This window comes from Thermobia domestica, chromosome 1 (genome assembly GCF_964235325.1).
Source record: "Thermobia domestica chromosome 1, izTheDome1.hap1.1, whole genome shotgun sequence".
Taxonomy (NCBI): Eukaryota; Metazoa; Arthropoda; class Insecta; order Zygentoma; family Lepismatidae; genus Thermobia; species Thermobia domestica.
In genome coordinates, this window is record NC_137454.1 from 254,064,486 (window position 1) to 254,208,664 (window position 144,179).

Below are 144,179 nucleotides of genomic sequence, written 5' to 3' on the forward strand. Positions count from 1 at the left end.
AATAATAATAATAATAATAATAATAATAATAATAATAATAATAATAATAATAATAATAATAATAATAATAATAATAATAATAATAATAAACTGAATTTAAGGAGAAAATAAAACAAAAAGTTCGGGCCACTATATATACCATATTATAGAGTTGCTAATGAAATGTTGATTTATGATATATATTTATATCATAAATCAACATTAGATAATATTAGAGCCTTCTTAAGAAATTAAATATTTCAAAATTTTTGTCATCCATTAAATTTCCCTTATTTTTAGGGGTAGGAAGAAAATCAGACAAATCCAGTACAGAACCCTATAAAAACCTGAAGTTTTAATAAGTTGAACAGTATAGCTCCAAACTGAAAGTACTGTCAGCGACAAAAGTTCTTTCCGTTTAATGAAATTAGTTTCGTAAATGACCACAGAATGGAAGGATAATTTGAGTACATTTTTCAGTAAATTAAAAAAAGAATTAAGTAATTAAATTATCTGTACGTTCCAGCCATGCCACCGTTGTGCGTTCCAGCTATACCACCCTTATTCCCAAAATAAATTTTACCAAAAGGAGAGAACTTTTGTCGCTGATTGTACATACATATAATCGAGATGGACGAAAAGACAAACATATATCCATAAATCACCTTTACTGCATGTAAGGACTATGAAAGCTGTAAATCCCGTGAAATCTCGAAAATTTGATTATTTATTTATTTATTTTAGTATTAACGTATTTTCTTCTCTCCTGTTGTCACTCAAAACTAAAGACGGAGAGAAGTAATGAAACGATTTAAAATATAGAAACGTTAGTTATAGTTTCGAAGATATGAATCCTACTAATTTTGCAAGAGCGGAGCTAACTGCAAATGAAAATATGTTACGTATGCCTTTGGTAATAGTCACAGTGGGCGTGGGTGAGTTGAAAATGGCCCCGAAGAAAACCAACACGCTTATCCTCAACCAAACTTTATGTGTGGGTAACTGATAACATTGTCAATTAATGCTCAAAAGTTCGGGTTGATTTTCCTAAAGTCTCAGCCAAATTTAAAACGAAATCCGTTTAATCTTGTTTTTATCAAAATGAAAGTAGCACAATCTACTAAAATCACGATATTAATCATATATCATTGTAAAATACGATTTCGTTATTTTAATAACCAGTATTTGAAGCATATTTAAATCATTTGTAAGTACATGTAAATTTCTTTTCATGCTTACATAAATTGTTGGTTAAGAACTGAAAGCTAAGAGCAATTATATTTTCTACGTTAAGGTCTTTATTAAGAAATAATCACATAGAATATGTTGCAATATTATCCTTGCTATTCTGATTCATCTTATTTTGCAAGCTATCTTGATTGAACGCCTGATCAGATTAAGGGGGCGCTTAGGTGGGCTATAGCCCTGGGACTCCAGGTGGACAGGGACCTCCACCCTAAAAAAAAATAACTGTTATCTAAAAAGATTCATAAAGATACAATCATCATTATGAAATAAAATATGACCAAAAATATGAATCATATTCCCTTAACTTTCTTACTGTACTTTTACAGCAACGTATTAGGCGAAATCAGCAGCGGTCACATTTTTTTCTAGCCCCGAGCCTCCAGGTTGGTTAATCTGGAATGATTGAATTTTGTCAATAAATGTCCATATAGCATTTAATTTAACGTGAAAAACTATAAAGTGTATAAAGACCTTTAGAGGAACTTCTGTATCAACCCTACAAGTCCAATAGGGTGCGAAGACTTTAGGGGATTTCCCCTTAATCAAAATTTGATCCCCTCAAAGAAAGCAACTAAATCATTCCTCTCGAGGATGATTGTCCTCCTCCTAACCATGTTCAATGATAAACAATGTTGACTATATTGTGAAATTTCACTGCTTTTTATCTCTTCATTTTATTTTAATATGCTAGCTGTATTCTGAAATGAAAAGACAAGCTATTCACTTCCCCCTCCCCTCTAATTTTATAATTATCACTACCACAATCTACACATTCTTTCCCCCCTACTTTTACCATTGCTCATTTTAACTATTTTATTTTGCCTCTATAGGTGTAACTTGCCACATATTCTCATATCCTTCAGTTTGTCGTTGTCGTCGGTGACTTTGGAAATGAAAATATTCCCTTGAAGCTAAAGGAGACGGAGGATTAAGGCAAGAGAATGATGATGGCAGAATTGGTGGAATGTGACTGTGGGAGGAAACGGGAATATCCCTAGAAAATCCACGGACACGATGCTGTTTACCATAAACTTACTTGTGCGAGGATCGAATCAGGGACATCACATACTAGATGTAAGCGCTCTACAGCTGAGCCAGGAAGTAACTTTTGGGTGTACTGGCTACATACAACGAACTCATGTATGTATTCGCAAACGTCTTTAACTGTTCGCCAAGAGAATGTAAGTAAATGGGTGCATTTTGTGTGTTTGCAGCTGATGTGCAAGTATCTGAGATTCTTTAGCTGTAAAAAAATTAAATTAAAAAAGAACAATAAAATAAAACAGAAGAAGGAGAATTTAATTATTGTTGTTAAATTTATTCATTTTATATATGTCTTGCTTATTACTGTTGTCGGATAATCATATTTGTGCGTGTGTGTTGGGCGGATGGGGTTCGGATTCATTGTCTCAGTTTGAGTTATTGCACTTTCAAACCTCTGTGTAGTTACCCCCCCCCCCCCCAGTATCAATAATCTAATTCGCAGACTGTAGTCTAGTGTATACAATATTGTTTTACAATAGAGAGAAAAGTATTTAAGATCTTGTTCTTTCGGTTTAAAAATATCGTATGGCAACACTGACACAATTTCAGAGCAAATAATGTTCCCCTGGGAGTTCGATCTCACGCAGCACACGATGATTAATTATGGTTAATTCTTTGCTAGAATATTGATGACTGGCAACTCTGCTAAATTAAAGCAACGCGTGGAGACATCTATCGTCATTTCCTCACAACAGCATTTTCAAGGTCCCAAATCCCAACACAAGTTGCATTGACCCAGACGTCATTCAGATGGATGAAAGTAAATGTGTATGCGTGTGTGTGTTGCAAACAGAATTGGAATTTTTAGTGAGAGCGTCCCTAATATAGCCTGGGTTACATGCTTAATTTAGTCTCCATATACACTCCATGCAGCAAAAGAACAAGTGATATAAATGTCCGAAATACAAAGTGAATATTATAGTTTCGTTTCAACATTCTGATTCTATAGTATCTACTCACACACGAAATATTATATAGGCCTACTTATGAGCATTTTTATTTTTGATTTTGATTTTTTGCATAGCAAATTGCAATACAAATTTAAGCTTGCATAGCAATTAGTTAGTTTTGTATAGTTTTTTTTCTTTTCTTTTCTTTTTTTTTTAAGCGAAAGTGATTATTATTTTACATGCGCATGAAATAAACAATTTTTGTTTCTCACTAACAAATAAGATAATGAAAAACATAATTATAAAGTAATAGCAGTTATATTCAGTGTTCGAGGTGGAAAAAAAAGCAGAGGCGGTATGTTTTGTTATGATTTTGACTCAACATACCGGCTATTTAAATATTGTCTTGATCACTGAAAAACCAGAAACGGTATGTCCTCATTACTGAAAAACCAGAGATGGTATGGCACACCACCGCATACCGTCTCACTTCAACCACTGGTTATATTCTTATCAAAACGATGGAAACGTCTTAAGAAAATGCAACTTACCAGATTAGTACGGTGTGTGACCACCGTTTGCATGCAGAACAGATCTAATTCGCAGTGAGAGGCTTATCAGCAGCTGTTATCATTCAGCCGGTTTGCCTGGACTGGTTGTTAAAATCTCTCAGGTTCCTAGAACCCATGGGCATAGAGTATATAGGGGTTCTGGGGGTAGACATATTTTAGAACTTTTTCCTTTAAAAAAAAGAGAGAATTGCTATTTTACGTGTACAGTACAGTCAGCGACAAAATATCTTTCCGATTGGTAAAATTTAATTTGAAAATAACGGTGGTATGGTTGGAACGTACAGAAAATTCCATTCTTTTTATTTACTGAAAACTGTACTCAAATTATCCTTCCATTCTGAAGTTAGTTACGAAGCTAATTTTATCAAACGGAAAGTACTTTTGTCGCTCATTGTACAATAAACCATATTATGTACTTCTTTATGTTTTTAACTACTAGTTAATTACTGACCATTACAACTGCCAATAAAATATACTTCTCTTACTCATATATGTATTTTGTATTCAATTCAAAACGTGCATGAAAGTTAGTATCGTATACAGCCAAATTTTACTTTTTGGGGCCATAGACACCGGCTACATATAATTTTTGATCTTTTATGGTTGTCATGGTGTATTGTAGAGTGTAGACATAACATTATGAACGATGCATGACGCTATTAGAAAATATAATCTAATTTTGGTTTTATGGAGACGTCTCAACATGTTGATGATACTTTAATGTTAATAAATTACTGGCGTTTCAATGCAGACAGTAAATTCAAATTGTGTTCGAAGAAGTCATAAGCATTGCCGTTACAATTTGAATCAATAAAAAATACAAATTTCTTCTCGCCAATGTAACAGGGAAGGTAATAATTTATCTGATCCCACAGAATATTATAGAAGACAAGTTTTCATACCAGTTCTAAATTGTCATTTTGGAATTGAGCAGTTTGTAAACCACAATCACATCCTTCAAATATCTCGTGACTCATTCCGAGCCGTTTAGTTAAAGATACCTCTGTCACTTAACTTAGGAATACCAAGATACTCCCATAACTATGGAATCTTATCACATAACTATACTTTTTAATTTTGAACTGTGGAAGTCAAAGTGGAACAAAACCAAGGAAAATGAACGATCTCAAACAATATTGATACGTTGGTGCAGTATAATCAAACATTTTATTCCAGTGTATGGAAATATTTGAAATATTGGCTGCTGTACCTATCTCGACTGCTTCAGATGAAATAAATTTTATTACTGAAGAGGCTGAAAAGTTACAGGCGGAATACAATGGGACAATATCGACTTACTAGACTCTTCTGAGTATTTAACGAAAAATTCCTGTAATTCCTGAAGAAATTGTTTAACAGTATGCTAAAACTACAAGACGTCACTTATTTATTTTATACATAAGGCAAGATCAATATTAAATAAATCATAATTGTTGCTTTCTTCTCTATGAAAATGTAAAGAAAAAATCCTTTTAGTAAGGTTTAATGTTAGCTTTCTGTAGTTAAGACCTATGTAAGATATGCGACAAAAGGAAGCAGAGACTGTTCACATGTGGCAATACGTTGTTTATTTAAGGACGATAGGAAGGCTTGATTTTTTTTGCTGTTCTTCAGATTCCCCAAATTATGACGCATAGAACCTTAAAATCTTGAATAAATATTCTTCTTGCATCTTAGGCTGCAAATAAGACAAGTATTTGCGACATACGATTCCTAAGGAAGGAGTTGAATTTGGGTTTAACGTCCCGTTCAGCAGCGAGGCTATATGAGACGTGGACCTACTGATTAACGTGGAATCCGAACCACATGAGCTCCCGCCGGGAATCGAATCCGGATCTCTCCTAAGGAAGGAGTAGGGGGACTTAAATGATATTTGCCATTTGCCAGATGTAACAAACTGTCAGGTCTAGAACCGTGACAATGTGTATAAATGTTCTTTCATTCGAGCTCTGAATTACACTGGATTTCGCAATTGTGAACCGAAAAAAAGGGAAATTGATTTTTTTCTTTGTTCATTAGGTCTACATATTCACAACTATTGAGCGCAGACTCATGAAATTGTGTTTGTATTATTCACTTGCATTCAATATCGAAGACGAAGAGGAATGGAACGCAGGAAGAGGATGACGTGTAAAATGTTGTTCACGGTAACTTGGGGGAATACGCAAGTATGAAAATAAATAAGAATCTTCGTCAAGAGTCTTCTCTCTCTGCCCAACTTGGCTTAGTATATTATCCTAAACATGACAATAAGTTTTTGAACATTTCTGACACTAGCTGGAACAGTAGTTCCTACATTATTCATCACAAGAACTGAGGCTTCGTCTGTCTTAGTCCGGAACGTTACAGATTTAAAACTAAAATCGTTAATATTTGTGCATAAGAGTGTATTAAAAAATGAGATAATATATACGACTCTGAAATGACATCTTATTCTTATCTATTTCAAATGTATGACTATCTAATTCAGCAACTCCTTGTTAATTAATCTGCTTTAAAAAAAGGTCTTAGTTTGATCTGTATATATTCAGTTGTGTAGGTATGTTTGCAATTATATCAAGAACAGTTGATCATATTTCTGTAAGATTTTCACTAATTGAATAAGCTGTTCGCAAAGAAGTTTCGTACGCATAAAATGTTTGAATATTTTAAATAATTAACCAACATTTTGGATCATTGGATCAAAAGATCCATTACATTTTAGTCAAAAAAATTCTTGTAGGCACTATATCTAGAGAACTACATATAGTATAACCAAACCCAAACTATCACTTAACTCAGTATAATGTACTTATTCCGTAAGAAGTACGAAAACTCGATTTAGGGGTCGTTCAAAAATTTTGTGGCAACTGATCCAAAAATGCATCAAAAGATCCAATATATTTAAATCAAAAATTTTCTTGTACGCCTTATATCTGCAAAACTACACATAGTGTAACCAAACCTAAACTATCACTTAACTCGGTATGATGTGTTTATTCCGTAAAAGATGGAAAATTCGATTTAGGGGCCTTCAAAAATTTTGCGGCCCCTGATCCAAAAACTAATTATTGGACAAGATTGCAATCTTTTGATCCATATTTTTGGATCATTCATAAAATTCTTGTTTAATTAATAAAATAATTCCCGCAACACCTGATGGGCTGCAACCAGATAATCAACAAAGTAAGATGGGTTGCATATAACCGGGGGATTAAACATTTTCTTGCCATCTACCTCCAAATGGTTCTAAATTTTGATGTAATGTGATTTTAAGTTTAGCGTCCTTTCAGCAGCAAGGCTGTATAAGACATGGACCTACAGCTTAACGTGGGATCCTAACCATATGAGCTCCGTCGGGAATCAAACCCGGGTCCCCCACGCCAAAAACGCGGGTTTTAAATTGTTTGGTGATAGATGTTTAGATCATAAGTATGGCAACCCAAAAGCATAAGAAGCATAACACCAATTACACATAATGTTGGTACTTTGAACATGGCTGTAGTTGTCTAATTATCTAGAAGAAACTAATTTTAAAAGCATAGTTTTAAAAAATAAAGCATAAAGCATAATTTAAAATATATAGCACAATTCTTGGAACGTTCTGTTTAACTGCAAGTTTAACATACTGTATTAAATATTTATTAAAACTAATATTTACAATGTAAAATTATTGAGAACATAACAATGCAACAATGAAAAGCTTATTTTTATTTCTGTAAACTTTTCGGTGTAATTCTTTGATGTGGAGAAAAGAAAAAAAAGGAAAAGAATAAGAAAACTTTCCCCCAACAATGAATAGTACACAATAGTATATTGCTATGTGTATCTCTTGAACTTGAGCACTTTCTGTACTTTTTTGATGGCGTCTTTTACTTTTCCTTTCTGTATATATGCACCTCTAAGGCTCACACAAGTGACAGAAAAAAAATGACTCGAGCAAAGCATATCTCTTTACCGTGCATTAAGTAGAAAGTTTATTAAATATGAAAGAAACTAGTTGCATAAAATATTAATAAATAGATCAAGATATTTAGAACATTTAATGTATAGTATATATTTAGTAATAGAATTTAATATTTAGAATAGATATTTAGATAATTTACTTATACACGATTAATGTAAAACAATGATTGAAATTAACAATAAAGCATAATTTGGAAAAAATAAAGCATAATTAAACAAAAATAAAGCATAATGTGGGTTGCTCTAATCATAAACAACATTATGACTGCATACTTACCGGTTTTGCTCGACTTTTGCCAGAATAGCATTCCCTTTTTCCTGTGAATGGTCACCCGATGGTAACGTAATGAATATTCCGGTCTGATAATGTAATGAACTAATCCCACAGAAGGTTACCTATAATAATAAATATTTGAACAATTTCGATAATTAATTATTACTCATTTATTTATGTATGTTTCGTACGGAGATTCATTTATAGAAAGTATATTACCTTTACGTAGTTCAGATATCTAACTAAACTACTGGGATAACGAAAAAGTGGGGAAAATTATGGGAAAAACAACTAACTTCATATAGGCACTGAAAAGCAGAAAATAAAAACTTTTTAAAACAAAAACAACCAAATAAAAACGCCTAAAATCAAAAAAATAAACACTGTTTTTTTAGAAAACGCTAAAAGTTAGAAAATTATTAAAAAATGCTAAAAACTAGAAAATAATAATAATAAAGCCCTTAACAGGAAAACCTAATTAATTGTTATTATGCATAAAAGTTTTTTTGAAATTGTGTGAACCAAACATATTAATGCAACTTAAAATTACAATCGAAATAATTTTATATTAGGCGTTAATTTGTTCGGCTTGGAACGACTTCAGAAATGATTATAGATAAGAAAAATATATTCTTTTATGTTTTTAAGAGCTTTATTGTTACTAATTTCTAGTTTTTATTGTTTTTATTGTTTTCTGCCTTTTAGTAGTATTTTTTTTCAAATCTGTTTATATATTTTTTAAAGTCTTTATTTCTGTAATATATTCTGATCTTGCACTTTAACATTTATCATTCTAATAGCCAATTATAATATAAATAATTAGTACGTGGTACTACAAAACAGAATTAAAGCTTTTTCTGGAGAGGGAGAGTGGATATTGGGATATTGCATGGAAAATATGTTATGTAAAGAGTGGCATGGTTATAGATATGTTGGAAACTTTTAAGGAACTCATAGAAAATATGTGCTGATCTGTTAAAGCAATTTCTGCTTCATTGTCATTGCAGGTAGAACCTTTTTCATCTGTATGCACGCACAACAGTGCTGCATATTTGTTTGATGCATTTCGTGATCTGCCTGTGTGCAATATGCATTCTTCTCGGTGTGATAGCGCCGAGAAATGCAGCTGAATTATTAATCATTTTATGAAGATGATAAATTAAATAGAATGTGGGTACTTCGATGCTGTTCAATCTCACGTTCAGATTAGTACCACCTGCTAACTTTAGACCAGATCTGTTGTGAGTATTGTTAAATGCGTTACTCTCTCTCTCTCTCTCTCTCTCTCTCACACACACACACACACATATATACACACCAATAAATATAAATTATATATTCTATATAGCTCAGTGTTGCCACACTTGGTACAATTGTACAAAATTCAGCCCTTTTTATCATTCATCGGCCCGTTTGTACCACGCTGGCATTTTCAGCCCCTTTTGTGAAAAAGTTGGTACAATTCTACCCAATTCAGCACCATTTAACAAATACTTGTCACATTTTCTAAAGCATCAGTAAGATTTTGCTACATCTCACGTTACTTATACTGTGTTGGACACTTAAAAAATGCTGTTGAACATGCATTCTGTGGCGTTGCACCGCTTAACACTAGGAACTTTGTATGGGAAATTCGTAATTCGAACTATACTGGGATAGAAATGACGTTAGATGGGCGCATCTGCACCGCGCATGAAGGAGACGAGGAGAAGGAAACAGTGTGGTGGAAATATTATCTTCAAATCCTTGATATATATATAAGAACCACACAAACACGTTGAATCAAGTGTTGAATATTCTGAAGAAGACCAGCGTGTGCTCAAGTAAGTCTATAATTTGTCATTGCAAAGATTCTACACCAAAAAATATTGGCACGAAAAATACATTGACATAATTTCTGGGTTAGCGGGCTAAGTTGTTTACTAGTGACGCCATACTCACGAATATAAAGATACCCGAACATTTCTGCATTTTATAGATCTATATCGACACGTTGATTTGTACTCTTGGAAGAGACAGGGGGGAGGGATTGTTCTAGAACATTACCTCTTTCAGTTTCATGTTATAGAGCCGTGTATTACCCTGGTATAAAATTCAACCCTTTTTGTTTCAATTTGGTACTATTTTTCAGCCCACTTCAGAACTAGGACTGTGACAACACTTATATAGCCTATAAATGTAATTCATCCTGTGTGAAGAGCGGCTGGTTTTGAATACAGTAAGACTACAAGGAAAGGAAATACCAAACTTTTTAGTTCAAAATGACCACATGACTCGTAATAAAGTTCGCATTTTTCAGTTCTAGTAACATTACATTTGCAAATTCATTAATTTGATTGTTTGCCTCAAAGGGATTGTAATTTAAAGAAAGAAAGAAAGAAAAGAGGATGTTAGTTTGTCAGTGTCAACAATTCTCGCACCATTAGCCACTGGGAACCTTTGTTAGTGCTATTATTGTGCAGTAGGGAGCTCCATCCTCCATGTGTGTCACTTTATATTAAGGTCTAACCACGATCTCTGTACACATATGCTGGTAGCAGCAGCAGGAAATAAACTAAATGTTTTATAAAACTACTGTGAGGGTGACTTAGACAAGAGGGTGGATGATAAGGACGAAATGAAGTGACGTATGTGTTTCCTCAATTTTCATTCTGCTCAATATTCTTTCAAAGAAAACTTTTTTCCTATGTAAGCTGAGTTGTCTTTCCTCTTCTTCTTCTTCTTCTTCTTCTTCTTCTTCTTCTTATTATTATTATTATTATTATTATTATTATTATTATTATTATTATTATTATTATTATTATTATTATTATTATTATAGAAAAGCCTCTTTATACAGGGTGCTTCTAAATAAATATTGCTTTATTTACTTTGAGATCAAGGTTCTCAATATATCAATAGTATAACTGTTGTAGCCCACGGGACTAGAAGTATCCTTCTAATTCGAGACGAGGGAGAAACATGACAATTGTCGTCTCATCTTCAGCATGAAAAAATTCTCGAATCTCGTGGACAACAATAGTTCACCCAAGTTTTAGATCTCGAACACTGTTTTAATGTTACATGATCAAAAGTATGAAAATTATAAATTAATAAAGTGTTGGTTGAAACACGATGAAGAGCATTTATTAACGTTTAAAGACATGGGGGGCACGTTGGCTCAGTGGTAGAGCTCTTACCTCTGGTGCGTGCTGTTCCTGGTTCGGCCAAGTAAATTTATGGTGGACAACATCGTGCTCGTGGGTTTTCTCGAGGTACTCACGTTTCCTTCCACTTTTTCATTCCACTAATTCTTCCATCATCATTAACTTGTTTTAATCATCGTCTCCCTTAACCTAACAGAGTTAATCGTGGAACGTCAAACTCAAAAACTTCAGTTCATTTTTTGTTTAAATACATCCAAGTCATTACACAATACCTTATAGATTCTCAATAATAAATATAGTTTAAATATTCTTATGTCACACCCTTCATAGACCTCTCATAACGAGGAAGGATTCTGGAAACTTCGAGATGAAATTAAGACATTAATCAGGACATAAATTTACAAAAGGAGACGAAGAAAGTTTCTGAGTATATCGAGACGAGACGAGGCGAAAAAGTCTTGTTTCTCGTCTCGTGAACAACACTAATTGCACCAACAGCGTAGGAGTATCGATGCGGGAGGTGGTGCAATAGCTAAACGTAAGATAACCTCGCGCATTCTGTGATAATTTCGTGGTAATTACACAGTTGACGAGTACGAACTTAACCTGACAACGAGACGAGGACAAATTAATTCTCATAGAGAACATCAGTGTAGTTCATGTAGTGGAGGTCTTGAAACGATAAACGATAACTTGATGAATTTTGAAGGAACTAATTCTACAGATTAAGTTATTATTTCTGTAATGCGGAGAGCGAAGAATAATCTGTTTGTTTTCGAGTGAATAGTTTTGTTTCTGGAAGAATTTGTGGGCGGAATTAGTCTAAAAGGTAAGTGAAAGGGCCATTGTTTGAATTCGTATACATTTTATCAATATATTGTCACAGGTTTTCGTTCTCAAATAAATCCATAAGTTAGATGCTTACTTCTTAGTGCTTTCATTCAACAATCAGCATGTAAAGGGAAATTCGCAGTTGCATCATCACTGAAGTGAGAAACAATGCGGGCAATCTATGAATTCAATGCGGAAACTTAAATCTGCAGCAGAGAAAGGAAGACTTCTTCACACGAATCCTACAGAGCCAAGCACTACTGGGAGCCACATAAATCCGTAGAAACAGTAGAGGGACTCAATTTAACAGGCTTAGTAAGTTAGATATTGCCATAATATTTTACATAAATATCAAGTGAACCTTCACCTAACTTCTAGTCAAATCGCAAAACGAAACTTTTATTTCTTCAGTGCTCACACAATAAAACAAACAAGACGGAAACGTATGCTCCAAACGTTGGAAACACGTCACTATTCTAGTGATGGCTAAATTTCCGAATTTCCGGAGCGAAAAAAAAAATTCGACAAAAGAGATATTGCTTGTAGGCATCATCACCAATTGGAAGACATACAATAAATATGCTAGTGAGGAAAAATATAGAATCTTCGTGTTGCTCAGGAGCAACAAGGTCAAATAAAGGGTTAATATTATGAATATAGCCAAGGCTGCTTTACTTTCTCGATTATGTTTTTATAGCGATAGCAGAGCGAATTAATGTAAAACAATTGCTATAATTTTAATCTTTCCAGAAGAGAGCTAGAAATTGTAGAGATATCTAACAGAAGGATGGGTGCAGATCGTGAGGAGCTGAGAGGATATATGTATATATCTTTACTCGATACAACTAAAACATCTGACAACGAAACACCACTCCCCCTCCCAAAGTAGTACAGAACTTTTCGCATCTGAACAAAAGTCTCCATATGGGTAGAATAAAGTTTAATGGACATCTATACTCTCATGTACTGTACGTATGTGGCTCTTCGTTGCACAGTTTGTGCACTACCTGCACTACCGGCTGGACCGAGTGATGGAAGATGGTGACGCGGCGCGAGCTTGACGCGTTCTCCACCCCTTTCTCTCTCTTTCTATGTCAAATATCAAGAAACGCAGATACATTTAGTTTTTTAAAAATGAAACTCCAAATACCAAATTTCATTTTTTAAAACTTAAAGAATTCCGAGATATGCATATCTTGTTTTAATATATAATTTCAACCCCTGTTTAACCCCTTCCACATCAAATCTCCAAAATTTCTTCCTTGGTGATACCTTGCTTTCCAAATCTTATGTACTCAAGCAGTCAGGTCTTCTTTTACGCAAAAAGATAACACTCACTCTATACCAGTGGCGGATCTGCGGGGAAGCAATGGTAACCGGCTTCCTCCTCCAAAGGCTACCCTAAGCTCAGTTTGTTTTGCGAAATATGGACCCACTTTTTTTCTCATGCACAGGGCTCGAAGATTCCTGGGCACTAGGTCACCATGGTGACTGAAAAATATGAATTTGGTGCCTAGATAATTTAGGCTAAAACAAATTGGATTATGTATCAAATTGGATTTGTAGTGTTGTGTCGCTTGGTTTTCGGAACTGGTACCTAAATCAGAAGAAAACTCTTCGAGCACCTTGGATATGTACGGGAGAGTTTGATATAAGCCTTGCTACTCGAATAGAGGTACACTAGATTTCCAAGACATTGTTTTTCAGTTTTCCGTTGCTAAGAAATCCAGCTACGTAGTCTTGTTACATTCTGATTATCTGTAATAGGATAGTTGAACGTATCTCATCTCGCCTAATTAATCTTTTTTTTCTTCTTATTTCGCTTAATCCCATGATGTTCCAGTCGATCTTGCATAGCCCTCTTGCTTCTGATGACAGGTATTTCACATTATACGTAGGAATGGTCAGTTTTAAACATCAAAGTATTCTTAGCACTCTCTGCTTCCTCGTGATTCTGAAAGTTGATTTTCCCATTCACAATTAAACTTAAGAAGAATGAGGACATTGGCTTGTATTGTCATGATTGGTGAAAGAAATTCCTAGGTATTTGAAAAAAAAATCATCGTGCTGGCTATTTCATTTTGGTTTTTGGTTCTAAATAACAAAAGTCATTATTTAAAAAGTATGGATTGTATTTGAAACGATGTTACACATTAGCTTCAATTTTACACAAAAAACAATTCAGTGCCGCCACAAGTCCGCATTTATGGCCCTGCACACCGCCATCGGACTACATTATGTTAAACAGAAGATACATGGTTGAGGACAGAAATATTCTGAACAGATTTAACACAGGAAATAATCGAATAGTTTGGTATAAACTCCACATTTGAAAATCAGAAATCTTATAGAGTGACAGGAACGTATATAGAAAGGAAGATTCTTCAATAGCACCATAACGTATTTCAACTTGGACTGAAAAACTGTTTTGGTGCCCTCGAAGAGGTCATTGTCCTCCGGAGCAATGTCCTGTAAGTGAAACAAAGCAAAGATAGAAAAACAAAGATAACACAGTGCTGCAAGAGAAAATTGAGTTCGACTTAAGAAGCATGAAATGTAGAAAGGCATAAGAAGATAAGTTATTAGACATAGTAAAGTAAATTGACGAAGGACTGAAAAAATCGAAGCATAGCTTTACATAAAACTAGTCTTCGGCTAGATGAAAACTTCGCCTCCAAATCCTCACATTTACTCGGTCTACGGTACCGCACTTCTTATCTCCTTTAATCGAGGAGCAATGTTATTGTAGCAGTTGCAACCCCCACCCCTTTTCTTCCTGCCTTTTTAAATTCCTTCTAAGGGAAACATCAAAAAACGCTAAAACACTTCTTTAATTACTATGTCTCTGCTCTTAAGAGATTTCAAGGTATGGCCGTGTTATTTTAACAATTACAACCTTCACCCTCTTTTCTTCAAGCCATTTTATTCCCTTCTAAGAGAAACATTTAAAAAACCTGAAACATATCTTCAATTATTTTAAATTAAAAGCTTAAATACGCCTAACATTAACAGATTTCGAGATATGGTGATCTTGTTTGAACAGTTGCAGTCCCTACCCTTTTTCTTCCTTTCTAGGGGAATTACACCTAGCAATTTAAGATCAGTTTGTAAATATTGGTTAAAAAAATGAAAGAATGATAAAGTGGGGAGACTCTTCAATATAAGAATTTTAACATTTGACAACTTAGAAAGAATCATAAAACAAAAGTGACAAGAGAACTGGAACAACAGTGTTAAAGCTAGAAGAGTCCATGAACTATTTCCAAACATAAGCAAAGATTAGAGCTAGATGACCTTGATTTTAATAAGCACACTATATAGTTTTTGATGGGACATGGACCATTTCGGACAACACTTAAGAAAATTGGCCTACTTAATTCCGAGAAATGAGATTACAGCTAAATCCAAGATCCAGATCACTTAGTCTTTTATTGCCAGGACATGATTTTAACAGAAGAGGATCAGAAAATAAGATTTAATTTTCGACATATCAAAGAACAACATGGAACATTAGAACTAGTATACAATATAAATTATAGAAATAAACTAAATAAAATTTATTAGATTAATCGAGTGCCAATAAGCTTGGACTCAGCGAGAAGCAGATCTAAATGGAAAATGTATGCCGCGCAACAACTAAAAGTGGAACATTAATAGATTTACTAATTTTGTATACTCAAGTTAATAAATAAGTCTGAAGTGATAAGTGTTGTGTTAGTGAATAGTATGTGTGTTAAATACAAAATTCTTCAAACAAAGATTCAAATAAATTTAAATATATGTGTGCGGAGGACCCCTAAAATATAAAATACAGGATCAATACAAATAATAATGGAAGGCCAATGAATATACGTGAAACTTATGTTCGGAAAAATACGGAGGACCGTTTAATGAAAGATTCTGTCAGGTTATTAGAAATAATTTTAAAATAGTGAACACAGGAAAAGTATAGCGAAGGAGCACATAGGAGAAAGCCATTATAGAACTCATGTTAGATTTCTTTTATCAATTGAGAAATTATTTTTAAAATATAACATAGTTGTTCTAAAGAAGTTGAGAAGTTTTGTGTTAATGTGTAGTGTGTGTGTTGTGTTTGTATGTAAACGGCGTGACAAACATCTTAGCATTTGAAGGCAGCGCTCCAAGTTCCCTTTAAATGCTGCTAGCAAATGAGAGGACAGCGGTATTGCCACGTTTATATTGTACACATCCACGTCTATCCCTGCCACTTGATCGCGCTGTAGTTTGTCTACTTAGCTATAGCCACACCAATTTACCACTTGGCAATGTCGCGCCAGAGCTTGCGTTTTATTCGTTTAGCTGAAATACTAAGATGTTTGTCACAGGCTTTAGTTATGTATGTTGTGCTTGTAATTAAATTGTATAAAATTCAAGGCAGATTCTGTCAGGTTATTAGAAATATCTCAAATCTTAAAGTGGAGAAGCACAGGAGAGAAAGTAGCCAATATTATACAGAGAAAAATCAGGTGAAAATTGAGGTAAATTTCAGAAATATGAATACAGGTTGAAACCAAGTGATACCAATAATGTCAATAAAACAAAGTTTATGAGGAAAAATATCAAAAACTGCAGAAACACGCCTTTATTAGATGAAAAGTCAAAGCACAAACTTTCATGCCTCTAACCTCGAAATATGGTCATCAAATAATATCAATTATAACCCTACTTTTTCTTTCTCGACTTTTTATTACCTTTTAGAGGAAGTATCAAAAAACGGTAAAACGTGTCTAATTATTTTAAATGAGAAGTCCAAATATCGAATTTCATATTTTTAAACTTAAGAGATTTTGAGATATGAACAGCTTATTATAATAATTGAAATTCCTACGCATTTTTCCTTCTCACACTTTTTCTTCCCTTCTAGTTCAAACATCAAAAAACGCTGAAATACGTATCTAATTATTTTAAATTAGATGTCCATTAACCAAATTTGGTCTTTAACCTTCAAGATTCCGAGATATGGCAATTTTGATATCATAATTGCCACTGCTCTTTACCTCTTCCCTGTTATTTCCGAAAATCTTTCCTTTAACGTTACCTTACATCACAAATCCTATACCCTGTCCATCTGTGTAGCAAGAAGGAAATGGATGGACTTGGTGAAAAAAAATGACTTCAGGGAGAAAGATCTTACACGAAAAGCATTACGGAACAGGGCTTTATAAAGAAGACTTATCAGAAACGTCGTCCCCACGTAAGTGGGATAAGACATAGGAAAAGAAATATAATAATTTACTTTCAAAAGTAGGAATGAAGAAAATCTCGTGATCGAAATTCAACTGATTTACAAGAAGTGATTTTTGATTGCCCTCCGTTATGGGTTGAAGTCTAGAGAATACACCGTTCGACGCATCAACTCTATGTATGACCTATGGAACCCGAAAATTAAATGCAATTCTGCATTCACAAAATCTCTTCCTTGACTTCTGTTCTTAGCCACATATCAAGACCATATCTCGTATATATATATATATATATATATATATATATATATATACAGGAGCGGATCCAAGATATAATCAACGAAGGGGCTAAACCATATTTTGCCGTTTTATCCAGTGTAAAGCAGGATTGAAGCCCATTTTATCCAGTGTATACCTGAGCGTCAAGGAGGGGCTATAGCCCCTCTTGGATCCGCCAGTATATATATATATATATATATATATATATATATATATATATATATATATATAGTGAGATCTGGCTTATCATCTAGACTAATAGACTGCAGCCTGAGGCGGTATATTTACCTTCCTCTTCTCCTCCTTATATATTAGAAAATAAATTAATTTATTGTATTAGAAATTTACATTGTGAGTATTTCTGTATTGCAGTTTATACAGGGTATATAAAGAGTCTGAGATCATAGGCCAACTCCGTTATGAGTAACTATAAGAGAATATAGAAATAGGAAAGTTGGAAAAATGTGGTTTTTAATCCTTTTTTTTTTTTTTTTTTTTTTTTTTTTTTTGCAATCGCACCATCAGTATAGGTTTCACACTTGTAAGGCGAGTAATATTAAATGAAAGGCAACGTTGCCAGTTCAGCAGGGTATTCGCTTGTGCCTTTACCATGCCACCTTATTAGAAAACTGTTTCGATGAGTTCTAGGTTCTCTAACACAACGATGTGAACATTCCAGGTGTAATTTTTGGGTGCTGTTCCGTTCCGTTTGAACAGCCTGGTGAACTGGAATGTTCCTTCTTCACTTAATATGGAATTCCTTGCCTGTTTGGAGCCCAAAAAGATGGAGCAACTGAAAAAATTCCACCATTTTAGATTGAAAACCACCTATTTCTAACTTAAGCTGTTTCCATTTTTTCATATCTTTAATTATGTATAACGGAGTTGACCTATGTGTCTGGAGTTTTGATACACCCGGTACACAGAGAAAAATCCGTTCTCCGGACAGCGGTATATTGTACAAATATACGGTATCCTCGTGCTTACTATAGAAATCTGTACGGAGCATACGTTATCCGTATGCTACATAGGCACTGCCCTTAGATGTTACATCACGCCGTTGCAAGATGTCTGACATCTAACAGTTTTCCGGATATCACATGCATATACTTATGTTACCTTCATCAGCTATATGTTATATACGTCCATTTGTATGTGAGATCCTGACAGCCTACATTGTTTCATACGGAAAGTACGTATGGATGCAACACTTGTACAGAAAGTATTATAAAACATGTGTTTTCAGTTATACGTCTCCTGTACGTTAAGTCCAAAAACTACAGGAATTACGCATGTAACCTATCTTTTTAAGTACGCCACCTACAATTTTTTTTCTCAGTGTACTTTCGGCTGCTCTTGCCGTATAAACATGTTTTGAATAATGTGGCTTAGTGTAGGCGCGGCTAAGCGCTGGATCCATTATCAACGACAATTGACCATCATGTAACGTTCAGCAAAGTGTAATGTAAATCAATCAAAATGTAAAATTTTCTTTATGTGTTAAAAGATAAGGGGCAACAACGACAAGAGCACCTTCAAATTTGATAAGTAAAAATATAGTAGAAATTTATTTTTGGGGGGTGGAAGGGGCCGTTTCCGGAAGAAGTAGGGCGCACGTATGTGTTGATTCTGTCCTATATGAGAATCTTTAGTGAGTTTTCGAAATTTTCCCACTACATCTAATGTTAAGGATATTTACTGAGAGGATTTAAATTTGGAAACTGAAGTATTCTAGGGAAAGAATCAATAGATTTTGAAAAATAAATTTAAATCTCCAGCTTGACGTACCACGAATATGCCCTTCAGGCTAAGGGAGACTACGATTAACGCAAATGAATGATAATGGAACTATTGGTGGAATGAGAAAGTGGGAGGAAACTGTAGTACCCCGAGAAAACCCACGGTCACAATGTTGTCCACAACAAACCTACTTGGCCGAGGATCGAACCAAGGACCCCACGGACCAGAGGTAAGCGCTCTACCACTGAGCCACCGTGCACCTCACAACAGATTTTGTCCATAATGAAATTAATGTTTAATGAAAATGCTAACAATACGACATACAAGTCATTTCTCTTGGAAACATGCAGAAGGGGTAGTTTTCTGGTGAGGTGATTTTCGTTCTTAGGATTTTCTCGAGAATAGCTCAAGGGAACTTGTTCATATTTCATAAATTAATATCTCACAAAATTCCAGAAACAGTAGTTTACTGGAGGAAATGACTTTAGCTCGGATAGTTTCTAAGAACGACTGAGAAAATTTTGTTCTTATTTCATAAATAAATGTTTAATTAACAACCGTACAATTTGATATTTGTTTTTCTGAGAAAATTCCAGAACTTACAATGTACGATAAGGGTTGGTCTTGTTCAAACAATTTTCTGGAAAACAACACTAATAATTTTCTTCTTATTCCAGGGATTAGTACTTTATAAAATGACAATTATTTTCCCTCAAATAAACCTTAAAGGTATTTTACTAGGTGAGCACATTTTTTATAAATATACTTTTAAAAAGCGTCTACAACGACTTTTTTTTCATGTTTGATTGTATATTTCATTAACAACCGTTATATCAGATGCATTCCACTTTTATACGATCAGAAAGGGTAGTTTACAAGATATGAGTTTCGCTCACCAGACTATTTTCTCCTAAACGGGTATAATGATTTTATTCTTATTTCATAAATAAAATAGTTCATTACTAATCCTATATTATAGGGCTAGCACACACTATTTATTTGCAGAAAATTCAGGCACTCTGGCTTATTGATCGAATAAATACAGGGTTTGTCCGGAAAGTAATAGGACTGAGTCGATTTAAAAAAAAATATTGAGCCAATCGTTACAATTCTTTAAAAACTTTTAAAATAGGCTCCTTCTGCGTCGATGTAGCGCTGCCAGCGCGATTTGCAAGCATTGAAGGCGTCACGGAAGTCATTCTCCGGAATAGCCTTGAGAGCCGCGGTGCAAGCTGCTTGGATCCCCTCTGTCGTCTCAAAATGCTTGCCTTTCATCGGGCGTTTCAGGCGAGGAAACAAAAAGAAGTCCGGGGGGCCACATCAGGGCTGTAGGGCGGCTGCGGAAGCGTTGGGATGCCGGCCTTGGTCAGGTAGCTGTTCACAAGAAAGGCGGTGTGAGCCGGGGCGTTGTCGTGGTGCAGCTTCCAGTCGGCTCCGATGTCTGGTCGGACCCGATTGACCCTTCGTTTGAGTCTCTTGAGCACTTCCACGTAAAATTTGGCATTGACGATTTGTTCAGGAGGAACAAATTCATGGTGGACGATGCCTTTGATGTCAAAAAAGACAATGAGCATCGTTTTCACTTTAGATTTGCTCATTCTTCCCTTTTTTGGGCGAGGAGACGCCGGCGTGTGCCACTCGGAAGATTGCCTCTTTGTCTCGGGATCATACTCAAAGATCCATGATTCGTCACCTGTGATTACGTTTATTCAAAAATTGGGGGTCACTCTCGCACATGTTCAAATTTTCTTGGCACAAGTCCACTCGCCGCAATTTCTGGTCGTCAGTGAGCACTTTTGGGACAATCTTCGCGCACACCTTGCGCATGTTCAAATGCTCCGTCACAATTTCATGAACCACAGTTTTTGGTAAATTTAACATCTGGGCAATTAAACGAATACTTAGTCGACGGTCTGAGTTCAAAACTTCGCGCACACGAGTCACATTGTCGGTGTTTGTCGAAGTCGAAGGTCTTCCAGCACGGTCTTCATCGGCGACCTCTTCCCGGCCCTCCGAAAAGGTCTTGTGCCACCGAAACACACCACTTCTTGCTAAAGCATCATCTGGGTAAGCCTGCTTGATCATATCAAACGTCTCTGTCGCAGATTTACCGAGTTTAACACAGAATTTAATCGCGATCTCTGCTCTAACGAACGCTGCATTTTCGGCTTGCACCACTCACAGAAGCACGTCGCGCGAAAAAGCCTGTCCTGACTCTCCGTGTGCTCGGAGACAACTGACCAGCCGCTCGTTCGTTAGCTAAGAACGCCCTCTACCGGATCCAGTCGGTGCGCGCACGCTCCGAAGTACAGTCATGGCGGAATAAAATCAGTCCTATTACTTCCCGGACAAGCCCTGTATTCTTTGGACAAAGTTCTTTGAATATTAATGAGAATTTTAGTGGTAATTCTCATACGAATATATCAGCAATGGCGTGACTCATGATTCGATTGATAGAATGGGAGCAAGAAATTTTTGAAAAAGTATCTCATTTTATTATTGGTCTTGTAACTACCACAGATGTTTTCTTTCACCCTGTTCCGGGTTCACTTCCTGGTAAGTATCGTACCGAGGCCATCTCAGATCTAGATTGACACGGACATTTGTAAATCGTGACGAGAGAAACTCAAATACTGAATCTTACTAGAGGCGATATCGAGACAGACATTTGTAATTCGAGACGATATAGTCCAGTCTTGAAAGTCTCGCTCTCGTTAAAAATATTAGCAAAAAGTGACCGAAATAATCTTTACTGAAAATCCGTGCACCATGGTGGGACAAATTCCGGTGGGTGCCTTGGTCATGGGCATATACAGGGGAAAAAGGGGGAAAATGACACCAATGATCACGTAGTATATCGAAAGTGTTTTGAACAGTATACAATTTTGAGTTGGGATTCAATAAATTTTGTTCTCTTTCCAATCATTTTAATTACTCAAAGAGAATGTTACTAACATATTCCGAAGCGTAATTTTGTAAAGCAAACACATGAATTTTCAACCTCCCAACAATATTTTCTCACAGACACTTCAAAAAAAAAAAAAAAAACTAGTTTTAGACATAGTAGGACACTTTACACATTACCAACACTCTTTGAACACCTCCAGATTACACATATTCATCCCTTTTAGATACTGTATTTTCCAAGTATGTCCCAGATGTATTTGCAAAATGTGTCATCCCTTTGTTTTCGAACTGTTTGCCGAGAAGAAATGTTTTAAATATATCATACTAGATACTGTTTTTAGAGAAGTGACGACGCTTTTGGACACGTGAAGCACACTTTATAAACACTATTTCATCAATTTCCCCTCAAAATCTGTACTAAAAGTGTTTCAATGGTGTTTTAGTTTTTACAGTTCAGCCTAGGAATTACCCAGGGTACCCAGCCAGGGAATTACCCACCCTAGGAATAGGTTAAAAATACTTGTTTTACTAGAACCACTCGCTTAAGTAGAGAAACAAACTTTCCTTTAAAATCCCTTTCAGCCTAACGGGCATAACCATGAGACGTTAAACAATAAAAAGAAGTTAAAATTAAATTTTTAGATTGGAGAAAAGTAGGAGCAGATATTTCGGATGAAAAAAAGTAAGATCATGGAAGGAGAAAGAATATCAAATTAAACCAGAGATTTGCTAAGAGCTATGAACCAGCACTTTACATTTAAAATGTGTAGTGAAGGATATATTAATCCAGTATTTCAGTATTTCTTAAGAAATTTTTTTTTACTAAACCGCAAAAAGCAAACTTTATCTTTGAATCTTCTTTTATCCCTACGCGTACTGTAGTTTGAGATAGCTGTACAATCCCGGCATTTATTGTGAAATTACGTATTTTGTGTTGTGAAAATCCTCAGTGCTACCTAGGATCTACTTCATGGAAACATATAAGCTTACACCATTACAATTTATATTAATTTAAAAAAAAAGTCAAACAAGTGTATTGCAATGTCGTAACGTTCAGTAAATTTGTCGTTGGTCAAAAAAGATTGAGATATAATCTATAATTGAAAATTATTTTCGTTTAATTTCAAAGACAGTGGCGGATCCAGGATCCCTTCCCTGGATCGCCCCTCCCCTGGATCCGCCCCCGTTCAAAGAGGAACTTCATTTATACCAAATTAAACAATAATAAAAGCAATTAAAATATAATTTTAATAGTTCATTGTTAAACAAAGTTTTTCCACATACATGAAATAAGGAAACATGTTTTCATGTTTGATATTTTATTGCCCGTCTTTAATTCAGTAGTTCAGACCAGATACATGAAAATAGAAGGCATACGTACGCTCTCCATTTGGTCAGTCCCAAGGGCAGTCTGACTTCTATTACCTCGGTATGACAGGAACTGATGTGCATTAAGATAATGTGTGTGATTTTCTGTGATGAACACATCAGTCAAAGAAGAATTTAATAGATAATAAATGAGAAATTTTATAAATTTCGGTCCGATTAAGTACACTACCCTACTGCTGTCAATTGTGTCATCTCGTATGTAAGATTAAATAACACTGATTCGACAGAAAATGCACAAAAATAGTATTGAAATGACAGTTGATTGGATAGAGCTTAATTGTATAGCCAATAATGAGACTATACGTGACAAGATTTATTGCTGAGAGTGGAATGTGAATCATTAGTTGCGTTTCATCGAAGGTTTGATACACCCACTGAGGACTGGACTCGCGAACACACACACATAAAGCAGGAGCGTTAGCCATATAGCTATGAAGGGTACGTGACCTACAGTAACTTTCCAATCAAGAATGAAGTGGAAAAAATAAATACTGGAAACAACAGGCTGTAAGATTATACCACTTACAAACTTTTAATTTGCAGACATTTTGTTCGACTTATGGAGACAAAAGCGAGACCTCGCCCTCGAGACCGAGATCGAGACAAGAATCTGTTGATCGAGACGAGTCCCAGAACGAGACAGCGATTTTCAACTCAATCTTGAGCTAGCTCTAGATAGTTATTTCTCAATCGAGACGAGACCAGATTGTATGAAATATCGTCTCGTCCCGATACTATCTCTACTTCCTAGTGAGAATGCATTAAACGAAAACGTAGATCAGATTCCATTGCCAAAGATTGGCTAGGCAGTTGTGGAATTGTAATCTATTGTTTTGAATCAAATCTTTGCACTGTTCCAGAGATAATGTTTTAAATTCTATTTTTGTGCTGTTATGAAATTGTGTTTACAAATAATGTTACATTCTATTTCATTTTTAACAACAAACTACAGTTTACTATTAAATAGCACAAATGGATAGAATTGTACTTCTGTTAAGTAATGTAATACTACTTATTATAGCGTGTAAATTAGACATATGAAGACACCTAATCGACGCTTATCGGATATTGAAAATAGAGATAATTTTCTTCACCTTCCGTTGTAACCGCTTATTTATGAATTTACTTTTAAGAATATTTTAACAAAATTCTTTATTCAGAAGACCATCATGATGGCAAGTTTCATAAATATAGCTCTCTCACGTAGAATGTTGAACCATTTTGAGCATTAAAAAATGACGGTGTTTATATTAATAATGTTACAAATTGTGTCTTCAGAATAGTCTCTGCAAGTAAAATAAAATATGCAAAAGTAATGAACGTTAATTATTGGTTATAGACTAACAGAAATCCCTGTTCTTCGTAGTGGAATAGTAACATTTGAAATACTGACTGGAAACTAATTTAAAAACACCAAGTAGAATTCACGGATCTGAACCAAAGTTAATACAGAAAAAAAGTGATAGGCGGTAGTCAACTTAACTTGTGCCGTGGGACGTACCAAACCTTATACAGGTTGTTCAGGAAACAGACCTCACCTTAAAATCAAACGAAACTGTTTTCAATACAGAATAGGATGCAAGGAGAAAGTCTGTACAAGTTCCAATTTTCCTTGTTAATGACGAACCATCTTTCCTCTCTCTTAGGGGGAAATTTCGCAATAGCCCGTCTTATCCATAGAATAGGATACAAGAAGAGCATTTATACATAATTTAGAAACTTTTTACATTAAACTATTTCAGGAAATGACGAAAGCCGTTCAACCATCTTTTCTAGTTAGTGATCATATTTTATAAAACCCTGTCATATCCACAGAATATGACCCAAGGAGAATACTCGTATTTGCTCAAAATGTCGATCTTCTCTTTCGGAGTTCTAGTTAATGGCAAAAAATAAGTTAACCATTTTTTCTCTCACTTAGGGGTAATATTAACAAAACCGCTTCTTTTCACAGAATGGAATTCAATGACAACACTTGTACACTCATGTCCAAAATTATTGTCGCATATCTATAACTGTCTTCTTGAAAGAATATAATTTGATAATGATTTTGCAGGGTACTTTTAATACTGATACTATGTGTATATCGGGAAATGTATATTTGTGGTAAATTTCATATTAAAATAATTATAAATACGAAAATTAGAATGAGTAAAACAAAATGTTGCTAAATAGACAAGAAAGTTTTATTTTCGTTTTATTGTTCTTATTTTCTTCTCTTTTGACATGAAATTTGCCACACACATGTCTTTGCCGATTATACACATAATAACATTATAAGAAATACCGGGCGAATTCGTTATCAAATTATATTCGTAGAACAACATATTTATAGACATGCGACAATAATTTTGGACATGAGTGTACATAGTTTCATGTTCCTACATTCAGAAATCTTGAAGACCTGCTAAAACAAATTTTGCAAAATTCCTGAACAACAGATTAATAAGAAATTATGAATTCACAAGCGTTATCAATGTCCACATATTATTATTATTATTATTATTATTATTATTAGTAGTAGTAGTAGTAGTAGTAGTAGTAGTAATAAATAATAATAATAATAATAATAATAATAATAGGGCCTAATAGTAACTTTTCAATACAGGTTTCTCATAGATCTACTCTATCTGATTCGAATCTAGCTCTGATCTATATAGTTTTATAGTTTTATTGTTCGTATTACTAGCATAGGAGCGTAGCGTGGAGAAATTCCCAGTTTCTAGTGTGTTTAGAGTACATAAGTTATAAAAACAAACATGAAATAAAATTAAAATACAAAATAATAAACACACATTTTTTATTTATTTTTTAAAATTACAAAGTTTAAAATGAATATCTTCTGTATAAAAAAACATTACATTTATAAAATCAATTGAGATTGCATTACTCAGATTACTTTTGATTCAAATTCGAAACAACAGAACAAGTAGATCCTAACGGTTGTAGAACTCCAATATAAGGAAGATCTTCACTTCCATCTTGAATTCTGAGAATGGTTCAAAGGCACCAAAACGGTATCCGATACTCCATAAATTTACATACCCTAAAATAGATATATTTAATAGAATGAAACCGGATTGGACGGAAAATCTCCATATTTGGCTGCCGCAAAAATGTTCATACGTAAAACCGGTAAAACCTGCTTTCAAACACAAAACAAACGTGATCACAGCTAAACGACAAATTTAGTAAATACATTAACGTCAGTTTTTTTTTTTTTTTTAAGTTTTTCGTACAAAATTTGTTTGTAATCGAAACAAATGTGTGGAACATCTATGAAAAATTCATACAAAATATTTTTTTTAAAAATAAAATACAGAAAAAAGAAACTTACTTCTCAACTGTACGTGTATAACTTTCCGCCGTACTTCTTAGGTCTCTACATAATTTGCTTCTTTTAACTTGTTCCATCGTTTTGGATAAAACATACAATACACAAAAATAATATATCGTCTAAAATATTTACGGTATACAGTTCTGAAGATATATTCTTGTATACAAAGAATCATCATAAACAAGTGAACATGTATAAAAGTAATGATCGCTTTTTTAATCTTCCATGCATTTGTCTATAGAGAAATAGTGCTCTCCTCTTGAATGTCAGCAATCTAGATGAAGCTGTCAGGTCGTTTTTCAATCCATGCTTTGACTCCAGGTAGGCTTTGAATTTTGTTCTTCAGCTCCTTCAAATTAGGATATTTGTCAAGAATGTCCTTTCCACAGTAAGATTCAAACAGTTCGAGAATTCCAGCAAAGTAGAAGTCAGCCCAAGAAAGCTGAAAAGAAAACATATTGATGCAGAACACAAAAACATTATCTAAATAGTAATTATAAAGCTCTATTGTTTGAGTTCACATACAGTTAGAGGTAGTGGCGGCTTGTGCTAGGGAATTTTAGGTGGTGCACAATAGATGACCTCTCGTTTTTCATTATTATTATTACTATTATAAATAATAATAGTTTAATAATAATAATAATAATAATAATAATAATAATAATAATAATAATAATAATAATAATAATAATAATAATAGCAGTGGCGTATTTATGATTTTGTTTCGGGGGCTTTGCTAACTCGAAGGGGGAGCTTTGCCTGAAAATGTGAAAATTCTGCAAGATATTTAATATACTTTACTATAGTAAGTAAGATTTCGGGAAGGGGGGAGCTTAAGCCTGGAAGCCCCCTAAATACGCCACTGATAATATAAATAATAATAGCGATTACTTCATGGCATGCTTCAAGCATGCAACGGAGAAGCTCATTTTGTATAATTTTTGACGTACTCTTGAAAATTATTGTGCTTTCTAAATGACTCTTGAGAGCGCTGTCAAGTTCTGCACTGGAATTAATCTACGAAAAACGCCTTGATTTGAAGAATAGTGTTTTTCATCATGTCCTCTTAAAGCGAATTCGAAGGTGCCACGAAACCAAATGCAATTGATGATTGTATTGAGCACGTGCCTGTTTTGCGTCACTTTTTGATTGGGGGCGCGGTGGCTCAGTGGTAGAGCGTTCACGTCCGGTTCGATCACGGCTCGCGCCATGTGGACTTTGTGGTGGACAAACACCGTGCTCGTGGGTTTTCTCGGGGTTCTCCCGTTTCCTCCCACTTTCTTCATTCCACCATTTCACTCATCTCTAATCATCACCGTCTCCTTTAGCCTAACCGGCATAACCATGGGACGTAAAATTTAAAGATTTCATTTCATTTCATTTTCACTTTTTGATTGTAATTCTCAATGGATCGCCTATTACCAGCATTTAGTTGAGCAGCAATATTCACGTTCCCCAACACAGTGAGATCAGAACGTGTCTTATATGACCTGACTTTTTTTTTCTTGTCGTGCAGATGCTGGATATCCGCTTTTTTTTTTTACTCCATGCATCTTCCTCCGCCCCGAACAACAAACAGGGAAAACAAGACAAAGCATTTTTAATTTCACATTCGCATAACCACTTATGCTGTTCGTACAAGTTGAGATTAAATTTCCTTGTAAATGTTCGTTTCTGACTTCTAATTACTTGCGTTATATTGAGAGTCGGAATTGGTCTTCCGATGTCTTTCACAAGTAGGTTTGCTTCTGAAGTTCTTTTCGAAAACGGGTAATTCAACAGAGACGTTACAGAATTCATTGCTACTGCATTGCTAGTTCACGTATATCAGGGACAGACACGTAATTATGCAATTACAGCAACAATATTCCAATGAACATCAAAGACCGGCACACACACACACACACACACACACACACACACAAACATACAACACTACAAAGTCCGCTACCTGCTTTAAAATCTCACCCCTTCCCCAATTAACGCCCTTTCTCTAAAAACTGTTCTCCAATTTTCTCATTCACCCATGCACACATGAAAAGGAAAACGTATCTATGCTGCCATATTTCTACTTATTCAGATACGAGTGTATTAAATATCGACACCCTCAATTTGTCTTCACTCTTCACGGGGTCGCCTTTACTATCTCCATAGCTGCCTCGACCTTACTTGGCTGACAGAACCAATAGTTATGACCACTTGGCAATCTCGCATTTAGGCAAGGCGCATTTTTTTTTCCCCTCTGTAGCGACTTGGTTACGGTACGCAACATTGTCACAAAGGAACAGACTATTCCCCTTCAGGCGAGAACCGTGTCAACCAATACTGCAGGGGGAGGGACGGTGGTGAAGTTCCAGTTCCAAAGCGTTATGTTTTGGAAAGTCTGTTTTTTGTTTGGTAGATTTGTTTGCAAAAGATGTGCAAGCATATGGAGCCTTATGAGGCAGTGCATGGCGTGATAACCCCTCCTCTTACTGCGCAACTCCCGCAATGGCCCAGAAGCTGTTAAAGCTGGGGAGTTTGGCAAACTCTCGAGCAGAAAGCAACTAGCCAGCCCCGTTTCAAACGCACTTGTTTAAGAAAAGATGATGTTGACAATAGAATGGAAAGTGATTTAGCACAAATAAAAAATGAAAATATTGGAAGGAGGTTTGTACAAACATGCAAACACTAAGAGAAACCGCCGCATGCATAACTCATAAATCCGTTTGTCGGAGCCATTTATTCTTTTGCATTTTATTTTCACTGTGTCTAAAAAGCTATATAATTAATATGGAAATACTGAACTCTTCCTTCTTACATAGAAACTTCTTAAGAGTAAGTAGTTAAACGAATTATTTTAAAACATTTTATTTATGTTTTGACTTCACAAGAAGACACCAGATTGTGCTGCGCTCTGTTGAAAAAGCAATTGCTGCAAAACAGACTAAAATCAGTGTTGTCAATTTAGCCATTTTACGAGAGAGTATTCAGAAGTCTTTTTACTACAAACAAAAGAAAGAAGTCAATATTTATGATGGATTTATTCAACATACCCTTCTTTCAATTCAATGCATTTTGTTTTTTGTTTCGGTCCTGTAGTTTGATTAATACCTAATATATAAGTCAAAAAGTTCCCGGAATGATGATGTAGTTTTGGAATTCATGATGTAATTACAATGAATCTTATACAGTACAATCCTTAGTTGTCTACTTGGGTAATTATGTTAACAAGCAGTGTGGTGTTAACAAGCAAGGTGTTAACAAGCAGTGTACGAGAAGTGAAATTGGACGGAGGAGTGTGTGCTGATTAGTTAGCGTAACGTCGCAGTTTGAGCAACTCTCAAACATCCAGTATATGTTCAAATTGGAGAAATTGCTTAAGAGATTTTGATAGCCTTAAAATAGTTTAAGGTAACAATGTTTTAAGGAAAAATGGCCTCAAAGGCACCCATTTTGCCATCGTAGAAGACATCAAAATGAAACGTGATGGATGAACTTCGGAAGATACCAAAAGAGGATTTTCGTCGGTGTTTCCAGCAATGGCGGGAACAGTGGAGGAAGTGTGTGTGTGTGTTCTGAATATGCCTATTTTGAAGGCAATTAAGTAAATGTGTACTTATATTGTGGAAATAAAGAGCTACAACATCATTCCGGGTACTTTTTGACTGCCCTGGTATATCGGTTGGGTATAATTGTTGGTACATATGTATGCCGGATTTTTTGTTCTTTCAGATATCTTTTTTTTTTAAATTTCGGAATGGTTTTCTGTACGTTTAGCCAGTTTTAGTCAATTTGTATACATCATTTAAATACTTATTGAAGACATTTGTTGGCCTCACTAAAAACAACTGTAAAAGTGTAGGCAATAATCCCGGATTCCCTTATGTTTTTGGTGTGACTACGACATTCTAAACACTTTGCGGTATGATACAACTTATGTAGACCAAAATATTAGAACTTTAATCACACTTTAAAAAAATAAAAAGCGAGACTGTTGGGCAGTAGCGAAACATAACATATGCATGCGATAACAGGTTAAGATATTTATTGTTTGTTTATTGTTGGACTGTAAGAATAAGAATAATAAAGTATATTTGGAACGACAAATCATTATATGTTTGCAAAACTTGTGAAACATATTCATAGGTAATTATTAAGAAGTAATTTGATTAAATTAACACATGGCATAGAATAATAGAGTGAAACTTACGCCAAAACAGGTAATGAGCGAAAGTGATTTAGAGAACCTCTGCAATGGCCCTTAATTTGTCGGAATTAATTAATTTTCTAGTAGATATCGGAGGGGTGGTATCCACTATAAATAGACAAATTTTAATGAGCGGTTTAGCCATAAGGTAATTTATTTTATCGTATAAAAGAAATTTAAGAAATGCAGATGGTTCAGCCATTTGCATAATACGTTACATAATGCATTACCAAACGGAACTACTTTAAGCTTACGTTTGGTCATAGTAGATGGGGCGTTGACGTAACCAATTGTAGGCAGATAACGGTTAGAAGAGCTTTGACCTAATTGGAGTGATACTTTGAGGTTTTCTAATGACAATAGTATTTATTGGTAAAACAGAAGAAGAATCTGTAAAATTGTTCAGAAGTCAAATATTGTCACCTTTTGAATCAGTATTTAAAAAATATTGAGAAACCGGTATCACATTATAAAGTATCGATCCCAATTAAAGACGAAACAATACCAAGGTTCAGGAAAGCGCACGGAGTTCCTTACGCATTACAAGACAAGGTAAAGACATTTTGGATGCGTTGTATGTAATGAAAATTTTAAATGGTGTAATATTCAGAAGGGGATTTCGCCGATGATAGTAGTAAGAAAGAAAAGTGGTGAATTAAGATTGAAAGAACTGGAAAAGAACTGAACAAATTCACAAAAAAAAAAAAAACTAACATATCCGCTCTGTAGGTTTAAAGATATTCTCAATACGATTACAGGAGCCAGAAGCTAAATTTTATTCAATCTCAGACAAGTGTATCTACACTCGGAACTGTAGGAGATTCCACAAAAATATTTAGTAATTAACACCTCATGGGACCGTTCAAAAAAAAATGTTATCATTCGTCTCAATTGTGCGCCACAAATATTTCAGAAATTTATAGTTTACTTATTAATTGGCTGTAAAGGGACAGTAGTATATTTAGACGAGGCTTTAATAAGGGGAGAAACTCTACAAAAATGCAGGTACACAGATGTTATAGAAATTCCAGCAGTTTAAACTTAGTAAACACGAAGTAAAGTAATTTTTGTGAAGAAAATAGAATACTTGGGTTATGATATGGCATATGGTATTTTGCCTTCCAAGGATAAGCTAAAACCAATTTTATAAGCCCTACCACCCATTAATGCTTTAGAATTAAATTCTTTCTTAGCGATGGTAAATTTTTATCAGAATCAGCTGCCGTCGACTTCAATCAAAATGTCTGTCCTCTTCCAACTGCTACAAAGAAACTTAAATGACAATGGACGGAACAACGCCAGAGTTTTAGCTTATTAAATATAACTTTCGAATTACTGAAATTCTACATTCCTTTAATCAGGATGCGGAGGTATTAGTAATGACAGATCCTTCGTTCACAAGTATAGGAGCAGTATGATTTAATAGAATTGATGGTAAACTACACAGACTATCGAAATGTGCTTCATCAACACTATCCAATACTATCAATCAACACTATCAACAATTTGAACGGAAAGCTCTTGCTGCCACATTTCCGAAAAAAAAAGTTTCATCGATTTCTATATTGAAGAAAGTTTAAGTTGTTAACATACTCTCACACTATACAACGGATATTCGGAATGAATACTCCTCCTACTACTGCTTCGCTGAAACTACAGATTATTCTTGCTCCTCACAGATTATGATGTAGAGTTCATACACAAGAAAAGTAGAATTGGCAGACCTTTCGTTTCAACTTCATTTAATGAAGAAGCTGAAGATGACAGTCAAACACTGAACTTTATTTCTCAAATCAGTTCTTAGTTAGCAAAGAAGAAATTTAGCAGTAATTGGACAAATATATGTGGATAAGAAGAGTAGTGGAATGAATTGAAAAGGTTTGGCCCGAAGATTGCCTGAAGGACTTGATACCAAGGAGTACTTTCTTTTTCGGAACAGATACCTTCTATAATGGCCAGATGGATTATTGTTTTACAAGGATTGTGTTTTCCTACCAAGAGGACTGAGGCATAAATATTGAAATGTTTTACGGTAGTCAGTAAAAACGGTCTGGAATAAGCCCTTCACCATTTTATTATAAAAATAAGTTTCCATGAACAATTTATAAATTTTCCTTCTAATACAAAATAGAAGTGTTTCAAGTTCACTGTATCCTTAGAAGACAGTCGTGGCTTAGGAAAATTAAGGGTAATTAGAGCTAGGTATGTACGGGAACCCCTTCGCTCACTGCAGCCTCCTCGGTGTGTTGTTAAAGGAGTCTGCTCTGTTCACAGGACTTCGGGAGACAGTTTTTATAAATATGACCTTCGCTCACTGCAGCCTCGGGAGGTGGACTGTAATTAGGATATCTTTTTGCCCACGGCGGCCTCCAGAGATATAGTTTGGTTAGGAGTCTCCCTTGCCCACAGCGACCTCAGGAGAAGGTGTTGTTGGGTCAATGATCAGTTATGAACTGATACCTCGGTCCTCTTACAGTCCTCTCTTATGGATGTCCTCTGGGAGGTTCGTCCATCTTCAGTTTCCTCTCAAGCGGCTTCGTGTCTTCCTCTTTCCTCCTCCTATCGTCAGCTTGTAACTGTGTTTGTAAACGATAATACGTGTATACAGATGTGAAATGTGTTTGTAGAAGTAACATATACTAGAAGGTGTGGATCCTTAGAATATTATTCCAGGTTGTATGAGCACTATCTGGAAGCTGAAAGAAGGAAAGATATAGCAAAGTCTGAGGTATGATGGCTTGAGATGTCATCAAAGATTTATGATTAGGTAGAACATTGCGACAATTTGCGAAGGAAGTATGTATCTTGAAAGAAAGAATATAAAGCATGAAGTAAAATTCACCTGGATCATTGTTACATATTTGGATATACAGTCTTATTGATGGTGGATGCGTATATCCCATGAATCTAGGTTAACCTTGTGGATTCTACGACTTTTAGGATACCATAGATCAGCTGGAGAAAGTGTTTCAACTTCTGGGTTCTCTGGAAATTACTGTTACTGATAGCGGACGCTCCTTATAATCCGGAAAGCAATGGAATTGTCGAAAGAACTGTGTGTTAATCGTTTTCAATAAATAGGGAAATGAAGGAGGAAAGAATGTATGTTGGTAATCACGAGGGAAAAACAGAACAGGCTGAATTTGAAGAGTGAGGGAGAAATACTACTTTCCCCAGAGACTGGAAGTACAATATAGATCAGGAATCAAACTTATTGAAAGAATTGTGAAGAGACAAGAAGGACGAAACACGTATGAGGTTTCAGTAATTAGAAGATGCTGCATATATCGCACTTATAAAATTAAGGGTGGAAGAAAATGATGATCCACAGGAGGCAATACAGATATAGATATTGAACACGAAGAATGTACTGAGCCAAAATAATCCAGCCTTTTATATTGATTTGATTTGTAGTTTAGCATCCCTTTCAGCAGCAAAGCTATATGAGACGGGGATCTACAGCCTAACGGGAATCCGAACCACATGGACCCCCGCCGGAAATCGACCTGGGTTCCCTCACAGCCTTTTATAGGCGATGAATACAGAAGATTAATAGTGAGAGCATAAGGTGAAGAGGAAATTATCAATCGAACCGGGCAACCCGAAACACTGCTAGAGCACTAAAACCTCCAGATTGTTGGCAGTATTCGAATTTATTAGAAGGGGGAAGAAGTTTTGGGAGATAAGTGCTATTGTAGCGAAACATACCACATACACGAAGAAAGAGAAGGCTATGATATATTGTTTATTGTTGGATTATATAAGGTATATGGTACATGAAACGACAAATCAAAATATGCTTGGAAAACTTGTGGAACACATTCGTATCTACTTATGAAGAAGTAATGTAACTAGATAAACAATATAGATACTGGAAATGAACGCGTGACTGAAAATAGACAAAAATTTCTCTCTTTCCTACGAGAGTTGTCAACTGTTAGCATCAAAATTTTACAAGATGTTAATCCTGTGTTGATAATTTTATAGGAATTTGTAGTAAAAATGTTAATAGCACTATTTCAGTTATGTAAAATGTAATTTATCTCTTGCTATTGCTAACAGTGAGGGTCGAAAAGTTGAGGGTTATACCTCTAATATGCTCAACGAACCAAACTTGGTTCATACTAATATAATTTCTGATCATGGTCACCCACACGGGGGGCAGTTGCTTCCCCTGGATTTTCGAAGGTTGCTCAGTTCTTGGAAGCACATGTCAAGATACATTAATTTGCTTACTCGCATACTTTACTTATTTTAAATACTATAATACTATAGTTTATTCACTGTAATTAGTAAGGATATGTGCGTATGATAAATTACGTGCACACATGCATCAACACGTGTTTATTCGCGACTGCACCTGTGTGTCGGTCCTTTGCCCTTCCTAGAACCGGACTTTTGCCCCCACTCTTGGAAAAAAGTATTCTGGCGTCTCTGTTTTAGACCAATTTTCAATAGATTGTATCGATTCTTCCTAAAGATTTAGAACAGGCTAAAATGGGATACTTTACTACGACAGAATCCTTCGCATCCCACAAGAACTTGACAAGAGACCATTTTCTATAGAGAAGATTTCTATCAAATTACTCGCAAAGCATTAGAAGTGATATGAGTTAAAAATGTATATTTAGGGACAGTGAAAGAAGAATAAGCTAGAGTTTTCTATATATTAAAACATGAAATTTATGCAAAAATTTCCATTAAGTGTTTCTTAACGTACTTAAAGGATTTTTGAGTATTCACTCTGTGTAGTTTTGACTCAGAGATAATGAGCATTGCCCCATAGATAGCGTAGTATTTACTTTTACATGAAAATGTAGTTTATTCAAATCGTGAATGAGTTAGTAGCCTATGATCCTGTGCCATCCAAGAAAATTTTCACTGCAGATTACAATGATTCTTGTAATTTTCTGACTCAGTAAATAAAGAGATACGTATTCTATGAAAACAAACATTACCAAGGCAATTTTTTCATCATTTTTATACAAACATAATTTTTACGTATTGTAAATTCAGACTCGCTCAAAGATTAAGGATAACTGAAGCAGTGTACGTTACAGCTACGATGTTAGAACGGAAAGTATGCAAAGACAGCGAAAACAATATGTGGTACTATACCATTAATAGCAGATAAATAAACAAAAAAGTGCACATTAGGCGAACAATCAGTAGTGACCTTGCGTTTGACAGACTACTTAGCACGAGATTCTAATCTCGGTCACATATTTTCTTAGAGGTAAATATTAAGATAGGCAGATCTATTGTTAATTATTTAATTTTTTCATTACATTTAGAAACTAACTTGCAGTCACTTATGCGATATTTACCTTCCCTTTTACAATGTGGCCTTCATTGTTTTGAATTATTTCATTAAATCGTGAGAAGTAGAAAGGAACAGTTTCGTTGATCAGTTTCTCCTTTCCCTCCTTCTTTTTAGTTTCATCCTTTTCCAGAAAGTTTTGGCCCAGCTCTGAAGAGAGAAATATAAACGTGAAATTGTGACGCATTTTGATATACCAAATGAAATAAGATAGATCAAAATGACTAAAATTTTAAAGATTTAAATAAGATTATCATAATAGACTGTTACAATAGAATTCTTCGAAGCCCAGAAAAAGTTGACAAAAATCACGATTTTTGTAGAAGTTATGATTAAACCTTCAAATAGACCGGAATTGTATGTCCATAACATCACACCAACATGCCACATCATACCAACATTAGGTTCTTTTGCCAACTAATACGTACTCAACGTCTTGATTGATTAATAAGGGGGTGGGGGACGTCAGCATCGAGGCTATGTTCCCTTCACGATTAACACGGCTGCTCTAACACGGACTGCAACAATAAAAAGATAGAAGAAAAGCTAAAACAGAATATATTATAAAGGAACAAGAAAGCGCTGCTAAATTAAAAGAAATCAAAAATGAAAGATAAAAGAATAAATATATGAAATAAAATATATAACAATAACAATATATAGAAACAAAACAACAAAAAGGGAGAATAAAAGTCTAGCAGCAAGAGAAGAACAAAATACTAAAAAACTCAGAGGGACAATGCACTCCTTACAACACGCAGCAAATAAGTTTTGGGCAAAAACCATTGCACGTTTCATCAATGAAGAACTGCGAGTGTTGTGGCCAGAAACGGCTCCTGCAGAAATTGTGCTTGTGATATGTTTTGACACTGCAGCTTACATGTTAAAAGCTGCCGATGCGTTGAAACTGTTCTACCCAAACCTTATTCACATGTGCTGTTTGGCCCATGGATTACATCGTGTAACAGAAGAGGTGCGGGTAAACTTTCCTGTAGTCAATGAGCTTGTGTCTTTCACTAAGAAAGTTTTTCTGAAAACCCCTGGTCGTGTAGTACTACAGAAATATAGTGCCAAGTATGGCTTTACCTCCGCAACCTGTTCTGACACGCGGGACACCTGGATAGAGTCTTAATTTCTTCAATGATAATTTTGATGCTGTAAAGTCAGTTGTCATCACATTTTCTGCAGAGTCCAGTGTCGCAGTGCGTGAGTTTCAAAATGCGTTCGCCAACCCTAGTGTTGAATGTTTCCTGGCGTACATCGCAGATAGCTATGGGTGGATTGTAAACACTATCCACAAACTGAAAATTTCAGGTCTGACTTTGAAAGAAGTCATTACAATAATGGATGATGCCAAAAATGAACTCAACATGGTACATGTTGAAAAACTCATGAAAATCGCCCAGAAGTTCCAATCAGTTTTCAGGACTGTATGCAGGATACTGGAGGAAGAAAGAGACAGAGGCTCCTCAGGACATCAGATCAGGCCATCTGTTGAAGTTCACGCCTGTCATCTCCTGTGACGTGGCGATATTTTTCGCCTATAAAAGAATCCTGACAGACGAGTCTCCATAGCCATTGAACATATGGAAAACTATTTAGTGCTTCGCTGGTCATCACAAAAGTAGGGTCTAAGAGTTTTTTCTCAATTTCAGATTTTGTTTAATTAAAATATGATTTTCATTTTGCTGCAAGACAATTTCATTTGTTCCTTGTAAAAACTTGAACTGTCTGTGGCAAGTTAGTGCAAATAATTTTTCAAAATTGAATAAATTTGTTCAGAACAACCTAGAATAAGCAACTGGAACATAAGTAAGTGGAACAGTACTTTTTCAATAAGAAAATAACAGAATTACCATAAACATGAAAAATATATATTTAGATTTTTTTACATATTTTATTAATTTGTTTTACAAATTTTGCTACTTTGGACTACATAAAACTCCAGGCTTTAGTAATGACCATGTCTTTAGAGAATTTTGAATAACAAGGGACTGCTTGTAAAACAACGCTTCCTCCTTGTCAAAGAAATTCAGAGTTAACTTTAGACATTGTAGAGTTTAACTGAATATAAAGGCATGAGTTAAGATAGGCCCACAATTTCAGATTAAGGAAATTGTGTTACAAATTTTGGAGCTAGATACTCTACAGCAGATATTCTACAAAACAGGTACACTAACTCAACAAATGCGTAGTATACTGTTAGGCTCCAAAATCCGATAATAAATATAAACATGGTCATACTGATATCAAAATTTGGTAATATTGCTACGCTGACAATGGAAGACTGATTGCATTCGCATTGTTAAAAATGTTACGTCTAACATACATCTCCGGTGCTGTAATATGTATTGCAGCATAATTTAGATATTTATTATCCTGGATATAATTTTTTTAAAATGTGTATCTGAAACAGTTGAAAATATTATTAATACTTTCAAATATTTGTTTTTTCTTCATGATTTATCTTATGTCCAGCAGTCAACTTGCATGAGCCTTTTCAAAATTAAATTATCTTTGTGTTACTTTCATTATAAGGTAACAATAGATCCTCATGTTACTATTCGTTTTAGGTTTACTAAGGATGTATATTTGCAAAACGAATAAAAATAATTAGTCTCGCAATATATTGCTTACTGCACGATTTATACTTGTGATGTCACGCCCCATTGAAATCCTCTGAGTAGCAGAACACAGTACTAGAAAAAAAGGAATATTTGTTTCTTTTCCGAAAAGCAAATATCACTATAATCTCTCGATGTCTTACAGTAACAAACCTGTTGACCAGGGAAAGAGTTTCTTCTGGGTGAAGAACAAAAAATACGTTTATTGGTGTTTCTATTTTAACTGTATAATGAGTATAATATTCTGCTTTTATGAAGGACAACAATAATAAGCGTTAAATTGATAGAAATATGAGAAAATTGAGATAGCAATCAATAATGTGTGAAAATTTCACTAGATATTAAGAAAAAAATTACAACACATTACACGAAGAACAACTGAACAATACAATTTCACGAAACATGTTAAGCCATTATCTATTCCAGGCCGCAAATACTCACAATCTGCTTTTGTCATGAAAAATAACTTGGAATTAAGATTCGATGATGCAAACCATTATGAGCCGATCTGCTGAAAGAGACTGTTCGTCACCAGAAATAATTCTCTTTAAGAAATGCCATGCACAACTTATTGCAATGTTTTGCTCTTTTCTTACAATGTAACTTGGACAATTGATGCTCACAAAAGGTTATCAAAACACATGTTAATCTATATCACTGCATACTAATAAGTTTTAAAAAATACTCGTAGTTTGTTATGTTTCACGAATGATCATAAAGTAATATTTCGTGATGGAAGTTTTCCTTATATTTTTGATAGTTTTTGGTTCACAAAATTAAATCTTTTATATAATGTTCTTTTCTTTAGCCCCACCTTTCAAAACAAAAAGTAAATATGAAAGCCGACTGTAATCATATATTCAGCGGAAAGCTCAAACTATGAGTCCAAGCAACGAATTTTCAAAATAAACTGTACTAAATAACACAATACAAACAGCAAAATGCATCTATGTAAATACAACCAAAGTTACAATCCTTGACCCTTCTCCCCACACGAAATCTAACTTTTTACGGGGTAAAGTATTGAGAACTTTCTCTGAAAATAAATTGATTTCTAATTGTGGAATACTTCGCTTAAAAACATGAATGTATGCAAAGAACAACAGGATATGATTTCCCTTATTTCAGTATTTTTGCAGCATTTGTTTTAAAACATCGAATTGTTATTAAGTTAGGAGAGTTCTTTTCAATTCTTTCCATCAGCATTTTATATTTTATAGAATTACTTTCTAAAGTTCCCTTTCCTCTCATTTAATAGTAATTTCCTCTCATTTGTTACATAAAAATATTAGGCTTTAATAATAACAATAATAATTCATGTGAAATTCCGTCGCAAGAGAATAAAAATGTAAAAATACTGAAACAGAAACTTACGAGTTCGAACGTCTTGCAGAGTCTCAACCAACATGTCACATTGTAACTTGTCTTGGTCGTCCGAAGGCATCAGGCCATACTGTCTGCCCAAATGGCGGAGAATCGCCAGTGATTGATGCATTACTTGGTCATCCTTTTCCAAAACAGGAACTTTCCCAAAAGGAGTCTCTGCAAAACAAGATATGAGTTATAAGGATTGTTTAAAATGTAATAGGCGACAACGTCTTTAGTAAATTTCAGAGGTTTGTAAGTCAGTATTCGAGGTTAGAAGTTGCAGTGAGCATCAGCGATGCCTCTTGTACAAATTAGTTGCTACAGATAAATTGTTCACCAAGCGAAAAGATACACGAATATTTGAAACTGAAGGGTCAAAGTAGAAGAACTTGCTAACAGCTGTTTGGAAAATTTTACACAAGAAAGGATGATCGATGGCACTTGCCTATTTACTTCACCATATTTCCAGTTATCTTCTTCGAGTATCTAAGAAGTCATCCGGTTATTCATTTGCACCTATTTTCCTGATTGCTATGAGAACCAAATCCATTTTACATAATAATGCGAAAATAAAGGCAATAGAGTTAGCAGGTCCTTAGTCTAAATTCAATTATATTCACTAGTTAAATAGCTTCCTATCACGAATGCTAACTACAATAGACAGCGTGCTTTTCTTACACCTACTGGTTTTGTTTGTAGAAACGTTCCGTAATGGTATCGCTCTTGATTAATTTAGGTTAGTTGGTGGTTAGTTTGATATTGAGATTCACGACCATTTTCCCACTGAGATTATATGAGAAATAGATCTACAGCTTAGATACGAATTTAATCACATGATGTGTTCCCACCTCGGGAATAGTTCTTAAATCCTTTGTACCATGGGAGGAAACAACTATTTTTCCACAATTCAAGTCACATATAAGTTTTAAATATTTTATATTTATTAGATACCAGCTGAAATACCCGTTCTTTCCACGCAGACAATACGTTTATGGAAAATATTTAAATCTCCTTTTCTCTCTGGACATACATTTCAATGAAAATATAATTATAAAAAACTACAAGATTCTCTATTTTTGGCACCAATTTGGACATATCCTAATCAATAGAATGCGCCCTTTAGCCAAAGTGACATGATAAAAACCTAGCTTGAGGTGGTATTAACAATGTTCCAAAGGTTATTTGAAACGAGTCAAACGTTTTCCCGACCCCTCGAAGTATGGTTTCGATATTACTCTCAGTAATTTTGAACGCTTTATTTTTCACTCCTTCTCAGCCTCCATGCCGTTAGGGGCCGAACTGGACTTAAATGACATCAAGAGTATCACTATTCTTCTTAGTGACCCCGAAAAGTATACGGATTCGACAGTAACATTTATCGTTTACTATTATCTTTACATTCTACATCTTCCTAGCCAATCTCAGAAGTGCTAGGGGGTATTATCTCACTGGGGGATAAACTTGGACTTAAAAAACCGCATCGAAAATATCTTCTACGACCTCAAAAGCTATTGACTTGATACTAATATCGGTCGTATTCGATAATTTTTATATGTCATCTTTTCTTCTTCCCAATGCTAGGGGTATCTTAACAGTATTTTTTTCCAGATTGTAAGTCATAATGTGTACCAAGTTTAGTTGAAATCGTTCAGGACGTTTCAGAATTATGTTATACAGTAAAATATACACACATTTTCATACGCGTATATAGATAAATAGACAAGCAATGCCTTTGGCATTGTTCCTGTCAGAAAATACAGAACTGAATAGAATAAATAACGTCGAGCAAAGCCTTCGACATTGCCCCTGTCACTCCCTGTATCTGCGTTATTCCGAACAAAAGTACAGTAGTGCCGGCGGTTCTTAACACTTCCGACTCCCCATCGGAGCATTCCGTGTTCACTGCTGTCAAGGCTTATTTGTTGCCTGCTTTGGACCCACTTTAAAGTCAGATCATACCTGAAAATTCTATTGAGAGCATATTTAGAAATTATAATCTTTAGGGAATCCTCTGCACATCCATTGCACGTTGATGAAATATATATCCTTGGATGACTTGGTTTACGCCGATATGGACTGTCACTCCCCAGTTTCTCAAATTTGAAATAGCACGTGTTGAAATTTAGTTTCTCCACGATTTTGGACAGCCTTAGCTCTGAAAACTATGTACTTTTCGTCAGATGCCTATATGAACTTTTTCTCTTATCTTGATCTGAGGAATCACTTTTTTTAGTTTGTTGGTATAATTCATTAACATCCTATACAAAAAAGAAGTTGAAAAGTCAAAAGCATTGATATCTAGAGTGAAGCGAAATACAAATATATTAACTACAGAAATATAAGGTAAGGGTAGAACAGGTGACTAATTTTCGATAGTTAGGAAGTATCAGTGAAGACGCAAAATATGAACGTAAAATAAAACGAGGATAGAGATAATGAAAAAAAATCAGAAAGAAGATAAGTTTGTTTTGTGGGTCCTGTAATAAATGTGTTAAGAAAACACCTCTAAAATGTTTTGTTTCAAGTATTAAGCCTATATTCTATGAAGCGGAAGCATGGACAACGCAAAAACGATAAAAATAAACTAAATGCTTCGAAATATGGAAGCTAAGTTGAACGGGAAAGCATTGAAAAAACGTTGCAAATAGTACGAGCCGAAATAAAAGATTGGAGTCAATTGAAAAAGAGACAAAGAAACAGGCCAGGAAACTATATGACAGGACGGAACAGGACGAATCAGGAAAAGACTGCATTGATTAAAAGTATTAAATGGATAACTGCTACAGTAAGATTGCCAACGATGCTATAAATTGAATGAGAAGTGGTTAAATTGTCAAATTTGTATAGAAATTCAGTAGTTTTAATAGTTTCAACTTGATATAGTCCTCGTACTTCTACATGGAACATGACTTTTCCCAGGTGTATCTAAACGTTCAGTAGCTAATGGTTTCAGTTTCGCCTAAACAATTATAAACTTAAGTTTCATCAATATAAGAAAGAAAGTTTTCTCTTGGCCCTTCCGATACGATTTTTTAATTTGAAAAAAAAAAACGAATTATAGTGAAAGAAACACTTTTCAAGTGAAAGAAATGTAAAGCAAAAATTTTCCTTTTTTTCATATAAATTTGAAATTGTCACTAAAATTCAAATTGAAATTTTATGATAATGTTATTTTTGTATCCTATATATTACATGATTTGAAACTATAAGCAATCTTATATGTCACAGACGTTTAAAGTACCCATTCTTAAACGGTTAATAGACCCTATACTGTATATATTTTGAACATAATTGGTATGAAAAAAAAGTTTCAGGGGAAAATATTCAAAGCAAGTTCTTGGAGCAACCTGCTGTTCATTCTTTGCATTTTATAGCCAGAAGAGAATGTTTGTGAGAAAGATCATAACAATATTTGTTATTAAAAATAATCTACCAAACATTCAGAGCAACTGAAACTGAAGGAAATAACTATATTGTGCGTATAACAACATCCTGTTATTGTATATGCAGGAGTGATTAATTGCTAACGTCATTTCTTGGAATTTGCTGATATACTCGTAGCTTGGTTGATTCATATGGTAAGGCATGGGATCAAATTCCAAAAAGTAACTATATTGATTTTTTGTGTATACTTACGTGCTTTAAGTTCTTCATTCCATTGTTCCCATTCAACTCTGACGTCATCAAAATCTTCATTTGCGTAGGAAAGCAAGTAACGAATTGGTTCGCAAATTCCTCTTACGTTAAAATAAGTGAGCTTATATTTTCCAGACATTTCAGATGGTACTCTTGAAACTAAAGTCTTAAGACCTGAAAAATAAATATCAAATCTAAGATACATATTGTAAAGAAACAAAATATATCTTTTGCCTACCTTGGACTCACCTTGAAATCAGAACATAGCCTATCTGAAAATTTTGTTGAAAGCATGTCTCGGAATTATACCCTGTAGGGAATCCCCTGCACACCTGCAGACATTGATGAAATATAAATTTTTGGAAAGTATATGTATGACTCCTTTTATGCTGATATGAAGCGCCATTGCACGGTTTCTCTCATTTGAAAGACACATGTTAAACGTTAGCTTTTCCACGATTTTGGACAGCACTAGCTCTGAAACTGTACACTTTTGCGCCACAAATCCATTGTGCAAAACTTAAGAATAATGCTATTTGCATGGTTTATTGCACTCAGAGAATGGTGAATCAGCCATATATTATTGGAATGTGGAATTGCAAATGGATACAGTTCGAAAACATTGGAAGAGAATGCACAGAATGGTCAACAGAGACGAAAATACGATGGGCATGGGAAAATTCGGAAATAGACCAATGTGGTTTTCGAGGGTTAAGCGTATAATACAGGACATCAATAGTGTGTGTGATCGCCCCGCACTGCAACACATGCACCGCAACGTGATTGCATGCTAAGAATGAGGTTATTAAGAAGTGGCTGGGGTATATTTTGCCATTCCTGTACAAGTGCCTCCCGAAGCTCAGGAATGGATCTTGGAGCCATTTGACGACGTGTAATTCGTCTGACAAGCATGTCCCCTACCCGAACCCATGTTCGATGGAGTTCAAGTCCGGTTAGCAACTGGGCCAATCGAACCGCCTGATATCCTGGTGCTCAAGGTACTCATCCACTATGGTAGTGCGATGGGGACGTGCGTTATCATCCATTAGAATGAAATCAGGACCCACTGCGTCCCGAAACAGACGAACGTGTTGGTCCAAGATGACGGTACTCCTGGGAAGACATGCAGAGGTGTATGGGACCCCAGGATGATTCCACCCCATACCATAATTCCGCCGCCCCTGTATTGGTCTACAGCAGTCATATTAGCTGGAAGGAACCGTGTTCCTGGTTCTCTCCAGGTGAATACACGTCGAGAATCACTGGTGAGACTGAACCTGGATTCATCTGTGAACAGGACATAAGACAATTATTCCGGAGTTCATGCGTGATGTTCTCTGGACCTATTTAACCGAGCTCTTCTTTGCTGTGGAATCAATGGAACACATCTTGCTGGTGTTCTGGCATACGAATGTCCCTCAGCTAACCGTCTCACTGTTAATCTTGACACTGACGTTCCTGTAGCAGCTGCAAGGTCCCTAGAGTGATCTGAGGCGGTGCTGTGTCTGTTGCGCCTGGCAGTTAGACGTAAGTAACGGTCTTTCTGGTCACTGGTGCTCCTTGGACGACCTCCGCCATACCTCCGAGAGACGTTGTCACCCCTTTAGAATCGTCGCCAGATCCTCGAGATGACACTTTGTGGGACACCCAATTTACGAGACGCGTCCATCTGGATCTGACCCCTGCCTGGTAATTCTTCCACGCATAACATCATCAATATGGACTCTTTGTTCCATTCTCCTACACGTATACTGGCACTATGTTAAGTAATGCAGCTTTGACTCAAGTCTCTAACGTCTCGAACACAAGTGCGTCTCGAACACAAGTGCTTGCACACCCTATATATACAGGGTAGACAATTTATCTGGATCATCCGTGATAACCGTGAAACCAAAAGTAGAAGAAAAGTGAAACTTTGCACGAAGCAACTATAAGGAAGGGGACATCGTTCTACGTATTAAACACCACCACCCGGTGAACAATGTTGCCATCCCAGTAGAAATTTATATTTTTTCAAAAGGCACTATCAGGTTATTACATATTTCAAATCAACATGTTAAACGAAAACTTAAAATATCACATTTATTATTCAGTGTTGCAAACTAAGAATGCTATAATATCACAAACATCCAAAGTTTGGAAGCCTCTATCACACATACCGCACAACGGAGATGGACAAGACAATGCACATTGGGGGTACCTTAGCGTTGGATACTATGGTCATGGTATGGTTTGTTTTGAATGAATAGCAACGAAGTTACAAGGGCTTAAAAATTTGAATTTTTTCGAAAGGCTTTATTTCGAAAAAAAAAATGCTTAGATAAGTATCATATATAGTTGCATGTATGGTTCGCAATTGGCAAACAAATCATTTTGCCGTTTACAGCACTTCGATATCTCGAATTGTTCCGGAGATATGATAAACATTGCTGAAGTTTGCAACACTGCTTAAATCATGTAATTGCGGGACTTGTAATTACACCTAGTAAAAATTATTCCCGCAATGCTATAAAAGAGAAGGAAAACAACAAGCAGTTTAAATATTATCCAGAAATACATTTTAAGCAGCGTTGCAAACTTCAGCAATGTTTATATCTCCGGAACGGTTTGAGATATCGAAGTGCTGTAAACGGCAAAATGATTTGTTTGCCAATTACAAGCTATACAAGTAATTAGATATTATACTTATCTAAGCATTTTTTCGAAAAAATTCTAATTTTTAAGCCTTTGTAACCTCGTTGTTGTTCATTCAAAACAACTCATACCATGACCATAGTATCCAATGCTAAGGTACTTCCGATGTGTATTGTCTTGTCCATCTCCGTTGTGCTGTATATGTGATAGAGGCTTCCAAACTTTGGATGTTTGTGATACTATAACATCCTTTGTTTGCAACACTGAATAATAAATGTGATATTTTAAGTTTTCGTTTAACATGATGATTTGAAATATGTAATAACCTGACGTAGTGCCATTTGAAATATATATACGAGGGCTAACAATAAAGTAATGCGAATTGGAAAAAACAACTTTACTTACATTTTCAACCAACTATGATCACCTTCAAATTAATCCCCTCGTGACTGCACACACTTACTCCATCGGCGTTTCCATTGTTGGTAGTATCGCTGAAAGTAATCTTTTGGGATGCCTGCCAATGCCCGTGTTACAGCTGTTTGAATGTCTGTTTCTGGTTCAAAATGGTGTCCTTTAAGAACTGCTTTCACCTTTAAGAACAGAAATAAGTACACGGGGTGATGTCCGGTGAATAAGAAGGGTGTGGTGGCACTGTAATGGATTTTGATGCCAAATACTGTCGAACAGACAATGCAGCCGCCACGGTCCTCCGGTCGTCTTTTTGTTGCTGTGTGAGATGTTTCGGAACCAGTTTGGCACACACTACTCGCATTCCCAAATTTTCAGTTAATATCAGGTGCACTGTTTCTCAATTCATGTTCAGTTCATTCCCAATCATTTTCACGGTTAATCATCTATCCGCTCGCACAAGTTCCCTCACCCTGTCTGTGTTCTCTTCCATTCGTGTTGTTGTGGGTCGCCCACTGTGGTGTTCATCTTCGACTTTTGTTCTGCCTTCCGCAAACATTTTGTGCCAACGATACATCTGTGCCATTGATAACACTTCATTTCCAAAGGGATGCTGAAGTTTCCGGTACGTTACCAGGGCCGTCTCACCAAGTTTCACACAGAAGGAGATTGCGTAGCGCTGCTCAATATTACGTATTACCATTGTTGTGACGGGGGTTCAACACACGACCGCGCTCTTTAACCCCTAACTGTACAATGAATAATACTTTGTGAGTGCCACTGCTGTGCTAGTGGAGCAGGCCCAAGCTCACACGCTGGCGGTAGTTTAAGTCAGCAGGGTTGCCAGCATCAGCTGATAAAAACATTCTCATTACTTTATTGTCGTACCTCATTATATATATATATATATATATATATATAATCAGTACCCTTTCTCACATTTTTATGCGGATTCCTTCTTTTTAACTTCTGAAAGAAAAAAAAAACAAGAAAAATATCCGAAAAACCAAAGCTACGAAGTTACTTTTCCATTTGCTATATTTTTCTTTTATTACTTCTACTCATTTTCTTGGTAATATTACATAAAATAATCTTCGTAGTTAATATAATGTAAATGTGTTGATTGGATTGGAGTTTAACGCCTCTTTCAGCACCAAGGCTATATGATATGTGGATCTACAACTTAAGTGGGATTCAAACCACAAAAGCTCCCACCGGGTCTGCCACGCCTAACCATACAATCACGAGGGAGTTCAATGTAAATGTGTTCCGAGACATGAAAGTTGCTAATTTGACTACTGTGATATTATACCTAACAAGCTTATTGACTAAGAAATTTTGAAAACGCAATTGGCACATTAATTGTTATCATTATCATCATTAAGTATTTTGTCATTACTGGCAGTGCACTTGCCGCAAATAGACAAGTTTCCATATGTACAGAGCCAGTTCTAGACATTTCATAAGTGTAAACAAACAATATTTAGGCGTCTCCACTAAATGATAATAAAAGAGTTGAAAGTTGTAATGGACAAACATTCTTCAAATAATTGTTACAATTGCAAATTTCTTCAATATCTGTAGTCTCCTTGTGATTATTAACGAAAAATGGCGAAATTATAACTATAAATAATTGACTGTGGATGAATACTGAACAAACTTCCAATTTTAATAATTAAAAGCATTTTTTTATTTAATTAGGCACAAAACATCTTCATACACCTAAGATGTATTTTGACAAGTACAATTGAAACATACAAGTTGAAATAGAACAAAACTCATGAGCTTCAAGTCTAAGAGTAACACAGATTTGATTTTGACAAAGAGGTATGCTCTTATGCTTCATTAAAAGCATATTTACACAGTATTTTCTAGTAATACGATTGTGGTAATTAGCCTAATTTCTCATTTTCTTTATCATTGAAAAGTTCATGTTACAAGGACACGTTTCTGGCTTTCAATTTGGCAAGATCTCTTATTATTGCATCCGTATCCATTTCAATGGCAACTAAAGCTAGTTCATTTAATCGCTCTTGAGATTGAATATATAGTTGATCGCTCTTATAGTTGATCTCAAATAATTCTTTATTAAATTTAGCTGAACTTGTTTAATACACAACAAATAACAAAAGTGTGTGCTTTAATCGATATTTAATCTGTCTTCGATCCAGTGGTGGAACTTCAAAATCAGGTTCCCCCGCCAAAATTTTTTTCAAGGCCCCTTAGACCTATAAAATAATTAAGTCCTTCTATGTCTCTTTCCAACCTAGTCGTTCGAAATCAGGCAACGAGTAACACAATGTAAACACAATCAGTGGCGCACCCAAGATTTCTCTTTTGGGTCCGAAGATTTTTCGAAATAGCCCACAAAACGCAAATAATTTTGTGTATTGGTGCTAATTTTCTTAAATATTAAAAGTTTTGGGAGTTCCAGACTCTCGAACCACCTCTGCCAGTACATACCTGAAAACAAGTGACTAATAATCAAAACTATTTTGCATTAGGACTATTACCAAATGTTTAAAATTATCGTTCAATCTAAATTTAGTACGAGAGAATGGATTGATAATGATTGTTACACTGTTATAATACAAAGAGCATATGTATACGCTGCTGCGATTGACAGTATGGGTTCTAAAAAAAAAGAAAAAAAGTATTACTTATAATCCTAATGACCTTTCGACTACATTTCGATTTCGATTACAGTTACCTTTTCGAGTTATATATGCACATACTACGTGAAAACTAATTGTATTCAAAAATTTGTTGAAATACATTAAATTTAACTCAGATCCGTAATCGAAGAGGCCGTGTTCATTCTATATTAATTGACCAATTATATTATTCTAATCAAGTAAAATAAACTTATTTTCAAAAGTTTGTCGACTTGCAAATGATTTGTTAACAATAACTGGTATTGACATCTCCCCTACCTCAACATTTGTATGATTATCACTTTCGAAATTTTGTCCAGAAGTCAAAAGAAACTTTCTGGATCCTTTGCTTGCCTCTTATCTTCTTTCAAGTTTCGTAGTTTTCTTTACTGATAAAATGCTCATTTTTTTATCGTTGGCCGTTATTATTACATAAAATACAAAGTACTATTTAAAAGTGTAAACACACATCATTATAAATAAAAAAAGAATGAAACGACTCTGGATTGAAATGAAAATGTTGACGAATGGCAAATGGACTAATAAACATTAACAAAGTGAGTATTAAGCAGTGGACAGTGATTGTGAGCCAGTGATATTACGAACTTAAATTAAAATTTCCCTCAGAAGTGATCAAAAATTCCATTTCTATCTGCCATCTTTTCTTAATATTCACCCCCTCCTCTGAATCAATGGACAACAAAAGCCTAATCAGTTGAACTTTGATAATGTGCATTTCATTTACGCTGACCTTTTTCAACCTTTAACTGTGATTATTGAACCGAAGCATTATGCGGGGACCCTGTTTGTGACAAGACTGAGCACCCTCAAAGACATTTGTTTCTTCTGTGATAATGCCACCCAATCCATAAGCGACACATGCAGTTCACTTCCTTTTGTTTGTAGATCCGTTCTCATTTCAAAGACATATTTGACAATGATATTCTGTAACAAAGTCGCGGAAGGGTTTTTAGGAGAGAAATAAAAAGTCTGTTATATTCGTATTTTGTGCATATAGTGGAATTGTGGAAAGAGTCCCACTGTCTTTAGTCGTACTAACGTAGTGCTTAATATAACACCTATTGAAAAGCTAAATTTCCCTACATTTTATCTCATTCGTAAAATCTCCCTTTTACCCCCTCTTCAAAAAATCTTTCCTAAATCTCCTGCACCACGGGAAATTTTCCTCAAACTAGCATCACCTGTGAATGTGGCATTAGCGTCAATTGATGCACAAGACCATTTCAACCGTATAGGGCTGTTTTACAGTCTGCCACGCAAAGATTCGACTTTATTGTCCTTTTGATGTATATTATCTGTATCTCAGTCTGTACTGTACAATGTTTATTTTAAGCTATTTGTAAAATTCTTAATCACAATATTGTCTCTAATAAAATTTTTCATTTAAAACACCAAATTTATTTTCCAGTTTGGCGCTCTCTTCACCTGGCGCCTCCTGCGAACGCGTAGTTAGCAGGATTCAAGATTCGGCCCTGTATGTGTAACAGTACTCAGCTAAACTTTTTCGTCTTGATGTAAGAATAATCCGCTTTAATTAATGCCGTCCATTAGTTGTAGCCTTTTCCTCTCCCTGCCCAGTTTTTCTTGCACCATGCCTTCTAGTATGCCCCGTAAAACACAATTTCTGATCAAAAGAAGGTAATGTTGTTCTCTTCCCTACTATTTCGAACATTTTTTCACTGATTTTTCCTTCGGCCTAATTTCTCCATTCTTTGCCGCATTTAATTTAAAATCGTCAAGCAGTTTCTCGACACTTTCGTGATGTCCACGTTTCTGTCTACGATGATTTATTTTTTTCGCAGCTCTTATGCAGTGACCCACAAAATAGATTTTCTTCCTTAACGCTCCTTCCATCATTTCTATGTTTGCTTCTATATTTCACCTTTACATTTTAACATCTTCACTAACAATATAATAATTACATACCTACATATCGGAACCTAGTTATTTGTTCTACTTTCTATCCTTCAACTTTTACAGTTGTCAGAGCTCTAAACTTACCTCAATGAACGTTGTTTTTACCTACTTTTCCAATTCGTCTGTATAATCTCATCACATTTATGTCTGTAGTGCTTCCCTAGGTTTGTCGGTTTTCTTTTCCAATTCGTTGCATAACTTCCTACCAGTAGCGTAGCTAGATTTTTTCAGGGGGGAGGCAATGAAGAGCCCAAGAAAATTTTGAGGGGGTCATCTCCAATGAATGAAAAATTGTGTGTGTGTGTGATGTGTTAAAGGTCAACGTTTTCATGTTTGTTGTTCACGATTTTACTCTTTTCAAAACAGTGAATATGTAAAAATTTACTATCTCAAACAACTAGGATACATTATTACAATTGATTTCTGGCATAGGTAAGTAGTTATTTAATCACGGCGTTTAAAATTTGTGTGGCGGTTCTATTAAGTGGAAGCAGATATATATATATATATATATATACTTTTACAGGTAAAGAAAATAACTTATAGGTTCATGCCTCTACTTAAAAGAGGATCTTTCTAGTCTTGTGGCCAGCAGCAAACTTATCAATAACTTTTTCAAGATCTAACGATTTGGCAATTTTCTTCTCAATATAAAGTAATCCTAAGTTATTCAACTTATCATCAGTCATTTTATTGCGTATATGTCTTTAATGTTTTCAAACATGAGAATGACCTTTCACATGTAGCGGTAGTTGAGTAGATTTTGAGCTTAACGTTCCTTTCAGAAGTGAGACTATATGAGACATGGACCTACTGACTAACATGGAATCCGAACCACGTGAGCTCCCGCCGGGAATCAAACCCGGGTCTCCCGCACCAAAGGCGCGTATGCTAACCGCTTAGCCACGAAGGAGCTCCATGTAGCAGTAGAAACTGGTATAGTCACAGAGAGTATACCTAGCTTGTAGGTTTCTAGGAATGCGTTTTTGTAGACACAAAGAAGATAGCGAAATTCACCAAGAAGTCAACTTTGCTTTTCTTCTCGTCTTCGTACAACTTAATTGTGTTTGGGACGATTTTGAGTTCACATTTGAATGTTTTCAGATCACTTTCATAAAGCTGGGTCATAGGTTCGACAATGTGTAATTTAGAAAGTTTTCAGTTTTTGAATGTAGAGTGGTGCTTGATCTAATGATATTGCTACATGATCCAAAGCGGTTTTCCACCTCAGTGATTCCCTTATCAATAGTAGTCAGGAAAAATTCTCTTAGTATATTATCTTTAGAAAATTCGTCTTCTGCTTCCAATGAAGGAAGACATTCAGTTTTAGAATGTGACGTGAACTCAAATACACAAACACTTCAAACCACACGGAATGACCAAAGCTCAGCGGTAGAACATCAACTTAAGATTCGGAAGATGATGTGATCGATCCCTTGTGGGTAAATATTTCGACTGAGGAGTTTAACAAGATTCTTCCCCGGTGTCACTAGGGAAATGCTTGTGGCCCTATTGACTCGTTTCCCTCATTTCTATCCTCTGAGCCTCGGATGTTTCAAAGCCTTAAAATAAATGCATATACAGGGTGACCGCGTGACTATGTTACAAAATTTAAGGGATGATTCCTGACACGGAAACAAGAAAAAAAGTTCAAATGAACTTTTGTCCAACGTACATAATGTCGGAGCTACAAGGTGCCGAAAGCGTGGGAAAATGACATTCAAAGCTCTATAGCTCGACTATGGTGAATGATAGAGCTAATGCGGCATGGTCACGTCAAAGACACCGAAGCTGCTGTATTCAAAAATGCTTACGTCGAGATCGTGCAATTCGTGCACAAGGGATTCCCCAAAGGAGCGTAGGGATTCCCGGATAATCTGTCAAGAAAGATGGGTCGAAAAGGATACGGATGAATAGCTGTCCCAACTGCTAGCAATAATGCGTCTGTACTAAGTCGATATCTCGCACAAGCACAAAATGGCGAACAGTTTTATACGTGCCATGTGTGGTTGCATAACGAGCACTAAATAATAGTGGGAAACATGAAAGGAAAATGTGAATAATTTGGTACAAATTGTAACTACATGATATTACGCTGTCCTATCATTGAACAGACGCTTTTAATAAAGGTAATAGTCATGAAATGTACTAAAATGTTGTAAAAGGATCACACTAACATTGTTTTCTTCGATGTAGTTTTGTCAATGAAAGCAAGCAAAACTAAGGGGAAAAACCGGGGGATATGGGTGCTTTCTTCCAGGCAGAAATCTTATTTTATTTGATGATACGAGCCGAGGATACTTTTTACGAGAGGGGGATTTTTCCGCCATCCAATGTTAATGTGACCACTGCCAGAGAACAACAGTAAAATATCCGTTTCTGATCATTAGCAGTAATGTGCGTTACCCGAACATTGAAAAAGAACACGGAAAAACATTTTATCAGGACGTTTATTTTAGTCGCTGCTTCCGATGTTTTGCAGGACTGATTCCGAGATATTGTCTAGAATGCTTAACATATCGTCATGTTGTTATTGTTTAGAAGATATTTTGTTTTCACAGACGGTGTTATCACCTGAAGTACGCCACAGTTTGCAGGTTCGATCACAAGCATTTGTTCTTCCTTCTGGCGTAGAAAACAATCGAAGGTAAGGAAAGTATAAGACAACACTACTAGAAGGCGTTGTGGAGGGTGGAAGGTCATTCTTCATGTGGTTTGTTCGTAGCGTACGAGTTCCTTAGTGCAGTTTGTGCTTTGCTTGTTCGAATGTGAGATCAAATGGAGTATTCGGTAGCAGAGCTTGCGGACATGATATTTGTGTACGGTCAAGCAAATGGCAACAGTCGAGAAGCTGATAGGTTATATCGACTGAAGTATCCACAAAGAAGACATCCAGCCCATACTATGTTTGCCAGACTTTTTCAACGCTTAGGAGACACGGGGAATTTATAACCTCAATACTACGACCAAAGACGACGAAGTACCACAAGGACTCCGGACTTTGAAGAACAAGTGCTTGATCGTTTCGCCTAAGACCCAACAGTAAGTACCCGGAAAGTAGCACGTGAAAGGGGAGTAGCACAAGATACTGTTTGGAAAGTAGTACACGAGCAACAGTTACACCCTTATCATCCGCAGAGGGTTCAGGCCTTACGTCCAACTGACTTTCAACCTCGCGTTCGGCTTTGTGAGTGGTTTCTCCAACGCTCTATAATTGATCCGCAGTTTGATTACTACGTGCTTTTCACCGACGAAGCTTGTTTTACGAAAGACGGGATATTTAATAGACACAATAGTCATGTATGGGCAGACGAAAATCCTTATGCAATTGTGGAAAGGGGCCACCAAGACCGATTCGCCATAAATATGTCGGCGGGTATTATCAGTGATCAGATAATAGGTCCATATTTACTACCACCACGATTAACTGCACCAGTGTATACGAGATTCCTGCGAGACATACTTCCAGGGTTATTAGAGGATGTCCCTCTCGGTGTTCGTCAACGGATGTGGTTTCAACATGATGGCGCCCCAGCCCACTTTTCAGCTAGTGGTCGAGAGTATTTGAATCAAACGTTTCGTGACAGATGATTGGAAGAGGCGATCCTTGTAATTGGCCTGCACGTTCCCCAGATTTGACTCCACTTGATTTTTCTTGTGGGGTCATTCAAAACATTTGTCTATGAAACGCCTATAGACAACGCAGAAGAACTATTAGCACGAATACTCGCTGCCTGTGATACTATAAGAACAGCTCCTGGGTTGTTACAGTGGATGCCTCAGAACTTACTGGGACGCTGTAACGCCTGTGTTGAAGTAGAGGGACGCCATGTCCTTCACCTATTGTAGGATAATTGGGAGATTTGTCTCTTTTACAGGTAATTGATGATGTTCTTGGCTGCATTCAATCCTGTTGTAAAATGTTGATTGAAGACATTATTCCCATTCTTGTGACTTTTGTTTTTAGGAAACAACCTCTTTTGCATTATGGTTGTTTCGCTCAGTTTTGTTTATTTGTTTTCAATGACAACAATACATGGAAGAAATACTTTAATAGTGTGATCCTTTTACAACATTTTAGTACGTTTCACGACTATTACCTTTTATTAAAAGCGTCTGTTCAATGATAGGACAGCGTAATATCATGTAGTTACAATTTGTACCAAATTATTCATATTTTCTTTTCATGTTTCCCACTATTATTTAGTGCTCGTTATGTAACCACACATGGCACGTATAAAACTGTTCGCCATTTTGTGCTTGTGTGAGATATCGACTTAGTACAGACGCATTATTGCTAGCAGTTGGGACAGCTATTCATCCGTATCCTTTTCGACCCATCTTTCTTGACAGATTATCCGGGAATCCCTACGCTCCTTTGGGGAATCCCTTGTGCACGAATTGCACGATCTCGACGTAAGCATTTTTGAATACAGCAGCTTCGGTGTCTTTGACGTGACCATGCCGCATTAGCTCTATCATTCACCATAGTCGAGCTATAGAGCTTTGAATGTCATTTTCCCACGCTTTCGGCACCTTGTAGCTCCGACATTATGTACGTTGGACAAAAGTTCATTTGAACTTTTTTTCTTGTTTCCGTGTCAGGAATCATCCCTTAAATTTTGTAACATAGTCACGCGGTCACCCTGTATAGTTGAAGTAACTTAACGCTATTATCCTGTAGCCGATGCTAAATTAATATTGTTAGTTTTGAGATTAGATTTAAAGGAGATGCATTAATTAGTATATTCTGTTGAAAATTCATATCACCACTGATTTACTGTTCTGCAGAGTTCCTACAAGTAATTTTCTCAGAAATGCATATTTTGACGAAGAACAAATACAAATCTGCGATAAAATTGGGTTTCACTGACTGAACTCACTGAATGGAATATCTGTGGACCAGTCCCTCAAACTCCTGATATATCTCTGATCACTAAACATCAGATAACGGGATGATACAACCTGGTCACGGGAGTAACTACCACTTTTACACAAAAAAGCATTATTGCCGCAACCACGTTGTATCATCTCGGTATCTTACCTGATGGTTAGTAATCAGGAGATTGTAGAACTGCACTGAGAGAAAAAAATGTAGGTGACGTACTTAAAAAGGTAAGTTACATGCGTAATTCCAGTAGTTTTTGGACTTAACGTACAGCAGACGTATAACTGAAAATGCATGTTTTATAATAATTTCTGTATAAGTGTTCCATCTATACGTACTTTCCGTATGAAACAATGTAGGCGGTCAGGATCTCACATACAAATGGATGTACATAACATATATCTGACGAAGGTAGTATAAGTATATGCATGTGATATACGGAAAACTGTTAGATGTCAGACATCCTGCAACGGCATGATGTAACATCTAAGGGCAGTGCCTATGTAGCATACGAATAACGTATGCTCCGTACTGATTTCTATAGTAAGCAAGCGGATACCGTATATTTGTACAATATACCGCTGTCCGGAGAAAGGATTTTTCTCTGTGTGGCTTTGTGATAAAATTCGAAATTTCTTTAGCCCCTTCGGGATCCTATGGTACAATTTGTACCATATGCACTTTTCATGGTACATTGCGTTATTTCTCTTCTATTTGAGCTTTTTCGTCCGATTTTTTTTGTTTTCCAAGTCCAGAGGCCTTGCAGAAGACATTACGTATGGTTTCAGACCAACCTGCGTCCAGACATAGGAGGTGATGACGTCATAAGTAAAAAATTTATTTTCTCATTTTCTAAGCGTATGTTCAATATTTTTTGGCGGGCTTATTTTTCTACGTAGAAGATTGAAATTTTGCACAAACATTCAGTCCACGGAGTAGTATTTACCAGATTTTTTGTGCCGATGTCAGTGCTAAAACAGGGGGGAACCAGAGGGGCAAAGGGGTAAAAATAGGGATTTTTTACCTCAAAAATCCCATTTTTCGTCATTTTCCCGCCTTACATACATGATAGGACCACGTGAGTCATACCGTCTGAAAGGCAGTTCTATTCTGAAGAGAACGACGGTCGAATTATTATTCTAGGGTAATTAGGGCCGTCTCAGTGAATTTTTATCCAAATATACTTCTGTATAGGGTAAAAGTTGGCCATGGTAGGGAAATTTTTTTGGCGGGCCTATTTTTTCACGTAGAAGATTGAAATTTTGCACAAACATTCAGTCCACCGAGTAGTATTTACCAGATTTTTTGTTCCGATGTCAGTGCTAAAACAGGGGGGAACCAGAGGGGCAAAGGGGTAAAAATAGGGACTTTTTACCCCAAAAATCCGGTTTTTGTCATTTTCCCGCCTTACATACATGATAGGACCACGTGAGTCATACCGTCTGAAAGGCAGTTCCATTCTGAAGAGAACGACGGTCGAATTATTATTCTAGGGTAATTAGGGCCGTCTCAGTGAATTTTTATCCAAATATACTTCTGTATAGGGTAAAAGTGGGGCATGGTAGGGAAATTTTTTTCTGGCGGGCCTATTTTTTCACGTAGAAGATTGAAATTTTGCACAAACATTCAGTCCACCGAGTAGTATTTACCAGAAGTTTTTTTTCGATTTCTGCGTAAAAACAGGGGGTCCAAAGGGGCAAAAGTTGAAAAAGGGGAAAATTTGCCCCCTAAAAATCCCTTTTTTCAGGAATTTCCCGCCTTAGATACATGGAGACATGTGAATGGTACCGCCTGAAAGACAGTTCTATTCTGAAGAGAATGATTGGCGGGTTATAGTCCTAGGGTAATTAGGGATGTCTCAGGATTTTTTTCCCCTGAGATCATAGTGTTTTATGGTACTTTGGGGCATTGTAGGAATTTTTGATAAAAATTCTCCCGCCCTTACTATTCAAGATAGATACTTGAAATTTGGCACACACATTCAGTATACCAAGTACTATTTATCAGATTTTTTTGATGGCTACGATCACACAGGGGGGGGGGGAGGCAGGGAGGGTCAAAGTTCGAGAAAAAAATCCCTCCGAAATTTTCACTTTGACATTTTTCCCGCTTCTGGTATATGGTATGAGCATGCATTCATTCGAAGTGGTACCATTCGAAAGCCAGCTCTATTCTGAAGAGAATGAGGTATGAACCATGATCCTAGGATAAATAGTGACGATACAGTAGCTGCTTGACTGAAAGTCTAAAAAATAGCCCAAAAAGACAGGATCCGGAAAGGGTTAGTAGTAGCATTTTTAGGATTTAGCTACTGTTGAAATCGTTTAAAAGAAAATAAGCTACTTCTGAACGATTGATTTTGAAAGAATCACTGATTTTTACTACATTTCCCCAGGCTTTAGTTAGTAGTATAGTTACACCAAGCGCTGACTCAGTTTTCCTTGGAGGTCGCTATTATGTTAACATCGTAGCAGAAGGTTTCTACAGTTACCAACGGCCAAGAGCGTTAGGAAGCTAGACATGCTAGAAATAAGACCAGGAGGTATTCGAGAGAGAGAACTAGTATCAGTAGTAAATAGTAGGTGTTGGTAGTATTCAGTATCTTAATTTTCTCAGACTGGGGTATGATCGACAGAGAGAATGACAGAAATAAAAACTTTTGCTCTCTTTTTACTGTATATTAAAGAAGACTGCTCGATATTAAGATAATTTAATAATAATAATAATATAATAAATTATTTAATGGGTCTATGCATTTGTTCTATGCAGCCATAATCAATGGAAATTAATTAGTGTACGAATTATATAGTAAGTAATGTATGAAGACTTCCTTCGTCCAACACAAGTGTAATGTTTTACTGCAATGCATGCTGTTTGTAAGTATGCATGTCATTGTTTAGTATGACTTTCAAGATTGAAGCGAATGAGAATTCCAACTGATTTTTTCCCCCTGGTTCTTTGTCGAAAACAAAGATGATAATCAGATAAGGGACAGAAGTTAAAAGGAACGTTCCAGATGGTGAGGTCAATGCATGCACCTTACAGATTTCGATTAATTAGGTCTTGCTGTACTACAAACAAAAATGAGCCTGGAACTTTTTACTTGAAACGCAAACTATTGCAACATAAGGTATTCTTCAGTTGGTAACTCTGTTCTCGCAAGATGTTTCGGTAGTAGTTAACTGTAGCCACTACCAACTCACCGTTTGTAGACCTATACTCTGTGTGGAAGGGGGTGGCAAGAATTTGAGCAAGGGGGGTTTGACCCACCTTGGTTCCGCCACTGCTTCCTAAACATCCTTTTTCCTTTCGTGCAATTTTGTTTCTACACCTAACCTTCCCTCATTTTCTTCAGCATTTCTTCTGTAATCAATACTTTCTTAGCTTTGTTCTGTTCACTGTACCTTATTCTTTCTTTAGTTTCATGCACGCATACCTTGCAGTACTCACACTGTCTGTAAATTTCTGTTTATTATTATTATTATTATTATTATTATTATTATTATTATTATTATTATTATTATTATTATTATTATTATTATTATTAATTTTGAATACTTTTCTTCAAATTTTGTATTGAAGTTATGTATAATTTTCCTATCTTTCAACTTTTCAATGTCCAACGTTTTGTATCTTAATGTTCCCCTTTAGGTGCTAGCCTATATCAAAACTATTCTTATTTCAACTTACATAAAATGGTCATATGAGAATAGCTTCGTTGTGCCTAAGCATTTAGAGTACGACGTTGGTGTTGGAGATCCGGCTTTGATTTTCGGCGGGAGCTCATGTGGTTCAGATTCTACCTTAAGCTGTAGGTCTATGTCTCATATAGCAACGCTGTTAAAAGGGACGCTAAATGCGAAATCAAATTAAATCAAATTATCTGGAAATGTGTCAACTGCAAAGATGATCCTTTGCATTCCTTAAATTCAGTGTCGGTTCTTCAGTGAAGTCACATCAGTGGAAATTGGAATTTTATTGCTGCAAGTATGACTTGTTTGGGTTACTGATTCCTGTATATAAGAATCGGGCATCTGGCCTCATTCCGTACCGGTCTATGCAAAGCAAAATTTGTTGATCGCAATGGAACATAAAAAGCAGTTGTAACTGCTATGCTAACTATCGCCATCTAAAACCCAAATATTGAGTTGTGTTAACGCAAACCACTAGGAAATTGGGCTACCAGTTTTTTTTTTTTTCTTAGCTTGTGCCGAAACAATTTAGATTTTTGTTAACGTTACTTCCCGCAAGATTAGCCACAGTTTTGAAATCTATCTCATATTATTACAAGATTTGTTACAATTTTGAAATCTATCTTATATTATTACATTATTTATCTTATATTCCTGTTCGTGAAAAAGTATATACTTCCAAGTATTTATTTGCAGCATAGGGTCGGCATTTGGCTTCCTCTTCTGGTTATATTTATTACTTTAGAGTGATCCTTATTTTTCGATGTCTCATCTCTCGTATTTCTCGATGTACGATTTTTTTGTCTCATCCCTTAAAAATATTTTATATCAGGCTAGAGTAACCCCTGAGAAAATTTAGCTCAATTGAATAACATTAAATGTGAGCGAAAGATCCCTTGTAAGTTTGGAGACAATTGTAAGTTAAACAGATATTATGAAGGTAATAACTATTAAATGATCCGAGATAAGTTGGAAATACCGTCAGACGTATGTTTGTTGTGAAAAGCACCCCAAAACGTGTCACATGTCCCCTTCCTATTAAAAAATTTTGGACCTGAATCCAAGATAGAATTCTTGAAAATGGTCACCATGATGGTATTAATACATCCTATCCAAGATATGGTGTCACTGCTTCTAGCCGTTCTAAACTTACAAGGTTTCTTTGTTTCATATTATATAACGTAAATGCATTGAAAACTTGAGGTCGCTTGGGGCACCATTTAATATCCAATTGAGCTCATTTTTCTTATGGGTTACATTGATATGATATGGAACCATTTTAGGGGATGAGACTTTAAAAAAACCCTCAAAAGTCGAAAAATAAGGACTACCCTAATATTACGTACTAAATTTTGTTATTGTACTAGAATTCCCCATGTAAACGTTTCTGTATTACAGGTTATAGTATACTTTTCTTTTGTGATCCTACTGTTGAACAATGATACTTTGTACAGCAGCGACTGAGTGTTGGATCATTATCAACGGCAATTTGGACGATGTATCTTAGTCTAACAAAGTCTGAAAGCAAGATTGAAATATACAATTTTCTTCATATATTAAAACAGAATGGACAACAGCCACAACAGTTATCTTCAAATTCGGTAAGTAGAAATATATTTGAAAATACTAAACCATTTTTGGGCGGGAAGGGTCCTGGAATTAGAGCCCAGGGCGCAAGACTATGTTAATCCGGTCATGACGTTTCCTCTCCATACTTAATGGAGTACCATAAGTAATTGCATTCAATAATAATACTAATAAGGCAGTACTAATAATTGCATTCAATAGAGTTAATTAATAAAACGATATATCGAAAAACAAAAACTTACCTGAACACACTTTCCAACAAAATCTCCTTTAAAGCTTGTTTTTTTCCTGAAGAACTGAAAGTGGAACAAGGATTCTCAACACGGAATATTAAAAAGAGCGTCCACAAAATTAGGCTATCAAATATGATCCAATTAATGTTTCTTTCAACTGGCTTGAGAGCACAACGCAGTTTGCTTGTTGACAGTTCCACTGAAACGGATATCGCCAAGAAGCGCGCTTTCCCTTATGCGCGTGCTTTCGAGAGCACGTTCCTAAACACTGCTTGCGTAGACTGCAGCGCCACCGTTAACAAAGGCAATAGACTATCAAAAGCAGCTTTCCGACTAATTGCACCATGAGCGTCGCCAGGCGTCGAAGGAGTCTGTCGACCCCCTGGAAATCTAGTTATGTATATCACCTTCGAAGTGATTTTTTTTTTTTTTAATCCATATACAGATTCACAAGAGAAACACAATCTTATAGTCAGGAAGTAATGGAAGCGCATATACTAAATTTAATTTAGAATGAATTTCCGAAGATATGATCGTATGTTTCTTTAACACTTCATAAGAATTCCTGTTTTCAGGTACTCTAAATCTTCTGGAAAGAATCACTTAATACAGGTGTTTTCAAGCCTTATAAAAATGAACTGTTGCTTTTTAACACTTTTCTCACTGTTTAAATAATGCGGTAATACAGTGATTAGTTTTGACTGAAAGAATGAGTAGTGCCGCCTGTCATTAAATCAAATAGCTATCGGAGGGAATTCAGAATTGAAGGCAAGAGTTTTCATTTTCCCCTTACCAAAATCCAATGTTTTATTTACATATAATTACAATGTCAATCCAATGAATACATAATATAAAAAGGTTTATTATTATTATTATTATTATTATTATTATTATTATTATTATTATTATTATTATTATTATTATTATTATTATTATTATTATTATTATTATTATTATTATTAAGTATTCTGCCTTTCGGCAGGTCCTGGGGCTAATGAGGATTTTTTTTTTTTTTTTTAATTTTAGATTTGGGCCTGGAAATGTTTCTTCCAATCTTCTCGATCTTCAGTTTCCTGTTTTAACTCCCAATATCTTCTTCTATCTTTCAAATGATCGATCAGCTATGTTCTTCTTCCTATTCCTCGCTTCGCTTCCATCTTTCCTTTTATGGTGTGTGAAAAGACAATGTCTTCGCAAGATGTGTCCAATCCAATTGCCCTTTCTACGAAGGATGGTGGCTAGAAGTGTCTTCTTCTATCCTATCCGTTTAAAACATATTCGTTTGTTACTCTCTCTGTCCATTTTATCTTCCCCATCTTCCTCCAACACCACATTTCGAAGCTCTGTAAATATTTCTTCTCGAACTTCCGTAATGTCCAAGTCTCTGAACCATATAGTCCAATGCTCCATATATAGCATTTGACCAACTTCTTCTTAAGTCCAATATTGAACCTGCTAGTTAAGACTGATCTTTCCTTGTTGAATGCTTCTTTAGCTATGGCAATTCTTGGCCTGATCTCTTTGGTGCAGTAAGCGTCTCTCTTCAAAATACTTCCCAGGTACTTGAAATCATCGACATCTTCAAGTTCTCTTTGTTCTACTCTGATTTATAAGGGCGTGTTTCCACGGGATATTCTCATGACATTCGACTTTTCAATGTTAATTTCCATTCCATATGGTTTTGCAGTGTTAACTATTTTGTCAATCATCTCATGTAGTCTAGTCTTTCTTCGGTTCGGTTAGGAATGTCACAGTAAATATTTCAGTGCAAAAGATGGAATACATTTATTTTGCGCTTTTTTTTTTTTTTTTTTGAAATAGCGAAAAGGCAGTCTAAGACGGGGCTTTCTCTCCATGTAAGTGGGAAGGTAACCTCAATATAGCCTTAGTATTGTTGTATGCAAGCTTATGAGCGAATATTAATTGTAGGGAGTCTTTGGATTTGAAGGCCGTCCCATTTTTAAGATATTAATCCGAATTTCGAGTGGGTGTGTATAAAGGATGTGCCATTGGAACGCGATTGTCAGTTTGTGGGTAGTGGGATACGGTGGATGTAATTATTGTAGGTGGGAGCTGTCGTAACGCGATGGGGGTATGTGTTTGTACGCGAGAGTAGGTTTTGTAAACTAAGTAACGTTTGTAACAGAATATACCTAGAGTAATAATTATTAATAGTGTGAGAGGCGTGACTGTCAGGAGGGTAATACCAAAGAATGAAAGGGCTAGAGTTGGGGTAGGAAATAGAAGTAGTAGATAGAATCGAATTCTGAAAAAAAGAGAAAAGAAAAAAATAATGTAATTGTGTCTATGGAATGGTTTCTGGATTTGAAGTGGATACCGAAAGTTGGAAGGATTTAAAGCGTCTGTAGAGGAAATCCAATTGCTCCAAGATAATGTTGTATCGTTGATGGTTTTGGGTAAAATTTCGGATATTCTGGAACTGTAATTTAAAGGTATATTAGACAAATTTGATTTAAATTCGAATAATCGATCGTTGGGCAATTGAAAGAGAGAATCATTTATGTGCAAAGCATGTGTTAACAATAAATGACGTGGTAAAATTTGATCACTGAGGCATAAGTCTGGCTGCAAAAGAATAATTCTGTCCTTCATGACTAACTTGTGTTCACAGGGTAAGTTTACTTTAATGGTGCGTGTGTGTGGAACATGGAGTTCCATCCTGTGGGGACAAGATAAATAGAGGGAGATGAGCATTAGTGAGAACAAATTCAGTATGGCTTAATTCCGTGATGGCCAATAATTGATTTGTTGTGAAAGAATAAGAATACGCGGCTGATAATGAGACTTATAACTATGTCACAATACTTTTGAACTTCACCTTCGGAGAAATGGCATATTCCAAAGGTAATTCAGTAACACCCTAACTTCAGTTTTACCAAGTGATTAGCGACAGTGATACGGTGTGCGTCGCCCAGGGTTTGACTCGCGGTGTGGCATTCAAACATTGCGATGTTGACCAAACATTGATAAGAGAATCGAAGATCTCAGTACAAGAAGGGGACAGCTCCACTGTTTTTTTTTTTCTTTTGATTTTGTGTTTTACACTGAAATATATGAAGAAAAATATTCTCTTTCATTCTGCACAAGAACGGTACAGCTCCAACCAGTATTGCATAAGATATGAAAGAAAAGAACTCGCATTGTTTTCGTATTAGAACCAAATATTATTTGGATTATTATATTATCTGGAGCAAGAACGGGACATGTCCAATACATAACAATAAATTATTCCCCGAAATTGTATTCATTATGGTAAAGTAAATTAAATATATTGCAGAATTTTCACATTTCCAGGAATAAAGTTATTCGTGTTAATATTTTACCTTACATTTCTCTAATGAGAAGGGTAGCGACAAACAGAAAAGCCAAAAATTCATTCTGTCCATTTTTCATGCATCATACATTTCAGAAGAAAAAAAAGTCTTATAATACTGATAATTGTAAGAAAGTATTAGTATTGTTTGTTAGCTTTCTGTATACAAAGAACTAACGGTATTTATCTCATATTCTGGTAATAATAGAAAAAAAAAAAAAAGAGTTTATGTGATAAACGGACGAAAGAAAATTTGTCAACACAAGTTATGGAGAATCCCACAAACGAATTCGATGCAAATGACCTTCTTCTGCTATATAATTCTCGCTTTTCTTTCAATAATTCTATTCCTGCCTGTAGAAAGAAAAGATATGGTACCCATCAATGGTTGAGGTTTTGCCCTGCAGCTGAACATGGCTTGTAAACAGACTGCAGGTGAACGGAGAAAAAAAAAAAGCTGTTGGATTCCTCTCCCCCACCCACTTCAAGTGTGGATACTTCAATCATAGGGTATTTCCTGGACGCATTCATACTGACCGGTACGATCTTTCAGTTCTTGCCAGTAGTGACAGCTAGTTGAAAAACTGAGCATCTGGTGGCGAAAAAGCAAAATACTTGGAGAAGGAAAGGGGGAGGGGAGGGAAAAGTAACCTTAAGTAACGGTAATGAAATTCTAGAAACGCTGTGTGTTAATGAAATTTGAAATGAAAATGAAATCTTTAAGTTTTACGTCCCACGATTATGCCAGTTAGGCTAAAGGAGACGGTGATGATGAGAGATGAGTGAAAGATGGAATGAAGAAAGTGGAAGGAAACGGGAGAACTTCGAGAAAACTCACGAGCACGGTGTTTGTCCACCACAAAGTCCACACGGCGCGAGCTGGGATCGAACCAGGGACCCCAAACACCGGAGGTGAACGCTCTACCACTGAGTCACCGCGCCCCCGTTAATGAAATTTGCTTACATGAAATTGAAATAGCAATTTAAAAAAAACTTAAAGTCCAGAACAAGTGTAGGTCCTGATGAAATACCCTCTATAATCAAAGGTTGTACTGATATATTTAAATATCTCCTCTGGATTACTTTCAACCTTTCCATTAAAACTTGCATCTTCCCTGATAAATGGAAATTCTCATTGGTCTGCCCGATAACTAAATCTAATAATAAATGTGAAGTTATTAATTTTAGATCCATATCAATTTTATGTACCTTTGCGAAAGTATTTGAACAGATATTATATAAACAAATTATTGATCATGTTAAAGCAGCAATTTCAATCTATCAGCATGGCTTTGTTACTCACAAATCAACAAGAACCAATTTAGTAAGTCATTGACTTCATAATTAACTTGTTATATGAAAGATGCCAAGTTGACGTAATATATATTGGCTTTGAGAAAGCTTTCGACAGAGTAAGTGATAAAATACTGTTAAACAAATCATTATAATTTTTCTCCATCCCTCATTTTTTTCATCATATCTGAGTGAACGTAAGCACACAGTTATGTATAAAGAATTTAAATCAGACGAGTATTTTGAGTTATCACGAGTTCCACAAGGCTTCAATCTAGGCCCTTTACTATTTGTATTATTTATCAACGATCTTCCAGATCATATACGCAACAGTGAAAAATTATTGTTCACTGATGATCTCAAAATATATGCCAAGATAAAATCTGTGCATGATTTACAACACGACTTAGAGAGTATTGCGAACTGGTGTTCAGTTAATAAACTTGGAGTAAATATACACAAATGTAACGTATTATCATTCAGTAGAAACAAAAGTACCCTTCAATATGATTATAAGCTTAGTAATACTTCTATAAGTAGACCTAATGCAGTTAAAGATTTAGGTGATACATTTGACCCTGAATAAACGTTCATTAAACACATGGAAAACGTTACTCATGACGCTTTTAAATTATTAGGATTTATAATTAGAAGTAGTAAGGACTTCAGAAATATTGAAATACTCTTGAAAATGTATTATTTATATGTATGCATGAAGTTGGAATATTCTGTCGTGATTTGGAACTCCTCACAACAAAAATATCGCCAACAAACTGTCAGTCAAAATTTCTAAGGAATTTGGTATACAAAATAACTGGAATTTATCCCTCACTTGAAAGTCATAATACACTGATAGACAATTTTAATATTTACTCATTAGAACAAAGGCGTAATATTGCCGATCTGATATTCCTAAAAAAAAAAAAAAGTTCAAAAGGAATTCGATTGTTCAAACTTTATATCTTCATTATACTTCCATGTTCCTTCAGTTAGAACTAGAACTAATAATACAGATCTCTTCTATTGCAAAATGGCTAGGACCAACATAATGCTGAAGTCACCAATCTGGAGACCACGTTCTGTCTATAACAAATTATGTCATAAACATGATGAAATTGATGAATGAATATGTGTATACAATGTCCTGTAAAGCACTGTAAAAATCTGTTGTAATGAATTATAATATTTCAATCCTCTAATTGGGCATATGCCTGTTGTGTTGACAAATAAATAAATCCTGCTATGGAAAATACAATCAAAATACCATTTTCATAAATACATTTTTTGTTTATTAGTTTTAGTTTCCATTTGTTGTGAATATGATTACGTTCTATGTTTATGTCTAAAAGTCCATTCATGTTTTGGTTTTCATGCACAGAAGTTATTTTCTTGTATTTATCAAGAACCCAAGGACAGTTTCGTTCTCGTATTGATTTACATAGGGCTAATGAGGAAAGAAACGTCTGGAGCATAGTATTATTATAAAATGTAGAGATAGGGGTCGTGAAATACGGACCACTGTAATGAAAAAAGTATTTATAGAGAATAGTCACCCTTTGGTGAGAAGTGAGACAGGGTATATCGAGCTTGAATTCCAGCTTTGCTTAAATCTGTTACCACAAGTGTAAAGCAGTGGAAGAAATTCTGCTACAGTGGAATAATGTATCTAATAATAATAATTTAACTATCGAAGAGAAACAGAATATCTAACTTTGTTACTTACAATAATATCGTATAGGATTGAACAGCGACTGAATTATCATCTGTTGATTGTATTATGTTCCTTTAGGATCTACACTGTACTTAAAGCAAACCAAGGCATACACACTTTGCAAATAGCAAGAAGAGAACTGAAGTTTATTTAGAATTATATAGATTTATCATATGTAGTAGCCCTACTTGGACTCGTATATCAATCAATTCACAGCCTCGTCTCGAACAAACGTAAACGAGTTCCTGTTGTATATTTCATGAATCTCTCTTGGTTTTTAGAGGTTAGCTTACGTATTCATGTTCGTTTTTCCGACAGAAGATGGACCGGACGGCCTCTAGTTAAGCTGATGATTGCTGTTTCAATCTCCGCTCATTGATTTGGATGAAGGTGATTTGAATAATTCAACTCTGACGTTGCCAACTGTATTTCAAAACGTTATTGCCATTTAGTCACACGAAAACAAGTCATTCGGAATACAAAGAAATTTCAGTGCGAATACCATCACTATTGAAATTTCTAATTATACGCCTCATTTCTCTTGTAGAAAAATCTCTGAGTAATTTTGTTTCTACATCAAACTGTATATCCCTCATAATATTGTTATTATACGCGTATAACTTCTCTTACATTACACTAATGATGTGAAGCGCAGTAAAGACGAGGGAAGATTTTTCTTGTTCTTTTTTACTTAGGAAATTCACTACTTTAATTTCTTTCAACCCTAAGCAATTGTGATGATTCAGAAGCTAGAACTTAGTTATCAATTAGTACTACTAACAACATTACTGAAAACCATTATATTGAGGCCTTTAAGGAGGAAAATTAGGGGATAAGGCCAAAATTAAATCCTGGATTCAAAATCTAAGCGGTATTTCCTGTAAACAACAGAAACTGGAAATTTGGCATGAGTGTAGGGTTTGTGAAACAAGTAAAGGACAAATCCGAAGACTGGAAATTTCCTCCATCAAGGTCAAATTGCCTAACTTCTTTCAAAACCTTTAGAGTATTGACGTAGACATACAAGTAAACTGGAGAATCCGTAAAATGGAAATTCCCTTCTCAAGGACGAAAATAGGAGGGCGAAACCAAAATTACCTCACTAGATTCAAAACTTATAGGGTACTTTCTGGACACTTAGAAACTACAAATTTGGTACAAATGTAGGGCTTTTGATATAAGTAAAGGAAACAATACGAAAACTGAAAACTTTTCACTCCAAAGAGAGAAATTAGCGGCCGAGGAAAAAATTACATATAGTTACGTTACATGATTCAAAACCTATAGGGTGCTTTCTGTAAACTTATAAACTTGAAATTTGGCACAAATGTTTAATTTGTGATACAAGTACATGAAAAATTACGAAAACAGTAAATTTCCCCCTTCAAGGGGAAAAATTAGGGGGAAATCCAAACGTCATTTTATTCAATACCTGGAAGGTACTTCTGTATATATAGAAACTTGAAATTTGGCACAAATCTAAGTAAAAGAATAAATGCAGAAGCATGAAATTTCCCCCTCCAAGGAGGAAAATTAGTTTACAAGGGTAAAATTACATATAGCTACGTTATATGAGTCAGAACGTATATGATACTTCTTGTAAACATAGAAACTTGAAAATATAGGATTTGTGATACAAATAAAGGGAAAAATTCGAAAACTGGAAATTTCTCCTCCAAAGAGAAAAATAAGGAGGTAAGAGCAAAATTGAATAACTTGATTCAAAACCTATACAGTATTTTCTGTAGACATGGAAACTTGAAGCTTAGCACAAAATTGAAATTTCCCACTCCAGAAGAAAAAAATTAGAGGACAAGTCCAAAGTTACGTCATTTTATTCAAAACCTAAACTATAGTCTAGTTCCAATAGACATGGAAATTTGAAATTTGATTTTTAAAAAGTAGGATATGCGAGTAACGGATAAAATCCGAAAACTGATTCCCCCCTCCATGGAGGAAAATTAGGACGCAAGTGCAAAATTACATGTCTTCATTCAAAGCTATAGGATACTTCCTGTTGGTATGGAAACTTGAAATTTGGTGGGAAGAAGGAGAAAATGGCTGTCATCTAAAGGAAATTTTAAATTACCCCCTACACATGAACATAAAACAAGCGATATCTTGCTGATGGATATAGCAGCCTTTCGACTACAACACTGCAGATTTACAAGCTCTTATCATATCACATCGATGTCCAGGTTTAAAAAAGTTGAGATACGCTGTTGCCCGGAATTTAGCATACACGTGCGGGGAACGGCAGCCAGTCAGTTGCGTATGGAAATAATATAACAAAGTTAAAAGTTTGCCAACTTTGTATTCATTTATTATTCTGCTTATGTTTTTCTTTTTCGACTGAAAAAATAATTGTGGAAAACCGTACATTGTTCTCAGTATTGGTACATGTGAAAAGCTCAAATAATAAGTAGTTATAGAATATCTGACATGCAAGAATATGCTCATGAAATAACTATCAATATTTCACTAGCCTAAAGTAACAAAACGTATGCTTTTTTACTTTCATATAGCTATTTTTTTTTTACAATGAAGTACAATAGACTAACGTATACTCGTATTAGCCGGCTTATAGTTTCTAGAATTTTATATTTAAAAAGTTCATTTTAAAAGCTCATAAATTTCACCTCAGCTAACATATTTCTACCTTCTGTATTTTATTAGTTACTTTTTAAAATATCAATTACAAATGTAAATTGTAGGAAGGAGAGTCACACCCACTACATTCCGCATGAACCCAATAACCACACTACAGCGATACTACAATTCATCATCCTTACCAAATTTTCCACAAATTAGGCCTATACAGTTCGCGTTTTCAGAAGAACAAGCAACATTGTTTCCTCCTAAACTACTAAGAGAAGATTGAAGATCCGTTTCCTTGGTCATGCTTTCATCAACTTTTCGGTTAAACTCGTACAATAACTTTTTCCTCTATACAGCACTAGAATTATTTTCTCTCTTGATGGTCACTGCGGTTTTCTTCCTGAGTTCTTTTCTTCCTGAGATTTCAAAAGTTCTTTCGTGGGTGTTTTTATAAATATTTCAGAGTGCTTCTTAATTACATTTATTCTGTGACACCTCGCGGAATTTCCAGTACTTGAAGATAAAGAAGGCAGAGACGAAACATTGGCAAGACACATCAACAACTGAAGAGGTGCTAGGTTGGGGACTGGAGACGTTATTTTTCTGTTGCAGAGAATGTGAACTTTGCAAGGACGCAAGAAGAATATTGCATTGATCAAATGTTTCAGGAAATCTTGATTTGCAAACCAAACCCTTCTAGCCATTTGGTTCAAGTTGGCTTAATGTTGTTTCTTTTAGCGAACTCAAATGCTGACCAGCGAAGATCATTTGGAGTTAAACAGTAATTCAGATTTGCTAATAATTTCAGTTTACCTGCAATTGACTTTTCTTCATCTTTCGTGTATACTGAATGTCGCCCCAAGGAAGCCACTCGTCATTTTTTGTTACTCTCTCCTCTTGTAACATATTGAAAGGAATTCTGTAGTTTTAGCAGTAATAAAAAGCATTGTTCTCTCCATTATGTTTTGTAGTGCACGTTTTAAGTTCTTTTGCGTCCATAATGCTTTCATAATAGTCTTTTGTAATTTCGGACCTTTTGGAAAGATATAGGCTTATTGCTTCTGCTAGTGAAGTTCTTCCCAGCTATACCAAATAGAAAGGAATATGATAAAAATTCCAATGTGGGGAATGCCGATCATGTGTGGAAAAGTCCAATCAGTTGACTGCCATTGCACCAAACGATATGATCAAAGATGTTACACTTCTTTATCTAGAAACAAACATTGGAGTGAAATACAAACATAATATAATCGGAAATTATAATACGAATTTAACCTTGGCACAAATTTTGAATTCAGACACATAAACTATACTTAGCTTCCACTGCTTTAAGTATGTTATAGAAAACCATGAAAATAAACATTCGGCTCCTACTCCTTTACGCGTTAACAAAGAAATGGTGCACAAACTAATTGAAGTTAATCTATCTAATGGCAAAGTGCAGCACCTATCGTGAAGCCTCCACACCGAACCATATTTGTAAAAATGTAGTGACCACCATTGCTCCGTTCTTCCCTACAAATCCGGAATTTGTAATAGAAGTAAAGCAAAAAGTCCGAAAAACTGGACATTTCCCCCTTTATGGAGTAAAATTAGGGAAAAAATTATATACAGTTTAGGAAAAAATATTTTATTGGTAAAAATTTATATTATATATAGTGGTGATGAGCGCAAGAGTCTTGGTCTTGCAGTTTTTGCAAGAGTCTTGCATGCAAAACCAAGACCAAGAACCCCGATGCAAGACCAAGACCAGGAGCCCCGATACAAGACCAAGACCAGGAGCCCCGATGCAAGACCAAGACCAGAAACCCCGATGCAAGTCCAAGATCAAGACCAAGACCATACCTGCAAGACCAAGACCAAGACCAAGATTCTTGCACAAGAGTCTTGCACAAGTACCAATACTACTTGATTTTTTTAATATAGAATGTAAAAAGGAAGGGAAAAAATAATTACATCTTTCACTTGAATTTCTTGGCTTCAGTAAAAATGACGCTGGAGTGAATGTATTCCCAGTAGTTTATGTGATCCATATGAGTCGTTCTGCCCCTGTAGCATATAGCTACAGTATGTCGTTTTCTGAATCGGTTCGCGTTTTCTGTAGTTATTACTCTTTTTCAAGCCACACGGGTGTCATCCTGCGCCATGTGAGCTTCTTTGGTGGACAAATGAGATGTGCGTGGGTTTTCTCGGGGCTTTCCCGTTTCCTCCCACTTTCTTCATTCATTCATTTCTCATCCTCACCTTCTCCCTTAGCCTCGGTGCATAAACGTGGGACGTTAAACTAGATGTTTCATTTCATTTTAAAACATATTAGTGGTGTTCTTCTTCCAAAGCTAAAGAAAAATGCAGTATTGAACATAGTAATTCCATACATCATAGGTGCCGACTACATGGATATGGCCTTGGTTCCGAGGCTCAAGCATCCGTTGGAAATGTATAATGTGTACGCTCAAAATTAATATCGAAATAACATTTTCATGACTTTTTGACAAAAACTTAGTGCATGTGACCGCAAGTTTGATTTCATGGGCGGATGCTTATTCGTTGAATAATTGTTTATCAATATAACTTTTAGCCTCTTTAGGTATACGGCACATAGAGGATTGAGCGATATAACATTATACAGCAATAAATGATCCATATTCACAAGTGAGAATAATTTTGTACAGTTATTTCAAAGAACTTGGAGTCTTAGTTTTAGTCCCAACCAGTTTCTCTTTCTCCTCTTAATTACATCTAAAATTCTTCTTTTCACCCCTACTGCTACTATTTCTAACACCATCTCATTCGTTTTCCGTTCAAGCCAGCTAATTCTCTCCTTTTTTTTTTTTTTTTTCATGGTCATGTTTTGAAAACCTCCAATTTTTTCGTCGCTTTTGCGTAATGTCCATGTTTCTGCCCCGTAGAGTACAAGTACATATTGGAATCAGTAAAACAAAATCTCAATATTTAATTGGAAGTTTGTTCAATACAAAGATTAGCTAATCGTGGTCGAAAAGAAAAAAAAACGCCTTTAGAGTATTAAAATAATTTTGCAATTCATGGTATTTCAATAATCCGTGCCGTCTTGATTTTATTTCATGCGTCTGAGGGGTAGCCTTTTCAGTTTGGAAACCGATAAAGTATTAGATCTCTTAAAAAATATAAAAAGATTACGAAACATTGTGATTTATCTTAAAAGTAGTGAAGCGTGAGTACCCATTGAAAAAAAAATAAAGGTCATTGCCTATGTTGTACACTATCATCATACTTACACGAAGGTACCCTATATTACATTTAGAAACATACATTGTATTTCCGTTACTATTGGCGCATTGTATAATTTATTATCCCTTATATCCAGAGTAAAATTTACCTATGAAAAGCATATGATTACTTAAAAGAAGCAAGACTTGCAAGACTCTTGCAAGCAAGACCAAGACCAAGACCAAGATTGGATGTGCAAGACCAAGATGTGCTCATCACTAATATATAGTCACTTGATTCAAATTGTATAAGGTACTTCCAGTAGCCATGGAGACTATAAATTCTGTGCTAACATAGGATTTATGACATTAATAAAGGGAAAAAATCAAAACTGGAAATCTCTTCATCCAAGAAGGAAAATTAGGAGGCAGGTGAAAAATTATTTACATAAACGAGTGTCTACCGATGGCACTCATTCATAAAAAATATAGGTCACTTCCATTATACATAGATGCTTGAGATTAGGCTCAATTATAGGATTTGTGATAGAGATTACGAAAATATCCCAAAGTTTGAAATTTCTTCCTCCAAGAAGGAGAATTAGGGGGCCAGGGAAAAATTACATTTAACCTATAGTTACAGCATTTGATTCAAAGCCAAGAGGATACCTCCAATATCCATGGAAACTTGAAGTTTGGCACAAGCGTAAGATCAGTGACACAAAGAAAATAATAATAATAATAATAATAATAATAATAATAATAATAATAATAATAATAATAATAATAATAATAATAATAAAATCCGTAAACTGAAAAATTATACATCCAAGGAGAGAATTATGTAGTAAGTGCAAAATGTTATTATAATTACGTTATTTGATTCAAAACCTATAGGATACTTCCTATAGACATGTAGACTTAAAATTTGACACAAACGTAAAGTTTGTAATATAAAAGGAGAGGAAGAAATCCGAAAACTAAAAATTTCCCTCTAAGAAGGAGAATTAGGGCATGCTCAATGTTATATATCGTGATGTCATTTATGACTACGATTCAAAACTTAGAGGGTACTTCCTGTAGGCATGGAAATTTGAAATCTAGCATAAATAGAGTTTGTAACGTTTCCCCTTTCAAAGAGAAAAAATAGGGGAAAAGAACAAGATTACATATTGCCACTTCAATTATGTCAACAATTCAAAACCTACAGGGTACTTCTTGCAAACATGCAAACTTGAGGTTTAGCAGAAATAAAAGACATAAGCTGCAAGCGAAGCGAAAAACTAATAAATAAATAAATAAATAAATAAATAAATAAATAATAAATAAAAAGTAAAAACTTTAATTCCCCTCTCCAAGGTGAGAGCTCAAAAATACTAATCAAACACATACAGGAGGATATTTCCTTTAAACAAATAATTTGAAATTTTACAAAATGTAAATATTTTGTATACGTAAAGATAAAAGTTATAATAATGTCAATTTCACCAGTTCACAGAGAATAATAAGGGCGTATGTATAGGTACTTTCAATTTTTATAAACCTCCATAACCAACTTCTATTATTGGTATGGATGCGATAAGAGAGATTTTTAAGACTTATGCAGTTTCTCGTGTATTTTAGGACTAATACACTGAAGTACAGCATTTTCTAGGACTTTTGAAGTTTTTGTGACTTGTGTACCCAAATGATTTTTACGACTTTTGCGTTTTAAGAGTTATGGTTTAAGACTTTCGCAGTTTGAGACTTATACACCTATTTACTTTTAGAACTTCTATACTTGAGAACTAGCGTATATGAGGTTCTATACAGTTTAAGACTTGTGCATTTTAGAATTACGGCCGCATCTTAAAGCTATCCTTTTTTTTTTTTTTCTCGGAATGGAATTTCAAGATCAAATCGTGCCTTGCAATCCAACAAGCTGTTCTTCTGTAGCTACTAGAGTTTTAGGATTCCCACTAGGGATCACAACCTGCACCGCGGACAGAGAAAGTAAGTGTCTTCGCAAACTACAATAGTTATATAATCAAAGAATGAAGTGAAAAAAAAAGGGGAAACGACGGATTGTAAGATTTACACTACTTGTATACTTTTAATCTCTCACAATTTATTCCGAGATTATTGAGACGTACCCTCGACACAGAGACCGAAACAACCATTTTCAACCCGAGACCAGACCAAGGCTGCATGTAGCACCCTCGTCACTATTCTATCCTATCCTAACTTAGATAAATAAATACCAAGATAATTCCATAATTACGGTAATCAATCCGTAATTATCATATATAAAATAAATATATTATAAAGCTAACCTTACTTCCCATAATTGATATTATATTCCTGGAAATCATGCCTAGTGGTAATATATAGTTCACTGAATAAATTGTCAATGTAATAAAACAATACAAATTATCTTTTTTTCACATAATCGCATACCTTCCACCTAGTTTATAACTTTGCCTGGAATTCACAACTGATCGTAAAGTTTAATGAGCCATTCGTTTCGGATTTTAATGTGTAGTAATGAGCTTTTCCTGCATGTTTGTCGGTCTTTTCTTCATTCGCAGTAACTTGGTATGTAGTGTTGACAGTTCTGCTCTTTCGTATTAAACGCTCTTAATTTACAAGTTAAAAAAGAAAAAAAAATGTTTATAGGCCTCATTGCTTATTGAAAAACAGTCCGGTATTTTAACCAATGATTTTCTAATTAAAATATACATGGAAATGAAATTTTTAACTATTGATTGTCTATATAGTTTTTCGAAATAACTTTGAGTGTTATTGAAATTAAGAGATACTGTGAAAAGTACGTTTTGATGCAGTAACTATTTACCATGACACAATGAAGATTCCACGTCCAATCCCTCTTAATACTAACATTACTTGAATATATATATAAAACCGCATGTGAAAAAGGTTCGTCATTGTAATTCTTGGAAAGGGAGAAAAGGATATTTAAATGCGTATCCTAAGTTTTCACAAGCAATAACGACTGCATATTTTGATTGTTTCTTTCACATAAAATAAAGGGGTACTTTCGGTTGATGTGGAAACTTGAAATTTGGCATGATTGTAGCTTTTTGGACTAACCAAAAGGAAAATTACCATCTGAGATAATGTGTCTGAGGAAAGCTATGTTACATAGCCGAAACTATAACAAAGATAAAACTCTTAAAAAATATATACTGCTTTGGTTAGTTGGAGTTTTATCAGCAATCTTGAATTTTTCAAAGCTGCAATGAATAATTACAAATTGCCAAACAATGAATGGATAATTTACAAAAATTGCCAAAAGTGACTATTTTTAAGTTTAGAAATACGGGGATGAAGAAATTCCCCATGTTATTTAAATGGGCGTTCTTTCTTTTTTTTTAAAACATATACAGAATCTGTAATCGCATATTTATGTACTTTAAATTGGAATAACTTGAAATTCAGTATACTTGTACGTTTTCGTTATCATTACCTAAATAGATAGCCAATAATAAAAGTTTTCAACTTTAGAGTGGTTTTATAGGCAATTGAAAAATCTTTCCCATGTTATTTATATGGGACATCTTCTACATCCCAAAATTATTGGGCACTTCCTGTAGGGCTACAATGATTAAATTTGGCATGATTGTAGCTTTTTGGGATTAACTCTCAGAAAATAGTCAAAAGTGAACATAGTTTTAGGGTGTCTAAAGGGGATAAAGAAATATTTCATGTTATTTAAATGGACCTGTTTTGAACATATAACCTCATATTTTAGGTACTTGGAATCTGTGTTTCTTCCACGCATTTTTTTTTTTTTTTTGGAGGGGTCACTACCTCCTCTAAGTTATGAGATTGCCTGCCCGGAAGAGGCCATAATAATGTTTCTATAATATAATAATAAACAATACTAAAAATAATAAGTGACCCTCTAAATACTAAGTGTGGCCCCCCCGGAACAATTTTTTTCTTTGAAACACTGCTTGGAATTGGAATAAAAACTTGAAATTCGATATGTTTGTATGTTCTCGTTAGCATTACCCAAGTAAATCACCAATTTTCCGTGTTATTTATATGGGACATCTTCTACACCTCAAAATGTTTAGGCACTTCCTGCAGGATTAGAATAACGAAATTTGGCATGCTTGTAGCCCTCCGAGACTAACTCACAAGAAAATTGCCAAAATTGAACATTTTTAGTTTTTAAGGGGTTTAAAGCGGGATTAAGAAATTCCCACGTTATTTAAATGGACGTTTTTTGAGGATACACAATTTTATCTTTTAGATAAGAAAAGAAGCTTTAAATTCCGTAGAATTGTGGGCTTAAGAGGTACGAGGAAATAGGCCGAGCAAATGCGGGGTTCTGGAGCGGAGTTCCCAGCTAGCCGATGGCTAGTATAGGCTATATTATAAAATTAAAAGTAATTATCTTTGTGACTTACTCTCTTGAACCACGCGACCAATCTCGATTAAATTTTCAACATAGATGAGGTTCAGGCCTGAGAAGCTTTTTATCATTTCACCTTGACGGTAGAACTTAGGGGACGGGGAGATACATAAAAATAAATACAACAATAACTCTTGAACCACCCGACTAATCTCGATCAAGCTTTCAACATATATGAGATTTGGGCCTGGAATGGGTTTTCATCATTTCACTTTGACGGTGCAATATAGGGGAGGGAGAAGATATATTAAATAAGTGAAAATGAAAGTTACTGGCTTTGTGACTTAATAACTCTTGAACTACCCGACCGATCTCGATAAATTTTTAACAGAGCTGAGTTTCAGATCTGAGAGTGTTTTTATTATATAACTTTGACGGTGCAAATTAGGAGAGGGGTAGATATTTAAAATGATAGAAAATTATCGATATTAGTGTTGAATATATAGTTTTCGGGTTCGCTGAGAAAAACACTGACACTACCGATGCTGTTCAAATCCAAATTCAGTCTCGCAACTTGGGGGAGGGGGAGATTAAAAATAATCGAAAATGACCAATATTAGTGTCGAATCCATAGTTTTCGGGGTCGCTGAGATGAACAGTGACACTTCCGATCCCGTTTAATTACATGCCACTAAAAACAAAATAACGTATTTTACGGGTACCAAATACATGAAATAAGATGTGCGTTATTTTTTTTTTTATTTTAACCCAGCGAAGCGGGTAAATCGATGCTAGTTAATAATTTATAATGGTGTAAACATGGCGGCTCTAGAGTCCTATACTAGAGAAGTCACATCGGCATGTCAGTAAAGCCTGCCTGTAAGCTTCGGAGCCCTTTAGAGGTTTTTTCACTTTTCACGCATTCTTTAAATTATGATATGAGGTATAAATATTACAGAAAAATACAACAACGAATTTGGCATTGTAAAATCATATTTAATGTTAAATAAATACATTGCTCAGGACAATGAATTTGAGAAGTGAAAAATAATAAATGTTAACACTGCTCAACCTATTTCTTCAGTTTGAACTCCTTAATGAAATGAAATTTTAGTTTAATGTCTCTGCACTTCTCTGTTTACGCTAAAGAAGACAAATTATTTATGAAAGTGAATGATTGAGAAATTACATGTTTGTACTCTCCTACCAGGGCTCGAACCCGGCGCGGTGGCTCAGTGGCAGAGCGTTCACCTCTGGTGCATAGGGTCCTTGGTTCGATCCCAGCTCGCGCCAAGTGAACTTTGTGGTGAACAAACACCGTGTGCGTGGGTTTTCTCGGAGTTCTCCCGTTTCCTTCCACTTTCTTCATTCCTCCATTTCTCATCATTGCTGTCTCCTTTAGCCTAGGTGGCATAACCGTGGAACGTAAACTTAAAGGGCCGTATGCAGAGTCATTTTGATGCGTGATTAGTGCCATACTAAAGAGTTCGTCTAAGGTTCTTGTAGTAGCCAGACCTTTAGTATGACGCTAATCATACGTCAAAACGACTCTGCCTAAGGCGGAAAGATTTCATTTTAGTTTTATATTTTTTCGAACCCGGGAACATTTACATAAGTCTAATAGGCAAACGTGCGAACCACTAGACGAGAGGGGAGGGCATTTAATTTCTTAATCGATTCTGTAAAAACTATTGGATTACATATCCATTAATATACATGTATATACTTATTAACAGTTAATTGGAAATTGATACAAAATCTAAGTAATGGTGAAAAGTTAACTAGCTTCATTTCTCGTATATTTATAATATTTATTAACTTGTAAGATAGGGACATGATAATACTTATATGATGCATTGAAAATCAAATATGTACATATTTGATTTCGATCTTTCTAAAGCAAGTGAATAGTTTATTCGACCATCCATTTTCAGCACCACTGTTTAACGTAGAATCTGAATGACAAGTGCTCCTACCGACAATTGAACCTTGGTATCCCGTGCCGAAGACGAGTTTGCTTATCATACATTTACGAGGAAGCTCCAAAATACTCATGAAGTTCCACAAGCTTAGCGGGGATAAAATTTACTGAACGTGTGTAAGAGTCCCAAGCCGTAACCTTCACCCTACATAATTTGATTTGATTTGATTTTGGGTTTAGCGTTCTTTTCAGCAGCGAGGCTATGAAACGTGGGCCTACAGCATAACGTGAAATTCGAACCACACGAGCTCTCGCCAGGAATCACACCTGAGTCTCTCACGCCAAAGGCGCCTACTCTCACTGCTTAGCCACGAGGGAGCTCCCTGGATAGTTTAACAATTGACCCAAAACCACTATATTTCTGATTTTTAGGCTAATAAAAACAAGAGAAATATGTGTTTATGTAGCCTATTTCTTTGTAAAATTTGAAGTTTTAATTCTCGACATTTTGCTATTCTCTATTTATTTGTATTATAGCTATTTATTTGAATTACAATTTCGGCATTTACGTATTTGTCTGTGGCTTTGCATGCTTCTTCACAGTAACATTTCAGAAGTAAATCAATTTACAATGCAACTCAAGAATATTCAATCATTTTTTAAATGCCTGGAAAAAGGAAGAAAGAAAATATGTACTCATGTATTATGTGTTATTAAATTTCGAAGCCATTAAGTGCATGAAAAAAGTATTTTTTTTTTTTTTTTTTTTTATTCTTCATGTGGACGTCGCACCGAAAACTTACTGTGGAGCTGTCGCCCTTGAAGCAATTAGTCAGTGTTTTTCCTGCACGAGGTAGAAAAATTCCACCACTTGAGTCCCACTTCCTTCCATTCAGCGCGTGATCAACACACAGCTTACAGAGGACCCCTTACATATTTAATGCATACATACACAATGTATGGTTATGTACAGGGCCTAACAACAGGCTATGCAAACGGTGCAAGGCACCGGGACTACCCGCACCCTTGTTTGCAGCTCATACTATTTATTACTAAATACTTAAATCACTTTATTATTTATGTTTTTTTGTTAGTGTGTGATTTGTACACCATAAAATTTCAGAGTAGCAGTAAACTTGTTGACCCCCCTCATTGTTTAAAAGCAATTATAGTTCAAAACTTCAAATTTTAAATATTAAAATGATTAACAAGTACGTGTTGTACAATGTACAATATACTGCAGTTAGTAAACTGAATCTGTAGGATAGCTAAAGAGTTATTGAAATGACTCATCAATATACCATTGAGATAATTATGAAAACTTTATATGTAGTCTTTGTTGAAGTCGAAAGATCTAATAAGCTGACTTGGTTTGTTTTAACCTAGAAAGAGAGGGCCAGTCATTGCCGCAGAAGGGGCCCGGAGAAAAAAAAAAGAGCTCGCAAATCCAACCGGGGAACTGAATATATAGAAACAAACTCAAGGGGCGCCAGTTGTTATGGCTTCTGGCAAAGGGATCAAGCTTCAACTGTTACATTTTCAAAATAATTTGCTGATGAGGTTCCACAAATATCCTACTGCCTGGAGCTAACTCATTGATTGGGGCCCATCAAATACCTTCCTAGTGTTGCCACGAGACGAGACATTTCTCGGGTATCGTCTCGTCCCGTCTCGTTTACGAGACGAAACAGAACCCTTTTAGACGAGACACGAGACGAGACATACTACTTGTCCCGTCCCGAAAACGAGACGAGACGGGACGTCTCCTGAAATGTCTCGTCTCGTGTCTCGAAAATCAAAACGCTGGCGGGAATGGCCAAGATTGAAATTGCCAATGGCCATATAGATTGCAAAAGGAAAATCCCCTTTGTAAGAAAACATGTTGAAAAGCCTTCATAGAAAAATGTCCTCTGTCTATTGAATGAAACAATCGTGATACGCGAGCTTCCAGGAATATCATCCTTAATGTCTTGTCCCCAATTCCCCTTGCTGTAAACTGAGGAATTCTCATTTTTTTCATTTCTGGCTGGAATGATGACAAACAAAATCAAAGACAGTCAAGATTTTTACAAGGTCAAGAAACCGAACTACCACCACCATCTATTCAATTTGAAAACTGGGTAAGGTCTACACTCATTACAGGCTGTAGTTGAAAGTTCTGGCTGAGATGGCCGAAGAGAACAGAACGGACTACACTGGTGGCGGTATTCCTTTTGCTCGCCAAATGAAGTATGTCATCTTGCAACTAAAATTTTGTCTTCTCTCTCTCTCTCTCTCTCTCTCTCTATCCCTCCCCCCCCTCTCTCTCTCTCTCTCTCTCTCTCACCCCCCACACACATACACATAAAAACACACTTTTACCATTTTACCAATAGCTCGCTTATTATACAGCAGTCATGTTGTAAAATTCACCTCTTCGTTTGGAAGGCGGACGAAGGACAAAGAAAGCAAAGATATTATCGACGAACCCTTCAAATTGTTTGCTTTCAGCAAATTTATGATACTAATAATAACACTTTAGGTGAAGAGGTTTTACAGGGGGACCTTCGTTTTGTTACGCGGAAATGTTTGATCTGACCAGAATGCGAAATTGCCTTCTGCTTCCATGTTGAGAGGAGGGGAATACTTCCCTTTCCTAGTGAATAATATTCATTAGGACCTGAATTATCTTCAGAAATGGTTTCTTGCAAAGTAGTGTAAAGAACATTTGGTATAATATTCATGGAACTCCGTTGAAAGCAGAAGATATCATGAGAATGATCAAAATTCGAATATTGAAGAACATAATTAACAGAAAAATAAGATACCCAAACCATATTTTTAAACCTGCTATAAAATGTATATCCTATATTTTTACTAATTCCTTACTCCCATGAAAGTATCCTGGGGAGGATATTCTCTCCATTTTTTTCAGACTGAAATTCTTTTATCCCGTACTATTCCCCCCCTCCCTGACACAATACGAAGAAACAAATGCTGTTAAAATCCATACACATGACCCTTCAGGGACTAAACTCGGGGCCTTCAAGCCGATGGTCTATCGCCGCAGACCGCTCGCCCTGGTATGAAGATGTACGTTGTATGATTGCGAATAGATCACGACAATATAAGAAACTTTAATCCAAAATGGCCACCCAAAAATCAACTTTTTTTTTAGACCACTAGCTAATCTGAGTGTACTGTCATGAGTTTGTTACACAAACGGGGCAACCACCACATAGTAGCACACACCCCGCTGTTATGGGAACAGATTTGAACCATGAAGGTGAAGACTGGCCCCAAGCATTCTTTCGTCCGATGTCTCGTTCAGCTCCCATTACTATGGCACTTTAAGTAGAGCTTACTGTGCAGTAACGTATAAAATTTCAACCAAATACTTTCCATTACTCAATAAAATTATTTGGTTCCAAGCTTTAAAAAAAAATAATTGCAAAAAATCTAAACATGCTAAAATGGAAAGTAGTTTTTAGATTGGTATGGGTTAACACTGTGAAACCTAAAGGCTGGAATATATGAAATCAAAGTGTACATACATATCTATCTCTCCATCTCTCTCTCTCTCTCTCTCTCTCTCTCTATATATATATATATATATATATATATATATATATATATATATATATATATATATATAGACACTATAAAGCAAGTGGGCTGAAAGTATACGATAGTGTCGGGGATGGTGACACCTTTACATCGAACTTTGCTTGTCATGTAAACATTATTTGATATTAGTGTCTTCATCTTCGACGTACCTATGAGCAATTTACTGTATATTCGTGTATTGAAACTGGTGAAACAAATTTCAATGTTTCAGAATGTAAAAAAAAAAAAAAAAAAAAAAAAAAAAAGCCAGGGTCGAGAAGCCTCAGACAACTAACAGCAGAGATATATTATCTTGTAAACTATTCGCCCTTGCCTTGTGAGCTTATTTGAATTTATTTTTAAGACCTTTAGGCAACTTTGGCCGAATGGATGATGATGGGAAAATTAGTGGAATGAAGAAAGTGGTAGGATACTAGACAACTTCGAGAAAACACAAACATTCAAAAAATGAAATGAAATCTTTGAGTTTTACGTCCCACGGTTATGTCGGTTAGGCTAAAGGAGACAGTGATGATGAGTAATGAATGAAATGGTGGAATGAAGAAAGTGGGAGGAAACTGGAGAACCCCGAGAAAATCCACGCACGCGGTGTTTGTCCACCACAAAGTTCACTCGGCGGGGGCTGGGATCGAACCCGAGACCCCAAGCACCGGAGGTGAACACTCTACCACTGAGCCACCGCGGTCCCCACACACATTCAATGTTTGTCCACCACAAAGCTCACATGGCACTAACCGAGATCGAACCGAGTACCACGTACACCAGAGGTGAAGGCTTCACGGTGTAGCTACCCGTGACATTTCTTGTCTTGTGTGTTCTGGGTAATACTTGTAACTTAGCTGTATCTTGATTAGCATGGTGCAGCCTGCTACATTTTACTTTCGTTCCCATGGTATGCTGCTATATTTTTTACGAGACAGGGGGGCGCGGTGGTTCAGTGGTAGAGCGTTCACCTCTGGTGCTTGGGGTCCCGGGCTCGATCCCAGCCTCCGCCAAGTGAACTTTGTGGTGGACAAACACCGTGCTCGTGGGTTTTCTCGGGGTTCTCCCGTTTCCTCCCACTGTCTTCATTCCACCATTTCACTTATCTCTCATAATCACCGTCTCCTTTAGCCTAACCGGCATAGCCGTGGGACGTAAAACTCAAAGATTTCATTTCATTTCATTTCATTTCATTTTTTTACGAGACAGACGAGACGAGACGGGATAGAACCTCTCGAGACGAGACGGGACGAGCACATTTTTTTCGAGACGAGACATACTTTGCACGAGACGAAATTAGACAGCCTGAAAGCTCGTCTCGTCTCGTGGCAACACTACACCTTCCTGCACTGGGCCTAACTCATTGATTGGACCCCTCAATTACACTTCCTGTCATTGATTAGGACCCCTGAAACACCCTCCTGCACCGGGGGGAACTCATTGATTGGGGCCCCTCAAATATCCTCATGTGCCGGGGCTAATTCATTGATTAGGACCTCTGAAACACCCTCCTGCACCGGGGTCCCGAAGAGGTTTATTTCGGCACTGAGCATGTAATCATTAAATCAGTCTTCATCAGCTCTGCTAATTATTTTTAGATCATATTTAAATGTCGTAGAGCTATATGAGTTTTGGGGTATGCTTCCTCTGTCCGTGGTTCCGGGATCGATTTCCGGTACAAGTAGGCTACTACCTCGGATAAAAGTCCGAGCATTTGTTCGAATTCAATTTTAAGCAGTAACTTCTGTTTCACATAGCATTGGCGCTGAAGAGGAACATTAAACTGCAATCAATCAAATAAATTAGCGATGCGAAATAAATTATTTCCATGTAGCAACAAAACTTACCTCACTACGTTGTCTTCTGAACACAACTGTTGGTTGGTCTTCAGTGCGTTGCTCCGTTGAGGAAGGATTTATAACACGTGTTATAGTGGCTCATTTTTAGTGACCTTGAACGTAAGAGACATCTAGCTGTACTTGGGAGAAACAAAACAAGTGCTTGTAGAGTATCGAGTACGTAGAGGCTATTCCAAGTCGAAGCAATTAAAATAAATAAATAAATAAATAAAAATTAATCACTTCGAATATTTAATGAATATTTGAAAATGTGAAATGGATTATTTGCTTTCGTGCCGAAGCTAAGCATCCACATAAATATGAGAGAAGAAAAATAAGAAAAGAGAAAAGAAAAGAGGAGGAGGAATAAGAATAAAAGAAAACAAACAAAGGAAAAGCTAATGTTTCGTCATATTTTTATAAATTTTAATAGAGCTCGATTTTTAGAGAGCGGGAAAGAGGATGGACCTAGAACTGTAGCGCTGAGCATAAAAAGTGGCCTTTTTACAGCAGTTTTTCCTCGATGAAAGAACGATTGTTTTCAAAATGAGAAATTGAACGAACATTTCTCCGTGCTATTTTCAGCTATATTTTTTCATATATCACAATAGTAGGCGTTCAGAATGGCGTGGCGAGAACTAAGATCGGAGTTAGAACCCTAGAAACTTCCTGGTTATGCCCCCATACAGTCATTCAAGAATATACTACATAGGCCTATTTTCCACTATAAAGAAAAAGAAAAAGAAAAAAATAAAAACATGAAAAATAGCTTAATTTTCATTCGAAAACACTTAAAATTGCATTTTCAGAAGGATCAATTTTCAAAATTTTCCGAAGAATCCTCGGATTCCCTGCTTGTGAATTATAAATTAGAAACCCCTACTGATTTTCAAAACCCAACGCTCCTGTAAGAACATGTCTGTGTGTGTACACAATACTGTGAACAGTCATCAAATTATACGGTAGTAATCACTATCAATCTCTCAATAGTAATTAAGATTACTTTGAATGATTGAACTAATTGTTGTACACGCCTTAACAAGTTTTCTTCTTTTCACTTTTCTGGCTGGTGTATTATATTTTGTATGCATCGAATAAACTTAATTGCTTATGAAACCCGAACGTTCATTATCTCAGAAACAAAACTTCTCCATTGAATCTTGTGTTGATCAGACTGCATTGCTCTCACACCCACTTCTTTTACATTCTACTTTATATTTTTATATTATCTCTAACGATGTCTTTTGGATGGGGTAAGTAGGGCGGTCCTCCCAGGCCCCATGCCATACGACAGAAGAGTTGGGCCCTGCACGGAAAGTACCAACTTTACTTTTTCTAATTCAGTCTTGGTATTCAAAATATTTAGATCCATTTCTTAAGACTTTTTTTTTTTTTTTTTTTTTTTTTTACGACTGTATACTATTAATATCACGATGTTCAATAATGCTGTTATATAACTTTCATTCATATGAAAAAGTCAAACTTCGTGCAAAATAATTTACAAGATAAATATATCTCACAAATTATTGAAGCGAGTACAGCGAAGCTTCTCCATTCGACACTGATTGGCATTTGTATGTCTGTCCATCTGTCCGTTCTTCAATCTTCTTGTTCACCTCAGCCATAGATTGGTGGGCAACATGGAAATTTTAAAACTTTTCTCTCGCTTGGGAGAGCTGTTTTGTACTTTGATAAGGCCCCTTCTTCGTAACTGCGTCTAGATATTCTATCCTTGGTCTTCCTTTTCCTGGTTTTCCTTCTGCCTTTCCTTCTAGCAGCACGGCGATCCAATCGGGGTGCAGAATAAGATGACCAAGCATGCTGTTTCTTCTTTTTCCTATTATCTTCATGATCTGTCGTCCTTCGTTAGCTTCCCTTAGTACGTCTTCATTCCTTTTCCTTACGGTTCATGATATGCGTAGAATTCTGCGCCAACACCACATTTCAAATGCTTCCAGCTTGGATATTTCAGCTTTTCTCAATGTCCACGTCTCTGATCCGTAAAGCGCCACGCTTCATACCAGTGTCTTAATAAATTGTTTACGAACGTCCAACGACACATTTCTTGATGTTAGTAATTAATCCTCTTTTCCTATTGAATGCTTGTTTTGTCTGGGTTTACGTCTTTTTCGCTTCTTCCGTCCGAGGATATTAGATTTCCTAAATAGGGGAACGTCTTAACGTCTTCAATTTTCTCTCCATCTAGCCATACCTTTGCCATACCTGTCCTGCTCTTGTACATCGTAAAACTTATCCGATTTTTATGAAATTATATATATATATATATATATATATATATATATATATATATATATATATATATGGAAGACCGGGGCTGGTTGGCGAACTTTTCATTGTTTATTTTTTATGAGCAGATGGTGCACTGTATGGCAATGTAATGGATGTGTACGGCCAGACCAATGTTCCTCTAATAAATTCATTTTTTTTTTTTTTTGTTGCTTACAGTTTTCGAGAAATAAATTTTTCTTTCTTTTAAAAGGGAGTATGCCAACCGACCCCTAGTAAGGGGCTGGTTGGCTAATATTGCGGGGCTAGTTGGCATACTTTTTAAATATAGCAAAAAAAAAAAAAAGGATTTATTAGAAATAAACGTTACTTTTCTAAATTCAATTATATATATTGCAATGAAGTAGGCTATTTGAAGTTTGAAATGACTTTTATTCACAACATTTAAAAGAATCAGCATTTTGAAATATTAAAACTTCTTTCTTTCATTCTAGCTTGGTTGTCATTACATTGAAAGCTACTATCAAACACATCAGTTTTAATATGATTTGGTGTAGGTTAATTCTTCATACTTGTATTATTTCAAAATGTAATTAAAATAACTGAACTATCAAGAAACGTAGTTTATTTCCCGCTGTTCACAAAGTAGCTGAGAGAAACTAAGATATATTTTAGCTGACTTATCGAGAAACGTAGTTTATTTCCTACTTTCCACAAAGAAAGAAAAACCAATAGCTAGGCCTCTATTTTTGTAATAAAAGAGCACATAGAAAATATTCTTGATCCTGAGAATTAGACCTTTTCAGAAAATTCAGAGTCCGATTCTCGATTTCTCTTATCTCGATTTCTAAATTTTGATAGTAATCTAATATGTGCATGCTATTTTATAACATTGAAGTAAAATATTGGTAGAACTGTAAACAACATAACAATAAAACAAACAATATAACAATAAAAGTAAAATGAAATAAAATTCCACACGGTATTGTTTGGCGCACTTGCTAACTAACCCCAAATGCTATACGCCAACTAACCCCAAGCCCATGTTCTGCAACAAAGTCGTAAGTACCCAGCAATTGTTTGGCATTTACGTTTTATTGTTTGAATATCCTTCAAAACAAAGTTCAGATCAAACTAATGCTATATTACTTACCTCTATACTCCAAATAGTGACGATTCTGTGATGCTGTAATGGAGAACTGAAAAAAAAAAAAAAACTTCAGACTGGCAAAAACACTCTTTATCTAATAGACGCCATAATCCGGAAGTTGCAAATTCCATATGAAGGTGGCAGCTGCATCCATAGGTCGCTCTTTTATGACAGCAGCAACAGCTCATTATGTTAATTAATGAAGGAGTTATATGCAGTTCGTCAATCAGCCCCTGCTGCCAACCAGCCCCGGTCTCCCCCATATATATATATATATATATATATATATATATATATATATATATATATATATATATATATATAGTGGCAGATCCAGGATTTGATCAAGGGAGGGGCTAAACCATAATTTGCCGCTTTATCCAGTGTAAAGCAGGATTGTTTAAGGTTGCAATTGATCAAGAACAAGAGACTAAGATAGGGTAAACTCTACTCCATATTGTCAGTTTGAACATACGCCAATATAAAACACGTAAAAATTATTCAAATATGACAAAACTTAATGTATAACTTCTTTATGGCATTGTGATCAGTACGAATGGGAATCATTCAACTTTCCCAGGAACTAGAAGCACAATTTCTTTTCTGTTACTCAGTGGCAGATCTATCCCGGGGCCGGGGAACTAGCCCCCCCCCCTCCCAGTTTTTTGAGTGACAAAAACAATTGAAGCTATTATTTATATATTTTTGAAAGTTTATAGTAAACTCATGATGCACCTATCATAGGCTGCGTTCTTGCTGCCCCCTCCAATTTATAGATCCGCTACTGCTGTTACTTGCTCTTCTCTGTCCCTAATAGCGTTAAACACTATAGCTAACGAAGCGATTCTGTTATCAATAGAGGGAAATTATTGAAGATAATTGCTTTTTACGGTTAAAGATATGGTTTCTTCTTAATTATGTCTGGCTTGATTATTGTTTTCCATTTTCGATTGTACTTTTAGATACTGTGGTTCCTGTGCTGCCTATTAACTACCATGCCATTATTTTCGTTTCTTTATTTATGCACAAAATATGCAATTTTCTGGGAGTTTCTGATTGAGTTAATAGGGATCATAATAATCACACAGATAAAATGATTCTTTATGTTTTTAAACGAATACATTATTAAAAATTAAAATGAGACAAACATTTTTATTTGTTTCAATAACCTTTAACTTTATTTATTACGATGCATGATGATCCATATAGTTAGAAAGAAGCTAACTATTTGTTTTATCTTTACTGATCCTATTGTTATTATGCTATATTAATGATCCCAATTACCCCAAAGTGCAGGAAACAGGCATCAATTAAGTTGTGATGTTTTTCCTTCCTTCCTTCCATCTTTCTTTCTCCTCGGTGTAGCTACCTTTTGATAAATCTGAATCGTATATTTTCTACGTATATACCAGATAAAAGAAGGTTCTTAGAACAAAATGCAATCAATAGTCGATATTACATTTGGAATATTTGTTTCCGTCTGGTATAAGATTTTCCTTGGGTGATGTCGCATCACCTCCGTTTCTCCAATATCTAACAATTAGTTCTCTCTCTATCTCTTTCGATCTCTCCCTCCCTCTCTCTCTCTTTTAGCAATTACTGTTTGTAGAGATACTGTAACTCATGTGTCTCTTCTAATCAGATGGAAATGTGCGTGGTCACGAGTTTGATCTTGGGTGTGGATACTAACTCTGAATTAGTTCGATTGGTAGTTCGGATTCCATTTTAAAATAGTCTAGGCGTATTCTGTTTCATAAAGAATAGGTGCAATGAGAAAACCTTCAATAAATCATTAATGTACTTTACAGTTTACTCTCATGCTGTTGAGAGCAAAAAGAAAACTACAGTGAGTTAATGTTTTTCAATATCAAAAAGCAACATAGCTCTAAATTGAATTTCACATGAGGATTTTGTGCTTGAATTTTGCGTTTATCGTAAATTGCAATGCTCTTTGAATGCTGATTTCACCACATAAAACCATATTTATTATCTCAAAATACTGCTACTATGTTGCTACAATACGTTTTTATTTCAATATTATGAAACACTTTAGTTCTCTTTCACTCTCTCTCTCTCAATTCTCACTCTCCGGGGAAGTTTGGGCAAAAATCCGGTAGAAACTTCTTGGTCACCTTATATTTTCTTTGGTTTACTACGGTGTATTCGTCAGAACGCAGGAACGACTCATTGATCACTTTAGTTTTACAATTCTCTGTACTATTGCATATGCTTCCTTGTCAGTCAATTTAATACTTTGCCTAAATATATGTAACTGGTCTCTCCTCCTTCCAAATCCTGATTGCTGAGAGTGAATATATGTTTTGAATCAATGCTTTGAAGTTACGGTATCCATCAAGCATTTTCCCACCAAAGAATAATAGATCCAAACATTTCAACAGTAGTTGCAAAGTACAAATCCATCCATATAAGCTGAAAGAAGAAGGACAAAAAAAGAAGAAAAATGGAGTTAAGTTTGACTCCACAGGATATACTGCACATGCCCATTTTGAATCATATGTACAAATTCTCGATAGTAGTATGGCCATAATTTTCTCTAACTTTTTGTGTCCTTGGATCCCTTGTTCAGGAACCATGATGGGCCTAAGAGTACATAGGATCATCCTGATATGGTACAAAATCTCGCAGCTGGAACCTCGCGGGCCAGAATCTCACCTGCCCCAAATCTCGTGAGCTACCTATATATCAAGTCCTAGGAGCACCAGTTATCAAAATGGGCGTTCTTGTATATCCATTTTGATCACTGGAGCTCCTAGGATTTGATATATAGGTACTACTCTTTTCGTGCGCCACCCTGTATTTACTCAATACTGTATACTGTATAATTATCACATGAGCTGAGAGTAATCTTCCGACGGACATCTTTCATTTACGAACATCTCTCATACCTGATTAGTGTCCATTATTCACAATTTTCACATTAATTACTTTGAAAGAAAGCGTACGTATAGAAAATTATGATCATTATAAGTGAAAAAACAAGATATAAAACACGATAAGCAATTTATTAATTAAAAAAGAAAAAAGATAGCTTAACGTTTACTTGAATGCACATATTAATAAACCACTTCCTTCGAAAAAAAAAAACCTTGTCCATTGTCAACAAATAATTTAACTAAAGTAGATTCGGTGAATAAGATTTCTTCGCATTTGAGTTGTTTACGATTATACATCCATTCAGTTTGAATTCATTAACTTAGCTTCTAGTGTCAAAAACAATCATTTCTAGTCTCACATTACTCGAGACGACATTATTATTATTATTATTATTATTATTATTATTATTATTATTATTATTATTATTATTATTATTATTATTATTATTATTATTTTAACCCCAGAAATTCTTGTATACATGTTGTTGGGCGAGGGTATGTCCTGTCAAGATTTAAGTCTGCGAGTTTTGGCCCACCGAGATTTGATCCGAGAGGCTAGGGATGCATTCGAGTCGAGTCGAGTCGAGATTTAAGCCTGTCTCGACTCGTCTCGAGAAAATGTTGACTCGACTCGTGTCTCGACTCGAAAATATGTTTCTGTCTCGACTCGTGTCTCGACTCGACAGTCTCGACTCGACTCGAATTCGAGTCGAGACGTCTCGAAATTCGAGTCGAGACAAAATATACGAGTTAAAATATACGCACACATCAGCCAGAATATTATGACTACCTACCTTATTGTCAGTGTGTCCAACTTTGGCACGGATAACAATGGCGACGCGTCTTGGCATGGACGCAATGATCCTTGAAAGGTCACTGGAGAGAGTTGATTGGTACACATAGGCAAGGGCGCCGATTTTTCTGTAAATGTGGGGGGGCATTCAGATGCAGAAGGCATATGAGGATTTTAAGACAAATTGTATTCAAATTATGCCAAATATTGTATATTCATAAATAGAATGCGGGGGCTCACATGAGCTTTGGGGGTGCCCGGGCCCCCTCGGCCCCCCAGGATCGGCGCCCTTGCACACAGGTCATCTAATTCCCGTAAATTCCGGGAAGAGGGGCGATGCGCTCTGAAGTCATGTTCAATCACATCCCATTTGTGTTCGATTAGGTTCAGATCAGGCGAGTTGGGCGGCCAGCACATCACTTGGAACTTGTCCCTGTGTTCCTCGAACCACTCCATCACAATCCTGGCCTTGTGATATGGTGCATTATCTTTTCGAAAAATGCCACTACCGTTGGGAAACATGGTCGTCGTCTGCAAGCAGTGTGTGATACGCCTTGGCCGTCATGGTGCCTTGCTCGAGCTTCACTAGACACATAGATGCTCACGTGAATGTTTTCCGGAGCATAATTAAGCCACCGCCAGCTTGTCTCCGCCCCGCAGTACAGGTGTCAAAGAACTGTTCTCTTGAAACACGACAAATTCGCACCCTCCCATCGTCATGATGAAGAAGGTATCGGGATTCATCAGACAATGCAACGCTCTGCCACTGTGCCAAGGTTTAATGACGATGTTCATGTGTTCATTTCAGTCGTAGTTGCCGATGTCGTGGTGTTAACATTTGCACATAGATGGGACATGGGCTTCGGAGGCCCATCGTTAGGGGTGTTCGGTGCACTGTGTGTTCAAACGCACTTGTACTTTGCCCAGTAATAAAGTATGATGTTAGTTCTGCCACAGTTCGCTGCCTGTCTTGTTTTACCAGTCTGCCCAGCCTATGACGTCCGACATCTGTAATGAGGTGGGGGCGCCCAACCCCTCGACGTTTGGACGTCGTTTTCCCTTGGTTTCGCGACTTGTTGAAGACACTCACCACAGCACTCCTCGAACATCCGACAAGTCCTGCAGTTTCCGAAATTCTCCTGCCGAGTATGCGGGTCATTACAACCTGCCCTCGGTCAAACTCAGATCGCGGGCCTTCCCCATTCTACACACGACCAGCACTCTCACTGATACTACATGCACCGTACGCGTGACTGACTAGCAGGCATTCGTCGGCAGGTGACACAGATATCGCCTGGACGGAAATTATATCGATAGTAGGTTGGTAGTCATAATGTTCTGACTGATCAGTACATACTAAATAAATTTAAAATGTAGGAAATTTTCAACATTCTGATTAACTTGCAGGAAATTTCACAATGAAAAGAAGCAACTGACTTGGACAAGACAACGGTTAGTTGATGGGGCAATCTTTTTTTCTGGTCTTTGAGGTGTGAGCTTTGACCATGCCTTGTGAAATTTTGATGTTTGGTGCTCATCAGTCGCGCTTCCATTTTTTTCTAATTGTTCCAGTTCATGATAATTAACAATACATTGCGCAGTTCGAATACATGTTCACGTTTTCATTCAATCCAAGTCAAGCCGCTTCAGATACTATAGAGCTGTATTTGTTTACGAAGAATTAATTGCGTATTAGAAATACACCCCAACAAAACATTCTGCGTGCTCATCTGCTCAGTATTCAAGGTTTTAATTACAACCTGAATTGTTAAAATCCGAACGTAAATTGCATTAGATATCTAAGCAGTTCCTAGTCTATGGATAATTCAAGCAATGCTAATTAAGGTCTTTCTAGCAAGCACTTCTGCTGTTCATAAACCTTACGCATTGGAGTAGGAAAAAAAAGAAAAGAAAAGAAAGAAAGAAAGAAAGAAGTAAAATTGGTAATTTTGCAACCGTGACTCACTCGGGCTCATGCTCTCTATCCTCAATGGAGCTCGCGTTCGCTAATCTCAATGAGGATCACACTAGTCAAGTTTCTCACTAATTCGAGCTTGAGCTTGATATTTACTGTGAAATTCTCTTCAGCTCGATCGCGTAATGCCACACGTCCTTTCTTGTTTTTACATTTGTCTCACCATTTTCGATTTATACGGGTGGCCGTGGACTTTTCAATTAAGTTTTTGTTTTCATTTTGACCCGCCGCCATTTTGCACAGGGTTGTCGTAGAGAGTCGAGACTTGCTCCATTTTCCTTCATTTTACAACAGATTTCAAACGATGTGCTACTTAACCCCCCTTGCCATTTGAAACTTTTTAGTTGGATCCCGTCTGGAACCCTGAGGCAAACTTTTTACCCCAAAAAAGTGTGGCCTTGAAAATGATGGGATACATGTTCACCGAGTTTTCCATTTACCCAATCGTTTCCGAACAAATGACTCGGTTCAAACTATTCTAGCAGGTAATTTCCTAGCTATGGCTTTTTTAAATATCTAGAAATTGGCCATGTTTTTGGCTAATATCACGGGAACGGTAAGCCATAGAGATATGATATTGGTGGTAATCAATCCCTAATAGAATGCTAAACATTTTTGTCCTGATATTAATTGGTGGCCACTGGCCAACTGGCCATTGGCCAAACCACTGGCCAGTTGGACAGTGACTACCGGGTACTATTTGGTACCAAAATGTTTACCATCCTTTTAGATATTGATCAACACCAATATGATCTCTCTATGACTTACGGTTCTCGAGATATGGCTGCTTAAATTTCTGTAAATTGGTCATTTTTTGGCCACTATCTTGCGAACGGTTAGATTGACGCGAAAAATTTAATCATTTTGTCTAATAGTTTTTGATGCTCTATCTAATGCAGTGTACAAAATTGAAAAAATTGCAAATAACAGACAGACGGACAGATAGACACACAGAATAGAGAATTCAGTAACGAACTTTTTTAAGTTCGTTGAATATGTTGTAACTCACGATATCCCGCCCGGTGACACGTATAACTTCGGGATTCGTCTAGTTATAACATATCCAATGCGAACACAATTGTCTCGTTCGGATCTCACAAGGGAACCTTCCGAAGTGGCCTATGCCAATTGAAAGAGCTGTAACAGAGATGAGCATTCCCAAAAAATTAGCTGCCCATAGCAATAGGCTCAGGAAATATAAGGGGTGGAAGTTCGGGAAACAGCAAGGCTGGACAAGGGGGAAAAGTGCAAATTCCACAAAAAAAAAAAAAAAAAAAGGAGGGGGGCACGGTAAAATACAATGCTGACAAGTGATGTATAGAAAGAGACTTGCCACAATAGGGAACAAATGAAGGCCACCAGTGGGGTTAACAGTGTTGCCAACTGCAATGAAAAGTACATGTTTTGCAAAGAGCACTATATGAAGTGAGTGCAATATTCAGTGTCAACCTGTCATGTAGAACATAAGATATGGCGTGTCTAATCAGTGGTACAATCTAACAAAAGAAAATAGAAAAAACAGAAGTACGAAAAATACGGAAAAAACGGAGTTGGCCATAATGCGCCACATTTGATCAGGGGCTGTACATATTAGAATGAACAAAACAAGAAGCACCGAATATGCAGGAAACCGACGTACCTAGAGTCAAAAAGAAAAACGAGTTCCAAAGTTGGCAAGACTGGCCATGGACATCCAGACAAGTCTAATATAGTTAGGCCACTCGCTTCAGAAAAAGAAAATTCCGGCAACAGGCATCACTCGGAATGCATCAATGTTAGAGTGATTGAGGCAATGTCAAGTCGGGGAACATGAAATGGTTGGGTTGAGCCAATAACCGATAATAGAAGTAGTGAACATTATGTCATGGTTGGGTCGTATGTGGGAATATGCAGGGTGTCCCATCAAACTTTGTGACCTGAAAGATTTGCGAAACGAACAAAATGTGACGGATCCAGTTGTCCAGGAATGTACCAATGTCAGGGGGTGATAAAAGTCTGTGAGAAGCAAGTGCCCCCAGGATCCCCAACATAGGACCCCAGGAGCCAACTTCAAATTTTCAAATGGAAACAGGGACCGAGTGTTACCTCTCTCGATTGATCATGGAATGTGCAACAACATATATAGGAAACATTTGCTATATGAAGCATGTTTTTCAAAATGGCCGCCACAAATATGTGCTGTCTTAACATGGCATCGAACAATGTGATCTCAAATTGTTGCGAAGCGAAAAGAGATATTGCAAATCGAATTGCACAGGAATGTACTCATGTCGAGGGCCAAGAGAACTTTGTAAGAAGCAAGTCCCCCAGGGCCCCCATCATAAGGCTCGAGGGGGTCAACCGCAACATTTCAAAGCGGAACAGGGGCGGATGATATTTCTCTGGATAGATACAACACCGTCTATATAAAAAAAAAAAAAAAAAAAAAACATTTGCTATATGAATATGAAACAGATGTCAGGCAAGGACAACTAGCGGTGTTTCCCATATGATCAGACGATGACTTACTGTATTTATGGCACGAGCCATAGTAGAAGGCGGCTTAGTTGAAGAAACTACACCCTCTCAGTAACCTAAACTGCACGAAAATTTCCAAAGCAGGTTCATTGACCTGACTACCGCATGTTGCCCACTTTGTCCAAGAGCGGGATGGTTTGTTTCTAACTTTTCTACCGAAAAGCATTTGTCTGGAATGGTGTTTCGGAGACAATAAAATAAAGAAAATATACTAGGCAGAGAGAGAGCAGGGAGGAGGGAGTGTACCAATTATTCTTTCCTCTAAACCAGCGTTTCCCAACCTTTTTCAACTTGCAGCACACTATGGGTGTAACATGGATTCTTGCGGCACCTTATAGATATTATTATTTGTAAATATAAAACACACTGGTATTTTTTTTCTTTGATTACTGATCTCCTTCGCACAGAAAAGAAAGCTCGATCACTGGGTTTTCCTCGTGATAAATCACTATGCTTATTTTTCATTCTAATTTAAAAGGAGAAAACAACTGCAATGAAATGTTGGACTCAGGTTATTAAAAATACGCTTACTCTTTCGAAAACTGTATCCAACCTTTTACTAAGAATGAAGATCATCAAATAACGAACGAACAAATAAATCTATTTTACTTTTAAAACACAAATGTAAATAATTTATCGAAAGGATTGAATGATATTTTAAATTTTCAAGTTACGAAATAGTCTGTAACGATAAAGAAGCAATAATGGTCATAACAATAACAAATACTTTTTTCAACATTAGAAATGTACAGAAAAGTAACACGGCATGAAACTTAAAATTGTAGATTCATAGTAGAGGTTCATAGTAATGTGCAATACAAATATACATTTTCCCCTACGTTTTGCAATTTGATTGCTATAGAATTAATAATTTTGTTTTGATATCCTCGCGGTACATCAGTGGCCCATTCACGACACACAAATGTCGCGGTATTTTCACTGCTAGCTTCTCATTTTAGACAGGTATATTTACAACAAAGGGGGGTAGCGTGCACCTTTGCACCCCCTTAAATCTGGCCCTGTCCAGAAGTTATGTAGCCCTATATCGTTCATGGAAATAAAAACACAATAGTTATAACTATGCTAAATTACTATAGACTGCCAATTGCTCATTCAGAGAATTTATGATGTTCACTTTATTGCAATGTTCTTATACAGACTAGATATAGGCTACGGATAATAGTTTTATACAAACTAGATAATCAATTATTATTATTATTATTATTATTATTATTATTATTATTATTATTATTATTATTATTATTATTATTATTATTATTATTATTATTATTATTATATTTGAAGTACAATCAAATATCACGACATTAATTACTAGTTTTAATTAACTGAATTGAGCTGAAAATTAGATCTTGATCTCGGAAGATTAACTATTAAATTTATACGTTCTGTACCTTTCTAAAGTAATAAATGCTGGAATTGGTTTCAAGGCTGTTCCTGAGTGAATAATTTCTTCATAATAATATTAAAAGTTTTAGAAAAATTTTCGAGACATTCGAGTCGAGTCGAGATTTTTATGAGCTGTCTCGACTCGACTCGTGTCTCGACTCGAAAATTCGAGTCGAGAAACACGTTTGTCTCGACTCGTCTCGAATTTTACAAAGTGTGTCTCGACTCGAATCTCGACTCGAATTCGAGTCGAGTCGAGTCGAGATTCGAGACATGTCTCGACTCGTGCGCATCCCTACGAGAGGCTTTGCCAAGGTGATATTTTGGTCTGCAACGTTTCTGACTGCAACGCTATGGCCAAGCGAAGTTTTGGTCCGTGATGTGTACTGAGAGATTTTTTTCGTATATTCCTTAGAACTACTTTTACGTCTATATAATTTAAAGAGGGAATTACAAATGAGTGCAGTGGCTTTAAAAATCATTATATCCTTCTTATTCAATGTTTAGTTTGCATCATCATTAATGTATAATGATGATATTTAGTCTACAAAAACCCCACGGTATTCTTTTTACATGAACACTGTAAACCATATCGACTCAACTAGTGGAACATATCCCTGTGCAATCTGGGAAAAAAGACTATCAGTTCAGATAGTAGTTGCTAGTGATAATATTAACAAAATGTTATGCAGCCAGTAAAAAAAAAATTGAAAGTTAAGTTAAGCGAGTACGATAGCCAAAAAAGCTTCACTTTGGAACACGATATTTTCTTCTTTTTTCCCCAAGTGCTTAACTCTTATGTGCTGCAAATGCTGCACGTGATAATACGTTAATACTGTAAAAACCACAAAACCATTATATTCATTGATAGTCACACTGCATCTTTAAAACCTCCAGATTTAAAGAAAACGTCAGCTTCCTGCATTAGGTGATAATATAAAATTTATTTAGTAAAAGCACTTTAGGTTGATACATATAATTACAGTGTTAGAAAAAATAACATCAAAACATTTGTACTTTCTGTATTTGAGAAGTTCAATAGAAAATTACGTAAACGATAGGAGCAGGTTTTGAAAAAAATCTTCATCTGAAGTTCGTGAAAACGAGAATAAATTAGTTAGTTTTGGACATAATAACCAAGGAAGTGTTGTAAAATTATTCAAACTTATTCAATAAGTTGCATTTATTAAGATGTATTAAAGCTTCATACATTGTGAAAATAAATGCAACATTATCTTCGATTATCATTTATTTATATTAAAGTAAATGTTCCGTGTTCTAGTTGAATCACATTATTCATATCTTGCTTGTCAGATCAAATTACACGATTGGATACATTTAGACCAAGATTGTAAACACCGTATTTTTTTTTCGTTAAAAAGATGTGATTTGTTCGTCTTACATTTCATATTTCCGTGATATACATTTGTTTTAATGACTACAGAATATATTTCATAATGTACAGCACTAGAGTAGTACATCGTACTGAGTTGTGTACAGGGGTGCTGTAAAGCGGAAAAATGTTATTTATTTTTTAAAATAATATACTCAGGCCCGTATTAACATGTTTCGTATCCTTCTGTGCAAGAAACTTGTGTGCCTTCCCCTCTTATTTGCTTGTATTCAGTTACGTGTAAGCAGATTTTATACGGCTGTAGTAACCAATACGGCCGGACCTTTATATTGAGCCACCAGCAACGAGGGGCGTATAGAATGTACGGATCACGGCAGTCAATAAGCAAGAGGCTTAACTCTTTCTAGCGCTAGTAATGCTAACAAGGGAACTTGGTTGCAGTGTGGTACCAACATTGTTTTCAGTATAGATCTTCCTTAAATTTCTCTCTCACGAACACCTCTTTTCTCCGCACACCATACTTCAATTTCAAATTTTTTTTTATCCTACTCCTGAAAATTGTCCGCCCTGGACTCGAACTTCTGTGGTTCATGAGTAAATACGGTCCTGAATATACTTCACTGCACTGACTATAGTCTTACTCAAAATATAATTTTGTAAAATAGTTTTTCAACCTAATTTTTAATTTTTCTATTTTTAACGAAAATAATTTTCACTACGAGAACACTGCCTTTCTATTTCTGTCATATATTTTGACATGACTGGCCAAGTGAGTAGAGCCACAGCAGAGTCGTTCCTCAACAGTACGTAACGTATGACCTAAACAATCTATTGAATTAGCATATTTCGAAAACGAATGGAATACTTTGGCGGGAAATTGACGAAGGTAAATTTTGTGAGCTCTAGATATTTCGGGATAAATTTAGGAGGATAAGCAAGCGTGCATAGAATACATCAAAAGTACCTTGAGAAGAACTAACGATGAAACATCTTATGCTGATATTCTATTCAACTTCTCAATTGATAACCTAAGTTTAGAATTTTGATCTTATGATTCTCAAAGAATTATAGAAGCGATTTAGTAAAAAATAAAATACATTTTTAGTTGTTTCATATTGATTGTACTTTTGTTCCTGATATTACATCTCTGTAACCGGCCTCTTCTGTCTCCATGCTTTGATGGCAGGAATGTCGAATACTTTATTAATTAGGGCTTTCAAGTGAGGATATTTGTCGAGCACTTGCTGTCCAAGTTTAGCTGTAAACATTTCGGAGATAGCTGCAAAAAATATGTCTGCCCACGTCAGCTGGAAAATAAAATATATATATATCAGATTGGAATAATGATTAAAGGTATAGAACACATTTCTACCCAACGCATTAAAACAATGAAACTATGAAATGATATGATAACAAAGTTTCATAAGACATGCAACACTAAAAATGTTTTAAAATGGTTCCAATGGCGTTTATTACATTTTTCACACACATACACACACACACACACACACACACACATATATATATATATATATATATATATATATATATATATATATATATATATATATATATATATATATATATATATATATAACATTTAATGTTACCCGTTTATGCACTGAGGTTAAGGGAGACGTTCATTGATGCTTATAAATGAAATGTTGGAATAAAAAAGTGGAAGGAATCAGGAAAACTCATACACATTGTGATTCTCAATCCCAAAGCCTACTTAAATTTTTCATAGTAAATAGGGGAAAGATGTCTATTTGTATCAGTAGAATTTCTTTATTTGAATGTTTATGACAAACTTTAGGCACACTACAATGTGTTACGTTATCGTTTTAATTTTTGGGCTTCCAATTTTTCTTACCTGAGGCTCTCTTTATGAACTATGCACACTCTATGCCATGTATTTGACACACTACTAGTACTACAGACGAATATCTTCGACGCATGTGATCCCGGGTTTTATTTCTGATTAATATTATTTTTAATAATTCCTTAAGCTTGTACACTAAATCTTTAAGCCCTTTCTCGTTAGCTTTCTACGTTCCCAGTTCAAAAATTACTGTTAGAGCCCACAGCTTACTTGGCCCAGAAGAGTTTCAAATTACATTAATTGAAGAAGTGTGCTTTTCCAACTCACAATAAAAGAATCAATCGTAAGTTTTTATTGTTTTAGAATAAACTTATTCAAATGTATTATAAATATATCGACGGCGAAAGTGCAAAACTTAGTATCTCCACTTTTTATGGATTTTTTAGATTTTGGCTGCATTCAATTCTCCACATCTGAATCTACGTGTGTACAAAAGCTCGTAAACGAAAACCCAATAAAAACGTGAAAAACTAACTTTTAAAAACCTTGTATCGCATATAAGATGTAGTAAAAGCAGGTCGGTTTTATTGCTCTCCTGAAAGGTTTGGTTTTGATGAGTTACGAGGTTTTCCATTTTCGCCGTCGATATTCCAACTCCAATCGTGAAGTTTCAGTGAATTATACATACATAGTTTACTTCAAAGAAAAACTCGAGAATTATACGACAATTTCTAAGAAACAAAGTTTTCTTTTCAAAAATACACACCCCAGCTTATTCATAGAGAAATAGTTGCATTGCAGTTATCTATCAGTTGCATTCAAACATGTACTTACATTTCCTCCAACAAGATGTCCACCATTATTTTTGATTACCTCGTCGAATTTTGAGAAATAGAAAGGTACCAGATCATTTCGTAGTGTTTCTCCCAGAGTTTTCTGTTTGTTTTCATCAGGTTCAAACAGGTATTTAATAAGTTCTAAGAAAAAAAGTAATATTCAGGGATATTAAAAGATAGAGAATATCGGTCCCATGTTAAAAACATATCCTATCTTTATATATCTATTCGTCAAAGTTAAATTTCGTTATCATATATGTCATATACATATTCTTCATTACATTTCATACTCTTACATATATACATATCTAGATTTCAATAATAGCATAAAAACAACTAAAAATTAATATTAAAATTTCACAACACTCAGTACTTGCTATAGTCCAAAATAAACTGTGTATATTGTAATGTACACCGTCGATTACTTCAACATAAGGGAGAATGTTTAAATAGTAAACTTATTTTTAAAGATCATGAACAGATTTTTTTTTTAAAAAAAGAAAACAACTATGATGACGAAACAAACCATAACATAATATTGAAAAACATGAAATTAAATATTCCAGTTTAACGTCCAACGATTATGCTTATTAGTCTAAGAGAGACGGATGATTAAGGGCAGTAAATGATAATGGAAAAATAGGTGGAATGAGAATGTGGGAGCAAACGGGAGTGCCCCGAGAAAACTCACGGACACGATGTTGTCCACTACAAACTTATTTTGTCGGAATCGAACCAGGGACCTCACGCACCAGAGGTAAGCGATCTACCGCTAAACCACCGTGTCCCCCCTGACATAATATTGAAATGTTACGACAAAAACTTGTAGTACTTTCAAGCCTCTACAATATTATTAAAGTTGAACGAAAAAAAGTGCAAAGATGAGATATACCTGTATACCAATCGATAGATCTTCTCGGGCTGAACAAAATTAAGTAAATGAACGTAAAACGATATTCTCATGCGTAGTTTTGGAGAATATCTGGAGAAACGGATTTTAAAAAAGTACAATTCGTACTGTATGATGAAATGACACTGATATTAAAATATACATGAATGCCGCTATTTATTATGACACTACCAAGATAGCAGTATACAATATGGTTAGTGCAGGGGCGCAGCCACTGGCGAATCCACTGGGTCCGGACCTCCCACCAAAAATATATATTTGTACACTTTCTCAATGAAACTACACTTGTTTAACAGGTAAATTATTGATGTAGCATGAAAATTTAGTCCTGCACTTCATCTGTACTCCTTCTCTTATAAAAACAATCTAGTCCTATATTTTTTTTTCCTGAAAATATAGGTGGAAGTATTTTACAATTACTTATCGACTTTTGGGGTACAGAATAATACCCGTTCAATACTACATAGACGTAGTGGCTTGTAATGTTAGACACTCCCAACAAAAATTTCTGGATATGCGCCTGAGTTAGTGAGATACAGACCAAAGTTTGATTAACTCATAAACCAAAGATAAGACTATATCAATAAATAGACGACATTCAACTGAACAAGATGACATGCTTGAAGATAAATTCTGATGCAAAATTTTCCAGAAGTAGGGAAAAACGAATTTTTGTGCCGCTAAAAGATGTACCATTTCTTTTCAATAATAATTGATAATTTCTATTTTGCTGGAACATTGTTAATTTATTTATGTACTTACAGTATATGTAAAATAAAATATTGTGTTAAGTAGCAGATTGTATATATTTATTGTTTGTTTACGTAACAGTGACGCGCGTACTTTCAACAATGGCAATACTCCGAACACTTACGCACATAATCCTAACAGTGACGCATACTGCTTGTAATCTACATAATAACAAGTGCTTACAACAATAATAAAAAAACCTTTTTTGAATATGTTTGTTAACTCCGTTGTGAATATTTAATATTAACACTTAATACACTAGAATCCCGAAAACTCGGCCTAATGTGGACCGAAGGGTGGCCGAGCTTGTGAAAATGCCGGGTTGTCGGGAATGGGGTTTAAAAAAGAATAAGTATGAGTGTTTCCTCAGAAAATACAGTACTGTACTTGTATGTATTGGTTGCTTGAGAATACAATAGAGAAGAAACTGCTCAATTACCCTTAAATAAAGGAAAAGTACATACTTTATGAAGGCATAGAGCATCTACTATACATGAAAATTAATGAATACACACTGTACGGTAAATTTACCTGATAAGACAGACCTCAGAAAACTACTCGAACGGGTCTGCGCGCGGAGTTATTTCGCCCTGCTAGGGTGTAGCCCAGTTATCCGGACTGCCGGGTTATCAAGTACCAATTTTTCGTGACTCTACACGTATATTTTTCTGGATAAACTCTACACGTATATTTTTTTCCTGTACTTAACAAAAGCAATGTGCAAAAAGGAAAGACTTGGGCGTAAAAAATGCTAACAAAATTATCACATATTTTAGATGATAATTTAGAGAATAATTAGTTGTGTTGTAATTTGGAAATGACGTATAATCAGGTGACATCGATAGTGATATAAATAATGGGAAATTAAACTATATACCTTCTTTAGTTAAGGTAATATCATTGCCTGTGAAATCAGGCTTCAACGCAAGTAAACGTGTTGCTAAAGTTATTGATCGGGTTATATGAATGTTAAACTTTTTATAACAATTTGTTTAGTTAATTAAGCGGTTTCCAAAATGTTCACCAGCATACACGTTTCAACGTTTACTTGCAAATCATTCATTAATTAAACGTTTCTCAAAGCGTTTAGTAACATAGACATGTTTCAACGTTTCAACGCATGACAAATCGTTTGGAAAGATGTACTAACCTTCTATTGGGAACCAGAAACCATGTGTTTAACAATTATCAAAGTGATAGTTACGTAAATTCTTGGTTAAATGTCATCCTAATCGACTTACCTTAAATTTTTAGCATATTTTTAGTACAATGTACAGTATTACTTAACTAATTGTAATAATAATAAAAAGAGAATCATAGTAAATTACCAATTCTTAGATCCGTCAATGCATCGACGAGGGAGTCGCATTCAAACTGTTGCAAGTCATCCTTTGGAACCAAATTAAATTTCCTTCCCAAGTAACGACAGATAGCTGAAGCTTGAGTTAGCTTTTTACCATCAACTTCCAGTACTGGAGCTTGTCTAAATGGCATTTCTGCAAGTATAATATTTTAATGATTATTTTGATTTACGTGCATATCTGTTATTTATTCTTTTTCATATCATAGAGCTTCGTTCCAAGCCTGTGTTCTTATGAGTAAGAGCAATAAAGAACACTTCTAAAAAGTAAAAATAACCTGTGATCTTCAGTTGTTTTAGATCATAAAAGTTATAGTGAACAAATAAGTGGCAGTTTCGCTATAATATTAGGTGTTTGATTTATTCTCGTTATTGAGTAATAGATGTCACTAGTTGTGCTTTTTCAAGATAGATGGAAGTTCTACTAGACGGACTATCAATAGGCTTTAATATTAGTTATTTATTGCCTTGAAAATGTTGGGCTTCGTAATAAAGAAAAAGAAGAAGAAGGGAGCTGTACTTTTCTGCTTTCATCTCAGCAAATCTGCTGAATTTCATCGTTTACTAGTGCAGACGTATAAACAGCAAGCTCTGCCTGAAATAATTTGGAGAGAATGGTTGAGATGTTTCAAAAACAACGATTTTGACGCGACAAATCTTTCAGCCGAATATGTTTTAAGATGGAGAATTATAGGCATTGCTGGAAGAAGATAGGCTACATCTCAGAAGTTTAGAGTTGTCTGAAATATTAAATGACGGTGTATCAACAGTCAGAAAATGTTCAAAAGCAAGGTGAATAATTCAGAAACTAGGAAACTGAGTACGATATGAATTGACAACAAGAAACGTGAAATGTTTAACCATTTGTGAATTAGTACTTCAAAGACAGAAACAAACGTCGTTTTTTGTATCAAATTGTGACTAGCGATGAAAAGTAAATTCGTTACGATAATCATAAGCACGGGAAATCTGGGTGCATACCGGCGAACTATCAACATCAACGCCACAACAAAATAGTCATGGAAAGAATGTTATGATGTGCATTTACTGGGATCAAGTCTGTTTAATCTACTATTGGCTGCTGGAACCATGTCAAACGGTTAATGCTGAAAGCTACCGAACACAGTTATTTAATTCGAATTGAAAAATCAAAGAAAAACGCATGCAACATGCCAAAATACGACAAAATTATTCTTTTTCCGTCACAACAATAATTGCATGGAGAACTCACATTGCAAACCTAGTGAAGGAAACTTGGAAGCACTTAGATGGGATGTCCTATTCACCAGACGTCGCTCCCTCAGATTACCATTTTTGCGGTCAATGCATCATGACCCTTCTAAACAATCCTTCAGATCTTTGGAAGATATAAAAAATGGTTCAATGGGGGAATAGCCTTGAAAGAACCTTATTTTTTAAATCGCGGAATACATGTTACCCGTGAAGAAGGAAAAGATTGTAGCTTCCGAAGCTACAATAGTTTCAATAAAATATTATGTACCGTTCTTTTGAGATAAATACGAGATTTGTTGTAATTAATAAAACAACGAGAATAAATCCAACTAGTCTATTTAATAATATAGCACAGGAAGTTCGATGGAACAAAATAAACCGTGAATGCAACTAAAATGTGTTAGTTAATTCAAATATACCGTATATCTACAAGTATACCCATATCAAACAGTAGAAGTGGCTCGCTCATGAACACCCACTCCATAGAATACTACTATAGCTAGAAACGTATTTGGACAGGAAACATCTTTTCTCACGAAAGCAAAGTAAGAAGGAATTAAAAAAAAAAATACATATCCTAAGGGTAAGGGGGATCAATTTTATTGCCAAGAGTAGAGTATGACACGAATCTGAAGTCAGGGAGATAAAACCATGCGTATAAACTTTTGAGTAAAAACAACTGAACTGTATACAGGGTGAAACCTGAAAGATGTGCACAACTTCGGAAGGTGATTCGTAACATCAAAAAAAAGACAAAAAGTCCTTTTGCATTTTGTCAAATTCCGCGTCGTGTACTGACAGGCAGGGGTGCAAACTTGGAATCGAAAATCGAATTCTGACAATTGGAAAGGAACATAAAGGTGTGCACATACCGTAAGACAGGGTTACTTTGCACAAAATATGAAAAGAGTTGCACAGTTCTTTGTCTGCAAAACCATGAACAGTAAAGAGAAAGTTTCAATTGTCACCGTAAGATAGAACATCTAACTATATTTTGGCTATAATGTTGGCCGTTAACATCAGTTCTAATTACCGGGAAGGTTCATTGTTGTAGAGGTACGGAAAGCAGTCACAGTAAAGACCGCGAAAATTTGAAAGATATCACATGCAAGATTTTCCGTCAAAGTTAAGTCAGTTTTGTATAATACTATTGTGTATAATGGGACTTTGATGCAATAGTTGAAATTGAAATGTGAAACGTTTTAAAGTCATTAAAAAAAATAAAACTGGGAGAAGGCAATTTCAGCTTTTACTTGGAGTTACTTTGCACCGGTCCAAAATACCTCTTAGATAGGAAATTATTACTATTGGAACCTTCTGCATTCTAAATTTTGATACATTTCCTATTTAGAAAGATGTCGGAATGAATTTCTTGTTGGAAAATAAATTATGAACAGTGGTGGGTCCAGAAAAGTAGTTTGAGAGAGGCTTCATTTACAAAGACTTTTTTTTTTTTTTTTTTTTTTAGAAATTACTAGACTTTTTTAAAGGGGGGGCCTTGCAGCTTATACGCATAGGAGTGACTAACATTAGATTTAAAAAAAAAAAAAAAAGAAATCCTGCAATTTGGGTGGGCTTCAAATTCCCAAAGCCCGTAAATCTTCCACTGATACGGTTGGGATTATATTCTTGGACATAATGAATAACCAAGGCAAATCAGTTCACGGAGATATTTTATTCTGTTTCTGAGTTGGCATTTTTGTGGGACATATACTAAACTATTAGAATACTGTTCCTGTGCCGGTACCAGAAAATACATAATTTTCTTTACAAATATCGATCATTCAAACTAAGTCTAGATAGCGGTACCATCAATCTAATATCAATATTTGTAGACTGCATGCAGTTTTGTGTAGAAAGTGATATGTATAAATACTGAAGGGAAAACATTGCACAGAACATACTTTTTTGTGTGTTGTGCAAAGTAACCCCATAGCTTTGCACCAAAATTTATAGTTTAGTAACTATGGTCATACTGAATATTTACTAATGAACTTGCAGTAATGTTTTCCTTACATATCTAGCTATTGTATGTTTAAAATACAGTGTTCTAAATCATTACGTTTGTAAGTTACACGTAATTTTCTTTAAAATTGTTTAAATCTTGTGCAAAGTAACCCCGTCTTACGGTACTTCGGGAAGTGATTCGTGACATTCAACAACATACAGTAGGAGTTTTTTGTCTTCTTTTATGTCACGAATCACCTCCCAGAGTTTGTGCACATTTTTCAGGTGTATATGAAACTCAATAAATCGGTATCTAATCCACTTCATAATAATAGACGATCTATCCTTTGAAACAAAACAGAAGAAGCAATACTCAAAATCTAACAATTTACTTAAATTTGATTAACAATTTACATGAAATATTAAGTTTCATTCCCTACTAATATCGTTAAAAATAAAGTATACAGGATAAAATCATTGTAGAATATCAATTGAGATGTAAAACAGAAAGATTCTGAGCCAAGATGGATCAAAGATGATAATTAAATTGCTATATTAATACAATATATACTTTGTGTATCCTATTGAGCTGTACATTACGAAGTACAAGTACTTACTTGGTTTCAATTTAGGCCATTCGTCGTGTGTGAATCGTTCATCCTGGAATTCGACACCACCGTACGAAAGAAGATATCTGATTGGTTCACCTAGACCTCGTACGTCGAAATATGTTAACTTATAGTTTGGAGCCATTGTTGTAAATAACCGTTGCTATTATCTAAAGAAAAAGAGAAAAAAGAGTAAGTAAAAATTAAAACATTACATATTATAAAAGGCTTAAATGGAGTAATCATGTTCAAAGTAATACAATATAGATAAAAAGTACTGAAAGAAAGTATTCAAGTACTCGTGTATATGAATAAATAAATTTTAAGCAATTCGTAATTGATAGAAGGAACATTTAAAAACCGTCAATACTTCAAGTCACGGCTTATGTTTCTAACAACAGAAAACATTTTGCATTTAAGAATCTAATTTTCACAACATATTCTAATTTACTCTAGTTAATAATTTTCAGCTTAATTTACGAGCAAAAAGAAGAAACTATTCCACCTTTGTTCTATTCTAATCTAATGTCTCCCTACCAGCTGTGGCAGGCAGAAGGCTACAATTTGTCTTAAATCAGAGCATCTATACACAAGAAGAGTAATTAGCTCACTTCTCAATTTCGAAGCTGAAAAAAAAAGCACCTTTGAGATGCCTGTTATTAGGTAAACCATTTATTCGTTCGTAAAGTCAAATATCAAAATAAACACAACTTAATCAAACCTTAGTTTTAAGAATATGTTGATATATTGAACACTACAAAAAATCAATTAGAACTTTTTTTTTAAATATTTGTAATTCCACGTTTTTTCTCTATAACATTGGCTATTTTGATAAGATAAGTGTTATCACTGGCCACATAATGAATACCGTACAGAGTTCATCTCATATGATGTTACATAATAATGCACTTTATATTTTCTAACTTTTTTCATATGAGGTACAATGACCTTCAACACGTGCAACTTTCATCTAAGAGAATCTTAAGTAGTGAGTGACTGACTGACTACACTATCTCCGAATCTCTGAAGTAGAGATACGAAACTTGGTATATATATATATATATATATATATATATATATATATATATATATATATATACGCTTCCCATTTAAAATAATTAGACACATGATTCAGTGTTTTTGATATTTCTTCTAGAAGGGAGGAAAAAGAAGTGGGAAGAGAAAGGGCGAGGTTACAATTTTTATAATAGGATTGGCATATATTGAAATCGGTTAAGGTTAGAGATTTGAAATTTAGTATTTAGACTTTTTAGTTAAAATAATTCAAGTCGAGTTTCAGCGTTTTCAGATATTTCTCTTGCGACGGAAAAAAAAAAGGGTGAAGATTGCAATTGTTAAAATAAGATGACCATATTTCAAAAACCCTTAAGGTCAGAGACAAAATTTAGTATGTAGGCTTTTCGTTTACAATAATTAAAGACATAATTCAGTTTTTTATATTTCTCTTGGAGGGGAAGAAAAAACCGGTATGATAAAAGAATGAGGGTTACAATTGTTACAATAAGATGGCCATTAAGATGTGATAGGTTTATAAAACTTGATATACAAACTATTTATTAAAAACAAGTGGGCATATTCCATAGTGTTTTCGGAAATTCCTCTTTAACGAGAGAAGGGGTGCAATTTCTATTTTTTTTTTCAATAGTCTATATAAAATTAGTCGAGGTTATCAGTCTTATTATTAGAAGAAAATGAGTGAAACATTTCACGTAAAGTTTTGGGCACAGTTCGCACTTGATTCAACATGAATTTTTATAATGTCACTTCGATTAAAATGCGTATTCTAAGAGGAAAAGAGTTTAAATTTTTTCAAAGAACAATGCCAGACGTATTATTGCCGTGCGAAGAACGGAAGCAAAGGCTGAAATATGAAATGCGAGCTGTAGGTCGAGTAAATCCGGATCTAGGTCTGGAACGAAGTTCCCAGTTAGCCGAAGGCTAGTTGACAATATAGTTGAATAAACTTTAAATTCTTTATTCAATTTTAAATTGCCAGCAAGAATCTGTTTGAGCTGATTCCTTAAAAAAAGTTAGTAATATATTTTAATAAAATATTCATATTTCATGTTATAAAACGGTACTAGTTGTTTTAAACTCCGATTGGGTACTTTCGTTTCCTCTCCCGACTACTGATTGAATGTTGGCTTTAGTGGCTCTAATGGTTCGCTTAACAAGATAATATTTAATATTCTAACAGTTTACTGTTAATAGAGAAGGGTGTAACAGCTCTTATGCTCGAAGGTGTATTGAAATAGACCTAAATTAACTTATTTTCAAAGTTCAACTGATACGTTAGTATGCTATTCAGATGGTATAAAGCTTATTAAAACATTGTAAAACTCACCGTGTAAATGTGTTTGTTGAGACACAGAACAGAGTGATTCTTCTTCAAGACATCATTTAATTATATATCGATCCTTATCTTAAAATTCTAGGGCTTTCTGTCAGAGAACGCTCAATGATTTTGGAAAATAAAGATAAAAATTGTGCAATCTTTATCCAGAAGAATGATAAGTAGAATGCTTAATCACGACTTCCACTAAGTTTAATATATAAATTTCTAGTGTGTCATTTGTTCTGTTTCCCTTCATCTTATAACAAGAAGATTAAAAAAGTAACTTGGCAATCATTTACTTGGCAGTATGCCTTATAGGAGTTTTATATGAAGTATGATAAATAACATATTCTTCTTAGGAATTATTTACCATATAATTAATATCATTTCGAGTTTTTCGAAACAACTGTAAAACATCCAAAACGTCCTATCACATTTCCAAGTAGTGAAAATGTAGGTATTATCTATACCTTATACTTCAAAGTGCAAAAGTAACCAACGAGACATGATAGTGAGTATTTCCTCTTGTAGCCTGCTGGTTGTGATCTTAATCGTTAAACTGGGACTGCAGTAAGAGGAGACAAAACACTGGAATCCCAAACAACATTTACAAGGAAAAATATTTGTAAAGTTGGCCCAATCATTTTCTCTGAATTCAAAAATTTTCACGCCAGAAATTATTACTAATTACTGGCCGATTCCCAGAATTAGTTCTTGTCTCGTTGAAAAACTGGGATACATGAAAAGTGGTGGTTCAAGTTCACACTATTAGAAACATTTTCTCCGAATCCAAAAACTTTTGCAACAGAAATTAGTGCTTTATTCCCAGAATTAGTGTTGGTCTTTTTGTAGTGAAAAGTTAGAGCACAGTAAAAGTGACTGGGACAACTTTACACTGGCCCAATCATTTCCTCCGCATTTGAAAATTTTGTGCCAAGAATTAGTGCCGAATTAGTGATAAATCGTGCCTGATTCCCAGACTTAATACTTGTTTTGTTGGGAAGTAAGGACACAGCAAAGTAGCTGGGTCAACTTCACATTGGTCAACCACTTCCTCCGAATCTAAAAATTTTGCGCTAGGAATAGTGTTAATTAGAGCCTGATTCTCAGAATTAGTGCTAGTTAATGCCCGTTTCCAGAATTAATACTGGTCTCATTGAGAAGTTAGGGGCGGCAAAATTAGCTGGGTCAACTTCACACTGGCAAAACACTTTCTGAGAATCTAAAAATGTTTGCGACAGTAATTAGTGACTAATTAATTCTAATTAGCGCCCAATTTTCAGAATTAATGCTGGCCTCGTCGAGAGATTAAGGCACAGCAAAAGTACCTAGGGCAACTTCACACTGGCCCGATTTCCAGAATTAGTACTGGCCTCGTGGCGCGAAAATTTCTGGATTCGGATAAAGTGGTATGCTAACTTTACTGACGTCCTGAATTTACCCCCCGGCTGTGGGGTGAATGCCCTCATTTTGATTTTTTAAAAATAAGTTCCATGGTAACCATAATAAAAAAAACAGATTTTCATGCAATATGGAAGATATTTTTTGGGGCTTTAAAATCATCTCCTCTACATGGATGGGGAGAGTTTACCCCTACACAAGTATATATATATATATATATATATATATATATATATATATATATATATATATATATATACGAGGGTCATTGCAAAAGTCATGGCAACTATTTTTTCTCGAAAATGGTAAAGAATTAAAAGAATCTGAAATATGCAAATGGAAGGTTAGTTCACATATAACATTACATGTAGGAAGATGGATGAACACACACACCCCAATAAGATATAGCACGAGAAAGAAATTTTGTCGTTTCAAATGTCTTTTACTGTTAATAGCAGCAGTACGCAATAGTACATTACAAACTACGTGCATTGCATGGCATCAGGAGTCTCCCCAAGGATCCACAAGATGGTAGGGACTTTAAGATGTCACAGGTACGTGTTCTTGCCCTGTACTGTTGAGTACTGTTGCAATTGACAGTAAAATACGTTTGAAACGACAAAACGTTTTTCGTCCTTTTTCTCGTGCTATATCTTTATAGTAATGTATATGTTCATCCATCTCCCTACATGTAATGTTTGCATATGAACTAAACTTCCATTTGCATATTTCAGAATTTTTTTATTTGTTACCATTTTCGAGAAAATTAATAGTTGCCATGACTTTTGCAATGGTCCTCGTATATATATTTTGAACGCAATTTTGTTACAATATGATTATACGTATTGTTTGTTCAACTCATATGTTTGTTGAATTTCTTACATAATTCCCAGTACTTGGAGTTTAAGTCAGTCGAAAAGAATTGTTAAAAATGATCAGATGTACTGAAAAATATCAATAATTGGATATAATGCTGTGTACGTATTCTTGTTTAATTATTTTCTACACATTTCAAAATATTTTTCATAATGTTTTAAAAGCAAACTTAAAAAGTAAAAGATAAAACTTATCATTCTTGTGTCAAGAGTTAATGTTTACATACCGAGTTAACCAGAGGGAACAGTATCTATGCTATGCTATTAAAACATAGAAAATCGTGTATTTAGGAACGCGAGTAACAATTAGGTACTTCAGTTGAGTACACGTGTACCCTGCACCAAGAACTGAAAATGTTCTCAGTATTGGTTTGGCTTGGCTGGCAAAAAGAAGAATTTCCTAGACCGTTCCATGGAGTGCCAGACGATTTATGAAATATCAATATGAACTAGACGAGTATTCGTATATGTTTAAAAAGATTAATTCAGGGGTATAGAAGAAAACCTGCTAAATCCATTTTTCAATTTCGTCAGGAAACGAAACAAAAGTGACTCTCTTATGTTTCAAAAATGTTGGACAATTGTTTTTCTTTAGTGGTAGATTCACTCATCTGCATTAAGTAGTGACCACTAAACAAAAGAATTATTCAACAATTCTGAAATATAAGGGGGTCACTTTTGTTTCGTCTCTTGACAAAATTGAAAAATGATTTAGTAGGTTTTGCTTCTATACCCCTAAATTGTACTGGGCCAATAGCACTAGGTTAAGTGTATGAAGTCCTGGCAACATCAATGGAAATAACTATTCAGGCTTTCTTGAGATAACATAGAAGAGTGTATTCACAACGTCTAAAAAAAGGTTTCCAAACATCTTTACTATAAAATTAAATAAAATTATTGTAGATCAATATGTTGAAATAAGAAAGAAAAGTCAATAAATAAAACGCATTTGGCAGTTCTGAGAGAAGCTGGATAGTTGGTGATTCTCTCAAACACACTTCACACTATGAAAAACGTCATTGTTTTCTTAACAAGTTTGGTTAATGCTGGTCCGTCTACAGAACATCTGCAACGTTTCCAAATAAGAAATCATGCAATTTGTAAAAAGAAAATTCACTCTTTTAAATTTTCTTGTGTTTTAGATTGTATATATTGAAGAAAAATTATATTGAAATATTAATATTCTCTAAAGTGTTTTGTAACTGAGAGTCAGGAAATAGTTATAAATTTGGCACCTGAAAAGAAATAGTCTGTTGAAGTCATGAGATTGATTAAGAATCCCGGGCAAAAAATATTTTAAAGTTCAGGAAGTATTAAATTTTCACTAGAAAATAATACATATTTGGCAGCACTGTGCACTGAACAAATTCACTATAGTCACTGGCAATATTGTTTTATATATATATATATATATATATATATATATATATATATATATATATCAGTTTCGAACTTCAGTACGAAATAACAGTAATTGGTGCAAATATGAGGAAAAAATGTATGCACTTTCGCAAAATGCATCATCAGATGAAAACAACGAAAAATCACTAAAATATCACTATGGATTATTATACTAACAATGATATATATATATATATATATATATATATATATAAAGAGAGAGAAATAAAGTGCGGATGTCTCACGAAATAATAAATGTTAGGGTATGATTAACTTTCTTTAATATTAATGCACTTAAAATTTCTGAACTTCTTGTTCCATTTTTAAAATTCTATTTTAAAAGTGATATTCTCCTGAAATGTTGCATCTATCGTTAAAAGTTTCCTGTTGAGTACATATTTGTCATATGTTCTTGACTTGGGGAATATAGGGATAAAAGGTGATCATACTGCTTAAAATTAAATTTCCCTCATTTTATTTCTCAAAATCATTGTATGAGATAATATTTTCACTAAAAAAGTATGTTTACGAAGGACATTTTATACAATATTCAAAGGTTTTAGTGTGTTTATGATTCAATCACTCATTAATGAATAGTTTATTTTTTAAAAAAATGAAAATAGTCTTTTTGCTATTAGTGTATATATTGGTATATATTTATATTATTATTGTTAATATTTTCTATCAAAAGTTTTGAGTGTTCAAAGATTCAGTCAGTGTTTTTAATGTACTGATTTTTTGTTTTGTAATACTTTTATAAATTGAAATATTAAAGAAAACTCATCATAAAATATGCTATTGTAGATACAATCTATCTATCTATCTATCTATCTATCTATCTATATATATATATATATATATATATTCTTTGAACGGAGAGAATACGTTTCATTTCGGACAGGAAGGGTTGAATTTGGATTTAAACTGCATTGGGAGTGTCACTGTTCATGTCAGCGACCCCTAAAACTATGGATTCGGCACTAATATCGGTCATTTTTGATCATTTTTAAATTTTTCCCTCCCCCTTCATTTATATATTTATAAATGAAGTCACTATATTTGTGACTTGGTACCGGTTGAACACCCGACCGATCTCGATCAGATTTTCAACATAGATGAGGTTTGGGCCTGGGATGTTTTTTATAATTTCATTTTGATGATGCAACTTAGGGAACAGGGAGGGGGGAAAATTTAAAAATGATCAAAAATGACCGATATTAGTGCCGAATCCATAGTTTTAGGGGTCGCTGACATGAACAGTGACACTCCCAATGCAGTTTAAATCCAAATTCAACCCTTCCTGTCCGAAATGAAACGTATTCTCTCCGTTCAAAGAATATTCTGCTAGTATTGTAATGTGGAAACAACATAAAATATTGAAATATCGTATTTATATTATATTCACTAATGCCAATTCATGTTAATTATAAGAAATAATTCCTCACATGACAATGAGTGATACAACTCAACGAAATTGTTTATGTTCAAGGATCTTGCAAATATGCTTGAAAAAAAATCCGGAAAATCAATTAAATGAAAAATTTCCTAATAAGTGTCCTTAGACGTATTCTGAAAACTTTGCTTCCTTAAAACATGGATGCAGAATTTTTCAAGCTTCAAAACTTTGCACGCATACAATTTCATAAATAAGACATATGTCACATACAACTTATTATACTTTTAAATGTCCAATTGACTTTCTTGGATAGAAATGTTGTTACTCTATCCATCACGACTCTGGAACTCATTAAACAAATAATTAGCACTTCTGACCAGAGTATATACAATGTATTCTAGTTACACTGTATTCTAGTTACACTATATTCTAGTTTTTAATAAATAAGTGTATATACTCTGGTCAGATGTGTTAAATATTGTTAATAAATGTCAACCACATGAGAATTCTGAATAAGATGTATATTTTTTTATTCATCATATTCAAAATTATGGAAATTCAATAAATCAGTAATATAATTTTAAAATACATTACTAGTTGTCTGAATATCATTCTTCTTCCTTTGAACATTTATTATCCAAAATTCTTCAAAAATATCTTCGTTTCCACATTCGGATTAATCTAAAACTAGTTAAATAAGCACAATATAGAAGTACAATCCGTCTTCATTTACGGGAACTCAGCAACGAAACTGTTATATTATTAACAAGATTATTGACAAATTAACAATTTCTGAAAATTAAATATACATGTTATTATCTATTTGTTGAATTGTGATAAGATATATGTTGGTAAAATAAAATAAAAGAATTTAAATTATAAATACAATTTTAAGTCACAGATACTTTACTGTTATTATTATTATTACTAGAATTATTAAAATAATGAGTGAAGAGATGAATAACAAAACGTTATTATGAAAATTACTACAAATCTTATTAATAAGCTAAACTATCTCTGCATAGCTGAGGATCTGAGACCATGCCAACGCCCTCCTCGTTCCTCTAAATGCATGTCTGTGGGATTCTTTTACCAGCGAATATAAAAATCGAAAAATCCACTATAGCTCAGAACCTGAGAGATCACCAACCGAAGTTTTAAATACGTGCCTGTAAGTTTTTTTTTTTTTTTTTTTTAATACGAAAATATACATAAACTACAAATACAAATTGTTGCCTTTTAAAAGGAATAGAATAAAGCAGGAATTCTTTTCTTCTTCTCTGTATTTTTTTTTTTTTTTTTTCAAAAAAGGTTCCTGCGCATTAGTAATCCATCGGTAAGATTCGTACAACCAATTTAAAGAAATCTGGGTTCCTGAAATATTGTTTCTCTGTGACCTTTGATTATGACCTGATATTTGTTCCTATTCTAATTGTTCTGATTTTGACTCGAGTTATGTGATTATGAATTATTCTTACTTGTAGAAAAATCATGATTGTTATTCAACACTGATCTATTGTTCTTATTTCTAGAACCATGATTTTTATTATCTATCATAAAATGATTATGAACTTGATCGATTCCCATTGTTATTTCGATTGTTATATTTAGAACATCTATTCCTGCCACATCTAACTTGAGTATGGTTACCGTTTGGGTTTTAGCATTTATTCTGCTTTGAATAATTATATTAGTGATTAGAATTATTCGTATTTCCTGAGTTTTGTTTACCATTATTATTGGAACCTCCCAGGTTTCTATTTTCTCAAGTTTTACAACCAGGTATAGCAATCAAACTTACCATGATCGAATAGGCTCACAAGATGTTTCGCGATATAGTGATAAGTCCTAGTACAAATGTACACTTTACATGACATGGAACTCAGCGTACATCCTGCGATAATAATCAATTTGTGAAACTAACGTAATTGATCTAGAAGTTATCGTTATGTTAATGAACGATAATCATTTTTTTTTGTATTTATTATATTCATTATGTCACTTTATATAGTTCTTGACAACTAGTGGCTTTTCCAAATGTTACGTATAGTATACAATGATTCATAAGTTCATGAAAATAGGGAATTTCACGAAAACATATAACTAGGGTGACCATAAAATTTTCAGCTAAAAACAGGACAGGTTGCGAATTTTTTAAAATCATGAGAAGTGAGAAATAGGTCAGTACGTAAATTAGTTCCTATTTACCTTAGCAATACCTAATACATTTGGTGTTAAAAAATTCGCGTTTAAATTTCCTCTAGGTACATAGAATTTACTTATAACGACTATATTTTTAGAGTCGTAAGAATGAATATGAAAATTGGCTATAAAATGGCTAGAAGTGAAAAGAATGTGGCTAGGATTGCTACTGGTGCTGAATGAGCAACCCAGGACTTTTACGCCTACCTTCATTCTTATCAGTGCCCTTATATCAGAGCTCCCCTTCCTCTCTCTTCCTCATTGTTACAGAGTTTGTTCAACCAACAAACAATTGAAGCGCTTGGAGGATAAAGATGGTATGTAACAAATTGAATATGATGGGAAAATTGATTTTCACAACTTTGTCCGTTAACATAACACCTTCATCGTTTCTAAATATCTGCACTAGGACGAGGACTCACCAAATAATGTGTTAGGTAGTATGAGTAGCATATAACACGTGCATGAACAGCCAGAATGCAATATTTTGAAAAATGTAACAGAACACCTTTATCCTCCAAGCGCTTCAATTGCTAAAACGTCTGCTGCTTTTCGAGCAGTACTGCGAACTATAAATCATGTTTAATGTAGGAAATTTCAGTTTAATTTTTGCCTCTTTATTATTAATTATTAATACCTTTACAAGGAGTACTTCGTTTGTTATTCACTTCTTTCACTTGTATGAAATGGGACAAATACTACTATTTTCCATCTACTGATGGGACCGCCGGGACACGCCCTTAAAACGAGACTCTCTCGGTTAAAACGGGACGTATGGTCGCCCTACATACAACGTAATATTTCATGAGAGCTGTATTTACTTAATGGTAATTTTAACACATTAAATGTATTGACCTAACGTTGATTTCATGTCATTATGATATTTGTTAATTTGTTTGAGTCTTCATCTTTTCCTCACGAGAGTCAAAATAAGTATTTTTTAAAATATATTTTACATATATCTTTTCATTTCAAAAATTTTAATTTTGTCTCCAAGTATTGTAATTAACCTAGTTTGTTTCTCTGTGATCGTAGTGTGTAAGTACTGCATATCAGTAGCATTAAGGAATTTAACACTACCATTTGATTTCTGCAGTATTTTGAAGAAAAAGTAAACGATCTTGGGTAGGACTAATGAGCACCTGGATCTTCTATTGCAATCATTTCCAATTAGACAATGTGTAACTTAGCAGGTCAGTGGAATGAAGTAGGGGAAGTTTGATTTTGTGTTTAACGTCCCTTTCAGCGGCGAGATTATATGACACATGGACTTACAGCTTAACGTGGGATCCGTCCGAACCACATGACCTCCCACGCGTACGTTAGCTGGTTAGCCATGAGGGGGCTCGTAGGAGAACAAGTTTCGGCAGTGAACACATAGTCATCGATCCACGAGAGTATGCCTGCAAAACCATTGACTACGCTATCGATGTTTTTGTTTGCTTCTTTCCACCATTTTTAATCAATGTCAAGTTGCTTGCAGGCTCCTTTCACTGTAAACCGGAGAAACGGAAAGCAAACCGTAACGTCACTACAGCGTCCAGTTGAAGATGACTGTTCTATAATCTCCATAGTCTTGCTGTGCATTTTGTGATTACCTTATTAAAAGAGTCGTCAGTTCACAGGAATAACCCGAAAATTGCTAGAAAAATATTTTCTATATCTTGAAAGTTACATTTAAAAATTCCGTGCGGAGGGTATTTTTTAAAGGAAGTGATTATTTCCTTCACGGATTCATTTATGAGCAATTCTTAGAGGTATCATAGTGTAGTTAGTTGGTCATCATAGAGTAGTTGGGTGGTTAGTTAACTGGAATATAGCGTCCCTTTTCAGCACCGAGGTTATATGAGATGTGGACCTTAAATTTAAGGCGAAATCAGAACCACCTTAAATACGTTCAATTTCAAGACTTTCCCACAGGGAATGGAACCTGACCAGCGGAGAGGGCTATAGAGTAATTGGAATATTTTTATCTGTGGTCTTTTGGTACTTATGTACTTCGTTTGTCTAGTCTAATCCTTCTAACAGCCTACAAGCAAGGACACGTCGCTTGCAAACATTACCCATAAAATAATATTACACGTTTTAAAGGTGTTCGAATCAATTTAGAGCTCACAAACTGAGGAAGTTAAAATAAATTTGTTGTGTAAATGAAAAATCTTAAAAATACATTTATTTTTTTATTTTGAAAGTACTTTCCATGATAAAAAAATAAATTAGAGAACTACACAATAGTTTTTTGTGCTAATAATACTGTATATAAACAATATTTATCAAACTTCAATTTCAAGCTCGAAAATTTCAGCCTTTACAAATAATCAACATTTAAAGCTCATATATATTTTTTGTATCATGTTACAGTATGCTTCTTTTACATTTCGGTAACTGGTCTCTTCTCTCTCCAGTTTTTGATTGCAGGAAGATTGAAAACTTTTTCAATCAATCCATTGAAGTTAGGATATCTGGCAAATAATTCTTTTCCCAATTTTGCTTGAAACAATTCAACGACAGCTGCGAAATATATATCTGCCCACGTCAGCTGAAAGTAGAAAGATAAAAAGTTATATAATTGTTTGAAATAGCGTAATCATAGTGCTAAGAGGGACATAAGTAAATATAAATTTGATTATACAAATAATATTTCCTCTGGAGCAAATATAACTTTATATGATTTTGTTATCTTAACAATAATAATCAACCTTTATTACATGAATGCGATGTCTTTAGTACATCAGAAGTATTCAACAGTGCCCAAAATGAAAACATATTTCCATAGGCGTATTTAGATTTGAAAGAATCGACGACTATTGGTCTATTACAATTTTAAGGATACGATTTGTAGGATTTAAGAGTAAATAAAGATTTACGAGTAAAAGAAAAGCTAACTCATTGTAAGGTGAACTATGAACCACCGTAAAGCTGATTTTATCCACGCAGTTACGCAACTATTACGTTTTCTAGCCACATTAAGTCAAATGAATGTTTTTATTAAGTCACTCATCATTACCACCCAATCTCCAACCATCACAGTCTAAAAATCTGGAAGTTGGTAATTACTAACCGCGGTGATTTAATACAGATGGTATGTGAATTAATGGATTTTTTTTTACAGAGTGATGACATATACGTAAGAAAATAGCCATACACGCATTATCTTTTGCAGTAAACGAATATATTAACACATCCCCCAGCAATAATATTATTTAACATTTTATTTCTCCTTCATCCCTCCCAGTAATTCAGATAGTACTAAACAGAGTATTTTCATATTGAATTTTACGTATTTACGCTCATACATAATGTATTTACTGTATATTACTGCATACAAATACCGTTGTGAGAAATTAAATTTCTGTAACCTCTCTATAACGGACACCTCTGAGTAACGGACAAAATTTCATGTCCAAAACGCGTGTATTACTTGCTGTTGTAAACCAACAGACAGTAATAGCAATAATATTGCACTACAATAATTGTTACGCAGCGGTAGAAATATGAAACTGGTCTTTAGTGAAGATAAGTTTGAAATGTGCAATCGTCAGGGGACCAGGTTCGAAAGTGGATGTGTAAAGGTAGGGAGACGCATGACGTCAAGCCGTCCCCTGTGCCTATCATTGTCCATTGTATTTTTTTTAGAAAGCGAGGAGACGCCACAGATATTTTCTGGAAGTGGGGGGACAACGTCTCTCCACATTCCCCTTCACTTTTACCCCTGCAGGGGCAACGCTATTTGTAGCGATTAATCTATAGTGATATATTTTAATTTGGATGCAGTCTAAAATCATAGTGATTGGAATGAAGCAGATGTCAAATATGCCTTCAAGTAGGAGGGAAGAAAAGAGAACAATTGACTAATTTTCGACACCAGTGTAGTATTATAAGCGAGAGCATGAGATGCGACCGTGAAACAAAAGCGAGAATAAAACGAAGCCTTTAGGAGAAAAAAAAACCTGTTTTGTGGCTCTTTGATCAAAGAGTTATGAGAAACACCCATAAAATGTTTCGTATAGAGTTTTGTACTCTATGGGGCAGATGCACACAAAAGCGATGAAAAATAATTGGAAGCTTTCGAAATGAAAGTATGGAGAAGAATAAAGAGAATTTGCCAAGTTGGACAGAAATTGAATGAGGAAGTGTTGGATATACTAGGACAGTGTCAGCACTTGACAAGAGTTGCCATCCGTCTCGATTTGGGAGAATATGCCCCCGCAGCCCAATGTAGCCCTGTCAGCACCTTAAATTATCTAAACTTCCATTATTATTGTATTAAAGTATAATGATACGCTAACTATTTCGGTGTGTTATATTGCATGTTTATAAGTACGTAATATATAGGTCTGTACATGGGGCACATACTACTTAGATTGGCCATAATTCTTATTATATCTAGGTATATTATGCAATAAAGGACTTATATAATTTAAATTGTATCAGTTTCCTTTTATCACTTAGATAATATGATTCACTCTTCATTAGAAAGAGTTATATTACATTATTACGAAAAAAGGTTTACTGGTACAGTCATTCTATTAGCTACTAACATTTCGTGTCCCTTCATTTTGGTTTGGAAAGGTGTCAACTTTCTCCTTGACTTGTAGTCAACACTAGCTACAATAAAATTAGAGGAAAATAGTCTATGCACAACAGAACTTCCTTTCCTTACGGGTCTGTTACTTGTGGTTGTACACCAACAAACAGTAATAGGAATTATATTGCATTACAATAATTGTTACGCAACGGTAGAAATATGAAACTGATCTTTACTGCTGATAATAATGGAATACAATGCATAGAACAATTAACAATAGCTACATTCTTCGGACATTACGTAAAGCAATTCTATCCAAATGACTGCAGGTAAATGGACTAATGTATTTGATGATAAGTTGAAACCGGACGGAATTAACATTGTCATTGTTGATAGAAATATAAACAATGTGAATAAATACGTAGATGTAGTGATCATACGTGAGAACAAGTCATGAGGAAATGAAGAGTAGAGCAATGGTGAGGAATGCATATTCTAATGATAAACGGCAAACGTCTCAGTCTGTGCGTCACGCTAATTCCTAATAATTATAAACAGGTGTCACGCTAATAGGTGTCACTACCTGCTCTATTGTATGTTAAATTGTGCAGGCAATTTGACGATTTAAAACTATTGTGACCATTTAATTGCAACTTAAAAACGGTATTATTTCAATTTAATTACTTGAAATAAGTAAACAAATTTGATAATAAATAAATCAGAGCATTCAATCACGCACAATAACCTGTAGTGTACAACGGTCCGAAGGCTCGGGCGGAACATCTGTTATTTTTTTCATACGAACATTTTCTTTCGTTGCCACCTCTGTAGAGATCTAATTTTTTGGCAAAGACATTGCTCCTGTTTACGTGTATTCTATAATTCGTTACAGATAAATTGTAATGGTTTTTAATGTTTCTTTATTAACAAATCTGTTTGTCTAAGAAATTACCTTCTTCTTTTATTTTTGTTATTTATTTATTTTTATTTTTCCCCATAGAATATAAGTGTGAACTTAACAAAAGAGCATTGAGTATTTAATAATATATCAATTGATTAAAGCTAAAATTTGCTAAAATAAGGGCCATATTTCAAAAAACATTATATTCAAAAGTACGTATATGGTTTATAGGACGAATATATTCATTACACCAACATACAGGGATTTATTTGTAGCCAGGGAAGCCTGGGAATTTCCCCCTTTCTGAGTTTTGGTTTCCCCGTCTCTAGGTTTAATTCTATCTTCCCAGCCTGGGAAGATATTTTCCATCCTTTTTAGGCTTTACAATCGGTTTTAGAGTACAATAACTCAACTCCATATTTTAGTAACAATTCTTTACTTTTTTAGTATGTTTATTGTTGCGAGCTATGCTGGTCTTGTTTATAGAATTGTTTCCCGAAGAAAAATCTTGCAGCTGATACCAATGATTATCATACTTCATCTGAGTAGCACAATAATAATAATAATAATAATAATAATAATAATAATAATAAACATTTTCAGTTATTAGTAAGCAGTCACTGCAGTTGTAAATTGATAGTTTCTTCGTTGACAAACATCTTAAAAAGAACACAAGGAAATGGATATTAGACTATATTTTAATAAAGGAAAAGCTGCTGACGATTAAAAGGCAAATAATTCCGGTACATAAAGTAAGAAAGTAAGAGGGTTTCGTGTTAATTGTTAATGAAATTCGTGTTGAAAAACCAACTGTGATATTTAGAACTGCTTATGTTATTGCGCAAGATCGTCTGTCGTTTACCTTGCATCTTATTAAATAGTAAGAAATAAATGGAATGAACCTCGAACAAGTTCTCTACTCTAATGGTGCGTATTCAAATATTTTTGACTTTGTAGCTACAGAAATGAACGAAAAATGACCCAGTATCTTGCGAATCCCGATCAACCCTTCACGCTAATGATGGACGAATCCTCCACTGTGTCTCATAAATCGGTTCTCATTGTGTATATTCGTCTGTAGTTAATCAGGTGTGTAGCAATATATTTTTAGGTTTATTTGAGATATAGGTAACAATAAGCAGAGAGGTTTGTGATTCCATAGTTAAAAGATGTGAAAGTATGAATATTTCCAAAATGATATTACGGGAAAGACATAGCAGTTTGTATAGATGGCCCAAATAACATGCAAGGCGAAATAATGTTGCTGTTTCTTTACTCCAGCGAGAATTAGACACCAATTTATTCGTGTTTCACTGCATGAGTCATAAGCTGGAACTGGCTGTTCAGAACGTTGTAAATACGATTTCAGATATGTTTCATTTTCAAAGCCTAGAGCGATTGCACGGTGCTTACTCAATGTCCCCTGAATAACAGGAGAGAAATCGAATTAATATCACGAGAACTAAGTATTCGCTTCTATAATATTATTAAAGTTTTTTATGTACGGTGGTTAGGCTCTTCATACCGTTCAGTAGAAACATTGCGGAAGCCTTATCGTGCGCTAGTGGAACACTTTTGAGGAGCTTCTACAAATTTCCGGAGAAGCTTTCAGCAGCGTGCAATATTTTCAGATCTGTACGTAAAATTCACTAAGTGGAACTTTGTTTATGAAATGTCCATGATTCGAGATGCGCTGGAACCTCTACATATCCTTAGCCTGTTTCTACAATAAAGGTCTGCATCCCTTGTACAGGTAATAAGCAAAATTGAAATAACTGTAAATGTTCTGGAAGCGTTGAAAGAAAACGGGGCATGTCCATGGAACAATTACGTCAGTTTGAAGAAACTGGTCAGTTTTGTGGAGTCTCACTGGCAAAACCCTTAGACAATTATCTTGAGAAGTGCCACAAAATAAGATTGCAAGGGTCTAGCACATAACATACGCTCGAAACGTTCAGTGGGGCAGAGGTTTTGCTACAATCCAAGTGGCGAGAAGAATTGTCTGCAAGAAAGTTTAATCGGCGACAAAGAAGTAATGCAAATTTCAAAAAAAAAAAAAAAAAAAAAAAAAAAAAAAAAAAAATAATAATAATAATAATAATAAAAAATAAAAAAGAAAAAAAAATAAAAGAATTAAAATTTTCCTCTGATGATTCAGCCAAAATTATGCAGGAATTTCGAGAGCATAAGATGAAATCTAATATTGGCCCAAATATACAAAATCTTAACATGGAAATCAGTATTCTTCCAGTTTCTTCTGCAGAGTGTGAGAGAGGCTTTTCCAGCTTAAACTTCCAGCATACTGATATTAGAAACCATTTATCTGTAAAAATCCTCGAATTTATTCTTTTCATAAACGTTAATGGACCAGATATTACCTCGTTCAATGCAAAAAAGTATGTCATCAGCTGGATAAGAAATGGACATCATGACATCATGCTACTACCAACAAACCAACTGGGAAAAAGATGGTATCCGATGTAAAACAACCTCGTATGCTACACTATTCTACGTATTCCTAAAGTGGGGTACGGTGAGAAAGTATTGTTAATTTCTAAAGACAGTGTTAGATAACATGCCGTAAATCATGCTTCAGCTTAACTCTGTCTTTGTTCAATTCTGGATTCATTTTAATGCCAGTATGTTTCGTTGGCCAAAAGTTTACTTTTAGCAGAACATTGATAGGTTCACACACCCCTGAATCTAATTTTATTAAGTACCTACAAGGAGCAAAATGGTACGAAAACTTACTTGTGATAATGAGAAATGACATTTATTAGCGTCTTTCCCCTTCTATTTAATAAAATTAGGCTCAAATATATGTGCACCTATCACTGTTCTGCCCAAAGTAAACTCTTACCTTTTGTTGTATTTATTGTTCGGGCGGGGAATTTGGTCTTTAAGGACCAAATTAGAACAGACTAAAGAATTACTTGTCATAGCAAAACCGTTTTACGTAGGAGTGTGACACTTGTTATGACAAGGTGTGCAGATTGCAAGGCAACTATAGGGCTTTTACTGGATGCTCTACACTTGTCCTCAGCAATAGGACAAAAAGTAGTAAGGTAACTAACGCATGCAATTTAATTTACCTAACCAAATCTTATCTAACGTACCTATCCGTGTTTATCATAAAATTGTTTTTAAAATAGTTTAAAAAATGATGAACCTGGGGGTCTCCTATCAAACTAGTACCATAATTTCAAAGTAGATAGGTTTAAAAATAACGTTGTCCCAACCCCACTTTAAAGTTGTTCTGTTATACGGAACACAATCTTGTATAAATATTCCCCCCTTCTACAAAAATCCACAAATAAATCACTGCCAACATACATCTGTATCTTTACGTTTGACTTTACATAATTTAGTGGGTGCTACAGCTACATCTATGCAAAGTATCTGTGTAGTGGTCTTGAGTCAAGACTCTTTTTTTTTACAGTAGCTGATCTACTCCATTCTGAATGAGTTGTTCTATTAAACTTTCTATCATCGCAACTATTAACGAAGAAAATTAAATTGAATATAGGCCTTATGTGAATTATATAACACAATTTTTCCCATATACGTATAGTGTATGCATGTGAAATTTTGGCAAGTTTTGAGGAAATCTTTCGAGCAAGAGAAGACGAGAAGTAAATGAATCAAGGCTATACTTTAGAACAAAATATGGGAATGACATTTTTAGAATTAGAATTTCGTTCAAAAGGATCAACAGAGAGCATTATATAACGAAAATAATTCACTACATAAACACACATATATATGAAATGCGTACATACAATTACCTCGAGATATTTATATAAACGAGGATAGCACAAAACATTGTGTATGGCATAAAAATCCTTACTTTCCCTGTTGGATTTTGTATTTGTACGTTACTAAGGACGTTATAGATAATATTCCGATATGTTTTCAGTGCTTGCACATTTGTGTTCCAAAATAATATACCACATTATTAACGTAAGTGTCACAAATATGTGGATTTCTTAATTCTCGAATACTTCTATGGTTGTGGGTCATGAGTCAGCACACTGACTTCAGATATTGTAGTTGCTGGCTACCTTATGTGTGAGTCCGTGCTTAACACGATTAGATGCGTATCTACATAGAAAGCTACGTAGATAACGTATCTCATAGGTAAGAACACATTTCGATTATTTACACACCGGCGTATTGAAATATTGTTACAAATTTGTTCTGTAAATTTCACAAATATATGGATCCGAACAGTAAGTCTGCACCGTACTCTATAGTCTTTGGACAGTTTAAGGAGGTAAAACTCAAATTACTCCTAATTTTAGAATTTGAAACTGTATTTTATAATTAAAATCTTCTGAAATGTGTTACTTCGGCAAACTTGATATTATTTCCTTGATTTGAAAGAAAGTTATACTGTACCTCCCTCTGATAATTATACCTTTGAAATTATAAACGATAATTAACTTTTGTGAATACCTACACTAATATAATAAACACTACATTAAAAGTAAGTACTTACGTTTCCACCTACGAGATATCCTCCGTTATTCTTGACTGTCTCGTCGAATTTGGACAAATAGAACGGTACTGTTTCACTTTGCAATGTTTGTCCCAAGGTTTTCTTTTTCTCTTCATCAGTTTCGAACATATATTGAACCAACTCTATAAAAAGAAACAAAAGTATGTTTCAATTGTAAGTCCTAGTCATCAGATGACAATGCAAAAATAACTTCTAGACAGCAAAGTGACATAACATACAGTAGAGTAATATCCATGGCCCAAGTTATATTATTTTACTTTGATGCATTGCAGAAATAATAAGGGTCCTTATATATAAAGTCTCTGGATAATTGCGATTGTTTAATATCTTTGTTATCCTCAAATACCACACACAATTAAAATTTACGCACTATTTCAGGACTATCTTTAAGCTCTTTTCAATAGAGTTTATTGGAAACTTATATTCAGCTATTGGAGTTAGCTTATGAGTAATTAGAATTAAAATACCCACATAATGTCAGATTTTATTTTTACTTTGTAGGATTGGATTTATTCAAAGGCTTATGTTCTCAATGACGCAATTTTCGTTTTTATATTTATAATCAATGTTAACAACAATTCCAATCAGCTCATCAAAACCTTCATTAAAATTCAGGACAAATGCTCAACTAAAACACCATACTATTAAAACAGATAAACATTGGACATTCAAATAGAATTTAGAAAAAAATTTCCAAATAAGAATGTTTTAACGTTACCATATTCAAAATGTTAATGACCAATTGTTTACTTTTGTATTATGTGAATACCACTTATGGTCTTTGAAGAAGCTGAGTTGAGTTGATTTTGAGTTTAACGTCCCGTTCAGCAGCGAGGCTATATGAGACGTGGACCTACTGATTAATGTGGAATCCGAACCACATGAGCTCCCGCCGGGAATCGAACCCGGGTCTCCCACGCCAAACACTTATGGTCTTTGAAGAAGTATTTGGTTTAACGACTATATGTGACATTCTGTTTACAAAGGTTTGAATTGAAACTTCATTTTAAATGGGATGCCCAAAATTAAGTTAATATCTGTATTATAAGTTAGATTTTGATCAAAACCACTTTATCTAAAAGTGTTTAGAAAATTTTTGAGGAATATTTAAATAAAAATGAAACTGTTGATTTTCTGTAGTTGATTGATAATATTTTCTTCCAAGATGCTAATTATATTTAATTATTTTATAGATTATGCTATTATATAAAATCAACTTTTTGGGTGCAGGATTTGTATAATCATGGACAAGAGAAAGTAAAGTATTTCATATACAAACTATAGCCAGCCTATATGAATATAGGCTATAGTTTGTGAATGAAATACGCTATATATACCCTGTATATTATATAACATATGTTGTGTTATTGGAGACTTAATAAGATATAAGACAGAAAAAGTTATTGTGAAATTAAAAGAAGATAAAGAATCCATTTGTGACGACTGTTCTTTCATTAACAGTGGTGTTGCCTTTTGCAACAACAATTTTGAAATAACATAAACAACAACAATTTCAAAAATGTAATGACATTTTAAAATTGCTTTCTTGTTTATGTACGAATAATGGCGGAAGAGTACGGATGAGATTGAAGTTACATGGTCTACATTACATAGAAGTAAATATTATAGGAAATAAAAAAATGAGTAAACTGCACCAATGAATTATAATGTATTTTGGTGCTTCAAATTCTCATATGGCATATGCTATGTTTTGCTTGCAGCTTAAAAACTTTACAAGAGGACGAAAAAATTTAAGAGAAAATATTAATGAACTTATGTGAGGATAAATAAATGCTTATGCAAATGAAGTCATTTTGATGTTTGAATGCTGTAAAGGCTTTTGAAAACTTGATAATTTTTTCCATACGCTATTATTTTTAAGCAATTTGAGAATTTCATTCAACTTAGGACGCCGTCCTTAACATATTAAAATTTTCAACATTTCTTACTGATTGTCGATAATAAGTTTTTAATACTGTATTACCAGTATTTCCCACTCTATTCGTCCGCTTTCCTCAATTTTTAAAAAGCAATGTTTTCAAAAGTCTCTCCATGGTCTTTTATCTCATTTATTGTTACCCAAATTTTCCTTGTCCAACGTTTTACCACTTTGAAGACTGTTTTCGAATACTAGTTTTGTTAAATCCAGGTATTAAATATACAATAAACAGAATTCAACAACTAAAAAGCTCAACGAGAAATAGGAAACGCCAATATGCATCGTGAAAGGACACGGTTGTGATGTAGTTGCCGTTCACATTTGGTGCGAGAGTTTAGTAATTCTACATTAATTTTAGTTGGACATAAATGTTCCTTGGGTTTTTTCGGCAATTTCCCATTTAATCTTACTCCCCCGTGTATTTCTTACCCATTTCGTACAGCCTAAAGGGCATAACTGTGGAACATTATATATATATATATATATATATATATATATATATATATATATATATATATATATATATATAAATTCCGAAAGTACAAATCTAGAACTTTTTAAAATTTACTATCTACTTGTATCACTGAAAATTCATCTATATCATATACCATTTCATTCACTATACAAGAAATTGAAAATACAATAAAACTCTATCATACAGAATACTTCATACCTATTTACTACTTCATGTCTTAACGAAAATAACTAGAAATATTTCTCATCTCATTCATTCATATGAAACAAAGAACAATTATCACAGTTATATTTTAATCTATTAACATTAATTCCAAAAGTTTACTAATTTACTTACGTAATCTCAAATCTGTCAACGTATCCACAATGGCATCACATTGCAATTGCTGGAAATCGTCTTTTGGAGTCAGATTAAACTTCTTTGCCAAGTAACGGCAGATGGCTATAGACTGGTTTATTCTTTTCCCATCAATTTCCAGCACTGGAAGCTTCCCAAATGGCATTGCTACAAATTAAAATGAGTTAATGCTGGAAACCAATGATAACTATCTCTATATTATAAATCCTTAACAATATAACTGTAACTAAATGAAACTGGAAAATTTTCGGATAAGTTTTACTGAGCTGTATCTGAACATGGGTACAAAATTTAAAGGAGATTGTCTCCGACGACATAAAGCTTATTTTTGAGTTTTTTTATAATTTATAAGTTACATGTTTTGATAATAGATTTACATAACTGTGTGCTCAACTATTCCAAATCAACAGTATTCAACAGTGATTAAAATATGTAATCTACAATTATCAAATCTAAAACTACAAAAATTTCGTGAAGTTCTAGAATATTATATTAACGGATCCTAACATTTTCAAATAAATTCAAGTCTCCAATTGAATTCAAACTATTTTTTTCTTACAAACAGTTTTTTTTTACGCAATTTTAACTTATTATAAACCAATATTACTGGCCAAATATTACATGCCAATTTAATTGAAAAACATTTAGTCAACTTCGTAATTCATTTCATTACTCTTCAATACTGTACATTTAATGAATTTTATTACTAATCGATAATTATAACAACTTTATTAATATAAAATAAAATTATGAAGTGAATGTTAATGTATTTACAAAACTGTTAATTAAAACAGCACAATTTTGTATTACAGAATTTAGAATACTTGTAAACTTAAAGCCTCAGCTAGATACGTAACTCATGTATAATCGATTATAGCTATGATATCTACGAATACAATGAATAGTAACAAAAACGCACACATACTCATGCACTTCTGAAAATAATTTAGTAACAATTATTGTTCTGTAACGGTCTTGAGTACCTACAGCATCTAAGTTGTTTTAAATCTATTTTCCTGTTTTTCTTTTAATGAACTGGCACCTTAATAATTTTATTTTATTTAGGGATGGCCAATTCCGGATTTTTTACTTTCCACAATCCGGAAAGTAGGAAAAATTCCGAAATTTAGAACATTTCGAAAAAATTCCGAAGTTGAAAATTTCCAGAATTCAGAAAAAATCCGGATTTCGGAAAAATCCGGAATTTTCCGAAATCGGGAATTTTCTAAATTCCGGATTTTTCCGAAATCCGGAAAAATAAAATTTCCGATTCCAGAGAATAAATTTTCCGTAATCCGGATTCCGGAAACTTTTGACCCTCCCTAATTTTATTAATTTCTTCTTCAAATATAGTCCTTCGTTCTTCCAAAATAAATTTATTTTACATATAAGTTTAATCTTGATTTTGATGCAGTAAGGGATATTCAAATTTATTTGAAGAACTGAGTCAAATTACATTCAAATTCCAGTTCAATTAAAACGAAACAGACAAACAATTTCGCATATAAATCAAAGGACTTAGAAAAATCGTCGTAGGTGTTCAACACCGTTAAATATAAAAATGAAATGACTTTCAAACTTGGATATCCACTGTAGTAAAATGTATTAACTGATTTTCAAATCAGCAACCTATCAAACTGGGAAAGGGATATTGCCACGTTCAAAGAAACCCTATTGTATTTTAGATAACAAATGGAAGTTGCAGGCAGATATGCAGTTAGTTATACTTACTCGTCTGAACAAAAAGGAAAAAGAAATATCCGTCCGCCACTCCAGAACAAAAAATTGTACTGTTGAAATAATTTGTCACTAGAGCTGTTAATATAGTATATGGATGAACCCTGGCGTAACTTAAGTTTTATTACATTTTCGATAATCGGAGGAGAGAGTATAAACGGTGGCATGTAAAGATAATCGTAAACGAGAATTATATATTTTTACATGTTTTATCTTTGAATTTTTAATAAGCTGCATGTGTCAGCCATTGATTTTTATCGTGACGGAGACAAATACCCTCACTGCTAACATTCCATTAAATTATAAAAATCAATCTAATACCTTAACTAAGTGTAAAAAAATACTTACTGTTCTTCAGTTCAGGCCACTTTTCTCTCTGTATCCTTACATCCTCAAATTCAACACCAGCGTACGAAAGGATAAATCTGATGGGCTCTGCCAGACCTCGCACATCAAAATACGTCAATTTATATTGTGGAGCCATTGTTGTTAAAATTTACCTAATAAATATGAGATTGTAGAATCAATAAATAAAACCAGATCTGTGGATTACCATGGAAAGCAAAGCGCTACAAGTAGTATGTTCGTATAGAGTATGTGTGTTATCACCAGGAAAATATAAAGGAAACAATCAATTTTCTAGTTGATAGTGTGTTTTACTACATATACAGATGGTGATCAGAAAAATGGAAACACCTGTAGTTGGCAACACGTCAGATGTATGGGTTGGCAGTGGTGTCGTGGGCTCGCAGCGCCGGACCGCTGGTGGTGGTGTGTTAGGTCGGTGTCCATACTACGCCAGGCGCAGTGGAACAGCAGTGTCCAGTGGCTGCAGCAGACGGAGATAGTGTAAAATGGGAGACCTCTCAGATTTTCAAAGAGGGCAAATTGTTGGTGCGCGGTTATGTGGAGTGAGTGTGACGGCAGTGGCTACTTTAGTTTTACGTCCCACGGTTATGGCAGTGGCTACTGTGTTAGGTGTGTCACGTGGGACAGTGTCGAAGATGATGACGGCCTACACAACACAGGGGAAAACCACATCGGGGAAGCGAAACAGTGAGCGGAAGAAAATCATGAGTGACAGGTCACGCCGGGTATTAAAGCGCATTCTCACGCAGAACCGTCGTGCCACTGCGGAGCAAGTGAACTCAATCAGCACCTCCCCAACCCTGTTTCGACAATCACAATCCGCCGCGAATTACATGACATGAACTTACGGGGTCGTGTTGCACGGGCCAAACCGCTCATCAGGGACCATAACGCTTTCGCACGCCGCAAATGGTGCCGCGACCATGCAACTTGGACAGTTGAGGACTGGAAATGTGTGATATGGTCGGATGAGTCATCCTTCACCCTATTCCCAACCACGGGCCGTGTTTATGTGTGGAGAACGCCCAAAGAAGTTTATGATCTGCAGTGTTTCCGCCCAACTGTGAAACATGGCGGCGGCTCGGTGATGCTGTGGGCCGCAATATCATGGTTTTCATTGGGTCCTGTGGTCACACTTAGCAGACGAATCACTGCCAATGATTATGTCGCAATTTTAGGAGACCACCTGCATCCTATGGTCCGGATGTTGTTCCCGGACAATGACGCCATCTTCCAGGATGATAATGCACCCATTCACACAGCTGGCGTTGTTGCAGCGTGGTTTGAGGAATATCGGGATGAAGTTCAACACCTCCCCTGGCCCGCCCAATCCCCAGATCTCAACATAATTGAACATCTGTGGTCCGTCTTGGAAACACGACTCCGGTGACGATTTCCACCTCCATCCTCTTTCACAGAACTGGCCGATGCCCTGCACGAGTAATGGTGTAAAATTGCACATGCTACCATTCGCGACCTCTATGCCTCCGTCCCACGTCACATGAAGGCTGTTCTGAAGGCGAAAGGTGGCCCGACACCATATTAATCTGATAAGTTGCAATTTCGTTCAGGTGTTTCCATTTTTCTGATCACCATCTGTATATAGTACCTAAATAAATACCAATTTCTTTCAGTAAAATAAGGTCTGTTAGTTATTAATGATAACGAACGACATGCTTTTAAGTTCTACACGTTAGTTCTAAAAACTACTCATGCGAATATAACCTCAAGAATATCATCTTGGTCAGCTCCATGTAACCTATCAATGGTTGGACAAGGACAGTTGAAGTGAAATTAAATTTTAATAGTTAATGACAATTTTGAGCTTTATCTCATTATTCCTACCATTTACTGTTGTCTTGCAAGAATCATAATGAAGGGATTAATTAGGGCATATTTCAGTAGCAGTTTGAAGCTCAATAAGTCACATGGTTCTCGTACAACTTAATTCTTTTAGATTTACAAATTAGTTGTTTTTGGATCAAAAGATCCAATATGTTTCAGGCAAAAATTTTCTTCTAGGCCTTATATCTCGAGAACGACATATAGTGTACCCACACCAAAACTAACAATTTACTCAGTATGATGTGCTTATTTAGTAAAAATATGAAAACTCGATTTAGAACCGTTCAAAAATTTTGTGGTCTCTGATCCAAAAAATCCAATATATTTCATTCAATCAAAAATTTTCTTGTACGCCTTATATCTCGAGAACTACATATAGTGTAGTCAAACCCAAACTATCGCTAACTCAGTATGATGTGCTTATTTCGTAAAATAGTATGAAAACTCAATTTAGGGGCCGTTTAAAACTTTTGTGGTCCTTGATCCAAAAACTAATTATTAGGCAAGTTCGCAATCTTTTGATGCATTTTTTTGGATCATTCCCAAAATTCTTGTTACTCCATTTTCTTGGAAGCTTCACATGAACTTTTACACTCACATATGTATCATTTTATTTAGCTCAGTAAAATCTATCCATTCTTATATGATTTTTTCCCGTTTAAATGTTAATAATATGTAAAATTAATCTTGTGAAATCGTTTTTTATAAAGAGTTTTATTTGTATCTAGATTATTAAAATCACACATGCTGAAGATTACATTGTTTATTATAACTAAGCCTAAAAAGAAATAACCTATATTGAGAGCCGTAACTTGTATGGGGGGCAGAGGGCAACTGCCCGCCCAAGGGAAGCTCCTCGCAGTTCGAGACGGATCAATTTTAAGACAAAATTTTCTTATTCCATATACGACACGAACATGAAATTATAATTGAAACATCAAACAGGTTTACTACATTACATAAACACAACAGCACACAAAAAGGAAATAAAACACAAATGAGTCGTGGGTCCATTTTAGTAAAAAATGACTATTTTTTGTTTAGTATTAGGGGCCCCAGAAATAATATTTATTTATATGGCTTTGAGTTTTGTCAATATTGTCTCCTTAATTAATTTGTCGTGCCCAGAGGCGGAACGGGCCCAGAGGCGTAACTAACGGCCCCGCGGACCTTGCCGTGCGGTAGGGCCCTCAGGCTCCGGGGGGCCATATAGAGTAAGAGAAAGATGGATGCCGAGAAATAGAAAGAAAACAACTTTTTCTAGGGGGCCCAAATACGTGTATTAATGCTTGCCCCCGAGAAAAAATCTATGTTATGGCTCTGCCTATATTAAAACTATGTTCTAGCAGTGACGACTCTAGAGGTAGCAAGAGGGCGGGCGATCCCCGGAGGCATCATCCACCCTTCCCTAATTTCCCTCCACACTCTCAGATATGTTGTAGGATACTGTAGTGTAGGTCAAGTAAAACTATTATTTTTGGTATACACAAAAATAGTTGACTCACAGAAAGCTATGCTCAAGAATAGCTATACCTTTTCGCTTGCCCCCTTCTCGCAAGAAATGGGATCTGGCGTCGTCACTGTACGTCATCAGAAGTACTTTAACAATTTAAGAATTCACTTAACAAACGTAATGGTCTCCTACTAGGGCATTTCTCCGACCTTACTCAATCTGGGTTACATTATTTTCATTGTACTAACTTCAGTCCCTTTTTATTCGAAGTCTCCTCGGGGAAAATCTTCTGAAATCATCACTGCTCATGCCCTTCCAGATTTTTTTTTTAGCAATTTACTAATTCTGTTTTTTTTTTTTTTTTAATTGATTCCTATATCATCTTCCCAACGGTAACTGAATATCGCAATGTCAACATGATCTCGTTTCCCCAATAGTTACAAATCTATCTGAACAGTGTGAGTGCTCCTTGCTTTCTACAATTTCACAAAAACAGTAGACCAGGTTCATCAGTAATTCGAAAGTCATTCTTTAGAGGAAAAGAGAATATAGAAGGATTACTCGTATGAGTTGGACAGTATTTTCAAAACCAAATTTGTTAACTTACACTAGACAAATTTTTCCACATTTTGATATTCTATACAAGACTTCGTACTAGTTGCTAAACTACAATATTAAAGGTTCGTTCACAATCTAGTTAGCAACATTGTGAAAAAAGTATTATGTAATATATTGCTAGTGATAAAAACACGTATAAAACTTCTTAAATTATGTGGACAAAGACCTTTCAATAAACGTGTCTATCATTAAGTGAATGTTTACTAAAACGTAATCATCGTTGTGTACGCTATTTTATTTTATTTTGATAAGATAGTAATGTAGTATTATCAACCTAATAGGTTTAAAACTGATAAATCTTTATGTATGCTCAGTTTTGGTTTGTTGGATTTAACGTCCCTTTCAGCAATAAGACTATATGAGACGTGAATCTACAACTTAACGAGCGATTCGAACCACATGAGCTGCATCGGGAATCGAACCCGTGTCTCCCGCGTTAAAAGCGCGTACGTTAACCATGTAGCCATGAGAGAGTTCATTCGCTCAGTTTTATCTAGTTTGAAAGCAGGGACGTACGCAGGGGGTGGGTCCTGGGAGTCCGGACTCCCCCCCCCCCCCCCGAACTTCCGACTTTTGTGTAAATTCATCCTAATTTTAGGAGCAATTTTAGGAATTTTAATATAAAATACCCTCATATTGAGTTTGGACCTCTCCCGAAATGAATTACTGCCTACGCTACTGTTTAAAACGGTCGTGAGTTTATAGAGTCCAATTGGATAAATTATGAACATCATGTTGCTTTAGTACAAAGTCTGCACCACAAATCTGTCACCACTGTCATTACATATCTTCAAAAGTTTCATTTTTTTAACGCATGCTGAGGCTCACAGTGAGGGAGTAATAGTTTCACAGTTTAGTCTATTTTTTTACTCTGCTTAACTCAGTACGACACCCGGCAGGATATGAATACAGAAATTTCGATTAGGATTAGGATTAGGAATTAGATTTCTAGGCTTTCGGCAGCTATGGCCATGTTAGCCCATCAAATATGAAGAATGAATTTTCTTGGTAATCACACTACCCGGAAATTTGGGAAGGAAATGACATGGGATCACTTTCTTAGGTACCACCCGACATTTGCCTGGTGTGAATAAAGAAAACCCAGTAAACCTCTCAGGATGGCTAGCCTGAAATAGATTTTTACTCTTTTTCGACCGAGCGTCAACAACGGGAATCGAACCCGAGGACAGTAAAAAAAAGTCCATTCATAGCTACTCTGCAGATGATCTTGATAACTTCCAACGTATTTCGCCTAAAAATCATCAATCTAACGCTGCAGACCGTTCGCTTCGTCTACATCACACCGGCTACTACGCTACCGGAGACCTCCGACATTTTCCTTAATAATGTCTCGAACAATGGTCCGTTCGAACAATAGTCCGAACAACGGGCTCAAAACAACCACTGCAGTAGTTGTCTTTGTCGGAGATGATGACCTCTGATTTTCACTCCTCCTGGATAAGTAATTAACCCACTTTCTTTGAGACCGTGGTCCTGGATTTGTTTTCCGGTGGTGGAGGTACTTGCTCCAGAAACGAGTCCGAGTCCGAGAAACGAGTTCGAATTCCGCTTTAAACAGTAGGTTCTGTTTATTCTCGGTAAAAACAGAATCAATCAACTAGACTAGGCTTTTACAGCACACGATAGCTACTAATTTAATGTCCGGCCGGAGAGAATGTATTATATATAGCCTATTAATGTAGCCTGGAACTATATGAGATGACTACACTTTGTCAATGTTTATTAATTACAGCAAGTGATATTGACGAAAAAATAGTAATATTGCCACCTCGAAAATGTATAATCAAAAAAATATTCTATAATCACAAAACGTTATAGGAAGTTTTGTATTTTAAATTGAAGTTTAGTTTTTGAAATGAAACACATTTGGGTTTCTATCCAGGCATATTACATAACATATTTTATACATTTTTTTTAAATGACTGTGAATAATCATGTTGTGATTAAACATTTCAATGCTTACCTTGCACTTAAAAACTGCTACGTTTTAGTAAAGATAACAAATCAGAATAGGCCTACTAAAGGCATACTAATATATGCCCACATTTCAAATTATAAACCACAAATTTTACAAAAAAAAAAAAAAAGAAAATTTCTAGATAGGCCCTACTTATTAAGTACTTCTCCACTCCCTTATTAAGTACTTCTCCACTGCACAAAATCACTTAGCACATAGAAACTACATAAATCTCCCACTGAAACTGACGCATGAAGGTAGACAGTGTCAAAGCGGGAGTACGGCGTACGCCTAGCCGACCCGGCAGAATTACTTTCCCGCACCTGCAGTCATTTGGTAAGAACTCTCCGGACATCGTTCCTATTCCTATAAACCTATTAATGCATATATCACTCTAAAGCTATTGAAACAAGCTAAAAGTTTTATTTGAAACATTATGTTGAATCGTTATCAGGTTTATAGTAATAATAACAAAAATGTTGAACATTGTATTGAAAAATCTACTTTTCCAGCAATTTATTTCAATAGCGGCATATATAGTTACTTTAGCTAAAAACACATAAGAACATAATTTAAAGAACGTAATGTGAAGAAGCTAACTTCAAAAAATCATTGGTAAGAGCTGGCATAATCGAGTTATTGACATTTCAATGTAGGTATGCATATTTGCATGTTTAGGTCTGTGGGGTGGAAAGCAAGAGGGGGAGGATTTGGAACTTTTGGGAAAATATTCCCCTTATGGTGTAATAACTGGCAAAGTTTCAGCTTGTTACTAATTAGTCCCGACAAAAGCCTATTTTTTCCCTTTATTGACTGGAGGACTACTAGTAGCTAGCACGCGCCTTTGGTTCACATGGTCTCGGGTTCAATTCCCGGCGGGAAAGCATTAAAATTTGAATATATGACGGTGGCTCGGATTCCATCTTAAATTGTAGGTTCAAGTCTCTAATAACTTTGCAAAGAGACGGTAACCTAAAAACAAAATGAGAGAGAGAAAGGGAGAGAGAGAGTACGCTAAAAATAAAGCCACGAGAGAATTCTCTACCTTGAAATATGTCTTACTAAGTTATGCAGCATCTTCTATTTGCACACAATTTTCCTTATACAACAAATTTATTAAGGGAGCGCGACATCCGGGTGGTAGGGTTCTTATCTCTGGTGAGAGAGGTCCCTGGTTATAGGAGTTTGTGGTTTCATAATCGTGTCTGTTTTCCTCAAGCAATGATGATTTCAGTGGTCCGGAAGTTTTTCCCTCTGTAGTTTCGAAATTCCTTCTGAGAAAATTTCTGATAGTGCTTAACAAGGGTTACCAATATTTTCGCAGTACTGCTTTGATCACCTGTGCACATAAACGCCCCGAGAAAAATCGTCTGATAACATTACTCTTGTCTGGAGTTTCCTACACATAAACTAATTATTTTATAATCATTCACTTTCAGGACTCATCATCTCCCTTCGCCTAAAGGGCATAATCATGGGACTTTACACCAAAAGACTTCATTTTATTTTAACTTTCTCAAACTGTAAAATCTACACATTTCAGAAAATACAAGATTGGTTTGTTTCAAATTCAAAATTAGGAGATTTTGATAGACCTTAATGTCTCATGTGCTTATATACATGAGTACAGATGTCAATTCTCTTTCATAAGAAACGGATATAATGATGCTTTTTTTAAAAAAATGGGAGAGGGTACATTAGACCACCCCTTAAATTTGAGAATTATCAAAAGACAAGTTTGGGAAATGTTCTCTAGAACTCAAATATATAACGTTACCCTAGTAGCAGAGACAACTTGCAAAACATTTGCTGTACGCTGCAAGTCAGCCAAGCTTGCATTAAACTTGATTGGAAAACGTGCAAGCATGCTACAAGCTGGATTCCAGTAACAAAGTTACATGGGGGAAACCTTGCATTCAGCGTTCCATTCAAGGTTGACGCGAACGTTTTACAAGTCAGGTCAATAGCAAATGAACGCCCAGTGATGCTATGACGCTCTGTGAAGGGTCTAAAGTAGGGATGGCCAGAACCGGTTCCCGGTGGAACCGGTTTTCGGGTCTGAACGGATCCGGTTCTAGAAGATCCGGTTCCGGGACCGGTTTTTCGGATCCAGATCTGGAACGGTTTTTTGGATCCAGGTCTGGAACCGGTTTTTCGAATCCAGGTCTGGAACCGGTTTTTCGGATCCAGGTCTAGAACTGCTTCTTCGGACCCAGGTCTGGAACCGGTTCTTCGGATCCAGGTCTAGAACCGGTTCTTCGGATCCAGGTCTGGAACCGGATCCAGAACCGGATCCTCGTGGAACCGGTTCCGCTGGAACCGAAACTTTATGGCCATCCCTACGCTAAACCCGAGCTGCTGGCAGACTGTGAACAGTATGCTAGATGAAATGGTGGAAGCGACAGGCAGGCACCCAGGCGGTGGCAGCTTGTCTCATTTGGCTAAATAAACTTGGTAACTGGCAAACTCATTTGGCCAAACACCCACTGGTGGACCAAAATTTTTTTTCTGGGGGCACATGCGGGTCTGGGCGGAGAAGGCACAAGTGCATGGTCCTTTTTGCATTTCTTTTGAAGGTAAACTTTGTGCCTCCTTTTCGGGTCTTTGGGGGCTTTCGGATCCATGTGTAGAACCGGTTCCTAAGATCCGGTTCTGGAACCGGGTTTTGATATCCAGATTTGGAACCGGTTCTTAAGATCCGGTTCTGGAACCGGATTTTCGGATCCAGGTCTGAAACCGGGTTTTCGAATCCAGGTCCGGAACCGGTTCCAGAACCGGTTCTAAAATCCGGATCTCCGAGAACCGGTTCCTCGCGGAACCGGTTCCGTCGGAACCGGAACTTTGTGGCCATCCCTAGTCTAAAGCATCGCTTGCAAGTACAACAACAGGCAGATTATATGAAAGCATGTGTTTCAAATGCAAGCGTAGAAAGCCAAATGCCAAGCAATCGCCAACTGGCCGAAAGCTTTTTTGCTACAAGGATAAAACTTGGGTGATCGTTCTTATCTCCTTCTATGGGTAAAAAATTGCCAAAATATTCATATTACCACGTGGTAGATTATTGATCTAATTTATCTTCTTAGACAAGACTTTACTACAATATACGGTTATATGGTTAAGCACAAGGGATCAATTTTCTTTCATATCATATTGATATATTGATGCTTTCCTTTCTAAAATTTGGGAGTAGTACATTGGCCAACCATTTAAATTTGGAAATTGTCAGGAATATATATTAGACTAGTAAAATGTTCTGTAGAACTTCATTACTTCGTGTCTGTGGGTTTTCTCCGGGTACTCCCGTTTCCCTCACCATCTCATTCTATCAGTTCAATCATTATTCACTTGCCTTAATCATCCGTCTCCCTTAGTCTAATGGGCATAGTCGTGGGAATTTAAACTGAAAAATTTCATTTTTAAATTATTAAATACACATTTAACTCAGATGCAGTTAACAGTTGATAAATTAATGTTCAGCATCGATAAAACAGACAAGTTAGATTATTATTATTATTATTATTATTATTATTATTATTATTATTATTATTATTATTATTATTATTATTATTATTATTATTATATAATTTTCCTCTTTATGTGTTTCTACTAAGTTCGTATCATAAATCACTAAAAGTATGTTCTGAAAAGGAAAGTAAGTTCATATCTGAATGCTGTTAAAATGTCAGAAAAGCAAACATTTAAAAAGACAAAGAGATAAAACAAAAGGGAAACAACTCACCCAATGAATGCGTTGATAGCAAGACACACCACAAAATGAATGCCAACACCTCCAAGCCACTCTTTACATATGAACAGACCTCTCGCTTTTTATCATGTATCTAAAAACTTCTAGAATTATCTACACACTGCACAAATTTCAAGTCACGCTGGAAAATAAGATAAAACAATGTTTTCTTGTGTGAAGAAGAAAAGAATGCTTACTCACGTACAGAAGGATATCAACATGCAATTTTGATGTAACGTGATGTAATGGTTTCGTTCCACTAGGAGAACTGTGGATCGGATCACCTTTCCTCTGTCGTGCTGGCTTTTAATAGCCAGGAGAGGGCAGTACAAAAACCGGCAAGTCATTCAGTTGGTTTGCTGATGGCCTTGAGAAGATTTCATGGATTGTGTAAACGTTCAGGGTAGTTATTATTGAGTGACGGAATTCTCTTGCCATTCTCGTGACAGCGGATATGGCCACTGACTTCAGGCTGTTTTTACAGAAAAAAA

The 144,179-nt window shown here is 35.3% G+C and overlaps 2 protein-coding genes across 3 annotated transcripts; both read right to left on the reverse strand.

The window, feature by feature from the left end:
- Positions 1-26,231: 26,231 nt before the first annotated feature.
- On the reverse strand, positions 26,232-85,930 carry LOC145660452 (glutathione S-transferase-like). Of its 2 annotated transcripts, none has more exons than XM_081725502.1 (5): positions 85,800-85,930; positions 43,923-44,096; positions 40,293-40,460; positions 36,302-36,444; positions 26,232-27,227 (listed from the first exon to the last, which is right to left on the reverse strand). In XM_081725502.1, the coding sequence occupies exons 2-5, from the start codon at positions 44,059-44,061 to the stop codon at positions 27,060-27,062; spliced, it is 618 nt and encodes a 205-aa protein (XP_081581628.1). In that variant the 5' UTR covers positions 44,062-44,096; positions 85,800-85,930; the 3' UTR covers positions 26,232-27,059. The 2 variants fall into 2 exon arrangements, with proteins under 2 accessions (XP_081581628.1, XP_081581619.1); XM_081725493.1 differs by lacking the exon at positions 85,800-85,930 and adding an exon at positions 61,969-62,214.
- A 13,763-nt stretch (positions 85,931-99,693) lies between these two features.
- LOC145679408 (uncharacterized) lies at positions 99,694-143,968 on the reverse strand. The gene is made up of 9 exons (XM_081749990.1): positions 143,683-143,968; positions 134,029-134,180; positions 131,923-132,090; positions 129,152-129,294; positions 121,599-121,763; positions 109,603-109,756; positions 105,774-105,941; positions 102,784-102,926; positions 99,694-101,434 (listed from the first exon to the last, which is right to left on the reverse strand). The coding sequence occupies exons 2-9, from the start codon at positions 134,162-134,164 to the stop codon at positions 101,267-101,269; spliced, it is 1,245 nt and encodes a 414-aa protein (XP_081606116.1). The 5' UTR covers positions 134,165-134,180; positions 143,683-143,968; the 3' UTR covers positions 99,694-101,266.
- Positions 143,969-144,179: the final 211 nt, after the last annotated feature.

Bases quoted from the DNA above. Each gene is read 5' to 3' on its own strand.
- LOC145679408 (XM_081749990.1), bottom strand. From the start codon at position 134,164: ATGGCTCCACAATATAAATTGACGTATTTTGATGTGCGAGGTCTGGCA. The intron at 129,295-131,922 runs GTAAGTAAATTA...TTCTTTTTATAG, and splicing joins GTTGACAGATTTGAGATTAC to AGTTGGTTCAATATATGTTC. The intron at 102,927-105,773 runs GTAATTTACTAT...TTTTTTTCTTAG, and splicing joins ATTGACGGATCTAAGAATTG to AACTTATTAAATACCTGTTT.
- LOC145660452 (XM_081725502.1), bottom strand. From the start codon at position 44,061: ATGTCTGGAAAATATAAGCTCACTTATTTTAACGTAAGAGGAATTTGC. The intron at 40,461-43,922 runs GTAAGTATACAC...CTTGTTTTGCAG, and splicing joins GAATGAAGAACTTAAAGCAC to AGACTCCTTTTGGGAAAGTT. The intron at 27,228-36,301 runs GTAAATATCGCA...TTTTCTTTTCAG, and splicing joins GCCACATTGTAAAAGGGAAG to CTTTCTTGGGCTGACTTCTA.